The 144179-nt window shown below is 39.1% G+C and overlaps 2 protein-coding genes across 2 annotated transcripts in view; one reads left to right on the top strand and one right to left on the bottom strand.

Moving 5' to 3' along the window:
• crtac1b (cartilage acidic protein 1b) overlaps positions 1-44399 on the top strand; it is a 48079-nt gene extending 3680 nt beyond the window's left edge. Inside the window, exons 2-15 of the mRNA XM_039657068.2 lie at positions 6732-6931; positions 7785-7981; positions 8073-8209; positions 18390-18546; positions 19973-20107; positions 20219-20364; positions 24556-24692; positions 26119-26201; positions 27739-27839; positions 28846-29014; positions 36243-36388; positions 36744-36786; positions 41185-41328; positions 43446-44399. Coding sequence (XP_039513002.2) covers positions 6732-6931; positions 7785-7981; positions 8073-8209; positions 18390-18546; positions 19973-20107; positions 20219-20364; positions 24556-24692; positions 26119-26201; positions 27739-27839; positions 28846-29014; positions 36243-36388; positions 36744-36786; positions 41185-41328; positions 43446-43558 — 1908 coding nt within the window. The 3' untranslated portion in view covers positions 43559-44399. The remainder of the gene's footprint in view (positions 1-6731; positions 6932-7784; positions 7982-8072; positions 8210-18389; positions 18547-19972; positions 20108-20218; positions 20365-24555; positions 24693-26118; positions 26202-27738; positions 27840-28845; positions 29015-36242; positions 36389-36743; positions 36787-41184; positions 41329-43445) is intronic.
• Positions 44400-67150: 22751 nt separating this feature from the next.
• On the bottom strand, positions 67151-114137 carry golga7bb (golgin A7 family, member Bb). Its single transcript, XM_039657166.2, has 5 exons — positions 113989-114137; positions 98540-98665; positions 95782-95934; positions 77857-77958; positions 67151-67579 (listed from the first exon to the last, which is right to left on the bottom strand). The coding sequence occupies exons 1-5, from the start codon at positions 113998-114000 to the stop codon at positions 67496-67498; spliced, it is 477 nt and encodes a 158-aa protein (XP_039513100.2). The 5' UTR covers positions 114001-114137; the 3' UTR covers positions 67151-67495.
• Positions 114138-144179: the final 30042 nt, after the last annotated feature.

The following is a 144179-nucleotide window of genomic DNA, read 5'->3' as shown; positions in this document are numbered from 1 at the left end:
TTTTTTTGGGTGGACTATCCCTTTAATGACACAGACAACCGCAGGAATATTAGGCTGCTGTCAATTTAAGATCAAATGTACAGACCGAATATACGGACACACACCCCGTTTCTTTCTCAACTCTTCACTTACATAAACATAAACAAGAGAATACTTGCCGAGACATAATTATGACATAAGTTTATGTGTCTGTTCAAGCGCAAGTAAACGCAAAAGAGGAATCAGTTTGGTGTTTGTGCGCACCTCTCTCTCTCTGTCTCTCGGGTGTGGCTGATAATAACATCAAAGATAACATCGCGTGAGTCCCGATTTTTGTATCTTCTTTCGCGTTTAAAATCGCTTGAATGTACAAATTGGCAAGACACATGATAAACTTTCACTCTATGATGGTTAAACTTAGCAGTTAATCACGTGTGCTGTGCCGAACCGTGGGGCTTGATAAACAATGATCCACTGCGATCCATTGCACCCCTAATAATTAATGAACACATATCATCATGATCTCTATCTTACCAGAGATGGAGAAAAATCCTACTCCAGTATGTAAACGAGTCCCTGTCCCCAAAAATGTTGGTAATCAAAAGCGTTTTCTGCTGCACATCATTTATTTTTACCAGGCATGTGCACCAGTTATGTGCACCCCTGGTTATAAGACCTTGATTTCAATGGCTTTGTTTGCATTCACGTATGTTCACACGTGGAATTTGCTATGTACTCAAACGGTGAACAAATGAGAAGTTTTAGGAACAACATATGGACAATGTTCAAGTCAGTTTTACATTGGGTCATGAACTGGCTTTTTAAATTTTATTATATTGTTGTCTGAGCTCAACTTATGACTTTCACTTGTTTTTTGCGTTCAAAAATATCTAAATGAATAAGTAATAGGCTATTTTGCACCCAAATTTTTTGCCTACCTGAAAAACGCTCGGTTTTTATGGGCGTCTTGCACAGAAGACTTGGAAGTAAAAGCCCACTGCTGTGAGTGGATAACAGTTCTTCATATTATAATGAGTTTCAACTCACCCGTCGATGCACTTGGGGGAAATTGTTTTGAAAACGTCCACTGTTGTAAAATGGCATGGAATGATTCAACCCAGAGTCCGTGTGTTGGACGATTCCTGTCAGATCCAATATAGACGGCACAGCACCGTTGTTTACTCTTAATCGCTGGAATGGAACGTCATTAAAAATAAAGTTTATCTATGCAGTCCTATTGGAATCCAGAGGAAGCTTATACAGCGACCGTCTTTTTCCACAACCAGGCACTGCACAATATTTTGTATTGCTCGGTAGCTCGAAACTTACAGGATATTCTTATAATATGATGACCTCTTAGATGTCAATTTGATTTCTCAGTTCATCACCCCTTTAAAAGATTCAAATACATAAATAAATAATAAATTCCATTTTGTATTTTTACATTAGCTATGTAATTAACTTTTCTATTATTAAAACCAAGAAAAACTTCTCATCGAGTTAGTGTTTTTAAGCACTTTTTTCCCATTGATTCCAAAAATGATAACTAAAGGCAGTACAATTTAAACAATATGTTTTAATTGTGAAGTGATGTTCAGTTGTTCTGTTGAATAATCTTATTTTCGGATCATCAAAGTTCGGTAAACACTGGTCACAAACACGGAGCTAAACCTTTAAAGCAGCGCTCAGTAAGACTGGCAACTTCTTTGCTGTTTTCTCGCAGGTTTCTCTCTCGAGCTCCCCCTACAGTTTCGGAGTATATATATATATGAGAAAACTGTCGTAAACTCGTAACTCTCCGGACGGATGGGACTACCTCTGGACGGACCATCACTGTACATATGCTATCAAGGGCGTATATTTTCTATATACTCACTATACTCGGACACTGTGCTCATTTTTATTTATGTGCATCAGGAAGCTACAGGACATCGTCTTTCAAAACATTACCTACTCGAAAGAGAAAAAAAGAATGAATGCGTTATTGTACCCAGCACTTTTGAAAATGCCCTTCCGAACGCGTCTCTGTCCCCAGCACATTTCCAACCAAACTGACGCCCGAGCCATGTCCACTGAGGTATGATTCTCAGAACAATATTATTCAAATGTTGAGATAGTGTATTTTTTTATTGTGTTACCAAACATAATCAGTAACATTGGTTAAAAATCAATACTATAAGAAATATTTCCGCTATTTATTTATTTTTAGTTTAGCCTACAGCTATAGCTACTTAGATTATGCATTATCAAAATAAATGTTACGTTACATCTATCATTTTTCTGGTGATCCGAGTTGTCTATCGTAACGATTGACCAAAGAAAGTCAACACCTTTAATTTGTTTATTACAAGTTTGTTTATTTTATTATTGAAGCTTGAGACCGGTGGTACTGGTGGTCTTGGGTGCCTCGGAGTTGATGACACTTGCCAACGCTTGTAGCTAAAAAGGAAAAAGAAAATGTATCAATCTTTTTATCAACATATCATTTATACACAAGGTCAAACTAGCACAGATGGAGTTGCATGTGTGAAGTTGCAATGCTATTTCTCGTTTACTTGTAGTTCTGTTTGTGTAAATGTGGGTAAATAAATATAAAAAGTTGCATTATTAGCTAGCAGCTCTCGTGTCGGTTTATGCATTACATATCAAGTCAGCAGCACAGTATCACGTTACTAATTCTGAGGCTGACGACAAGCTAAACTAATGCATAATTTGTAGAATTTCATATCGATTTATAGGCGATCTGAGAAACACAAATAAACCCTGCTAGAGGAACGGACAAAACACTAACTTACAGAAAACAAGCAAGTTTGTTTGCTAATGAAAATGCTAACATCTAAGTTACAGTATCTAACGTACTAGTAAGCCGGTAACAGACAGCGAGCATAATAATAATTTAAAAAAAAAAACAGACAATAGCAAACATCCCGACTCCCGAGGTCACAATTACAAGAAATACAAACATTAAACACAGTTTATTATAAAGATACTTACAAGTGCAACAGCAAGAAGGCCAGGTCAGCATCGATTTTGCAGGCTTCGCTTTCTTTCAGTTCTATCTATTCTGAAAAAGCCGGTCCGTTTTCTCTTTCTTTGTTCCTCTGATAAACACTTCCGAGCTTTCTTCTTCTTCTTTTACATCAGCCATCACGAAAACTTGAAGAATTCAATATCTAGCGTTACCTTTTTCTTATAGCTAGCCGGCTCCTGGATGGATGGGGTCGTGTACGCATGCGTGTGCGCGTATAGTGCCGTAAAGCAATTCGTTACCTTGCGAGATCTGAAATCTCACGATACTTCCTAACACTGAGGCCGGCGGGCCGCCGGCCTAAAGTTGCAAGGGTGGTTTTGCGGCTCATAGGCACCAGGGGGGTGCGAGACGATCACCATTCAACACGAAATCAGTAATATAAACATTACAATGACTCCAAAGCTGTTCAGTTAAGGTAAAAAAAGTTACTTAGTTCTGCTTTAATTTCATCAAGCTGATTTCTCTCTAAAAACAAAAAACCCTAGTCCTGATGTTTTCAGTCCATTTCACATTTTATTGTTTTGTGTGAGTGTAGTACGGTTCAAGGAGGGTGATGGAAGAAGACAAGGGGTCGGCGAATACTGGAGCTCGTGTGCTTTATTAGATATAATAGTAATACTCTTTCCACAGCGCCTCAGCGCATTTCACAATAACTCAGTCACAACAGAACAAACTCTTTCCCGCTGATTCACAGCTTCCTTCCGTCTTCGACGTTGCACTCTCTTCCCGCTGATTACAGCTTCCTTCAAACTCCGACAATGATCAACGAACAGCTCCAGTTCAGCGCACGAGCACACAAGCTCCAGTCTCTCTCAGTGTGAAGCGTCCAACTGGCCCGCTTAAATACTCTCCCAACGCCAATCACTGAAATCACAGACAGGTGTTTATCATTTGAACTTGACCCGCTTACTTCCCGCTCGACTCCTCCCCCGCTCTCCCGCTGCAGACAGCGTTGAACCACGCCCCCCATACCACAGTGAGATAAAACGGTGATATCTAAGTGGGTGAGTTGTTTAGTTACTTTTTAATTAGTCTTTCCAATTGCGTGATTTTGTTCGCCAGACCGATTCGTGAACACACACACGCACAAAAACAAGAGGCTGGAATTGACAGCATGAACCAATCATAACCAATCATATCAAATCATATGCGATGGAAGCATTGCTTCCTCTTTCTTGACTTTTCCCCATTCATTCTCAATTTGGCTTTATGCACAGCTGCACTACTTCCTGAACTTAAGCCAGCTCCTTTGTTTCCTGTCTGCCATTATTGGCCTGTCACAGTGGGTTGTTGAAAATGGATGGATTCAAGTGCAGAGTGAATTTGATAACATTTAATAAAGAAAACATAAAATAAACCAACCAACAAAAGAAATCCAAGGTATAACTTGATCCAAGACAGAATTGACAGGACAGGTACAGAACTCCACGCGACTAACACACCCGTAACAATAACAATGAACGAGCACAGGACAGCAAACACAGGAAGACTAAATAGGCAGGCAAACAAAGGAGGGTAACGAGACAGACAGGTGGAGCAAATAACCAATAATCAGATAACAAGGGGGAGGGATCAAACAATGACAAGAGCACATGGCTCAACATAACAAAACACCCATGTGCCTCACAGACAAGACAGACATGTGACATAACCCCCTCCCTACCGAGAGGCTACCAGACGCTCCATCAGGCTAGGGCGGGGCAGGAAGGAAACATCAGGGCGGATCGGAAGGGACTGATCGGAGGGACTAAAGGGATAAACCAGGGAGGGACAGGAGGGACAGACCAGGGCGGGACGGGAGGGACTGGGACATCGGGCGGCCAGGACGAAACAGAGAGTCCATAGGGCGGTGAGGGAGAAACACAGAGTCCATAGGGCGGTGAGGGAGAAACACAGAGTCCATCGGGCGGCCAGGGCGGTGAAGACCCCTCGGGCGGCCAGGGCGGTGAAGACCCCTCGGGCGGCCAGCGTGGTGAAGACCCCTCGGGCGGCCAGGGCGGTGAAGACCCCTCGGGTGGCCAGGGCGGAGCAGATCTCTCGGGTTGCCAGGGCGGAGCAGACCTTTCGGGTGGCCAGGGCGGTGAAGACCCTTCGTGTGGCCAGGGCGGTGAAGCCCTCTCAGGAACAGACACCGGCTCGAGAACAGACACCGGCTCGGGAACAGACGCCGGCTCGGGAACAGACACCGGCTCAGGAACAGACACCGGCTCAGGAACAGACACTAGAACGGAAACAGTCACAAAGACAGACACAAACACAGACACAAACACTGGGTCTGGAACCGACATGAGCTCCGGCTCCGGCTCAGGAACAGGCACTGGCTCTTCCTCCGGCTCAGGAACAGGCACTGGCTCTGCCTCCGGCTCAGGAACAGGCACTGGCTCTGCCTCTGGCTCAGGATCAGGCACTGGCTCTGCCTCCGGCTCAGGAACCGGCACTGGCTCTGCCTCTGGCTCAGGAACCGGCACTGGCTCCTGCCTCTAGAATAGGCATAGCAGAAACCGGCCTCTCCAAGATCCGAGTCAGATGCTCCAGATAGTCCGTCACAACTTTGGCGGCCACGCCAAAGGGGATCTCTGGCTCTGTCTTAGACTGGACAGACGGGCCGTGAGCAGTCTCTCGCTGGGCAGACGGGACGTGAGTAGTCTCTCGCTGGGCAGACAGGACGTGAGCAGTCTCTCGCTAGGCAGACGGGACGTGAGCAGTCTCTCGCTGGGCAGACGGGACGTGAGAAGTCTCTCGCTGGGCAGACAGGACGTGAGCAGTCTCTCGCTGGGCAAACGGGACGTGAGCAGTTTCAGAATGGACAGGCGCAGGTCTCCTCCTCCTCCTCCGCTTCTTCTGACGGATATGCGCAGACTCGAGGCTGGCTAAAACCATAGACGGAGTACCAACACTGGACGGATCCAGTGACGATGAATCTCTTCCAGAAGAGACCAGTGGAGAAGACTAATGATTGATTAATTCAGGTGTGTCTGATTATTGTTGCCGTGACTACTGAGGTTAGGCACACCTGAACCAATCAATTTTTCCAATAATGGCAGACAGGAAACAAAGGAGCTGGCTTAAGTTCAGGAAGTAATGCAGCTGTGCATAAAGCCAATTACCCTCCTCCAAAATGGGCTCAGGGGAGGCAAGAGAGCCTCGGACTCCCACTATAACTTTATCTGCTGGAGTCGCTGCTGGACACAGTGTTACTTTAGAAAAACAAGTGATTTATACACCTTTTAATGTCACATTTTGTATTGTCTGTGTTGTTTTATTTTTTGAGGAGGCACTCCCTTGCTTCCTTGAAGGAAAACGCCCCTGAACATAGACAGACAGAAAGATCATGTCCTTCTCTGTCACATATGGATTTTTCCGTCCTAAACGTCTGTCTCATGTGCAGTGAAATGGCTTCTACTCTCAAATCTTAATTTGGTCCATTCTGACCTGTCACAGTTTCTGTATTTATGTCTCTGTCCAGGGAATGTAATGCTGGGAAGGTAATTGCCTCTTAACACTGTAGAAAGCAATTCAGTCTCCCAAAACTCAATGAAAGTGGGATATCCCGACTGTGTGGCTCAGTTCAGAATGTTTTACAGTTCCTTTCTCTTGAGTGAGTCATAACCTCAATGAAAGAGTTTTTTTCACAGATCAACAGGTAAGTATGATGGTGATATTGTCATAGTTTCATTCTAGAGAGTGATTTATTCTTTATACAACTTGATGAAATTCACAGATGACAATGTCGGTGTGGATATTACTACTCACTGTGGGTGTGTCTGGACTGTCCTGGGGTCAGCGGACTGAACCCATGTTTGCCTCAGTAACCCAGAGTGTTTTCCCCCCGGACTATGAGAATAACCCCACGCAGCTCAACTACGGCGTGGCTGTAACTGACGTGGATGGAGACGGAGATCTGGAGATGTTTGTCTCAGGGTGAGTGTTCTGGTCCTCTCGTGATTGGATTCCCAATCACATGGAACGTGAAGTGTTTATGACATTACGTTTCTTTAGAGAAAATACTTAATCAGTGTCTGGAAGTTATATGGTCCTTTTGTGCCATTTGAGTGAACTTACATTTTTGGAATATTGACAGAACAGATACTGGCCAAGAATATTACCTCAGTTTGGGGCTTGAAAGTAATATTTGCTAGGTCTAAAAGAAACAGAAATGTCAAAGCAATTAATTGGGATTATTTGTAAACCATTTGTGAAATGGTTTGGATCTCAGCGGATTTGTGTTGATGAAGATAGATGTAATTGGAGAGTTCAATGTTTTGTTTGAATTGTGCTCAAGACTAAAACGAAGTGCAACTGACAGAACTGTATCTCTAGGGAAACTAGAATTTGTTTTTCCTTCTATTAATTGACAGCCGAGGTTGAATTGTGGGATTGCAGGTCAGTGAAATGCACCAACAATGATGTGCCTTGTTGGAAACAGGAAACTAAATAAATGGTATATGGTTTTATATTAATCCTTCAAGGCATGTTTTTCTTTGAGTTAAGTTTTCAGAGAATGTATTTTGAATTAAGTTTACTTTTCCTAGGCCAATGTCATTTTTCTTGTTTTAAACATAAATCTATAACAACAATCAGGCTTGAAGCAAAGAAGAAGATAAAAAGCCAATGAAATATGAAGTTTTTTCAGTAATACATTTTCATTTTAAATATTTATATAAACACTATTTATATAGAATTAAATATGTAAACACACATATATAAGACATAACTACTGATTAAGGATTGTTAGTCGGTTTTAAATATTTATGCTCTACTTTTTTCTCTTTAGCTACAATGGCCCAAATCTGGTGTTAAAGTACGACAAGTTTAAGAAGAGGCTTTTAAACATTGCAGTTGACAACCGCAGTTCTCCATATTATGCACTCAGAGATCGACACGGCAATGCCATCGGAGTGACAGCATGTGACATAGATGGTGATGGCAGGGAGGAAATTTATGTCCTCAACACTAATAATGCCTTCTCAGGTATGAAACGGTTTCATGAACGAGGCACTGGAGATAATGGTAAAGTAACTGGATGTTAGTTTCATGTAATTGTTCTTGTCATTTCTTGCAGGTAGAGCAACGTACACTGACAAGCTCTTTAAGTTTCGTAACGGACGGTTTGAGGATCTCCTCAACGATGACATAAATGAACACAGAGACGTTGCCAATCGTGTGGCTGGCCGGTCAGTCGCATGTGTGGACAGAAAGGTAATACCTCTCTTAAAGAGCTTTTGCCACTTCATCCCGAGCGAAAATGTTTTCCTCAAGTAAAACCTGCCAGGTGGAAAAAGAAATCATGGTAACACTTTATAATAACTACACTCTAATAATCCTTAGTTAAGCATGAGTAAACAGTTATTTCATCATTCATAAAGCATTAATATAGTCATTAATAAGCAGTTTATAAATATAGATTATATACTTGATTAAAGCATATCTATAATTTGTTTAATAATTGTATTTTCATCCTTTATTAATGATCAATTTATCATTTCTAAATGAAGAATTGCATTTTTTATAAACCAGTTATTTAAGAGTTTTCAGTGGTTCATAAGATTACTTAGAGTGTGTAAGTAAATGATTAATAAACTATTTAAATGTACATTCATAAATCTAATTATTCAGATAGTGATGGCTACTTAGTGTGTTAATAAATGCTTTATTAACAAGTATTTATGCATTAATTTAGGTAGTTATAAAGCAGTAGAGGCAGTTAACTACAGTATGTGTGTGAGGTCATCTAAAGTGAGGACTATTCATGCCCTGTAAAGCATTTATAAAGGAGATTTAAAGGCTGTTAAATATTTCTATGTTCTGTATCACTGTGTTGTGTTTGTTACATTCAACTGTTTAGAAAATGGATCTCCTTTAAATCTCCTTAAATGCTTTACAAGGCATGAATTAGTCCTCACTTTAGATTAGCTCACAAACATAGTTAACAGACCACTACTAAATGCTTTATAACTACCTGTGTTTACTACATTTACTTACTTTCTAAGTGATCTTATGAATGACTGACAACTCTTAAATAACTGCTTTGTAAATAATGCTATACTTCCTAATTATTAATTGATCATTAACAAAGTATGAACATACAATTATTAAACGCATTATAGATATGCTTATGAATCAAGAAAAAAACGCAGTTATAGCTGTATTTATAAACTGTAGCTTATTAATGTCTTAATGCTTTATGAATGATGATGAATTAAACTATTTACTCATGCTTAACAAATGATTAGTAGTGCAGTTATTCTATGTTTTTCTACAAAATGTCGTGGGTCATCTCAAGATTTCTATCGTTTTCAGGGATTTTTAAATTGATTTCTAATGGAAGAGTCATGGGAAATTTTGATAGTGCCATTGTTATCTGGTTTAAGTGGGACATCAAGTAGTGACACAAAACACATTGTGATCTGCACAAACCATGTGTATCTGTTACAAAACCAAAGTTTGCAGTCAAAAATATTATAATTATTATTATTTTTGAATGAGGGATGTCAAGCAACCTGCCCATCTTCCTAATTTGGCTAGTTTCAAGTGACTTGAATAATTACTACAAATGCGGATTTCTACTCCCTTTTAAAAGTTGATAAGCTGATTTATTTTTTGTTTCTGTAATCCAGTAATCATAAATGACTTAAAAATCATGGAAACTCCTTGGTTAAATTTAAATTGTATGGAAATTAAATGTGAATAGTAAGTTGCAGCCTGAGGAACACTGTATGTATTGATCATTAACAGAATTGCACAAGAGCATCATGTTAAATCTGAGGGAAAGTGAGTTCTTGAGGGTGTTGAGTGTCTGTTTACATCTCATTACTGATCGTTTCACCCTCACAGACTTAAAATCTTCTACGGCCATCATTTACTGTCCGCCATCAGTGTTGAGTCCTGCCCCCCTTAGCCAACCAATGTTCATTTCCAGCGATCTGCAATATTTGTCTCTGACATTAAATCGTGTGCTGTGATAATTAGAAACTCAAGGCCTCATTTGTTTCTTTTTGTAAGGAGACGTATTAGGTGGGAAGTGCAGCCTTAATTTGTCTCTCTGCACGCATGTTATCAGAGCTCCCACCGTCTGACCGCGCTTCACTGGTACCTAATCCCAGACGGCGTGATGAATGGCCAAACATGTCAATGATTTGTATTTAGTCCAAAACACAATAAGCTGAACAGCATATTTTCGCAATTACTTCTGGACGCCATGCTGTTGTGTGGAACAGTCAGCGGTGAAGGATGCTCAGTAATCCTGGGGAAAAGCTGCGAGGGATTGAAATGGATTTTCTTTTACCCGCAGTCATTTGACTGGGCTGATAATAGTGAGGCGATGCTGCTTAAAAGTATTTCACCAATGATTTTATGATTTAAATGATTTAGGATCAGGCTTATAATAGGTTTGGAAAGAAAAAAATAAAAGCAAAATGTGTTTGCTCTTCTTGGAACTGAATTGGCCGGGAAAAAAATCGCCCTGTCATTGGATGATAGCAGTCGATCCCCATATAGTGACTTTGCAAAGTTAAGATGAACTGCTGATGCAGATGGTTGAGTTTGCCTAATTTATTCCCAACTACATTCATTCGAGGTCACAGAGGTGTCAAATGTACTCTAAAAATGAATTCAGGAGTCCTGTTACCACAACTTAAATAAATGCATGGTTGCAAGTAAATTGTTTTAAGTTGCAAATATTTGTTTGTGTTCTGTTGACATAATGATAATAATTACATTAACTTATAATTATCTGTAATTTAAACTCAAATTTCTCCATAAACTAATTGGCTATTTAAAAAACATTTAGTTGTAGTAACTTAATTAAATTATCTTCATAACTTTGCCAGCATGCCTTGCATAGGACTGGATTAGGAGAAAAAATGTTAAAATGAATTGTTAATTTGTTTTTAGTGAAGCTTTTTACGGATCTATGAGAGAGAACTCAGGCACAGAATGTGTGTTAACGAGTTTTATTGAAAGACAGTTGATAAGATGAGAGATGGTGGTTGAGGAGGTGATAACAGTCCAAACAGTTGGCAGTTGAGACCAGCCCAACACACTGGTGTGAACACACACATGTTCTGAGGTAGATGTGAAGCACAAGGACAACGGATGCAGAAAGAGCTAGACAGGATAATACAGCACACATAGATGGACTCACAGTCACTGCACTGGTCTCGCTGCTTGGTAGAGAGAGGAAACAGACAGCTTGCAGGACTGGAACAAACAGGGAACACAACAAACAAGACAAGGAATCCATGCAGGCACTATCCACAACTGGAACCATGAGCAATAAGTAACAGGTAGCACAACACATAGCACACTCAATGACTACTGGCAAAACATGAGGGCAAGAGAACACATATAAAGGAAGCTGAGAACAAGAGGAACAGGTGAGCACGACAGTTCAGACGATCATTCAGCATCATTACTCCAGTCTTCAGTGTCACAAGATCCTTCAGAAATCACTTTAATATGCAAATTTGGTCCAACCAGCCTATATAGCCTACTTTTCCAAATGACAGTTAGGCAGTGTCTCAAAGCATACTATAGGCTACTGTATTAATATATTTCCCCCCTGTGAATACATCATTGAAGTACATTGAAGTTTGAATTTTTTATAAATGCAAATGACAGCATCTGCCACCACAGTTGTAGAATAACCCCTGTGTATAAAAAATAGTTTTTCTCGGCTTGAAACTGAAGCAGTCATTTGTCACTTCAAAGTGGACTGGAAGACACATGGGCCTGTTTCTGTAGGGAGATGGATTGGTCCTCTCATTCGCCTATCTGCATGGGTTAGTGATTACCATGCGTTATGTGATTATTGAGGTTTTATATATATATATATTTATATATATATATATATATATATATATATATATATATATATATATATATATATATATATATATTTATATAGGTGCCCCCAATAGCACATCAAAAAAAAAAAAAAAAATCTGGCATAAATCTGAAAATTTTACCAAGAGCATAAATGCAATATAATAATAATAATAATATTAATAAAAAAAAAATCATATGCAAGCTAATGATGTAGTTGAGGAATTGTGTGGTATATGGATACAAAATATCTCCAAAAACACAGCATTAATGAATAGATGAGAAGTAAACAAAAAAATTGATACATTATTTGTATGATTAAAAATGTATTACTCAATCAATTGTTGGGGGCCGTATAGACCCCGAAGCCCAGAAGTGTAAACAGGAAACGAAGACCATTTGATAGTTAAAAATGGTTTAATTGGACTCAGATATGTTAAAACAGAGGCGCCTGATATATACCTGCTTTTATGCATGTGTGTATTTATCTATGCACAAATTAGTCTATAAAATCTAGACTAAAACTCAATATTGGTCAAATAATGTGGTGTGGTAACTCTACCTGAATAATTATTTTCAGTTCATGGAGTGAAAAGTCAATAGTACAAAATGAGTTGGAGCAAAATATTAATTCAAAATATTGATATTAATTTCAAATTCTCTGCTGGCTCTTGTTACTGGCAGAGTGTCTCTATTTTTTTATTTATTTATTTTTTGATAAACAGAGCAAGAACTTTAAACCAAAGCAGAAACATGGAAATCATGACATTAAAACCTTAAACTGCTAATACATACTGGGGCAGCATGCGTTTCTCCATTATGCTTTAATCTGTATTTTTTGACCTGAAGTGACGGTTATGTAGAAACCAGAGAGCGTTTGACATTTTCATTGTTGTGCCTCATTAGGATTCTGGTCACGAGCTGCTGATATTTATACACTTATGTATATATTACTTTATTTCACCATTTCCATGCTGTTGGATTGTAGGTCTTTATTGAAACTGTGTGCGTAAGTTCATTTGCTTGGCTACTTCACTGACTTCATGTCCACAGGGAATCTTTCTGATAATGGGGTGTGAAATTAATATCCAAGGGGAGGCAGTTGAAATATGTGTGTGGTGTGTGAGTATGTGTGCGTGTGTATGCTATATGAATGAGTGCTCCAACTTGTTTCTTATATGTTCTGTGAAGATCACATCAAAAATGTATTGGAAACTCTTTTGCTTATCAACCTTGTTTTTAGACCCAGACAGATGGAATTTCATATAAAAAAAAAATAATAATAATAAATAAATAAAGTATATATATATATATATATATATATATATATATTGGCTTATATATCATGAAAATATTAATTAATACATGAACATAAATATTTCAGTATTTAAAGTAAAAAAGTTATACAGTATATCGTCATTTCAGTCAATAAATCAGATTTAATTTAATTAAAAGTCACTTTCACCATAACAATACAGAATGAATCACTATCTATCTATCTATCTATCTATCTATCTATCTATCTATCTATCTATCTATCTATCTATCTATCTATCTATCTATCTATCTATCTATCTATCTATCTATCTATCTATCTATCTATCTATCTATATATATATATATATATACGTACTGTGATGCATGTATATTCACTGTTCGACATGGTATGAATAAATTATACTGAGAGTGTGAAAAAGGTTAAGTTAATATCAAGTTTATTAAAGGGTTAGTTCACCTGAAAATGAAAAATGTAAGATAAGTAATGAAAATATACGTGTAATACATGTGTAATAAAAATATACACAGTAGCCTACGTGCCCTTTATTGCAAACAACATTTTGCCTATTTTAATCGCCAAGCCTAAACAAACTTATTTGAATCGAAACTGAAAATGCACGCATCTCTCCATCGATCCAAAGTTTCCATATTTGCAATGTAACATTTGGATGCCTACTATATTAATGTAAAGAAGGCTTAGTTATTCAGTAGAGTCAAAATCTACATGTATAGGATGAATCACCATCTTCAAAGCAATGGAATTGAGTTTGGAATAACAGTAAGTAGAGGTGGTGACTGACGGCTGAGCCATTATATTGTACTACAGACAAATTAAATTAAGCAGAATAACTTTTTATGTGTTTTATTTTAATAATGAACAGGCTGCGATGTCAAGTTAGCAATACCAGAAGTGAATGGATAATATGATGTTAAAGCGCGATTCGCTGGCACCATCGTTTGTTCCTCAGCAGGGGAAATAACTCATAGTCATTCGAAACAGTAAAATGTATGTTGACAGTTTAAATGTAGTTCCAATAAATGAGTTCAGAATCCGTACAACTCCAGCAGAGGACAGTTATTCTAGTGAGCAGAACTGAGGAAGAACTGATGACGGAACAATTTGATCTTCAGCTGACAAATCATAGGAAAGGGGCATTTCATTACCGCCCATGTGTTCAAATCTAATATTCAAGCTGTTTATATATTTTTACCTCAGAACGAAAAAAGAGAGATCAAGCTGAAATCTTTTTTTCGTTTTTTTTTTGGAAAAAAATGTTGTTGTTTTTTTTAATTGTTCTACTTTCAATATTAAATCATAAAACGACTAAACGAATGATATAAGGATTTAACACCCCCAAATTGTCAGAGTCGTTTCCTCTTTATGGGTTCAACATTTCATTCAGTAACATTATGATTTATAAGCTGTTTATTGTTGATGATCAAGTTATTTTATGCATATGATTACACATGATTTCGCTCGTTTCTGCTTCTTCGCATGTGTTTAGATAAGGCAATTCAGTATTCTTTCTGAAGTTACATAATAGCACCCCCTACCATATAACAATGAAAACATGAAATGATTCCTTCAAAGGCGTTTTCTTACACATGATGGAAATGTCCATCAATGGCGGGAAAGAGTTAAGTCCACAGTGCCAGAACTCAGCCCTGAAACATTTGTATATTGTGTTAGCATAATGTACAATTGTGAGAAATTTTCAAAAAGTTGAATGTTTTGCATTTTTCATGAAATCGTCTCGGTTACAATTTTGACCCTTGTTCCCTGAGAATGGAATGAGACACTGTGTCGACACTTTGGGGAATGCCCCCAGCGTAGCACGTCTGAAGCATGAATTTAACTATTCCAATCCTGATTGGCATTATCTCATGATGTAACATGTGACGGTATACATGGCAGACAACAGAGTTAGCTTTTGCGATGAAGCAATTCACTCCCAGGCAGGGGAAGGTGTGGCAAAGGGCCATGTTCCCTTCTAACGACCATTGTGAGACAGGTTAGTTTTACCCTACTGATGTCTGTGTCATTGCAATAGTAATCCTGCTCAGTACGAGAGGAACCGCAGGTTCAGACATTTGGTGCCTGTTCTTGGCTGAGGAGCCACTTGTGCGAAGCTACCATCCGCGGGATTATGACTAAACACCTCTAAGGAAGAATCCCGTCTGGAAGGAACAATACCGCAGCGCTGTGGGACTTTGTTTCGCCCCGGATAGCCGGCCCCTCCGGGTTCCGACGAGGAAGGCCGTCCGTGACCACATACGGGGGGCGGCCAAAAGGGGCGTCGCCCCTTTCCCTCTTATCGCACCTCAAGTTTGTGGAGAACCAGGTGCTAAATAACTCATAGACGACCTGACCTGATGACCTTCGATGGTCTACACGCAGTGTCTTGTTCCCTTCTCAGGGGACAATTGTCACAGTTAGGGTTACCCAAGACGTTTCCTTCCACGGGAACTCGAACTGCGTCGGTACGACACTTTGGGGAACGAGTACCCATTATTCCTATAGAATCTGATGAAAGTGTGAGGGGTGGCCCATTCTGCTGGATCACACACTTCTTGTATCGGGGCCCCTGAAAAGAGGGCTGTAGAGGATGCCATGCCTCTGGCTGAATGAGCCCTCATGGCCAAAGGTGAAGGCAAGCTGCACACCTGTTAGCGAGATAGCCTTACTAATGGTCTGTTTGGATGTGGGAAGCCCCTTCTTGGGCGACCAGCATCTGGTATGACTTCCCCCATAAAGAAGACCTCTGAACATAAATCTTGAGAGCTTTGACAGGGCAGAGCAAACAAAGTCTTTCTTCATCCACTGTCAAGTGAGGTGGAGGATGAAAAGCCTTCAGAACCATAGGCCGTGACACATTAGATGGCACTTTAGGCACATAGCCGAGCCTGGGATGCAAGATAACCTTAATGTCACTTGGAGCAAACTCCAGGAACCCATGAGATATAGAGGGCGCCTGAAGATCTCCTACTCTCCTCAGAGAAGTAATGGAACCACTGCCAGGTCCCGGGAGGGAACTCTGGTACGAGCCGCAGGTCTCCAAGCCCCACAGAGGAAACGTACGACCAGCTGATGTCTCCCCAGAGGCCCATCAGAGGAGCGTGGGAAGCCGTAATGGCGGCCACATACACCTCGAGTGTGGACAGGGTAAGACCAGCCGAGAAGTGATCCTGGAGGAGCTTCAGCAATGAAGCCAACCAGGCAGTTAACTGGATCACATTCCACTTTAGGCCGTACAATCTCATGGAAGGAGCTCCCAAACTGAGTATTGTCTCAACCACTCCAGCCGACAGGCCAGCCTCTAGGTACTGAACCCCCTCAGAGGCCAGACCCAAAGTTTCCACAGGTCTGGTCGAGGGTGAATATTGAGCCCCTGGCCCACGGAAGCATCCTCAGAGGCCTGCCAGCAGTGCTATAATGTCTGAAACCATACTCGGGCAGGTCAGTACGGGGTTACTAGAAATAGGCTGATTCAGTCTCAACGGACCCTCCCCTGAACTCCTAGGAGCCTCTGCCACGTCTGTACCATGGCATCCAAATTCCAGTTGGGCTGGATTGTCCCTCGAGATGCAAACAAATCCACTTCCACTGGGCCAAACCTCTCGTATATCGACTTTACCACCTCGGTGTGAAGTCTCCATTCCCTGGACCTCAGCCCCTGCCTCGACCGGATGTCTGCTCTCTGATTCTGGTCCCCTGGGACGTGCATTGCTCTGAGAGATAATAGTTTCCCCTGGGACCACAGGACGATCTGATGCACCAATCTGGATAGAGGGCGCAATCTCAAGACCCACCTGATGATTCAAGTAGGAGACCACCGACACATTTTCTGACCCTATCAGAATGTGGTGAGCCCTGAGGAAGGGAGGAAGCTCCTCAGAGCCTTAAAGACCACCAGCATTTCCAGGCAATTTATATGCCAAGAATGGTGCCGGTCCTGCCACAGACCACAGACAGAAAAGTTGTTTTTCCGGTGACGCTATAAACACTGAATAAGTGTAACATGGTCTAAATGGTTGGCTGAATTGAAATCTAACTTCTCAAAGTCAGAACATATCTCAAAGTCAGATAGTATTATTCCATAATTTAAATTCCTTAGGATTAAATGTAGCCATAATCATCAGACAATACTGTTTTAATATTCATTTATACGGTCTCATAATCTACACACTGCCTCGGCAAATGCGACTCAAGCCGTTACAATATTTAGCTTTCATCCCTCGAGAAAAAAGTCAACAGGTGTGAGGCTGAAACACCTGAAAGTGCACGACAAGATATTTTGCGTGTGTCCGTTTTATTGCAGACCCGTTGTAACAAGGTTCAGGGAAGAAGGAGGCAGGAACCGGATAATAATCAAAAATAAAACTTTATTTAAACAAAATAAACAAACAAATTACCTGCCAGCAGCCCCTCACGGACGACTGCTGGCTACCGAAAATAAAACATAAATACCGGCCAGCAGCCCCTCGCGGACGACTACTGGCTTACCAAATAAAATATAAAATACAAACAAAAACAGGCCTGTTCCTCTCTCGATCATCCACTCCGTCGCTCCCCCTTTATGCCTCCGCTCCTTCGTGAGAGATGCGAGACCGGTGTGCTTCGCAGGTGCTGCTCATTAGCAATCGCAACACCGGCCTCACGACTTTCTGTCACGTCCCTCGGCCGACCTGCTCACCACACCCGTAATCTACGCGCTGCCTCGGCAAACGTTGACAATCGTTGACAATATATTTGGCTTTCACCTCTCGAGAAGAAAGTCAACAGGAATGGGGCTGAAACACCCGAAAACGCACGGCTGTGCGCGTCAAGAAATTTCTCAATGAACACTGCCAGCCCCCTCAGGTGCTGTGGGGCAAACGCGAAATCCGAGCAACTACATTCTGTTTTGCAATGCAGACCTTAAATCTATGTGCTGCCTCGGCAAACGTGAGGTCCCAGCCAAAGAATCTTTATTTAAAGTTCTCACGGGTCAAACAACACCAAATACGACAGACAGTTTGATATAGAGCACTTGCTGAAGAGCAAAAAGCTAACTAAACTCTGTTGTATGCTGGCGTAATGTTCATGTGACGTCATGACGTAACGCCAATCAGGATTGGAAAAGTTTCATTCATGCTTCATACACGCTATGCTGGGGGCATTCCCCGAGTGTTGTAAGGAACGTAATGACCCTCGAAAGGGAACTCCTTAGTTACCCCCCCCCCCCCCCCCCAGTTATCTGTGTACACTTAATGCTTTTGTCTTCTTCTTTTTTTTAAGGGAACAGGTCGTTATTCCATCTACATTGCCAATTACGCCAGCGGGACTGTAGGTCCTCATGCTCTGATTGAAATGGATGAAAGTTCAAGTGACCTGTCCAAGGGAATCATTGCGCTATCAAACGTGGCCGAACAGGCCGGAGTCAACAAGTTCACAGGTGCATGTCCGCTTATTTATGAATGCATGAGCAGGAGTGTGTAAGTGTATGATGATGTCAGACAGTGAATATATTACCCAGGAGTCTTTAAAGGCCATGAGCTGTAGGATCCAGGTTTTTTGCCTTGTGGCTGATTTACAGCAGACCTCAGTGCTCATATCAGCTTTGAATCACTGAGTTATAGACAGTGTTTATCAGCTAAAGCAGCCAGTAATAGAGAGAACAGGGCCCTGGAAGGCAGCACTGAATAAAGAGATGGAAGTTTTGGCCCACTCAGCTGTTTACTGCACTGAAAGTCATGTGAAGGCACAAGGACAAGTGAGCCGTATTTCAGCTCTGACTTACTCAATGAAGCAACCATTCCATTAATCTGGATGGGGAGAGCAGGGCTTCGGACGACTGTTTAGAGCTGTTTCGGGGGAAGCACTCTTGTATAAGCGAGAGTAAAATGTCACTGTAGCAACAAAATGAAGATATTCTTACCTCAGCATGGAGGATTCTGTCAAAACATCGGCAAGCTTCACATATTACGTTATCATACGTCGCATATTATAATATGTTTTATTTCATTTATATTATAAATGCATTTTATTTGTTTTATTTTATTTACATATTTAACATGTTTAATATGTTAATATATTTTCTTTTTTACACATTTTATTCCAAGGCCTATTCACATATTATCACAAACAAAAATTCAATGGTTTTAACCATAGTATGTTATAAATTATTCATTAAGTTAACTAAATTACTTTTTAAATGCATTTTATTTTATTCACATATTTCATTTTTTTTTTTTTTTACATATTTACACTATTCACATATATCGTTTAATTGACACAAAACATAGTATGGTTTCAACCGCAATATATTTTCTTTCATATTTTATTTTCTAACCATCTACAACAAAGTACTTAATCAGTACCTAATATTAAAATATTTTTAGATGTTTATTTAAAATATTTTAAAATATTTTTTTATTTTTGCTAAAAAATTAAATGAACTCCCGAATTTCTTCTCCAATGTTATTCAAAAGATTTGAGAGTAAGAGCCATTAAACCTGTTAATATTATGCTCATATTTATCATAAAGAAAAGCTTGGTAGAGCTGACATTAAGGCATGATTTTCTTTAAAGCTTTTTTGAGACATTGTGCATTGTGAAAAGGGCTATACAAATAAAATTGACTTGCTGCTGTAATTCAGCTAGAGGTCAAAGCTGTAGAATAGTGATCGCCGGGTAAGATGTGTTGAAGGAAAGCTTTTTAAATGCACATGTTCACACTCCTTGTAATGTGATTATGGGCAGCCAGAGTCTGTGTCAGCAAAAGCAGCAGTGAGCAAGGGGCTGGGGAAATGAGCTGGAAAGCCACTAATGATTTCTGCTGTGCTTTTGGTGATGATGGCCGTCTCTGCTTTGTGTTATAGGGGGACGGGGGGTCGTGGTCGGTCCGATCCTCAGCCAAACCTTACCTGATATATTCTGTGACAATGAGTACAGTCCTAACTTCCTGTTTCGCAACAACGGAGACGGTACTTTTACAGAAGTTGCGGCACAATCGGGTAAGCAAAAGCTGTCACTTTTCTTTTTCTCGATGATTTTGTTTTGATGGGGAATTTGTTAACCTTTTACAGCAAATATGAAATGAAATATTAGCTTTTTTGTTGTCGCAGGGGTGGATGACCCAATGCAGCATGGCCGTGGAGTGGCGTTAGCCGATTTTAATCGAGATGGGAAGACAGACATCGTCTATGGAAACTGGAATGGGCCTCATCGTCTGTTTCTACAGCTCAGCAACAATCGCAAGCAAAGGTTTAAGGTGCAGATTTTAAAATTTCAATTTTCTTATGCCTTTAGCTATAATGGAGGACACTAAAAGTTTATTACAGTGCTTCCGAGGCCTGAGACGTTAATGTTGTTCTTTAGCTGCTCTTCAAGCACCGGTATTTCCTTCAGGAAATGCAAATCTAGTTTTGTTTTTATTAGATGTAAATATATCTGAATGGTTACATCTTTGTAATGCAGAACAAAACATGATCCCTACATTTTAAGCTGCATAATTGAATCCTTATGACGGAATACAGAGGATAAAATAATAACATCTGCTGCCTGAATAGAGTATTCAATTATTCTCCAATCATTGTTCTATTGTTTGCGCAGCAACCTGGCCTTCTCTTCAGCTGGTAAAGCACAGTGATTGTAATTAGTCGCAGTAAGATCGAAGACCCTCTTTTTTCCCTGAGACTCACACAGGAAGTTTTATAATATGCTGAGAGCTCAACTGAATCAAGTCTGAATGTTGTGATAAATGTCTGTTCATTTATTCATTTTTTGAATACTATTCTGTTCAAACGTTTGGAGTCAGTATTATTTTTGAAAGAAAGGAATACTTTCTCTCAGAAAGGATGCATTAAATTAATTCAAATGGCGCCGTACGCTTACGCCACATGTCCCAACTTACCCGCCATCTCCTCCTCTGGAGTCAGCAGAGGATCAGGTCACTCCGCAACATTTACATTCCGGACGAAGAATTTACATCCACTTGTGGCTTCTGGGCGGGACACGGAAGAGTTACAGTAAGTGGCCTACCACCAGCAGTGGTAGAAAACACTTAAGCCAGACGAGCTTACGTTTTGAAGTGGAGTCTATTTGCTGAGAGGTGCTATTCCCAATTTCTCATCAGGAAGACCCCGAAGATGCCCGATCGGTTCTGTGCTTTCCTTCTTGGAAGAAGCGTTGGCACAGAGGCTGTCCCCTCCAACTTGATGGTTTATGTTGCTGCCATTGCAGCACATCACATTGCAGTTGATGGTAAGTCGCCATAGGGAGGTACTACCTGGTTGTCAGGTTCCTGAGAGGTTAAATCATTCCAGGCTGTGCCTTATCCACTCCTGGGTTCTCTATGTGGTCCTTTCTGGTCAGCAGAGAGCTCCTCCATGCAGCAGAGAGCTCCATGACTTGAGCCACTTGAGTCATTTAAAATCGTGTCTCTAAAGACAGTGCTCCTGACTGCACTCACTTCCATTAAGAGGGTGGGGGACCAGCAGACAATTTTAGTCAGCGAATCCTGCCTTGAGCTCGGGTCAGCTTCTTCTCACATCTGAGACCCCGGCCTAGATACGTGCCCAAAGATCCTACCACTCCCTTCCGGGACCAGGTGGTGAACTTGCAAACGCTTACCCCCGAGGAGGCGGACCGAGTCCTGGAATTGCTGTGTCCCATTTACAAAGAACACATGCAGAGCTTCAGAAGCTCCTAATGACTTAGCGAGATTCTACAATCTCCATGTGGAGCCATTTTCTTCCCGTGTGTTGGGTACACACAGCTGGTGTGTGGGAATGCTAGCTTGGTGTTTCGCTTGCAGCCCCATTCCCCTCTGTGGGTGGGGATATGAGCACCTTCTTGGCTCTCCAGTTAAGTCCCTTACTTGCTGAATCCTGAATTGAGTTCCTCCGAGCATCCTTCGGCAGTCAGATGTGGCAGAGTAGTCCGACGCCAGGCCCAGTACTCGAGTACCTGTACTGGGCTAGATGCCTCATGTGTTGTGATTTCCCCCTGGGTAATCCCTATGTGTATTCTTCCACAGCAGAATTCTTCCCTGTCGGTAAATCTGTGTCTTTCCCTGTGCTGTCTCTGACTGTAGTAGGGCTGAAAAAATGGAATTGTGAATCGAAGCTATCTTCCTGTGAAATAACAATGTAAAGGAACAGCAGCTACGGCCGTCTCTATGGTAAGCCGTGTCCCTTCCATCCTGTAGGCATAGAGGACTATCATTCTGGGCACGACTCAACGGGAGCTTGGCATATCAATTCCACTCTCGCACAGTCTCATCCCAAGACGTCATATAACTGACGTCTTGTGACCATACGTCAACATCCGTCTTTTTAGGGTAACCTTAAACGTCGGTTAGATGACGTTATCGGATCCTAACTCTACCCCAGACCTAAACCTACCCCTAAACCTACCCCGTCACCTAACCGACGTTAAAGGTAAAGCGTCAGTTGTATGACGGCCCGGGATCTTCATGTAACCGACATTTAAGGGTACCCTAAAAAGGATGTTGACGTATGGTCAAAAGACGTCCCAAGACGTCAGTTATATGACTTCTTGGGATGAGACTGTGTTACCACTCTCCAATTCTTTTGGCCTTTTTTTCCCTAAGACTCAGATGTGATTGGGGATTTCCATTTGTCAGTCAACATAACGTCTCCGACCCGTTCCCTCCCTCAGGGAATGAGGGTTAGATCAGTTACCAAGACATTTTTTTAATTACTTTTTATTTGTTTTAGACCTTTTATTCATCAAATAATCCTAAATAATAATACTAATAATAATTAAGAAGCACAACACTGATAATAAAAAAATGTTGATTGATAATGATTATGATGAAAATTCAGCAATAAGTGACATTAAAATATATATAAAATAAAGATATCAAATAAAAAAGTGTTATTTTAAGTTTTAATTTCATTTTATTTTTCAAATAAATGCAGCCTTGGTGAGCAGAAAAGACTTTTGACTTTAGAATTTCAATCTGCTCAATCTTATTTTTGTCTCAGAGAAACGTTTGTCCTATGAGGCCAATCCATTTGGAAGTCTGCTAATCTTACTAATGGTTTAATTAGGCTATGTAAGCAAGCTTTTCCTTAAAAAATAACACACAAAAAGGAATGAACATAAAATTGTATCTATTTTCCAGCAATAGTAAGTCATTGAGCTCTGTTTCACCAGAGTGTGTCAGATAATTGTGTTTGACTGGACTGTTGTGTGTGTAAGCCTTCCTTAGCTTTAGTTTGATCCCAGTGTTATAGCGCCAGTGATTGGCTTCTTTAGCACAGGGATAAATGTCAGCAGGAAGCTGTTTTATGGGGGTCAATTGTTGGGTTAATGTCTCATGAGAGAGCTTATAGAAGGATTGTGCATCAGCGTAGGGTATTGTGACCTTTGCCATGTATAATTGCATTGTGATTAAGATGCTCTGTTATTCCATGTGGTAATTAAACTTTGGCTGAACAAGGCCACCAGCTAGTGTAAGTGCATCTTTTATTTACAATAAGGGTGAACAAATCTATCTATCTATCTATCTATCTATCTATCTATCTATCTATCTATCTATCTATCTATCTATCTATCTATCTATCTATCTATCTATCTATCTATCTATCTATCTGTATCTATCTGTATCTATCTGTATCTATCTATCTATCTATCTATCTATCTATCTATCTATCTATCTATCTATCTATCTATCTATCTATCTATCCATCCATCCATCCATCCATCCATCCATCCATCCATCCATCCATCCATCCATCCATCCATCCATCCATCCATCCATCCATCCATCCATCCATCCATCCATCCATCCATCCATCCATCCATCCATCTATCTATCTATCTATCTATCTATCTATCTATCTATCTATCTATCTATCTATTTATCGTGTCGTTCTGTCTGTCATTCTATCTCTCCGTCCATCCACCAGCCCATCTATCCATCCATGGGATGATCAGTATTTTCTCATGCTCACCTGTACCTCCTCTTCTGGGTCCTGTCCAGAGATGGCCATCACCTCTCCTTCAACCAGACAGCAGAAGGTCACTTCATGGGCTTTCACCTGCAGGTTTTATGAGCCCTATAATTAAAATTGGGGTTAATACTTGAGAGAGTGCCGGCATGCTCAATAACTCTTCCATGACTCGTTGCTGCACTATTGAAGCGCGACGATAGCAGTTACTTTTTTTTCTGCTCCCACTCCCTGAAGTTTTTAGACTGTGATTTACCTGCAGCTTAGATCTTTATGTCATCATCATACATATGAATCTCCAAATATTAAAGCTGACATTCTCCTGTCAGAGAAGGGGGGAAAAAAAACACACTCTTGCCCCAGTTTAATCTGCAGAGACAGATACTATACATTATAAGTGAGACATTATTTGTTTGATTGATCATAAGTGTAAAGAATATAAACAGTGTGATTTCAAACTTTTTTTTTTATCTTTGTAACAGGACATTGCAACACAGAAGTTTTCCATGCCATCTCCTGTCCGCACCGTCATCGTAGCTGACTTTGATAATGACAATGAACTGGAGGTTTTTTTCAACAACATTGCCTACAGAGGACCATCAGCCAACAGACTCTTTAGGTATGTACAAAAATACTATTCTGGCATGCATGGGCTAGATCTTAGATGACAGAACTCATAATGAGATGTTTAGCAGAATATAGATTAAGAGTGTTTCTATACAGTGTAAGTTGATTAATATTGTCAAGCTCCAAAAATGCCAATAAAATGCCTTACATTTCTTGTGCTATATTTCAAGTCTTCAGAAGCCTTTCAATAGCTTTGTCTGAGGGACAGACAGAACATTTTGGTCGTTATTCACTACAAACATCCCTCCTTTATAGTTCTGAAATCTAATAAGGAATTTAGAATAATACGTTTTTGTTGTTTTTGGAAATTTACATCTCGTCATCAGTGGTATATTAGTATTAATTATAAATTATTACAGTATTTATTAATGTTTTGAATTGACTTTTAATGTTATATTTTAATTTGAACTTTTTGAGATTTTGTTTTGTACTTTTATTTAGCTCTTTTTATTTCGGTTCTAGTTTTATTAATGTTACTACTTATTATATTTTAAATTATTTGTTTTATTTTAATTAGTTGTCAGGGCTAATTGATTATTTTCTCTTAATTTATATTCTATTTTATTTTATCCTTAATTCCAATTAATAAAAACGATTTTTAGTTAACATTAACAATACTGTTGGTCAAAAAAGATAAAACATTATAATTAGTCTTTTATTTATTTATTGTTCATAAAAGATATCATTAATATTTCATTTTGAAAATAAATAAATAAATAAATAAATAAATAAACAATAAGTTTAACCTACCAGGGATCATTTGTGTTTCTGGAATAATTTATTTATTCATGTATCTATAAAATTGCCTGCTAGATCAACATGACCTCACAAAACAGTATTTTCATTATTTAGGTTATTTCGTTAACATTTGCATTGCAAGGTAGGAAATAACTATGGAAACTCGTTCTTTATTTTGGGGATTTGCTGGTAAGCCTAGGCGGCAGGGCAAGCCAGAAAGTACTGTACAACCACCAGACCACAAATACAACTCAGTCCAACCACAACTTTACCTGATGGGAAATTCCCCCTAAATCCGACCTCTTTATGCGAATGCTTTCTAATGAGAAGACTGGATGTAGCATTAAACAGAACATTGTTTGAAATTTGTTCCTAATCCCAAACTTAAACAATCTAAACGTTAGTTCTCAGAAAGCAATGACTTAACCTTTTTGTATAAAGAACCCTCTTCGTTAGCATTATTAGTCATCAAAATACAATGTAGGAACTACCAGCCCCAGACATGTTTTAACTGAATCAATATTGCCAGGGTTTCATGAGCCTGTAAATGAATATCTCCTTTGAGACATGTTGTATAACATGCAGCTGACAAGGTACATTTGTCTTTGACTGTTCCATTGTGTGGAGCTCTCTCAAGCCAAAAGGCAAAGTGAGTAAGTAATTAATCTCTACCATGGCAGAGTTTCTCGGAGAGAACACGGAGATCCACAGATCGAGGAGCTGAACATCGGGGAGGCTGCGGAACCAGAGGGACGGGGAACCGGTATGAAGGGTTTGGCTCTTTCATTCCATCAAAATTGAAGACTGTTTATTTTGTAAATCCATTCCATGAGTTTTACAAATCGTAAATTTTGGATTTTCCCCTTAAAATAACGTAATTTACCCAAAGCCTGTTTGAAAACACTCGCTTCTTAATAAAAAATTGTGGAGCGTGGTCTGTCAAAAATATATTCACATTTGTGTTTGTTTTACTGGATATGACCACATCATATTGCTTGTGTAAACTCTAATCCATCCTGATGCATTTTGGACAGTATCAAAGGACCACCCACTCGCTTGTCAATTATCCACTGTGAATCATCCCCCTTTGTGAATCAAAATTAGCTCATAACAATTTCTTCAGCCTTTAGTTCAATACTCTGAAAGTCACCAGTGTCCAGCTTCTTATTTTTCATCATGGACCATAAAAATGCACATATCATCCATTTGGACATGAGAGATGTGAGATTTGTCACCATGTGAAGCTGAAGAAACAGTTCATGCTTAGGTTTATTACTGTTCAGTTGACGTAGATTAACCCTAATTGGTTAGCCCATCAACAAGACAAAAATTAGTTAAAGGTGTGATGAACTGAGAAATCAAATTTTCCTTGAGCTTTTGACATCTAAGAGGTCATCATATCATCCGAATATCATGTAAGTTTCAGAAATAAAAACGTCCTTGTTAGTCGAATAAAAGCTTTTTTTGACACCAGGCTCAGAAAACGACTCGTTTTTCAAAGTGGGGAACTATGAAGATCAACGCCTACTTCAACACGGCTGGTTTAGCCCCGCCCACCAATTCGTACATTACACGCAAAGCTAAATTACATTGGCCTACCTCGTGATGACAAACCGGATCGAGAGTGAAACTCATTATAATATGCAAAACTGTTATCCACTCACAGCAATTGGCATTTACTTCCAAGTCTTCAATGCAAGACGCCCATAAAAACCGAGCGTTTTTGAGCTGGGCTCAAAACTAGGGTAGAAAATAGCCTATTACTTATTCATTTTGATGTTTTTTCATGTAAAAACCAAGCGAACGTCATAAGTTGACCTCAGACAACAATATAACACAATTTAAAAAGCCAGTTCATGACCCCTTTAAGACAAAAATGCATTTTTTAGACACAAATTAGACAAAGATTATCAGTGTTTTACTGCATTTCAATCAATTAAATGCTGACCCCAAGCTTTTGAATTGTAGTATATATTAATTAGGCACACTCAGTTCAGGTAATGTCGAGATGATGAGTTTTACATGTGTTAGATGAACAAAAAAACCTACAATGTGGAGTTATGGAACGGTTCAGTGTCTCTTCAAACCTTAATCTTGAATATATCCTCTCTCTACCACTAGATGGCATAATAAATCCAGGCTTCTATGTATATGACTGTAGTCATGAGTTGCACCCTGGTCATTTACTGACATTTGCAGTCACCACTCACAGCTGAATCATCATTATTAGAAAACCACAGTGAGAAGTTGGAACAACATTTGTTACAGCTGTGTCTGAGCAGAATGATCTGTTATTTCAGGAGCAGCTGTGACTGATTTTGATGGAGATGGACAGCTGGATCTTCTGGTGACACACGGGGAAAGTGCAGCTCAACCCATTTCATTGTATCGAGTCACTCAGGTGAGAACATGGCTGAATCCGAAATTGCTCCCTATACCCTCATTCACTACACACTACGTTTGTCTAATACAGTTCACTTGAAGGAGTGAATGAAAACGAGCATACCTATTGAGCATACATCGGTTGTACACTCATTATTGCGATGCAATGTGGGATAGAACGAATGCACTCTATAACATTCACAATGGTTTCGGACACCACTACAAATGGCTGCCCCCTCAAATAGTGCCCTATTTGAGGGTGTAGGGGGGCGACTTCTAATTCGGAAAATCAGTGAAATCATTTACACTTGATTTTCTCAACTTTTCTCAGCTTTGTCTTCTAAACTATATAAAAGAGTATAGATGCAATATAACATGAATGATGATAGCATAGATCAGGTAATATAAAGAATGTGATGGAACTATTTGAGTTCATTTTGAAATCGTTGACTTTTGGCAAATTATCTTGGAATTATTTCTCAGACAAAATATCTATAACAATTGAGGTATTTAAAGTCGGCATAAAACAAAAGTTGCATTTGTCTTCCTTATTATGACATTTGAATGTCAGAGTAATATGGCTTCTTAAATAAGGAAAAATGTTGGGCTGGACTTGATTTTTTTATCCATTGGGAATTGATTGGATTGGTGATAGTTAGTTGATCTCATGCAAGTGACAGGTTGTCCCTCCCTCACGCCAGTAAACACTTCATCAGAGAAGAGAAGAGATGTTGTTACAAGAGTGAGGGGAGGTTACTTTATAAAAAAGCCCTCATCTTTATTCAGATACATCATTTATACTAAATACTGCAATACTCCATAAAATAAGAATTGTCAATTTTGACTTCATAGTGACTTAATTTGTAATTTGTACTTTTTCCCCCAGGTCTATTTGTTTCACATAGGCATGCATCATGTTACAGTAGTAGTTAGTTTTGGTTCATTTTAACATCTGAAAGATTTAACTTTGTTGTTTTGACACTGAGTTGATTGTTAAGAGTTAACTTGTTGATGTCTCATTGCAGGGCTCAACTAATAAATGGCTCCGTGTGATTCCACGCACACAGTTTGGGGCTTTTGCACGTGGTGCAAAGGTGATCGTCTACACCAAGAGAAACGGCCCTCACACACGCATTATAGACGGTGGATCAGGGTACTTGTGCGAGATGGAGCCAGTGGCTCACTTTGGACTAGGTATATATTTCTTTTCCACTCTCTTAACCTAAAAAGTCTACCTAAACAATCTCTTGCAGGCAGGGGCGAAAATTTCATCAAAATGTTGGGGGGGACAATAAACATAACAATTCTCAAGAGCAAATTTTGAAGGGGACACCAATAATACATGCAAAAAAATACAGAGGAAAGCCTTACTACTATTATTAGTGTAGCATGGAGACCATTTCATTATACTTCTTAAAATTTCTTTCTGGTTTAAGCCAGCGGCGAATCTGTTTACATACTCTCCTCACGCAGCGCAGCGATTTCATTTCATTCATTGACTAATTCTTTAACTATATTAAATGATATAAACCAACTAAATCACAGTGAAAGCGTTAGAATCTAAATGCACAGCCCACCCGGACTTTCTAATCAGTGTATGGCCAGCAATATTGTAATGTTTAATGACATGAAGATAGTGTCTGTTATTATTGTTATGTACAATTAAATACAATCGTTGCTGAGTCTGCGGTCTGAAAACTTTACCTCAGAGCATCCGTTAACTGAATGAATTGAGAATCTCACCTGAAAAATCCAATAACACCAGCAAGTCATTCAAGCAGCTGATTTCTGTAAATGAATGCAAAACTAAATGTATATTGCAGCATAGGGCGAAGTCAGGATCCGTCAGCACCGATTTGAGACAAAAATAATTTAAATTGTATATAAAACTATGTAAATGGCGCTCTGTGGCGCAGCAGGGTTTGGAACACGGTCCTGAGCCGTTGCTGGGCACCGCGGACAGACGCCGAACGGCGCCGCCGGTGTGTGTACACTCATAGAGAATAATGTGTTCGAATTTTAAAGACGCGCGCTACGCTTCTCGTCTGGTGTGCGACCTACTTTACTGGAGTTCCACAACTATTCAAACACTATGTTTTTCTCTCCCGCCACCGGAATGTATGTGTCTGAGGTAAAAGGGACGGAGGCGGTGGACCAACGCACTGTGAGGCAAGGGAGGGGGGTCTCAAAATGTTTAGAACGCTTTTTTCGTAATTGCCCCGTTTGCATTTGTGTTATTTTATTTCTTAATAATTTTTATATCATTACATTATTTACAATACACATATTTTAATGTTTTTTTTTTGGGGGGACAACCCTCAGATAGGGGGGGTCCTGACCCCCCCGCGATTTCCGCCTATGCTTGCAGGAAAATTACATTAAGAAAGAAACAGCTATGGAAATGACCAGACCTGTAATATATCTCTTTCACAAGTACATCCACCATCTCGGAAATGTTCAGGGTCGCTGAGCAGCGGGAAAACAAAAATTCGCTCTGCTGACTCATTACAGAGAAACAGTTATGATGTAACTCGAGGTCATGTTCAGTGGGGGGCTTCGGGTCTCAGTAACATTATCCTCCGCGTGGAGGCAGGCTCCTTAAATATCCTCATAGACTGGAGGCCCGGAGAGAAGCCTGCAGGTGCAGCAGCCAGTGGCAGTGGACCGGGATCTTTTCCCCCCGACTCGGCCACGTTACAGATGCTTCGAGGCACATGGCTTCATCTGGGAGCTCTCGGGTGGATTTGTGGCAGGAATAGGCTGCCAGCTGGAAGCTCGAATTGTACTGAATGTGCTGTGAAAAACAAAACGATAGCCATCAGTGGTCTCAGCATCACCCTGAGGGCTCGTAAATATGTGTGTATGTGTTCAGGCCTCTCATCAATGGTTCTATCAGTAGGAGTGTTTATAAATTGATGTAAAATGTCTACATTACAAAGTAAATCCATTATACAGTTTATGGTATCAGATTATATAAATCCATTTAGAGTATTTTACTTTATTTCTTGCAATGGAGACTTTGTCTCAAAATATGACTTTATATCTTACAATGGGCTGTATGCACGCATAAATTCCGCATTTGACGTAAGGATGCTCGTCCATTTCCGGTTGTGGAGATTAAAGCGGAGGAAAACCGAGGAAAACGGGATTATGGCAGAGTCTTCAAAATTTACTGTCCTCCCGTCTTTGAAACGAAACGTACATACGTTTAGATGTAATTTTATATATAGTTATGTTTATTGAATATAATTTTAAAAAGAAGCATAAACACAACGAGGGGTGTCTGTTTTATCTGTTTTTGTGACTAACGTTTCTTTAGTATAACCATGGAGTATAAAATTCAATATAAATTCTCGGTATTGCATTGGACTCTATGATCGGCGGAAGTTATCGAGCATCCTTAGACTTTATATCTTACAATGGGGTTTTGGTTGTTAAAGGGACAATATGCAAGATTGTTTCGCCACCAGGGGTCGCTAACCTCTTACAATAACAAAGGCGTATATTAATGACGTATATTCCACATTAAGCAGAATTATCTTGTCGTCAAGCTGATGGATCTTTTATGGATGAGTGAATGTTTTTAACATGACTTGTAAAGCAGGGCGTGATTGCTAGACGTACCAGCGCCACACACAACGCGAGTCACGCAGATTTAAAGGAATAAGGACATTTAATTCTACCGAACTACACGCTGAATTACTCACACAGGTCAGTTTATTAGAGGAATTAAACTTGAGGTAACACAACGCTGCTTCACTTGCGCTAACAGTTTTACTATCACACTAAACTGCATTTGAGTGTGTTAAATGTTAGTTAGGTTGTTTGTTGGCTGTATGAGACCAGCGAGATTAACATTAGATTAACATCATGTTGAACTATATAACATTGAATAGTTTTATATACATTAATTTGCTCACCTGTTTGCTCAAGGAACATGCAACACTCTGTCAAGTCGAAGTTAGTCGCGGACGTGGAGTTCTCGGCATCTCGAAAGATGTTGATCTTCATTTTAGTTCTCTTTTTGTCTCAAAGTCTGTTTGTCATGGTCCATAATGTTTGAATAAAACCCTGCTAGGGACGCTCACACTGTTGAGCATGCATAACGGGCATAACCGACCCAGTTGTCATCGTCTGTCGCCGTCTGTTGCAGTACGAGGTCAAACCTGGCGGAAACCGGGGGTAACGCGGATATGACGTCATTGACTGGTGACTCCTCACCCCTGCTCACACGCCCTGTTTCCTTGGTTAAAAATTGCAATTTTCTCACGATTTGCAAATAGTTGGAAACATTTGGGATATTGTAAGTAATCAACTAAACAAAATATATAACATTGGCCTAGTGGTTTTTGGATATTTTACTGCAAAATCCCGCATATTGTACCTTTAATGAAGGTCCAAGTTATGTTTTGGATTAGTCATACTTTACACTATGTCACAAATACATGTCTAAGAAATCTTTAATGTACATTCATTCATCAATCCTCAATGTATATTCATTCATCAAATATCATGGTACTTTTTGTTAGTGAACCTTTACAATAACCTTTCATTAGTTAACTACAGTTAACATGAAATACCAAGTTCCCTTTCGTAGTCACTTCGAGTTACGGCGCATGAAGACGAAATGGGGTTCACTTAGAAGTCTATCATCTTCGAAAGAAATAAAACGAGCCTATGTCAAGGAAATGCCATGGGTCTGTGGAATTTGCATGGCGTAACTCCACCCCACCGCGTGGGTATAAAAGGAAGGATGCCACAAAATGCAGATATGTTTTCACTTCTGAGCCAAAAAGTTCTCTTCACTCCTGCAGCCTATTCTCTGACTATCTTTGAGAATCATCTAGACGAGAAGGCGAGTTCCAAGTGTCATATTCCTGCCTGCTGAACTGAACAGCGTGTGTGTTTCTCCCTGGGCGCTTCAGCACTGCTGCAAGCTTTACTCTCACAAAAAAAACAGTGTACGCGGCACGTCTTTCTAAAGACGTATCTTTCTAAAGACGATCTGCCTGTGTATTTCTGTGTGGTATTCTGAAAGATTCAGCTGATGGGCATGAGCGCTGTTTTGACGTGTTTGGTTTTCGATCACGGTGTGTATCGTGATGTAACGATCGAGACTCGATGAGCTCAATACACCGAGATCTTCGACGTAGAGAATACTGTGGCTGGTGGCCCGGGTGACCTAAGACTGCAGTGACTAAAAACTGACGAAATATCCTCGGTCTACACCCCGACTTTCACATTGCCACCCAGCCGGCGACTCAGACACCTCAGTCCGCTTTCCGCCGAACGCTGTTCAAGATGGTCACGGGCAAACGCATTTTAGACCATTTGGATTGGGGGGGGGGGGGGATATGGGGATGTGATCAGCGTGTACACAAGGTTGATTGACACTGCTAAGACTTTCCTTCTGGCCAAAAGTATTTTAAGTCTATTTTGCTGCTATGTGAGAAAAAAAATTGAGCTTGTTGTGCCGGCGCGATAGCCGACCCCAGAGGGTTAAGACAGCGCTCCTGGTTTCATTGGCCTCCATTAAGAGTGTAAGGGACCTGCATGCATTTTCCGCTGACGAAGCGTGCCTGGAATTCGGGTCGGCCTATTCTCTTGTGATCCTGAGATCCCGGCCTGGATATGTGCCCAAGGTTCCCACTACTCCCTTTCGAGATCAGGTGGTGAACCTGCAAGCACTGCCCCTGGAGGAGGCAGACCCAGCCTTGGCATTGCTCTGTCCAGTACGCGCCCTCCGTGCTTACGTAGACAGAACACAGTGTTTTAGGACCTCAGACTAGCTCTTTGTCTGTTATGTGGGAAGCTGAAGGGAAATGCTTTCTCCAAGCAGAGGCTGTGTACACCATTACTTGGCATATCAGCAGCAAGGTCAACCATGCCCCCTTGGTGCGAAAGCCCACTTCATCCGGAGTGTGGCTTCCTCTTGGGATCTCTCACTAACAGACATCTGTAGAGCTGCAGGCTGGGTGACACCCATCACATTTGCAGATTCTACAAACTCCAAGTTGAGCCAGTGTCCCATGTACTCGCTTCAACTAGTCAACTACTAGGTCCTGCTCAGTTGTCTTCGCTTGCTCGCCATTCCACTCCACGGACTGGACACATGCGATATCCTCCTCAGGTGAGCTTCACAATCCCTGATTTCCTCCAGCGCTGTTGACGTCAACGGCAGTTATGTCTCCGCCAGCTTTCAGGATTGGCTTGGTGCCGCCATGCATATGGTTCCCCCTCTGGGTTAGCCCCACATGTGTATTTCCACTGTAATCCTATCTGACCATGTGTCTTTTACTTGACAAGCCACTCTGCCACCCCTGGCATATTATTCCACTTGCAGCTGGACACCCCAGATGTTTCTCCATATGCAGCCCCTCTGGGTCATATGTGTATTCTCTACTTACACGGGAGACTGGAAGACAGCTGAGGTGGAGCGATTGGACTGGGAACCCCATTTGGGAACCCCATGAACTGGAACAGCAGAGTTCAGTCTTGGCTCCTCAGCGAAGAAACCTCAGCGAAGAATACCCACGCGGTGAGGCGGAGTTATGCCATCCAAATTCTGCAGACCCATGGCATTTCCTTGCCATTGGCTCGTTTAATTTCTTTCGACGGTGATATGCTTTTAAGCGATCCCTATATCGTCGTCATTCAACGAAACGTCTCTGTTCCCTACTCAGGTCTGTCATGAAACTCTAGATGGCGCAGGCTGATTGGTCTTTAATGCAACCTGATGATATTTACATTGTTTACTACATGGCACAAGCTAGTCCCTGTCACATCTGACTCCAATGAACTTTTTGCTCAGCGTTTAAATATCTGGTTATTGTTTGCTAAAGCAGTTTGCAGCATGCTTAAGAATCCCTCTGAGACTCTTCAACTTCCCCAGCTTCACCTGTATAGATCTGCTACCAGTAATTTTATTTATGGTATTTTTGTAGCAGCAGGGGGTGTGTTCACTCATAATAGGGGAGGATAGAGAGTGAGAAAGAGCTTAAGGACCCATGTTAATATGATAAAAGTTTTCCAGTGCTGGAGAGACCTGAGTGGGATGGCCTAGGGTTTGCGTTGTTTCTGCTCCACGTGAGGGACATTTTAATTTTTGAGTGTCATGTCTAGAGCTTGTCTGGTGCGGGCAAATATCAACAAACTCTTGCTTGTATATTCCTTGTCATTCATTTGCAAATTTGCTTTATCTATATGACGCAGTATCTTTCTTTGCAAGTTTGCATCTGCTGTAATAATAATAATAAAAAAATACATTGAATGTACGTGCATTTTGGGGGAATATAATTGAAGGAAGCGGTGTGTTTGTTTGAGTTGATTTAAAAAAATCAGTATTCAACAACAGTTTTGAGAAATCTCTTACTGCACCTTTAACATTAAGAAAGGTGATACATGCTGTAAGAGTGCTGCTCAGTATTAGTTCATGTTAGTTAATGCATTAAATAATGTTAATAAATGAGATCTTATTGCAAAGTGTTACCCTTTTATTAAATTAAAACCCAAAAGATGCCCAAAGTGTCTTCCCCAACTAAACTGTGTCTTTCAGTAAGCGCTGTTGGAATGCTTTTTGTCTTGAAGAGACACCTGTGCCAGTCCGGGCCATGCCAGGAGCCCAGTGGATCTGTTTACCTAAGAAATGTCACTTTAATTAAGAACTGGGAAAGCGGTCAGCTTCTCTCCTGCTTGACTAAAGGCTATAATGGAAGTAAAGTCTAGAGCCCACCCTGTCCCTCATCATCTCTGCTCCTTTGAACTTCTGCCTTCCTCCTCCACCACATTCATTTCTAATGGATGATCTCTCCATTCATGATCACTATAACTGTCTCCTCTAACTGCCATGCTAATTGCTGTCCCGCTGTCTGTGAGAAAGTGTCTTTGACAATCAGATTGAAGTCAGTAAATGGATGCTGCTGTAAACCCTTTTAAATGAAGTGCTTTCCAACCACCGTGCCATTTATATGGCTCCTTATATCTTCCGCTGAACAACAGACAGATTTCATCGGTCTGACATATGAGAGCCTCATTGCTGTAATGCCTCAGTGTCTGCTATGCCAGAAACTCTCTGGCGTGTGAACCCCACACACCGGCAGTCATGAGAAAATGGTTTTGCCGACATCAAATGAGACGTATTCAGGCCTCGCTGCTCACGATGCTGCCCACAGCTGAGACTGAACACATTCTTGTGCATTTGTTTAAGAGTCTACATGGCATGTGCCAAACCAGAGCCTATTCCAACCTGGCTTTTGCCGAGAAACTTCTTGGGAGGGCCCTTTCTCCAGAATGGTATTTTTCCATGGAGACCTGTACATTAAGAAAATAAATCATTCATTATGTCTCCTAAGCCTGAGGGGAAGTTATAAACGCAGACTGTTCATAAAGTATCAAAAGGATTGCTTCTTTTCCGCCCTGACAGGAAAAGATGTGGCCACCAGTGTGGAAGTATTCTGGCCAGATGGACGTTCAGTGGCTAGACCTCTGGATCCCAGTGATATGAACAAAGTAATGGAGATCTATTACCCTGAGAATGAGGAGGAGGTGACCCCAGTGCTGGAGATCGAGGTACATACCTGTCATACTCAAGTCAAGTCAAGTCACCTCTATTTATAGCGCTTTATACAATACAGATTGTTTCAAAGCAGCTTAACAGTGATAAAAAGGAAAATAATTCAATGATGTAAACATAATTCAAATCACTGTAAAGCAACTCTAAAAAGACAACACTAAACAATCATTATTCAGTTGAGATCAGTTCATTCTGTGTTGATTCGGTTTGGTTCAATAACTGTGCATTGTTCATCCAAATGGAATTAGTTCAATTCAGTTATAAATCAGCTCTGGAGAAAACAATGATGTGTTCTTTCTTTCTTTGAAAAGTGTAATTGTTGTATTCAACAAATGTTCTTTATTTTCACAGTGTGGACCAGGATTTGAGGTCAATGAAAACAGCCGTTGCACTGGTAAGTATTTGAGCTCTGTGACTTCTAACCTTCCGTAAAGGCTAAATCCCTTAATGGATTGCAACAAGGTGACAAAATGAAAGATGGTGGACAAAGCAAGACTAATGTCAATTACAAAATATATAAATCAGAATGTTAGAATGGTTTAAAGAGCATCATGTAACACTGGCTGGATTAATGTACGTGAACATGAAAGGGCCAGCAAGCGGGCCGGGATTGTGTAGTACATAAGCACGAGGGAAGAACAAGCGGCACGCCGCTTGTATGAGTGTCATTCCCAATAGTGCAGCTCAAAACAGAAGAGCTGAAGCATACTAGACTACGAGTAGTTTAGCCTGCAGGGCGGGTACTTCCAGATTGTAAAATCTGACAAATGTGGAAGGGGAAGCCCATCCCACTGCCACGCATATGTCTTGAATGGAAATGCCGCTGGACCATGCCCACGATGAGGCTATGCCTCTAGTGGATTGAGCCCTGATGCCCAGAGGGCATGGCAGGTTTTTAGACGCATAAATAGAAGCAATAGTGTCCACTATCCATCTGGATAGTGTCCGTTTCGAGGCAGCCAGATCTTTAGTGCACCCACCGAAAGAAACGAAAAGCTGCTCAGAGCGTCTGACCTCAGCAGCGCATTTAGTGTACAATCTCAGAGCCCGAACCGGACAAAGGAGATTGGCGTCACATTCACTATCGGATGCGGGCAGGGAAGCTCCGGGAACCAAGTCTGACTCTCCCAACTTGGGGCTATGAGGAGCACCGAGTGGCGAGTTTCCCTGATCCTCTGTAAGACCTGTGGCAACAGGGAGACTGGAGGGAATGCATAAAGCGGACGGCTGAGCCACTCCTGGGCTAGTGCGTCCTCGCTCTTTGAGAACGATATTGGGCAGTGAGCGTTCTCCTCTGACGCGAAGAGATCCACCTCTGCTCTGCCGAATATTCGCCACAGTTTCTGGACTGTTTGAACAGGCAGGGACCATTCTCCCAGAAGGATGGGGTTCCTGGACAGTCTGTCTGGGCCGTCGTTCAGATGGCCCGTCACATGCGTCGCACTTAACGAGGGCAGGTGGCTCTGGGACCAAACTAAAATGCGTTTCGTCAGCAGGAAGAGGTTCCTGGATCTGACACCGCCCTGACGGTTGAGATAGGAGACTACAGCCGTATTGTCAGAGCGGATCAATACGTGGTGACCCCGAATGCGTGGGAGGAAAAACGTGAGCGCGTTCTCGACCGCGATCATCTGACTGACCAGTGGCCAGAGGCCGTTGAGCCCTCGCAGACCGTGCCCCAACCTGAGTTGGATGCGTCTGTCGAAATGAATTTTCGGCGAGAGACGGTCGCAATGGTAACGCTCCGTTGAAACCATTCTGCCACTGTCCATGGCTGCAGAGCTGAGATACAGGTCTGCGTAACTTTGATCAGCTGGCGGCCTGTGGTCCACGCACGGCGAGACACACGGCTCTTCAACCAAAGCTGAAGGGGGCGCATGCGCAGTAGACCCAGCTGAAGCACTGCGAAGGCTGAGGCCATGTAACCCAGCGCCTTCTGAAAAGTTTTCAGAGGCATGAGGGTGTCCATCTGAAAGGATGCGGCAAGACGCTGAACACGGCGTGCGCGCTCGCTGTGTAGATAAGCAAGCCGTCATAGCCACTGAGTCTAGATCTATTCCCAGGAAGGAAATCGTCTGACTGGACTGAAGTAAGCTCTTTGTCCAGTTGACAGAGAGGCCCAATGTGTTCAGATGGTCGAGGAGAACTGTACGATGAGACAGTAACTCCATCTGTGATTGTGCCAAAATCAGCCAGTCGTCCAAATAGTTCAAAATTCGCAGCCCCTGACTCCGCAGGGGGGCGAGCGCCGTATCCATGCACTTCATGAACGTACAGGGTGCTAAGGATAGGCTGAACGGGAGGACGGTGTATTGATAAACCTGGCCGTCGAAGGCAAAACGTAGAAAAGGCCTGTGACAGGGATTTATCTGGATCTGAAAATAGGCATCTTTCATATTTAGAGAGATGAACCAGTCCCCCTGGCGTACATGCGCGAGGAGTTTCTTGACTGTAAGCATTTTGAACGGTCTCCTCATGAGCGCTTTGTTCAAAAATCTGAGATCTACTGTAAGATCGGTCTGAGGCCGCTGTCTTTCTTGGGGACAAGAAAATAACGGCCGTAAAACCCCGACTCGCTCATAGAAGGTGGAACTCTCTCTATAGCCCTTTTGCACAAAAGCTTTGCTATCACTGAGTGAAGCGTGTTTGCTGCTTCTGAACTCACTGTAGTTTCGAGCCGCACCCGGAAGCGTGGATGGCGGCAACGGAACTGTAACAGATAGCCGCTTTTAATTGTGCTTAGCACCCATGGGGAGATTCCCGGAATAGCTTCCCATGCTTAGAAGCGTGACGTTAGCGGGTGAATTGCTATATCGCCCTGATTGTTGCACATAGCGGGCTGGACATGGTGTGTGGGCACGCCAGAATGTTTAAGGCAACGTGACTTACACTCAGAGAGGAGTTTATGGGCCGTGTAACAGAGCGGGCAGAGGGGGGACGCTTATGCAAGCTTATGTCATGCTTATGCACTCTGACACTCGAGTGGGCTGTGTCCGCTCTATGGGACAGGGCTCTGAGAGAGACATGGGACATGTGGTGCTTTTGTGTATGGGAAACACAGGATTGTGGGCACATTTTTCTACACAAGAGGCTTTTATGCAGAGGAGGGACGCGTGCACGGCTCGTAATAGAGCGGGCAGAAAGATGTGAGCACAGTCGTGGGCACATCTCTTACATATAACACTCTATTGGCATAGCCAGCTAAGAGAGTGGGCTCTGTTAGACACGGGAATGCTGCGTTTCAATATGGGTGAGCACAGGGGTGTGGGCACCTATTACACTTGAAAAGAAATAGCGTCAATCTTAATCTGTCGGCGTTATTGCAGGCGTTCATGATATGACAGGCTCGTTGCTGCAATATAGAAAGATAAAACGTTAGAGAGCTGGGTGCTTAACCGGCCTCGGCGGGCTAAAAACACACTCGTTTCTCATGTCGCCGCTGACGCATGTGCGCGGGAGAACGCGGCCGCTTTCTGTAACGTAAGAAAGCTGGCCGCGAGCTCAAAGCTGCATAAAATTACTGTATCTGCAAGAGCCGGAATCGAACACGGGTCTCTGGCGCGAAAAGCTTTGTGTTTTACCACTGAGCCACAGCAGTAAAGACAAGCTGAATAGCGTGAGCAGATAAGAGGCCGTGATAGTGGCGAACAGGTCCAGCCTCGGCGGAACTAACACACCATAAACTCATTTTTGGTGAAGCTATGCACGGGGCACGGGCTATCTCCCTTGTAAATTAAAGAAAGCTATCCGCAGTCGGCACAGCTGTAAGCGGCTCGTCCCTCGTACAGCGCGGGACTCCGGCGCTGAGAGGGGCGCGGCATGAGCCGCAGGTGTGCAAGGCATCTTTAAAAAGACGCTCGCTGCTCTTTTGTGAAGTTACACAAGCAAAATACAAATGTAAGGATATGTCACCAGATGGCGTTGGCCCACAGGATGGCTGAAGGTGGTGACGCCCGGCTTCCTCAGACTCTGTCCACGCTCGGTAAGTGATGCCTTATCGGCTTCTTCTCGGAGATCAGCAGGTGCATATAGCCTCGCTGAATTGATGAAAATCGGAAAACAGCGGGAAACTCGCCTATTTATAGACTCGGGCCACGCTCGGCTTCCTCTCGGTGATCAGCAGGTGCATATAGCCTCGCTGAATTGATGAAAATCGGAAAACAGCGGGAAACTCGCCTATTTATAGACTCGGGCCACGCCGTTGGCGGGCTTTGACGCAATGAGAGCGTGTCAGCTTCTCATTGGCTGCGAGTTCAACCAAGTTCCCTCATAGGCTGTAGCAGTTCTCCCTGAGCGAACCAATGAGCTGCTTGCTAGCCCGCTCATGGTCTGCTGCAGATGAACTGCGTTGACAATGGATACAAAATTAAAGGATAATTTTTTGGCTTCAACTTCTCAGAAAAGATGAATCTTTCCCGTTAGCGTAAGCTAGCTTACGCAATACGAGAGAACCTCTCGTAAGAGAACCCCTGTTTGCTTAATGTGGTGCAGAGTAGTCCAAATCAATAACTTATTTATGAGTTATGAATTTCCATTTCAGTTAGCTACCTATGTAGGCAACATACAGCAAGACAGCTCAGCCGGTGTTGGCGCAGAAGCTATGTCAGCCATCACTATTGTTTGATAGTAGAAGCTAAACTTGCAGAAGCGACTACTGTACTGATAACTACAGTACACTGACACATATACAGTAATGATAACTTGAAGCATCCACTTTCACAAGTAAATGTGGCTTTCACCATAGCATCATGTATCAGACCTCATATTTATTCCAATCCTCTTCACTCCCTAGACCGAGACGAGTGCACACAGTTCCCGTCTGTCTGTCCCTCTGAGCGCCCCATCTGCACGAACACGTACGGGAGCTTCAAGTGCCGTGCAAACAAGAGGTGTAACCAGGGATACGAGCCTAATGATGAAGGAACAGCATGTGTTGGTGAGTTGAGACTAAAGCCAGGTGATCAGGGTGGGTTGATGCAATAAAAAGCCCTGTAGAAAAGCTGTTTTCACCTTTAACATAGGTAGACTTTCACTCCTGCTTTGGGACTGGGGGTGTATTTAAAAAAAAAAAAAATTACTAACAGCTTGCACCAGTGGAAACCCTCTTTTGGCGTCAAAAAACTATTGTCAGGATTTACGGAAGACACACAGTGAAAAATTGGCGCTATAAAAGGCTTGGACACAGTTATTTTTGAGGCTGACCGTATTGCATATGCATTTGTCAGGAGAGTATTTAAAGCACCACTATGCAGTTTTTTTTTTTTTTACCTTAACTGAATAGCTTCGGAGTTATTGCAATGGTTATATGACTATTTTTGGGTTGAATGTTAGGCGTCTCGTGCCGGCCTCAGCATCAGGAAGTGTCGCTTGATATCAGTTCTTGCAATGTAACAAATTGCTTTACAGCAAGAAAGATCTGCTAAAATGAGCATCAACCAGAAATAACCCGGCGCTGTATTCATGTGGTGTTCGGGGCACATACAATACAGACTGCTGACAGTTCAACAGTTCTCTCATTTTTTTTGATTTGCAAAGATACCAGTGTCTGCAAGTCTGTGATTCCAATATAAATTTAATATAAAATATTTTTCACTTACTCATTTATTCTCTGTATTCTTACTTTACATCAGCTATATCTTTCTAGTCCTCCCAATAAATTTTACGTTTAAAAGTTGGTGTTTTAGTTTATTTTGAACAATTTTCACTCATTTAATCAGTTGATATTTTGCTAGTAAATTTCACAAATTTTTACAAAGAAACAGCAAGTAATAATACATTACAATGAATTGTAGACTTTCCTAAGTACTTGAAATTTGTCAAGGTTTTGGTTGTTGCTCTGGATGGTTGTGTTTATTTTGTTAGTTACTTTAGTATGTTAGTTAGTTTGCTCTTAAAGGGGCCACACCTAATTTCCACTCGTTACAGCTTCCATCCTACTGAACAGGTACCAGTATACAGGGGGAGGGATCAGGCTGTGTGTGCAGAAACATCTCTGTATTTACTCTGCTATTTACGACAGTACAAGTACTCCACAGCGACTCTAGGGGTCACAGTTTGACAAAAACGGAAATCCTGCATAGTACTGCTTTAAATGAATCACGCAAGGCGATTTACAAGGTTTGCGCAAGTCAATTTACTGGTATTTGCACTGTTATTTACCACCCCCCCCCCAAAAAAAAACATGTTTTAAACCAGATGCTAATTTGTGCTGCTCTTGGTAGATTGCGTTGTCATTCTGGACATGTGATGATTCAGCTGTGTTTGAGGTCGTTAATTTATATGTCGTCAGTAGATCACAGGCAGAACTCTACTCTCCCATCAGAGTTTTTGTTTGGAATTGCGCACTCTAATTTGCCCTGTTTAGTAAATCTGGCTCTAAAAGTAATCATTTAAAGTGTGTTTTCTACAGTGTCAGAAATAGATATTCCAATACTCTCTCATTTTTTTTTGATTTGCAAAGATACCAGTGTCTGCAAGTCTGTGATTCCAATATAAATTCAATATAAAATATTTTTCACTTACTTTCCTAAGTACTTGAAATATGTCAAGGTTTTGGTTGTTGCTCTGGATGGTTGTGTTTATTTTGTTAGTTACTTTAGTATGTTAGTTAGTTTGCTTGCCATGACCACGAGATCTCAATAATGTCTCAAAACTGTGCTCAGATTTGCAAAGATATCAAAATCTGCATTATTTCAATATGAACTCACAACATTTCAAAGACCAAATGAGGCAAATCAATTTTATAACTATAAACTTACTTTACTAATGTCTAATATTTTCCTATTTTCATTGTAATAAATTTTAAGTTGAAAATAGTAAATACACCTAAAATAGGTATAGGATGTATTTGAAACAGTTTTCACTTAGAAAGTGCTAGTACATTTTACAAACAATTACAAAGAAACAGCGAATGACACGTGACATTTTGAAGTATAGAAAGAGTTAGAGTATTTTCTTGACAAAATGTACTTCAAAACATATTTTTAAACAGTGTAGTTTGTGTAATTTTTACAATTATTTGTGTAATTTTATACTCTTCCCTCTTCTCTGCAGCTCAGGTGGCCTATTTCGGAGAAAACAGGTCATCAGTCTCCAAACTCTTCGAATCTCGTCTTTGGCCTCTACTAACTGTCTTCGCTATCTTTATTGCTTGCTTTGGGTTATAAAGGGCTTTGGCTCTCCTCTCCTGACATCTCTTCCACCCTGCTTGGTCTCAGATTCTCTGCTTTCCTTTCATTTTCGCATTGAGGTGTTTGGACGTCAGCTGTAAACTGAACTCTTCATGGATCTATCGCTCCTGCATTGTTGTCACTAACAGACCTGTATAAATAATGCTTTGCTTTCCAGTTGGGAACCACAAAAAATCTCTGTTTTTAGGACAGAACAAACATTCTGACTCCATCTAGATTGAGGGAAACTCAGTGACCTTCATGTCCGTCAACTATGATGTGGGATAAGATTGTAATTGTAGTGATCTTTATAAAAGGTCGTGTCCCAGCGTGTTACTGGCACATAAACAGGCGATGAGTTCTAGTGCGTTAAGTCTCATATGGGCAGCAGCGTGTTTGCAGGTTTTTCAGGAGAGCATATGCTCGGCCATCTGTTTCACGCAAGGTTACATTCCTTGTTCTCTGAATAATACATTCACGTGAGATTTGTACCTTACACTTTTGACCCTCACCTGAACTCACAACCCCAGAACCATCGGGATTGGTGCATGTTTTTGGATTGAATGAGTGTCGCAAAACTCTTGTTTCATTTAGAAAAACATTTTGTTATGGGACATATGGGATTTTACAGAAATCTACCTGCAAAAATATAGATCCAGATCTTGTCATGAGGTAAAACTTTTATTATTTTTGATTTAAGCATTCTTTGATAGAAGTTGTCAGGTTCAAGTTCACTCTTCAAGTTCACTTCCAAAAGGGTTTTTTGTTTGCCACAAAAGAAACATTGATGCCAAGAAAGAACGTTTATTTTTAAAATTATGTAAATGTTTCATTTGAGTCTTCGTTGAGTTGAGTTTTATTTTATTTATTTAATATATATATATATATATATATATATATAATAACTTTATTTATTTATTATTATTATTTGTTATTTATTTATTTATTTTTTGGCCATTACCATGGTTAAACATTTTTTTAATGTTTTAAAGTTATAATATTTTAAAGCTCTGTAAAGACATTTTTTGTACTAAAGTAAAACGTATCTATAGCCAATGTCCAAAATATATAAATTTTTAAAAACACTGTGCAATGTTACAAGCCAAATAGTAGATTTATGTGGGAAATAGGTGGAAATGTAAAGGATTAGTTCACTCAAGCATGAACATTGCCATTACTGATCTTCATTGTTTCAAACCTTTTTTTCTTTACATGGTAATGAATCTTCAAACCTCGTTTGCTCAAAAAAGGATCCCAAAACGCATAAAGCACCATAAAATAGTCTGCTTATAGTCCATACAGTCTTCCTAGGCCATGCGATAGTTTTATTTAAAGAACGTATCAAAGTTTAGGTCATTATTCAATAAATGTGTCTGTAACTCACACAGAGCTTGTAAGTGGCTTAAGAAGTCTGCAAATATATATGGTCCTTTATGGTGTTTTGTTTTGAGTAAATATCACAGAATGTATTCTAATGCTAAACTAATGCTCCCCCCTCCCCCCCACACACACACATACACACACACTCTAAACCCTGTAGGCTCAGAAGTAAATTCACCACTCAGTACTCTAGACGTTTATTTTTGAAATAATTTTTTTATCATTTGATTTAATTTTGCCTTTCAACCCTAGTTATTGGGAATATTACCGTTTGCTATCCAGAAAATTCACCAAAGGTTAATGAGCCGTGTGTAATTCAATGAAAAGGCATTTTAAAATGAAGAGTGAGCTCCGTTTGCAAAACTGCTTTGGATGTAAATCTTATTTCACACAGAATGTCCTTTACTGAAATGAGTCTGCTTAAATGTGGTTACAGAGTTCAGAATCAACATTTGTTGCATTTTCTAAACATTGTGTGCTGTCATAACTCATAAGCTGCATCAGAAACATTTTATATGAATCCACTGTGTTCAGGAGGTGTTAAATAACTTCTGAATTGAATCATAATGTATGCATTGACTAAAGACCCTTCAGTCTCTGGAGGAGAATAGATTCTCTATTTTATTACACTGTTCTAATGTTCCATGTTGAGTCTCAAGCGAAATGTCAGATCTCACATGAGCTGACAGATGCCACCTATAATTATTGTTGAAATGATAATGATATGTAGTTACAGAGCACATTAAATCAGACTCACCTCAGTGTCAAGGAATGGCACAGTGTAGAATCTCAAGAAATGCATGTTAACGGGATATGTAAACTGATCAGTTTTCTGCCATAGCAATTTCTGTTGAAAATACCAGCATGAATTCCTGTGCTAGTCCAGACTGGTTAGAGCTGTTTAACCAGCATGGGTTTCTTGTAAAAAAAAATGAAGACTGGTTAGGCCTGGTGGGCAGAACAGCATGCAAACACATATGTTTTCAACAGATTTGGCAAAGTACCGAATGATCGATCAGATTATATGAAGAGCTGCACCTGATGGTGATGTCATCTCTACTTTTATGTGAAAATGGTTTATTTGGAAATATCACACAAGTCTACTTTCAATTAAAATATGGTAATGTTGACTTAAAAACAGGTTTGATCCAGTAAATCCAATGCATAGTGGCTCCATTCTTTTCCAGAATTCACTATAATTTGGGATCCATGTGTAAAATAAAGTTGAGATCTTTTTCTGTCTTGGTGTTTGTCTTGGTTTTGTCACAGCAATATCCAGGAGCCTCCCAGACTGACTTTAGAAGTCTTTTTCCACCTTAAAGCTACACTGTGTTATTTTTATCCCCATCTAGTGGTGAAAAGGTATATGACCTACCAGTGAATATTAGTTTCTGTTCCTCTCAATTCCGATTTCGTTTTAACTCCTACGGTGGCCAATGTAGTCCAAGATTAACATGGCCTCCAGTTCGAGCTCATCCATGAGTGTTAACTCAAACGTAAACGCGAAAGGCGAAGCTTGAATTAACGTTTATGCCCCTCTTTGGCTAATGTACTTTCAAGATGGAGGGGCAACATGGCGACTGACATTAGAACCCCTTACCCGTATGTATTTTCAATGGCATATTATACACTCACGATACTTTATTACTTGAACGAAGTAAATATACATTAATGAGCATATATATTTTTGAAAGAACAAAGTGTTTTTAGCTAAGAATAAACTAAAAAAGTTACACAGTGTAGCTTTAAAGTAAAAAATACAAAGCTGTCTCTGAGTTGCAGAAATTACATTATTACATTAAACACGTAGCGGCTTATTAGTTAGAAAGTTCAAAATCACTTTCAGTTAAAAATGAAACGAACATTTTAATATAGGCAAATTGATTAACCGTGATTAATTGGATCTAACATATGTCTGCAGTCCGTAGTTTTTCCTCTTTTTCGCCATCTATGTTTGAAATCTGCAATTGCAGTTATTTGCGTAATTATCAACTATACGTGGGTTGTGCCTCGCCATGGCACAGTGTGGATGGATCCAATATTTTGAGGAGAATGTGCAGCTGTCAGTCACCGCGCAGATGTGGATACTGTCATTTTCGGATTTACAGATACTACTTTTTGGAAATATGACCAACATAAGAATTTTCACTGGAAAATATTTCCCGTGGAAATTCACCAGTACCACTGAAATAAAAAACATTATTACAAGCTTACCATTTTGAATCGGGGTGTGCATGAATGGTTGTGCCTAAAAATGGTTGTGCCACAAATCCCAGTAACTGAGCAGCTTGTGAAATACTCAGACTGGCCCGTCTTGACACCAACAACCATGCCATGCTCAAAATTGCTTAAATCGCATTTCTTTTCCATTCTGACATTCAGTTTGGAGTTCAGGAGATTGTCTTGACCAGGACCACACCCCTAAATGCATTGAAGCAACAACCATGTGATTGGTTGATTAAATCAGACCGATCTCATGAAGTAGCGTGTGTATGACACGCCAATTCGTATTTCCATTTTTGGCGTGCTATCAAGACGCATAATCGCCTTTCAGCGTGTTTATGAACGCCGTTGACTTAACATTATATAAATATATGACTTACCTGAACCCCGTCCCTAAACCTAACCGTCACTGGGGTTAATGGCATTTATGACTGTTCCCTTACCATCCTAGGAAAAAGAAAGATATGACTTACCTCAACCCCATCCCTAAACTTAACCGTCACTGGGGTTAATGGCATTTATGACTGGAGATTTGACTGCGTGTACAGACACGCGGAATGACGCGGACGTTAATGGCGTAGACATATACGCATACACGCGGATAGCTCAAAATGCGTAGAGATAACACGCCACCTGACTCGAAAGTGGCGTATATGTTTACGCAAAAGTCATGATGTCATGTTGGATTAAATAATTGCATTAAGGAGAAATTGAACAGGTGTTCCTAATAATCCTTTAGGTGAGTGTAAACATTATAATATTCACAATTAAAGAATACGCCTACTTTATATCATGCTGAGTTTAATTATCGAAGATAAAAACATTATTGTGTGTGTATGTATATTCATTTAGCATTAGGCTTCATGTTTTCACTCCAATCTCATTTCATAACATTTTGGCACCAGTTTAACTAGTAGCTACAATGTAAAGTTTAGACAACCATAGCCTAAGATGCTTATTATGTTTCTTACCTTAAAAATCGTTCTCATAATCAAATCGTGTTATTCTAATTCTTCTGAGGTAAATCCAAGGTGCATAGACCAAACACTTCCAAACTTGACCTAAAGCAGAGCAGGATTGAAGTCACTTATTCTTTGTTTTGAGGTTGCCATTCTCCTGGGAGCACAGCTTGTGATAGCTCATTAGCCACACAGTTGAGCACACCATGCACATATATGGCCCGATACCTCATGTGACCCCAATGTGAGTTGTGACATGCGATGGGAGCGTAGACCACCTTGTCGGTTGATGTACGCAACTGTCACAGTGTTGTATGAATGGACCAGCACGTCCCTGCCCAGTAGCAACCTCTTTAAGCGGCTCGTACTGCTAGCAACTTGAGGCAACCCCAGAAACCAAAAATTCTCGGGCCAGGAGCATGTGTCCAAATTTCAATCTGAACCATTCTATTTCATCAGAAACAATCTTAAAACGGCTTTAAGTGTAAAATACCGAACTTGTCCTTTAACCCTCCAGGTGCCACGGTCGTGTTTACTCGACAAGATGTGGCACTGAATAAAACGGCCAATTTAGTCAAATTGGGTGTCAAATTTCATTCGACCTCCCCTCCACTGGATGGCAGACAAGTCATACTTCATCCCGACTCAAAAAAATGTCATGTTTCTATGTAAAATGTTAGAGTTAGAGCACATTGAATCAGTGCGATCAAAAACGGAGCTAGTGTGCGAGTGAGCCATTTTATCAGAGCCTCTCTGCAATCGCGGCGTACACACTCTGTGCGCGCAAGATAGGTCTACTTGTCTACTTGTGTTTGTATGTCATATGAACAATATGTGCCCCATACATGGAATCAGAGGGCCTACTGTAAATGGGAAATCTCTAAAGCAAAAGGCCAACCACAACACCACTGTATTTTCTTCATATTTATTGAAAATAAATGCCTTTCCAATCTGTCATGCGATGGGAAAAGGGAGAAGAATGAGTTTGTCAAAAGGCAGATTCAAACTCTGGTCGATCACATCAAAACTATCTGCCATATGCCACTGATGCTGATAGGTTATAGGTGTTTTTTTGTACTTTTGTCTGGCCCAACCAGACATTGGTGGGTGGATTTAGTGTAAATAACCTCAGCCAACAAGTCAGGCTATTTGCACTTAGTGTAAATAGACACTCCGTACTTTTAAATGTTGGTATGAATCCTAATGATGAAGTGCCTTTAGGGATGCGTGGTTGAAGCTATATTGGTAATGTTTCTTACAAAACCGTCCATTTTAAACAAAACAAATACATTCATGAACCAAGTGGTTTGTATGTTTATTTAGTGGCTCATCATCTCCAAAGCAAACGCTGACTTTAGCAGGTGTATGGAGGGGTCACATTGAAGAAAGCAGGTCTGTGTCTCAGACAGCACTGGGCATGTTGGGTTACCCGAGGCTGTTACAGCTCTCTTTGTTGTAGGAGCTTGCTCAGGTTTTCAGGACATATTTCAGATTTTCAGACTCCCAAGTTAGCCCAAGAGATAAATACTGTAGATAAAGAACTGAAAACTGGAGCGAGATCAAATCTCAGGAGAGGAAAGCAAACAGTCGTCTGTCGAGATTGCTGTGTTTGTTGTCTCTGAATGCAACATTAGATTCCAAAGGCTGGGTCTGGGTTTAAAATGTGAAGGGTATGATGGGCACTGGCAGCACAAATGTAGTAGCCATGCCATCATGTTTATTTTTGAGGAATGACAAATGAATACATCTATGAATAGAATACATGAATGCATCTCTCTTGTACCATGAATACATCTCTCTTTTTTCACATTTGGAGACCTGGTTTTGAGATAGTAGTGGGTATATGGTCCTTTAAATGGGTATATGGTCCTGAGTGGGTATATGAATGGGTATATGGTCTTTTAAAGGGACATTTTTTGCATTGAGCTTTGTACTGTATCTTTAGAAACCCAGTCATATTTTTGAATGGACATGGTTTATTCCCTTATTCCAATTTTGCATCATAAAAAGCAAGAAATCCCATTTCTTTGTATAAGGGTTGAGACTACAAACACTAGCTCATCATTTATTCAGGGTGTGGGTGTTACGGCCTCAGCCTTATGGGTGTTGCCTATGTATTTGTGTGTGTATGTTTGTCTTGTAATCTAATTAATGTTTCTTCTTAAGTGTAGGCTCCTCCCTTGCGCACCTGTGGTTCGTTGCTCTGATGGCTCGTGCTGAGCATATAAGCGGTGTGTGCAGGGGTGTGAGACACACAGCAGTTAACTCCGTGCGCGTCATGACCATCTAAACAGCGATCAACTCAAGACTGTGTTCTTTGTATTGTGCCACTGTTCTGTTTTATTTTGTTAGTGTTTGGTATGTCTAGTGTAGAGAAAATTTGAGTTTTCTGTGGGAAGAGTGAGAACATGAGAGACGTGAGATTGTGCAGTCATTTATTAGTATAAATAAATGTCTTAAACTTCTTTTTGCCTTGCGTCTCCTTTTATGTTATTGAACCCTTACAAAACGAGCATTTTTAACAACAGGGTTCGTAACATAATTGGGGGCTCGTCCGGGATATGTGTCTGAGTAGTGGCAATTTGATTGATCTAATTTAATTCAGGTGACCAATATCCTCTGGTTAGTTAGAGTAAGCCAGCAGGGCTGTGCTTAGCGCCAGTTCTGACGACGGTTTACTGTTTATTGTTTTGCTTTATTATTTTAGTTTGTTGTTTTTGGAGGTATTCCGGGGGAGAGAGCGATCTCTTAATCGGTACCCTCTGAAGACTAGGTAGGGTATCATTTAGATTAATGGCTAGGTAGGTAGGTCCAGAGGGTGTTGGATTATCCTGATTGCTTTTGCGTGTTTTTTTTTCTTTTCGTTTTTTTTTTTTGTAAAGATGGCAACGTTTGAGCTCAGTCAATTTTTAGATCAACCTAGTGTTGAAGCTTTAGAGACATGTCGAAAAAATGATTTGTTTCTTATTGCTCAACATTATGACAACATTATGACCCACTCACAACCTATTACAGATCAGTGGGTGGGACTTCACTTGCAGATACTGAAATCAATATCAGCCATCTAGTTTGGAAGCTAAGCTAACAAGCGCTGTGGAGATAGGAAGTAAAGACAATGACAGAATAAACTGAACATGATATGGAAGAAGAGGTTTTTGAAAGTCTGCTGCTGTAATCCGATGTCCGTGGCTATCTTTATGACCTGCAATATAGTGAAGAGCAGCTAAGGCTGATGGAGGAACAGGAGGCGGCTGCCTGTCGCGGACGATGAGCTCGGACTGGCTCGAGCTAAGGCGGACTGCTGGTGCCTTTGCTCTCGCTGTGCGCTACGGACACAGATATTGTCTGGTCTGCTGCAGAGAATTTCAACGATGGCAATTTCTCCTGGACGAAATCTCTGAATCAGACGAGCACATGGATGTTTGTGTTGTGATGACCATCCTAGTTTCGCCTGACTGAACATCCCGGTATCATGCAATAATTCACCACATAGAAAGAAATACAAACGAGGAGTAATTCACTAATAAGTTTACCAATGTAACAGCGTTTGTTGTTGTGGGACGAAGAAGGCGGGAACCGGCGAACATTTAAACATTTTAATAGTAAAATAAACAAAGACAAAACAAAAGTATAAGCCAGCAGCCCCTCACGGACGACTGCTGGCCACACACAACAGAAACAATAAAAACAGAAACTCTCTCGATCTGCTCTGTTGTCGCTCCTGCTTTTTGCTTCCGCTCCTCGGTGCATTTCACAGGTGTCATTCATTATCACTCTCGCCACTGGCCTCACACCGTCCTCTCATGTCCCTCGCCCTCGTAATAACATTAAAGAAATAACATTAAAACGAATGAAAGACATCGGTATGCCGGTATATTAAAAATTAATATCATAACAAAATTATACACCGCTTTTCGGTACGGACTGGTATACCGCCCATTACTTTGAGTCATGACCCAGTTTCGTTAAATATTAATGTTGAAATGGGTGAAGTGCTCCTTTAAATCCAGTGAAAACAAGCTGTTAGGGAGTACTGACTCTATATATTCACATAGCCATGTTATGATATTAAATGTTTAAAATCACATACTGTATGTGTGCTGTTTAGGTCCCCACATACTTTTGTCCATACTATACTTGATGGGTTTAGTGAAAGCAAGAATAGAGTCATATTCAAATTCAAATCTATTATTAATCTCCTGCCCATACTCTTCAGTTCTCTCTTACTTCAATACTGTGCTGCTCTGATAAACTATTGATGGGGTTGCCAAAGAGTGGATAACTTAGATGTTGAAGGGAATGGGATGAAAATTGGTGCTGATAACTTGTATTCTATGTAGGAATTCTGTTGCACAGTTTGGGAGGTCTGAACATCACTGACTGCCATTGTTTGCTGCCATTGGCATTCCTCACATAGCAAATAGGCCAAACCAAAATGTTTCCGTCTCATAAATGAACCACTTGAGGACACTTGGCTATGATGAATTAAACAATTAAATCTTCTGGACTTTTTCTTCTATTCTTTGATCTCGGTTGATTTGTCTGGGCATTTATGAAACACATCGGCTTGAATAAGTTCTGAACACAGATAGTTTTGGTCAGCTTTCAAGTAATTATTTGATGGTTTTGGATATTATTAGTTCATGTTTTATTTATTTTAAAAAATGTTGGCCGATATTTATATTATTATACCATTTTACGCCAGTTAAGATGAACATTTTGTGCAATGTGTGTCAATCTTGGTGTGTGGCTGGAAGGTTATTTTTGAAACTGAAGAGAGCAACATCTTCCTTAGGTCATCAAACAACATGCTGTAGCTTTAAATTATACCCTTACAGAGCTCCTAAAGGGACACGGTAATGGAAAAAATGGGAGAAGTGAGGAAAATAAATAATTCAGTGCGTTTAATTTCTCAGACAAAAGTTATGCGTTCCCCAGAGAAACTTTTAAAAATTCGGTCAATGGTGGGGAAAGGATTAAAGGTTTTGCAAGCGAATGCGATTTTCCTGGGGGGAACGCAAACATTTTGCCAGCGAACGCAAAGTTTCTCAGGGGAAGGCAAAATATATGCTAGAGAATGCAAAAGCATGGACATATTTTCCCTCCCATTTCATATTTTTTTCCATTCACCATGTCACTTCAAGAGCTCTACAGACCATCGCTAAATATATCTGACAACAAAGCTTATTGCAACAGCACATATAGATTCAGCGTACACTAGACATTACATCCTACAACAGACACCACACATTTGTGCTAGTCTTTGAGGTTGAAAACCATTAGCCAGCGCCAACAAGGTTGGCTCTTGAAAAGAGAGACCCAAATGCAGTCAAACAATATTTGCAGACACTAAATCCAGCCAGAAATGAAAGAGAAATATCATGAAGACTGTTTTTTTATTCATCCTGTCTTATAAAAGCTTCGCAGCCTGAGTGTTTAAATAATACATTAAATGTGCCATGGAGATTGAAAGGATCATGTTCACAATTAAACTGCCATGTAACAATCAGAAGCGTGAAGAATTGGAGTTTTCCCTCTGTTAGGTTCTCATTCACACTGTGTACTAAGTGTAATCGGATCACAATTGGCCACACTAAAAACCATGTGAAAATTACATATTGGGGTGAGATCATTGGATTTAAAGATGACAAATGCAAATATGTGTAGAGTTGTGCAGAAAATAATCATTGTCATTTGTTTTTAAATGTAATGTATAGATATAAAATAAAAAATTCTAAAATAAATTGATATATATAAAATAAAACTCTTTTTGGTTACACACTTTATATCGATAGTCCATAAGTACATATGGTAACTCTTGTTCCCTGAGGGAGGGAACAAAGATGTATGTCATGACTGACCAATAGGAATCTCGCTAGAGAGGCAATCTACTTTGAATTAAACTAAAACAAGCCAATACACATTGGTGAGTAATCATTTGCATCAGCTGCGCGACCTCGTTAGTGCGGGGATGGCCGCCCTGGCGGGTGACAGCAGATGTGGGGACGAGATGTACGTCTCACCCTCAGGGAACGAAGGTTACCACACGTAAGGAGATGATGTGATCGGTCAGTCACTAAAACGTAGGTCATGACTGACCAATAGAAATCCCTACCAAAGCGCCACAGCCACTGAACCCCATCCAGCACCCCATGCAAGCCTTTTCTTGCCTTGAGTGACGATAAGAGGAGGCTTACACAGAGTGTATCTGACACTGTTATTCCGTGATAACCCACACAGATATTGGATAACACTGGGAAAGCGTGCTCTTTCTATTTAGTAAAGAGAACGCTGCGGAAGCCAGTTCTTCAAAGAGTTATGTAGAAGTACATATGGACTAACCCAAAGGTTGTACTGCATGAAATAATGGGTGACTTAGCCCAAGGGAAAGACAAGGGCTTCCATCTTAGGAGCAGGCATGGAAAATATACACATATGGGATCCCCGTATGGTCACAAAAATGGAACCCAACACAGATCCAGCTCTCAAGGATTCAGAGGATAAAGGCCTAGCACCGGATGATCCGCCATGTTTTTCTCGACAGGTAAAGCCATCGACACGACAGCCATCGGCACTGATCCTCAACAATTCGTCTCCATACTGGCGTGATTACTTCGACTTCCAAACAGATGGAAATGGACAAATACTCTTAGGCCCTGTTTACACGAGAATGCTCGCGGGTGAAAAGTAAAAATATTTTATCTGATGTGCCTTTCGTTTACATGGCGATGGCGGTTTTGGGGCTTAAAAACTCAAAAAAGTGAAACCACCCTCCATAGTGGAAATCTTACAAACGCTCCACGTTCCCATGTAAAAATGCAAAAGTCTGCTTGTCAGTGAAGGTTGTACGCAGGCGCGCGGACTTGGTGTTGTTGTGTGGCAGTGCTCCACATTGCTACTTAGCCGCCTGGAGTGCATACTACATTGAATTTTACACACTTTTGTGTCGCCATATGCACACGGATTTCCCACCCAAAACGCTCGTCTAAATGCAGAAAAAAAGTGATAATGCAACGCCACTTTTGTGTTTTCTCTTCAGAATCCTTTCTATGTAAACATAGCCTTAATGTTCCGATCCAATTTGACTTGTAATGCTGCCCAAATCACACACTGTTCCTTCGTTGGCCAGAGGAGAACTGGCCCTCATTCTGTCACCTGATGGAGTTTTGGTTCCTTGCCACTGTTGTCTTGGCTTTTGGCTTGCTTAGATGGGGACATTAATTTTTCAACAATAATATTGATCTATGTTGTTTTATTTTCATGTTATCACTATGAAGCTGCTTTGATACAATCTGCATTGTAAAAAGCGCTATATAAATAATAGGGGTGGGGGAAAAAAATCGATTCTAAGATGCAAAACGATGCGGACGTGGACAATTCTGAATCGATTCACAAATGTCAAAAATTGTATTGTACCGTATATATATATATATATATATATATATATATATATATATATATATATATATATATATATATATATATATATATATATATTTGTAATAACGTAATATTGACGGGACACAAAAGATGGATCTATGAAGCGCGGAAGTGCAGTGGCCGGACCGTCTGTGGCGTGCACATAACAGACACGCGATGGCGCGCCAAATCCAAACACTCTCCTTGTTAAAAGCTGACGTGTGGAAATATTTTGGCTTCTGAAGTTGAATGGGGATAGGAGCTGGAAAAGAGCCACACTAGTTGTAAGCCTTGTAGAATGAAACTAAAATATTTCGGAAACACGACAAATATGAGAAGCCATATGACACGTTTCCAGCCAGAGGAGGAAAAATTACGCTATCTCACGACCTCACTCGTACAAATTCGTACGATTTGTCCAAACCCACGTGATGGGTAGGTTTAGGAGCGGGGTCAGTGGTAGGTCATTTGTACGAATTCATACGAATTGGCCAATTCGTAAAATATATACGATTTAGCAAAAACGTACTAATTCGTACGAGTAAGGTTGTACGAATTGTTACGAATTAGCCACCTCGTAAAATTCGTACGAATTCTCGTGAGATCGGGTTGGGAAAAACACTGGTTTTATACCGGTCGCTGTTATATATATATAAGTATACTGCTAGTTTAGGCGCACTTTTATTTTCCTGTTGTTTCTTTGCAATATTAATACAATTTATTGTACATTAGTTCTTTATGGGTCATTACTTTGTACTTTTAAAGCAAAGTATTTATAGTCACACACACAAAAAAATATTCAGATTATCGATTTAGCATCAAATCGCAAGCCCTCTGAGTCATAATCGAATCGAATCGTGAGGTGCCTAGAGATTCCCACCCCTAATAAATAAAGGTAACTTGACTTGACTTGACTTAAAAACATGAAGCCTAATATTTGGTGCGTTTTGCTTTTCAAACCCACAGCGCTATTGACTAGCGGCGATCGAGCCGCTCCAATCTGTGAAATATATATATTTTTTTTTTTACCATAACATATCTACATGTGAGCAGATATCCACAACCACAGTATTTAAGTGTAAACACAGGTCTAAACATTCTTGTGTAGTACATGTACATTTAGAATTAGGCATGTTTTTACTCCAATCTCATTTAATAATGTACATTTTAGTCTGGCACCAGTTTAACTAGTAGCTACAATGTAAAGTTTATGCAACAATAACATGCTACTATTAGTGTCTTACCTTAACAATTCTTCTCAAAATTAAATCATGTTCTTCTAATTCTTTATATTGACTCAAGATACTAACTCATGGCCTCAAGATATTATCTCGTGGCCTCAAGATAGTAACTCGTGGCCTCAAGATACTATCTCGTGGCCTCAAGATAGTAACTCGTGGCCTCAAGATACTAACTCGTGGCCTCAAGATACTAACTCATGGCCTCAAGATATTATCTCGTGGCCTCAAGATAGTAACTCGTGGCCTCAAGATACTATCTCGTGACCTCAAGATAGTAACTCGTGGCCTCAAGATACTAACTCATGGCCTCAAGATACTAACTCATGGCCTCAAGATACTAACTCATGGCCTCAAGATACTAACTTGTGGCCTCAAGATAGTAACTCGTGGCCTCAAGATACTAACTTGTGGCCTCAAGATAGTAAAGTGTCTGACTCGTGGACCCTGGACGCTGTAGTGCAATAATTCACTTTTTGTGCAATATTGTCTGTTTTAACTTGACTTAAAAGTGTGCAATATAGTTTGATGCTGTTCTGGTTCTATGTATTTAGTACTGTAAATCTTGTAGGCTGCATATCCATAGTCCTTTATAATTGTTCTTCATATTTTATAGCCTATGTTTATACTTTTTACATACATACTTGTGTATTTACCAACTTCTATTATTATTTATATTACTTTAAATGTCTTGATGTGCACATCGACTGTGACACAAGAATTGTCCCCCGGGTTATCAATAGCATCAATAAAGATCAATAAAGTATTTCTGATTGTGATTTTAAGTTAGCCATTTTGGTAGTTTTGAATGTAAGACAAGCATGTGCCCATGTAGCCTACGAAATAACGCCAGCAGAGGACGTTCTAGGCAAGGTCACCTCTGTCTGGCTGTATTTCCATATGTATATTTCCCGGTATTACCCAATGGGCTATATGCACGCACAAGTCAAGGATGTTCTTCAGTTTTCGGTTGGGGAGATTTAAAAAAGCTGAGGAAAACCGAGGAAAACGGGATTATGGCAGTCTTCCAAATTTAATGTGCTCCCGTCTTTGAAACTAAACTTTAATACATTTGTGTCATTTTATATATAGTTATGTTTATTTAGTATAATTTTAAAAAGAAGCATAAACACAATGAGGGATGTCTGTTTTGTCTGTTTTTGTGACTAACGTTTCTTTAGTATAACCATATAAAATCCAATATAAATTGTCTGTATAGCATTGGACTCTACGATCGGCGGAAGTAATGCAGCATCCTTAGACCTTCACCGGAAATACCGCTGTGCATAAAGCCAATTGACGGCAAGGAGCTCAATAATATCTGTCTGCAGAGCCGCAGATTCACCCCAGCAGTTTTACACCAGCAGTTTTACCCTGCACATTCGCAGTTTCACCACAACAGTTCTACCCGCGCATTCGCAGTTTCAATAAAGCAGTTTTACCTGCGCATATTGTTCAGTATTAAAACAATCTAATGGTTATTGTTACCAATTATTTTTGCTTATTAGTCTGCAGAGCCGAAGAGCCACAGTTTCACCCCAGCAGTTTCACTCCGCACATGCGCAGTTTCACCTCAACAGTTTTACCCGCGTGCATGCACAGTTTCAAAATAAATTTTTTTTTGTTACCAATTATTTTTGCTTATTAGTTATTTTTTGCTGTTGCTCGCAGGCCTTCAGGTTCCTTTACTGAAATAAAACAGTGCTTGTATCAGGAACACACTAATCTTTTACGTTTTTCCTCCAAAAAACAAATAGGCTTGCCTATATGTACACTTAATTGCTCAATGCCTGGTATAACACACAAACTTCTGATTAGACATTCAAAGGCGAACTATTTGTCTAAATCAATATATGTCTAATTATTCTTAATCTGCCTGATGAAACAAATGACTTTAACACAAATTATTTACAATAATTTCAAATATTTTATTAATTTTGGAGACATTACCAAGAATAAAATTATATTTCAATTAAATTACCAGGGAGACATACTGATACAGACCGAGAGGCATACGATTCAGACAGACAGGCATACTGATACACATACACAGTGATACAGACAGACATATTGATACACAGCCACACATACTGATTCAGACAGACAAGCTAATATACACACAGACATACTGATAGACAGACAGACATACTGATACAGACAGACAGACACACTGATACAGACATATTGAGAGACGAGTTACCATCTTGTGGCCACGAGATAGTATCTTAAGGCCACGAGTTAGTATCTGGAGGCCACGAGTTACTATCTCGAGGCCACAAGTTACTATCTCGAGGCCACAAGTTACTATCTCGAGGCCACGAGTTAGTATCTGGAGGCCACGAGTTAGTATCTGGAGGCCACGAGTTACTATCTCGAGGCCACAAGTTACTATCTCGAGGCCACGAGTTAGTATCTTGAGGCCACGAATTACTATCTTGAGGCCACGAGTTTCTATCTTGAAGCCACGAGATAGTATCAATTAATTTTTTTGCCATAGAGGGGGACTCCGTAGCTTGTAGCTTAATTTAAACAGCATCGAAGTGTTGGCTGCGAAGCAAAAAAACTGGAGTGCATTCCCCCGCAGCTGCTCGTTTATACCCGCACTAACGAGGTCACGCAGCTGATGCAAATGATTGCATGCCAATGCGTATAGGGGATTATCACGCTTCTGGGTTTCATGGGCGGGATTTGTTAACTTTGTGCATGTCCACTTCCGACGCAGTTCAACAATGCCTGAGACGAATGCTATTTATGTCACTACTCTGTTCCACTTTGTAAATCTAACCAACAACGCCAACCCTACGTAACTTTTCATGGATTCCAGACTGAATTGAGTATAAGGAAGAAGTGGATTAAAACTTTAAAATAAAAAGGTAGCACGTTTGTTTGCAGCTGGCACTTAATGAATCATACTAATTTACCAGGGATGCTGTAAAAAAAACGTAGTGTAGTCCTTCATCAGTTTTCCAGCGAGATCGGTGATTCAACGGAAGTGACAGTGCACAAAGATCACTGAATCCGGAAGTACTACGTATCAGCGTGATAATCCCCTATTGTCTTGTTTTAGTTTCACTCGAAGTAGATTACCTCTCTAGCAAGATTCCTATTGGTCAGTGATGACCTATATTAGTGACTGACCGAAAGGGAACTCTCATTAGAGTATAAGTAGACTGTAGTAGACAGGTAGGTTATGGTTAGGTGTTAGGGTTAGAAGAATAAGTTGACTTGTCGTATACTTATAGTCAGAAGAATATCTGTTGGGGGACCAACACAAAAGAGTGTTAGCAAATATTAAGCATACAGTCTACTAATACTCTAATGAGAGTTAGTTGATATGTAGTTGCAAAGTTACTTATAGTTAGTAGAATGTCTAAAGTGGACTATCGGAATAAAGTGTTACTCCGAAATTATGAAAAAGTCAATTGGTCAGTATTGTAGCGCTGTGTATTTTTAAAGAGATATTTCACCCAAAAATGAAAATGTTGTCATCATTTATTCCTCCTCAATGTGTTTGATCTTAACAAATTCAGTCATAAAGGTTTTGTTTATTCAGGCAAAAATTTGATTTCAGATCATTTATACTGAAAAACAACTAGATACGAAAAAAGAAAAATTGCAGTGTACTTCACCTGTGTTCCTGTCAGAAACTGGAATATTTTTAAAAGAACATTTCTCAATAGTTTCAAAATGATTGTCACTTAATTTAAAGCAATCTTACAAGACTGTATAACAACATCTGATCTATTTAGCATATATGATGACATCTGCTTCTCAGACAACAATAACTCTTTCAGCCTCTGCCTGCTTTAGTCCTTCTTTTTCATTCCTCTTTTTGTTTTTAAAAGTCCAGAACACAAAGCTGATTTTAATTTTCCCCATGGTTGACAAAGAGGATGACGTTTTCTCTTTAAATGTGAAATCAACTGTATTTCAATAACTCTCTCTCATCTGCTGACCCTGACCTGTGTGTTTACTGCTGTGAGGAATGTAAAAGTAAATACATGGAAAAACTCACACTGGCCTTGAATTAATTATACTGAGCTGCTTAGTTTGTTGTCTTTTATCAGTGTCCAAAACTATATGACTCTAGGGTTTTGAGTAACCTTTCTGTAAATGACCATGATATCTGTTTTTCCTTAGATATGTTGCAGCAACACAAATAAACGTCAGTGAATGTAAAGGTGAAGTGTGTAATTTGTGCCCTACTAGCATCACAAAACAGAATTGCAAAATTATTATTTTTTAATTAGTTGCCTGAACATTTCCTCCTCACACACTCCTCATCAAAACAGAGCGTTCCCCCCACTCCATTACAAAATTTGCAGTGAACCAACTATACTTTTTTGTTTTTTTAAAGGTGCAGTAAGCGATTTCTTTGAAACACTGTTGAAAGGGGATTAGACCGAGCACCACAGCACACTTGTAGCCAATCACCAGTAGGGGGAGTATACACTCATAATCAGTGTTGAGAAAGTTCACTTTCTTCATGAACTAGTTCAAAGTTCAGTTCACACATTTGAACTAGTTCTTTAAAAAAAAAAAAAAAAAAAAAAAAAACTAGTTCTAAGTTTTAAAAAAGTTTTAAAAAGTTTTTAGTTTTAAAAAAACGAGTTATTTTTTTCCATATGTTGCAAGCTTCTTCATTATTATTATTATTATTATTACATTATTATTACGTATTATTATTGCCACAGCCCATATACAACCATAGACAACAATTATTTTATCGACAGGCAAAGTTGGCATTGAAATGTAAGATTTTTCCCATCCTCATCAACCCCGTCATAACCCGTTTAAATGATCATACGACGCCTCCTTGCTCGCTGCTTTTTCGACGGCAGCCGTGGTGCAACACTGGTGGCTGGTGTTGCCAGATTGGGTGTTTTTTTTTTCCGTCTGTTCACAGCTATGATAAATAGACATCCACATCCATTGCGTGTTCGTGCATTTTGGGGGCGGAGCAACAAAGGGAAGGGTGTGTGTTTGGATTGCTTCAAAATGAAGTGATTTCTGTTTCTCAGAAATCGCTTACTGCACCTTTAAAGGTGCAATGTGTAACAAAGTTGAGTATCTATTAACAGAAATGCAATATGACATCCATAACTATGTTTTCAGTGGTGTATAAAGAACTTACTTAATTAACCGTAATGTTTTTATTACCTTAGAATGAGACATTAATAGCTCCATAACCGCGGGAATCCCCTTCTATGAAGGTCGCCATGTTGTGACGTCATATTCCTACCGTAGCCGAACGCGAACACACAGTGCTACAGAACGCGTTTCATCACTACCTTGAAAGAGAAGTAGCGGAAAGCTAGCCTTACACTCCGTGAGTAGTGACTTTTCCCTTGTGAGTGGTGTAAAATATGTAGTTGGGATTGTTTCATGTAACTTAGTTCTCCCTCGCTGTGTTATGGGTTTGTTATGTTGGGGATAGTGCTGTTACGTTCGTGAGACAGCTGATGATTATTATTCATGTCATTGACCGTAAAACAGTACGTTACAGGAATCACTAACCTGTCGATAGAGACTTTTACTAAAGTCTTTTATCACTAAAGTCGATCGCAAAGATTTTTCAAAATCAGAGAAAAAAAAGCCTATTGTGTGTAGTAAATAGTATCTATGGGATGCGGAGATGACGTGATTGTAACAGCGGGCGCAGTTCCGACCTTTGGACTCATGCGGACGAGTCCCAGCTCAGCCACAGTAACAGCTCATATTAGCCAGCTAAACTATTTTACTACCCTGTTAGAAAAAATATATAGCTGCTCCCTCGCTGTATTATGGGTTTGCTACAGTATGTGGGGAGAAATGTGCTGCTGGTTACGTTTTTGAGACAATCAGCTGATTAATATTATTTTATTAAATTATTAAAACCCTTGATCCTCACCTGACTATGGCTTTGTAAACAGTATTCATGATGTGGTTTATAATGGACTGTGGTACAGAAACAGTGACAATGTTACACACTCTTGGCTTACTCTGGCTATTCTCTGCTGTCTCAGCCGACGAGATGTTTGTCCCGTTTTAGCAACCGTAGCTTCTTCGAAAGGGAGGGGTGAGCAGTGGGCTGAGCCCTTAGTGCAAACCTGGTGCAAACTCGCAACCGAACCACTAGATGTCGCTAAAAATCACACATTGCTCCTTTAAATGCAACATGTTTAAATTTTGTAGTGGATGTGTAACACTGTTTCATCATTAAAGCTGTTAGAATTAATCTTAAAATTATTCTAAGAGAAACGAACCCAGACAGCAACAGTGTCGGCCCAGATCTGGCTCACATCTGGTACGTATGGATTGTGTACTGGGCCAACATATGTTGTGGTCTGGGAAACATTTACTGTGTGATTTAAATTTTTGGATTTTTCCAAACAATGCATGGAGAAAATCAGTTTTACTCATTGTTGCCCAATTTTGACATACAGATACTGAATACCACTTTTGAATCACCTACAATGATTTGTAGGTGATAAACAATTAAACAATTAAAAATGTATAAGTAATTTATAACGGAATTAACAAAACATTTATAAAATGTTAGCATTCCACATATGAATCAGTTATGATTAGTTCATCATTAACTAATCATTTACACACTAAATGACTTAAAACTGAATCAACAAAACATTCATAAAATGTTAACATCACTTATTAATAAATCATGGTTTGTAAAGGATTAGCTCATTAACTAATAACAGGTGAAAAAGACGTCCAATTAAGTGTATTAAAAACTCATTACATTATATTTGTATTGTACTAAAAACAAATTTAAGTACATTTTTAATACACTTAATTGGACGTCTTTTTCATGACTGAACTTTATTATAAAGTTTTACCCCATTTGAAAATACCCCACTTTCATACCAGCAGGTGAATCTGTTCTTCTGCACTAATATCCTGGAGGAAGAACAGACCTAATGCAAATGCTCTATAAAACCGAAGAACCAAAAGCAGCCTTTGGTTGCCAAAATCATAACTCTAATCCTCCATCTCTGGCGTAGAACACTCGTCTGTCACATCAAGGGCAATGCCATTTCCTCTCAAATAAGAATATATGACTTCTTCTCAAGCAAGTAATGCTGCTTTAATGTCTTATGGGAGAGAATGACTTCTGGAGAGTGTGTGAGCTGGACCTCGAATTTTCCTGTTGAGATTTACCAAAATTATGAACCCATGTTTGTTAACCTAGCCCACATGCCCTGAAAACAGCCTGTTTTTTTTATTTTAGCACTGTCTGTGTATGTTTTTTTTTCTTTCTTTTTTTCTTTTTCCTGCACAAACTAATCTGATCTCCATTTCTCTCCAGAGAAACAACAAAACATTTTATTTCTGTTGGCATTCTGTGTAGAAGAAGAAAACTATACATCTTTGCAGTAACCTGCTCACATCCAGACATTTTGGGGATAAATATATATTTGCTATATAAATGGTATAAAACTCTCTCTTGATATATTGAGTTCAACATAACAGTACTAAACAAACAGCAGAAGAAATACCTGCTACATTGTTATATATATATATATATATATTCTCCATTTCAAGGTAAATTAGTACAGATAATAAAACACATGTGTCTCTGTTGCAGCAATGAGCCAGATATTTTATAATATTCCCAACAGAAGTATTAAAGGTAATGGAAAGTTATGCTTCAACATTAGGAAGACATGAACATGTTAGCTTTTTTTGTTAAATAATTCTCCAGTGTTTTTTTTTTCTATACAATTGGTTCAAAACAATATAATATACAATACAAAACTAGTATTTACATTTTACCATATCAAAGTACTTTTTAATACATAATATGTGAATCTTTTTTTTTCTTTAACAGATGTGTATTAATTAGATTTTACGTCTTACCTTTTCTGACACACCCAATATTTGTTGATATAAATGAAAACCCATGGCATGACGTTAGACACAGTGCCTGACACTTTATATGAATTATATATGACCTGTCCAAAATAGCAGGCTTGTCCATATAAACACAAGGTGATATATGTCTTTTTAATGTAACTTAAATTTTTATGTCATGTTTTACTGATTTGTATGGATCAGCCCAGGGCCCTTTCAGACTAAATATTGTAAATATTGAAGGGCCCCTCCGACTCCATCATTAGAGTCAAAACCATGCCAAGAAATATTTCAGATTTTCAGTCAGCTTTGTCAAAGCGTAAAGGCTGTGGTTGGGAGAGTTTTGGCAGATTTACTTGTAAAATCTTTCCTGAGCAACTTGTCAAAAACATGCCTTTCCAGTCCAACAAACAGTCAACATAAAATCACAATGAAAATACACTTTCTTAACTCATGTACCATGATGTTATTGTGCACGATTCATTGCTTCTTGCAATTTCAAATAAAATTGTAAAACAAACCGGATCTATTGTGGAAATGCCAATTTATCACAATCCAATCAATTCTCAAAGGTCCCACTGTAAACTGGTCTGAAAAATATATTATATGACAGAAAAACAAAAGGACTGTGAACAGATTCGGGGTGACTTCATAAACATCAAGAACAGCTTCATCAAAAGAAAACTACAGACATTCACTCACTGATGACTTGAAGTCCACATGTAGACAAAGACTCTCATGCATAAATAGTGCAAGTCATGTACAATTTACAAAAGTGCTCGGTCCTGGTGGATCAGCGCCAGGGTTGGTATATCCACAGCAGTGAAACATGAAGGCACCAAGCACAGGAGATCTATGAACGCTACGATACATATCAGATGAGTGGCTGACAGAAATTAACTGAGGAGAAACCCTAGAGAAGCTCAAAGTTGGGCAGTAACTGTGGCCAGGTGGGCAACTGTTCATTTAAAAGGGGAAACAAATAAAAAAAATAATGAACTATTAAAGGGAATTCAAATGTGGAATCAAATTTACCTTGACATTTTGAGAATAAATAATTTAAAGCTTCCTGAAGTCCAATAAGAGCATTTACTGAATGCTACAAGATAAGGGAGATCAAATTCAACAGCTCAAACTTGTTTTAATACATTAAACAGTTATGCCACTTTGCTTTGCCACTTACACTTACAGACAAAACTCTATTTTCCTGGCACAATTAATACTGGACAATTACTGCCCACTTTTTTACTTCAACAAACTCATAAACTGAAGGGAAGTCAATCATAGCACATTATGTTATATAAGAGAATAATGAACATGCATTCTTGCATGAATTATGTCTGAGAGTCTAGCAAATATGCTTAACATGAAACCAACAAGAGCAATGAAAAATCTCACAGCTCATTCTGAACAGCTGGTGAGTCAATCTCCTCTGAACCAGATCAGTCCAAATAAACGTTATCTAAGGAGCATTTACATGTTGGACCTCATCCTGTCTAAACTGGCTCCCTCGGCTCCCTGCACAAGCACAAACCAGAGGTAGATTTTATCGTACAAATTAAGAAAAAAATTATAAAGAAACATGCAGCCAGAAGGGCTGCCATTTGTTATTATCCTCCATGAGCAGAAGGGAGCATTGCCCGGTTTGGGCATATTGTCCACGACACCAAACACTGAACCTCTGAGGTGCAGGTATGTGGTGGAACTAACAGAAGGAACATGAGCCTGGAGCGCTGCAAAGGGTCGACCCTGCCAGTGAACTGAGGCACTGCTGAACATCAGGGGGATGAATAGAGAGAGCTCAGTCACTGTCCAAACTAAATAAGCACCGAAGCCCTGCTGGAAAATCCAGCTTAAGCTAGTTGCTATGTTTTGGAACCATCTAGGCTATGTCTACATTAAAACATTTTCATTGCAAAACGCTCATGGTCCGCACAAGCATTTTCAAAAAGTTTCTCGTCCACACTGAAACGTTGGAAAAAGCTAATTAATTACTAGTGTGTTCAGGGGTGCTTTAAACGCCATTCCACATACTGACTAAAACACAACTGCCCATCATTTTTTGCTGTAGGACAGCAATTGCGAGTGATTTTGTGTCATTTTTGCAGGAATGTAATATGAAGATTGTACAAAGTAGCATTTCTCTTTAGCAACACTGTGAAAGTGAATAGCACAAAGCAGGCACACTGGTATAAACATAGATATCAATAGGTTAAGTATAATATGTGTCACATGACTAAACATGCGCTATCATTTTCAAGATTTTACAGTTTACACTATAAAGTGAAAACTGCATTTTTACATTTATCCACTTGGCAGAGCGTCTTCAGAAAGCTCTATTTAAGCGGGAAAAAAACGCTGTCTCAGTGTGGACGTAAGGACCACACATTGAAAAAAAATATGCATTTTTAAATGTACCCAGATTAGTGTAGACCTAGCCTATAGCTATCAGTTGGTCATGCCAGTATAACCCAGCTAATTGCCATTTTAGACTACCTGTTGTTTCAAAACCATCTTAACCTGATTTTCCAGAGCTAAGGCACAGTGAGAAATCTGTAGAAAGCACTCCAATCATTGCTAGCCCTCTTTATTTCATTATTGAGGCTGTCTTATCAACTTATATATGTCACTTAATGGATATGCAAAGGAGGTTGAATTAAATGGGATGGGGAAGTTGTATTTGTGAGTTAAAGCTCCTGGCTTTGCGCTTGTTGTTTGGAAGAAGCGAGTGAGTGAGTAGTACCTGTACTTCCTCTCTCTCTCTCACTCAGCATTTAAAATCTGGTGCTCTCATGTTTCAACATGCGGATCTTGGGGAGCGTACAGACCCCCCTGTACCCGTACCCCTGGTGCTGCTCCTCCAGTCATTGAGCCGTGCTACTGGTCGGAGAACTTCCACTAGAGCTGGAGCTGGTGGAGCCACTGTCCTCGAAGATGGAGATTTCGATCTGGATGGCCATAGTCAAGGGTTCAAATTTGCAATGTTGAAACATAACATAAACATAACATAACATAATGTTAAGAATTAAAGGAGGAGTCATTTGTCATTTACAGTCATCTTTTGCCAGCAGACAGAGAACCACAGGCGGCAGATAGAAAAGCAACACATTTCTCATCAACATCATTAGCAGGAGCTGGAGCAACAGCACCATCCCCAGGAAAAGCAGGAAAGGGCAACCATGATAAATAATCACCGGGGGCATTTTGAATTGCCTGTACATGTGATTCATCAAAAAGAAGACCCTCTGCTGATACAGTATGACCAAAGAACAGCAGGAAGCGAAACGCAGCTTCTAGTCATGGTAAGACCACGTAAAGTGCTTTGTCATGCATGTCATGTCTGTGGATGGTAATGTTGTCCAGGGTAACAGTCAGGATGATGGTCATCATCTTCTGAAATTCCACAAGCGCTGAAGCCAATCCATAAGGGGCACAGCAAAAAAAGAACAGTCCGTTGTGAGTAATAAAGCCTGTAAGGTCACGACTGTCCTCGTGGTAGTAATCATCAGCCGATAGGAGACGCCATGCAGAGGTGTGAATACCTTCAATCACCCAAGCTGTTTGCAAGCGATTTAATTCCACGGACACAACATAACAAACAGAAAGTGGAGACGGCAATGGGGCACAGGCGTGACGGTTTCATCCAGCTTTACGCATTGTATAGTTTTTAGTACATCCAAACTCAGTAGACTCAGGAACAGTGCACTGAAAGACTGGCACAGGAGAAGCAAGCACAGGAAGGGCATTAGGAGGCAAGACTTGATTGTTTTCAATCCTCTCATGCAATGCAGACATTAGATCCTTCTCCATGAGTGGTGTCCCTTTGTCCATAATGAAAAACATAGCAATAACTGAGTGGTCATATAGGGAAACCTTTGCTGATAAACTTCCAACCACCGGAATTTGGGCTTTTGAATACGTCACAATCAATTAATTGATCAACAACATGAATTATTTAGTCAGTACTGGCAACTTGACTTTTGCGTAAACATACACGCCACTTTCGAGTCAAGTGGCGTGTTATCTCTAAGTATTTTGAGCTATCCGCGTGTATCCGCCTGTATGCGTGTATGTCTAAGCCATTAACGTCCGAGTGATTCCGTGTGTCCGTACATGCCGTCAAAATGTACAGTAGATCTATATCTGGGGAGCGATCTTTTTTTTTCCTAGGATGGTAAGGGAACAGTCATAAACGCCATTAACCCCAGTGACGGTTAGGTTTAGGGACGGGGTTGAGGTAAGTCATATATTTATATATACAGTAATAACGTTAAGTCAATGGCGTTCATAAACACGCTGAAAAGCGATTATGTGTCTTGATAGCATGCCAAAAATGGAAATTGGCGTGTCATACACACTCCACTTTATGAGATCAGTCTGGTACTGGTGCCGAACACACATGAAACAACTGTAAAATGTGAGTCGTGAGGCACCTGACAGCGTTTACGGAATGTGTGGCGTTCAGCTACTATGTTGGCTTTTGGCGCAAAGTAGGCTTTCAATCCATGTCCATCAGTGATGCGCGGGTTGATCCGAAATGAGCGGGTGCCTGCGGTCACCCGCGGTTACGGGTCATCCAAAAATGTTTTTAATGATATTCGGGTCGCGGTCGGTCGGGTCATTTGAAAAAAGATGCCAATTAAACATTTGTATTAATATAGTACTAGACACAATTTTTGAAGAAATATACAGCTCTACACATTATTGGCTGAATAACTGGCACGAAGATAACACACAAGCTCAGTCTAAACAGTTCTCGGTTCTATAGCCTACTGGTGATTCGAGAACCGCTGTCCCTGTGCGTTCGGTATACGCAGTATCAGCTGCTCGTGCTCATCACTTCTCTGAACAGTGGCACCAACATGTCTCGGTTCAGTGAACTGTTTTAATGGAGTAAAATATAATTCAGGATATTGATTTATTTCGATTCGGAGGCGACTGTCAGGCTTGTCTGAAAGTGAGTAACTTTAGTAACTTGTGGATCCGCACTGACGCAAGACGCGAACTGTTTCGAACGATTCAGTTCGATTTAGTGTACTGGTTCGACCGGTTCACTAAAAAGAACCGGTTCAAAAGAACGATTCGTTCACGAACCGGCCATGTCTATGATCACTACAGTCTGCAGAGAGATGGAGGCGGCAAGAGAAAAGGTAAAGACTGGGGAGTGGAAGCTCCGCAAATACACAAATAGAAAGAGTAAAAGTGTGGGAGACATTTGCTGAAATAATGAAAGATGATGACCAAAGTGCTGGCTTTGCCTTTGTTATGTGTAGGCCAGGCCTACGTCTTCTTGCGATGCTGTGTTGTTACACGTCTATGGCCCAATAATGCTCCGATGAGCATTTACTACTTTAAAAAAATGCGGTCCGGAAGCGGGTCGGGTACAATATTTTTTTAACTTTTTTTTGCGGTCCGAGTTGCGGGCGGGTAGTTGAAAACGTCGGTCGGTTGCGGGTTGTTTATACATTGACCCGCGCATCACTGATGTCCATACTGTAGGCTACGTCGTACCTGTATCAGTCAATGAGTATAAAATCCGTTGTCCCTCTGTAGTGAGGCAGTGAAGCTGCACTGCTCTCCGTCTTCTGTATGGCCAGACAACCCCTGTTGGAACAGTAACCCACAGATCATTTTCAAAAACGCCATAGCAGGCTCACAGGGGCAATGCTAGTGTCAGCCTCAGACGTCACACCAACTGGCTGAAGGCCTGATGCATATGGCACACAAAATGAAACACTCTTCAGAAGTTTTGAAGTCGTTATTTAATTGGTTGAATCCTACAGGATTTCCAGGAGATGTGTGCTCCATGTATCTTTAACGGTCTGCCTGAAAACAAAGCCATTGTGACGCCGAACCCCCTTATTGATTTACAACTGTGACAACGAGCGCTTAACACTAGAACGGCCACAACGGTCATTTTGACCGTTTTGAATTTTATATCTATAATAACTTTGTTGAAAAAAATAATAAAATCCTGGTGGTACCTGACTTTTCCTAAAATTGTCTGTATTTTCATTTAAGCAGATAAGGAACTCCCGCACACTATCATTACTTGCACTTTTTAATCAAGTTTATTCACACACAACGTTTCGGTCACACGACCTTCGTCAGGAGTACTACTATTAAAAAGTGCAAGTAATGATAGTGTGCGGGAGTTCCTTATCTGCTTGAATGACTAGCTGGTCTTATTATCTGACGCACCTATCACCTGCAGGTGTGCGATGGAGTTTGGTTACTGTATTTTCATTTAAAATGCTTTTCATATAAATTAAGTTACGTAAACGTAAGGCAAAACAAAAAAAATGAACATATTTACCTATTTCGGCCATAGACGGTCATATTGACCGCACTGAATTTTGCGGTATTTTTTTGTTAAATATCCCGCGGTTGATCGTGTTCTCTCTCAACTGTCAACAGAATGGTCCATCCGGTCACCTCTGTAGCGGTGTTTGCTATATAATAATTTCTACATTAGTTGTTGATCAGAAATAAGCAAATAAAACCGGACTACAGTTATCTATAATTCGGATGCAGGGGAACAATCGGAGGTGGAAAGTGACAGCGACGTTTCCTGGGTGCAAGTTAACATTTCCTCCTCATCAGAGAGTGATTCAGAGTCAGAGTCCACATCAAGGAAAAAGAGACGGCTGCTATCATCAGACACGGCGGATCCAGATGTTCTGCCCTGTCCTGCGCTGTTTGTTTTGCTGCATGGGCTGTTCACTAGTTCTGCGAGTCCTATTATTATAGCCTTGACCGCGTCGCAAATCGTCACTATCTAACATTTTCGTCATAGTTTTTGTCATTCAAACCTAGTTTTTATTTAGTTATCGTCTCGTTTTCGTCTTTGAAAAAATGTGGTTGACAAAAATAATTACGAAAATTATTCATCAACACTGTTTTGAATCTAACGGTCAAAATGACCGTTTGTGGCCGTTCTAGTAGTTTTGGAATTCTGGCACTTCTAGTGTTAACTAAACACTGGATTTTCAAAAGTATGTGAAGTTTGCGGCTCCATTGCAGTAAACATGCACAACATTCTTCAATTAATCATTTATTAGATGCACTCAATCAGTCATAGGGACATTGACTTTACATTCTCATGCCCCTAACCATGACGTAGAACAAAACAAACTGAGACTGACTGTTTTATGTCAGACGTCCTCTTGATTGGTCCTTGGCCAATAAAAGCTGCAATGGAATGACCTTCTGAAGGTCTGAAGGACTGGCTGCACAAGACTAGGGCAAGGCAAGGAAAAAGTTGTGAAAGGCATGTTAGCAACAGCCATCTTCATGACCAACGATAACAAAGAACAAAAAAAAAAAAAGAGCCTAACCCTTGTCACCAATTTGGGGTGTCTGGCAGGGGTTGGCAAGCAGCAATAAAGCACATGAGACAGAAGTAGCAAACTTCATCCATCTTGTTTATTCTTCACTTTCGTTCTCACACACACTAAGTCATTACACAACACTTTTCAAAATATAGTAGTCAACACAAATTCATAACAATCTTATAATTTTATTGAAAAAAAAAAAACAAAAACAAAAAAAAAACAATACGCCCATGAGTTCAAGATCAATATATTCATCAATATTGTTGGTCTAATTTCCCAGAAGATAATTAAAATAAATGCACAGCTGTTCAAAAGTGTAAGGTCAATTTGGTTTTTAAAGAAATTAATGATTGAAAATAAAGAAAACAGATTTGGGATTTCCACAAAAATATTAAGCAGCACACCTGTTACCAACATTGATAATAAAATATGTGTTCCTTGAGAAGCAAATCAGCACATTAGAATGATTTCTGAAGGATCATGTGACACTGAAGACTGGATTAATGATGCTGAAAATTCAGCTTTGCCATCACAAGAATGAGTTACATTTTAAAATAATATAGAAAACACTTATTTTTACAGTGCAATGATATTTCAGAATATTACTTTTGTTTTACTGTTTTTAGATAAAATAAGAGCATCCTTGGTGAGCACTTCTTCTATAATTATCGAAACAATCTTACCGACTCTTTACAAACTTTTTAATGAAATCAACTGTTTCATTTAATTTAACTTGAAAATGTCTTTCCTGTGAGCTAAACAAAAGCCCTGTGATGAGTTACTGGTGGTCACTGTGGTAGGAACTGAATGGCAGCTATTGTTTTGCCATTGCTCCTAAGGTGACAGCTGGTTGGAATCCGCAGGGCTGTGAGCTGACGAAGGCCTGCCAAAGCCAGACGGGCCTGCAGTCAGCAGGAAAGAGAAGAACCAGGATTGCCAAGCTAACTTGATGGTCCACTGGATAGATTTCCCAAAAGGAATCACCCAAAATTATGGGATCCAAGAATAATATGTTCCTGGATGATCTTTTAAGGGTGCATTTACTGTCATACCTCAACAATACTGACATATACTGTATTAGACCTAGAGAGAGAGGAAACACACCCAGATCTCTTTTTACAGCATTGTTTCCTAAAGTGCGGGCGGTGGTTGCTTGAAAGACACTGACATTTCATTACATATGATCTTTTTTTACATATTCTGGAAAAAAGAAAAAAGTCTAAGCCAAAATAATAATCAAAAAGGGAATGGGTTGCCAAGGCAACTACTAGGCTATTGGGGAACATGCTGTGTGTTGGGCCTGATATCTGCAACCTGACAAACTGACAAGTATTCAGCCATGCATCAAAATACTTGACAGGGCCAATGCAGCAACATCTAATTAGGTTAGTTGCTTAGAAACAATTATTCTAGTTCCCACTGACCCAACAAACATCACCATTTTAAACACTCCCATGATTTCGGTTGGATTTATAATGTTGAGAATCCATCATTTTCAAACTGCTTTAAAACAAAAACACAGGTTTTACAAACCTATCTGTTTTAATTTGGTGTTTGTCGAAGAACTAGTTCCAAGGTTACATTCATTTGATCAAAATACAGTAAAACAGTTATATTGTGAAATACTATTACAAATTAAAATAACGTTTTTCTATTTTGAAATAATGGAGTTTTAAAACATGTTATGGCAAAGCTGAATTTTCAGCATCCTTACTCTAGTCTTCGCTAGCTATGTTTTCATCCAAAGTTGTGAAGTTGTCTGTAATAAAAATGGACTGAAAAGCCACTGTGGCTCTTTTTGTCCTACATCATAAATGTAGACGAAACGCAATAAACGCTGTCATGTTATCTTGTGTTCGGATGCTTGGTGTTTGGGAACGCAATCATGTGAGACACTTTTAGGATTATTTTGGGACATTTTTATGGCTCCAGCATTTCAGAATGATCCAACCAACATTTGAGATGCTGTGCTGGTCCGCTGATTAGTCCAGTAATCAAAACACATCCACTGTTGAGGAAAAGTCACATGAGTTTTTTTTTTTGTTTTTTTTTATTGCGCATTGAGGGATTTATTTGGTAAATGTGTTTCCATTGTAGTTTACGTCCATGTCTTCTTATCAGATTCAAAAAAATATTCCCCCTCAATGGAGTGCATTCGTTTTTTATGCGCTTTTTTAAAATGTTTGTGTCTTCGCATTTACATCGTCCATACAGTATTTTTTATGTGATAAACCAAAATGCATATTTTATAATAATATACTGTACTATACTGTATATTATATAACATACTGCAGCTAGTGTCACACAATCCTTCAGAATTCATTATAATATGCTCATTTGCTGCTCAAGAAACATTTCATATTATTATAAATGTTGAAAATGTCTTTGTTACATATGTAACCTTCGTTCCCTGAGTAGGGAACAGAGACGTTATGTCAGATGACGACGAGTGGGTTTTTGCCTAGAAAGCCTATCAACTTTGATTATTACAAAACGAGATAATGGAAAAGAAATGCAATGGGTGTGCGGAACTCCGCCCCAACTTGTGTGTATTAAAGGAGGATGCCAGCAATGTGCAGATATGTTTCTTCGTTGAGGAGCCAAGACTGAGCTCAGGCGATTCTCGCAGTACAGCGGAAGTGGCAGGCAGATGTAACGTCTCCGTTCCCTACTCAGGGAGCGAGGGTTACATATGAAGAGCTCTTTTCCAAAAAGCGATAAACGCCATTTTTTAAAAAAAATGAGTTTTTCGTGTCATTCTGCTGTGGACAGAACCCTTTCACTGCTCCATCAACGTTTCATGCCAAATCGCTATATTTCCTTGTTTAAAATGTACTGCAAGATACAGTTTCTTTCCAAGCCGTGATAAGCGCCAGCCCTGTTTTTAGCCTAAACACGATAAATCCTCAAATTCAATGAGCGCTCTACACAATCCAGCACGGCGGCACTCTGAACAGAGGTTTATTATGTTCATTTATTCCTCAAAATAAGTCCTAGTTTTCTAGTCGACTAGTAGTAGATCATTTAAGCCATTTGTATTATCAGTAATCACATATATTGATTTAATTAAATGGGAGAGAAACCATATGAGCGTTTTTAATTGCCTATTCCGCATTTCAACGTATGCATAAAGCTTGCCACAAAGAACCGGCAAAAAGAAATGATTATGCATGAAACATTTGAATTGTTTATTAATAAACTAGTGTTTTCTGTCAGTGTCAGCAACAAAGATAAAGTTGATGATGCTTACTCGCCATCTTCGCAGTGAACGCGCATAGGCCTATAGAAACGCATACTTCGAATTAGCCTACATACGCAGAGAGTTGCCAATTTATTTTAGTTTTTAATTGTTTTGTTTAAAAGTAGATATTTAAAGCTTTCTGTAGCTTAGTTCTCAGGCCTGTGTGAGGCAAGCGTCGCGGTGTTTCGGTTCATATTATGAGACGCGCTCCGGTTCACCTGCGCGCCTCTGTGTCCTGATTATATTGTCTGATATTTACTTCTAATGTATTAATCCAGTCAATTTGTCGATGAAACATTTATTAAAATGAAGATACAATTTATATGAAACGAAATTTACAAGCTTTCTACAAAACAAAACTTAATAAGTGGTCAAAATCATGTCTGACGCACTCCAAATATTTTCCGATATTGGGCAGCTTTTGAATTTTGATCCTATCTTACTCATCTCATGCGGTTCCCTTTTCATAGCCTACTCAACATAGATGAAATAATAAAAATAAGTAATGTAATATTATTAAAAACAAATGTGAAACGTATATTTTATGATTATTTTGTTTTTTGTTTTTTTTAACTTATATTTAAGCATCATGCTGCTCCGCTTTGCTCACATGTTATGTAGCCTGTGTGTGTGTGCATGTGATGGAGGGGTGCCCATCCCTTTTTTGAATATCGTTATGATAAATTGATCATTTTTAATAATTCGTTTTTTTTCATGCATATGTTGAAATTGGTACTATTTGTTTGAGGTTTGACTCTTTACTAAAAATGACTTTACTAAAAATGATAAAAAAAATGGATGGATTTATAGCGTTTTGGAAAAAAATTAAATTAACTTTTAAATTATCATTAACAATATTGTTGTTTGATTTAATAATTATTGTTCAAAATGTTCAGACTGAACCAATAAAACATTTAAACAGGATAATTTGAATATTCACAAAATGTGTGGGTCTAGGTAAAAAATGTAGTTTTCCTGAAAACTATTGAAATGGATTTATAGCGTTTTGGAAAAGAGCTCTTCATATGTAACTGAGACGTTCACTTTCATTGTCACTCCCAAGTTGCGTCGGAATGAAGAATATATGCTCTGAGCCCAAACACAGAAAGCAACAAAGATCACTGCACAGTTCGCAGGGAATGTGCGCTCGTCTTGAAGAGGAAGAGAACATCTCAGGATGACTTTGGGAGTGAAGCATACTCTTGGCTCCGAAGTAAAAACATACATTTATTTGCCATTGGCTCATTTTGTAATACTCGAAGTTCATAGGCTTTCTAATCAAAACCCCATTCGTTGTCATCCGACGTAACTCAGAGTAACACCGAAAGGGAATATTTTTTTTTTGCATTAAGATACTTTGATAAAGTTGACTTTCAATCAATTAAATGCATCATTTCTGAATTAATGTATTCATTTGTTTGACTATTAAAAAAAAGAAGAAATTAACTTACTTGCCCAAACTTTAGAAATGGTAGTGTAACTAGTGTCACCCTTATTTTAGAAGAAGGGCTTATATGAATTCCAGCCTCAATTTTGTACTTAATTATTATGAGTTATTAAATTAGTTAAAAAAAAAAGTTAAAATAATGTAGATATTTGAGTTATTACAAATACAACTCAAGAAATATTTAATTAGGACACATTTCATAAAAAAAAAAAAGTTAAAATAATGTAAATATTTGAGTTATTACAAATACATCTCAAGTAATATTTAATTAGGACACATTTCATTAATGACACCATTAGGGTTAAATGTGCACTGGAAGCAATCAGTTTGCTGTGATGCAACAAAACTAGATTGTTCCCTTTTTGATAATATTATTTTCCTTTTTGTTTATATCGGTTTGAAATGTTATCCCAAAAAAATCCCACTGACGGATGTTCAGTTTGGCTTAAAATATGAATCTTCAAACTCCAGCTGTCAAACACTTTAAGTTGTTTGTCTTGACAAACTTTCCTTATTCTTTAATCACACAGACACAGTGTTTCCAATCAGGTCTGGCCTCAGGCAGCTTTTTTGGTCTCACACAGTTTCCTAGCTACAACCATGGTCCTGGAAAATGGAAAGAAATGTCTACAAAATAAAGGAGATTTTCCTCTCTGCTTTATATCAACATATCAAAGTGTCACCTCTGCTGAACAACTGAAGGTGAAGTTATATCATTTCTATAGTATGTAACTCTTATGAAAGTGTGACTTCCCACTTTGCACACAATCACAACAGTGATGACTGACATCATTGTTGTTTTTGAAAATTAGAAATGAAAGGAAAACATGGTCATGAGAAAGTATCAGGGGTGGTGATGACGCAGTGGAAAAGACACATACCTTTGGTGTGAGAGACCTGGGTTCGAATCCACTGTGAGACACCAATGTGTCCCTGAGCAAGATACTTAACCCCTATTGCTCCATAGGCGTGCAACCTCTGACATATATAGCAATTGTAAGTCGCTTTGGATAAAAGCGTCAGCTAAAATGAACAAATGTAAAATGTAAAATCTTAGCTTGAAGTGACAGCTAAAAGAACAAAGTCTTTCCAGCAAACAAACTGAATCAAAGATCACAACTAGATCATGCTCAGCTGTTTGTGGCAGTGCCAGAAAGCATAACACAAGACTGAAAACCATCCCGGACTGTTTACAAAGGATACCACTCTCATACCTCTCTCGATGGGGTCTGTGAGGAGCAAACCTCTGGGTGCATAGACCTTCTCGTTTTGCTCCTGAATATACAAGCTGGTCTTTTTTAGTATCTGTGGGAGTCAGAGAAAGGACAGGAGTTAGGAGGACAAACAGAGCAAAAGAAGGGTTATCATAATTCCCTTTCTAATTTAATTCCCTTACTACCAGTTCACACCAAGGCCAATAACTAATGATAACAATACAGTTTTATAAATCATTCTGAATAAAACAAATATTGTCCATATTTACTTAATACACATTTCTTTTCTTTTTGTGCATGATTGAAAGAACTTTCCTTGCTGGTTGAGATCATTAATCCCTCTTCACTTTTCATCCACTCCCCTCCAATCAGCTGGCTCCATTTTGGTAAGCAACACCCAAATTTCACAATCCATTCAATTACGACAGATACAAAGTTAATCCCTTAATTTATTTTCTAATGGAATAACCATTTTAAATACATTAAATACATATTTGCATAACAAAAATTTGTGTGTTTTTTTCTCTTTATAATAATAATAAGTATTGTTATTACTTTATAATGCCATATAGGCCATATAATCCCCTTGTACAAAGCCTTGACTTAGTTTTTGAGGTCTCCAATAATGTTTTCATGTTTGAATGTTCAAAACATTATTTTTCACATATTTTACATTATTGTAGAACCTCACTTCCAAGGTCTGTTTGTACCGCTCAGGGGTGCGTTTCCCAAAAGCATTGTTAGCCAACTATGGTTGCAAGTACTGTCATGAGCATTCAATGAGTTACTGTTTCCCGAAACAATAGTTCAAATGAAGATTCAAACTGAAATGCAAAGTTGTGTGGTTTGAACGACAGCTCTTAGTTTCTTGTTTGTATGACGTGGACTCATTAAATATTTATCTTGAGCCATATAAGCAAGCTGACAATCAGTACGAACTATGACTTTCATTTATAATACATACATATATCATTTTTTCAGTAATTAAGCAAAATAACTGAGAAAAAACATAATTAGTTCTCAGATGATTACGGGAAACAGTCGTGACTAGCTGATTTCTTCAATGATGCTCAGTTGTTAAGCAGCGAGTTATGTCGTTGTTGCAGTGGGAATTTCTTTATGACTGAAATGGTCAAAAAATGTATGGTCAAATATGTACTATTGTGCTAATATAATTGACTAAAAATGTGTTTGAACACATTCATCTCGAAGACGAGTTTGTTCAGAGTCAGCTACTTATAGCAGATTGGCTGACTCGATTTCCTTCTCATACATTCCTGTAGCATCACAGTGCCCTGCCCTGTCGAAGCCTATTGACGTTTTGTTTCCATTGAATTCAATGGGGCTACTTTGAACAGTTTTTTTTCAGTACTTCAAAACTAGACGTTCATGGGATAAATCTTGCGATTATGTCCCACCCACGGACGCTCAGTGTCTCTGGGGGTGAATGGGGGAGTGGTTGTGACTGGAGGGTCTGTTGAAAGACTGCATCTCCTTTTGATTGACAGCGATTTTGTACTATTAAAAGTCGCTGACACTGAAATTATTCGAGTCCCATCGCTGATTTTGCAAGTATGGCAAACTGCTGCAACCTATTTCTTAGTATTTGCTCGGCGAAATTGCTAGCCAATTTTCTTCATACATTTCACACAATTATACACCACATTCCTTGTTTCAGTTTAACCTAATTCCCACATTTCCCCCTGCTGGCCATTGAGAGTCACTGGAAAAGACACTTAGTTGGTACGACAGGGTCACAGAGCATTTTCTTTAAGGAACTTAGAGCAGAATTTACGTATAAATAAATGGAACATGTTTATGATGCCGGCCGAAAATGAGCCTCCCCTCTTTGAAAGACCAGCAGCCGCAACTGTTGTATAACAATAACCAAAATTTTCAACATAGGCCTACCACTAATGCAACTCAACCAGGTCCAACCAACCCTCTTTTTTGTGTATGTCTTGGGTGGGATTTTTTCAATGAGGAATATTGTGATGTGATCATTCCCAGAAAAATAAAAAAATAAATAAAAATACAAGACAACAAACAAGGCATTTCAGGGAATTCTTACTGATATAGAGAATAACTCCCTTTTGAGCTCGAACAGCAACATTATACAATAAAGAATGTTGAAAATGTAAAAAAAAAAAAAAAAAATCAACCAGAGGTTCCCAGCTCAAATATCTCATTTGGGTTCATATATTTTCTGTAGAAAGACAAACATAAATAGTGATTAAAGACAAACTATTAAATGTCATGGATTTATATTTACCAACTAATCAAGTGTTTTGTAGAGGGGCGTCAAAATGACAATGTTTTCCCAGAATTGGAGCCAAATTGAAGGGGGGTAAAAATAATACTTTAGATGGAAAGTTGTTCTGCATCAACATTTTATTTTTGGTATATTAATAAAATCTGTTGACTTTAGCCATCTTTGTTGCATTATATCAGTTATAACAGTTCAAAAATGTGAGAAAGCACTTCTTCCGTTTTCTTTTTCTTTTCTTTTCTTTTTTTTTTTTTTTGTCTCAAGTTTGCATGCCTGGCCTGCTCAAAAAGTAGCCTATATTAAAGGTATCTCAATATCCTTTTAGATTCTGGTTCTTAACAAACATTCCTTTTAATATTTTCATATTATGCCCCTTTTCACAAGATGTAAAATAAGTCTCTGATGTCCCCAGAATGTATATGTGAAGTTTCAACTCAAAATACCCCACAGATAATTTTTACAGCATGTTTAAATTGTCATTTTTGGGGCTCAGAAATACGCGCTGTTTTAGTGTGTGCCCTTTAAATGCAAATAAGCTGCTGCTGCTGGCACAGGGGGCTGAGCTTCAGTCTCTCAGGAAAATTTCATCTCATGAAATAATCATAATATATAATATACTCTCAGTAATATACTCTAATATAAAATATCATAATATACTCTCAGTAACGGTGTTCATTTTGAGTCGGAAAATAATGCCTACAGAGTCAGAGTGCTGGATGGAACTGGTTTAGTAGTTTAATTACGGTTATTATAACGTAGGTGTCATCTGCTTGTATGTATCCATTATTTGTTAATAGCCCACAAGTCTGTTGTTTGGGACCAGGTCCGAATAATGATCAAACATATACTGATGAATTTAATAAAGTTCATTGTACATCACACAAAAGATGAAGCGTCAGTTTTACTTCAGAAAATCACCGTAAGATCTGAGTAAACACAGTAAGTTACAAGAAGTGCGCAAGTTGAGGGAGTTGAGGGAGTATTCCTGTGGGCGGACCGCGGACGTTAGTCACAAAACTGTTCTGCCGGATGTAGTCCAAACGGGCCGTTCGATGTAGGCTACTTCTGTTAAATAAAATATCTCGCTTGGCATTGAACTATGAGCTTTATAATTTTACAGATATTATTTATACTCTAACAACAACATTACACACTAACTAAAGTTTGAAACATGGGATCACGAAGAACGGGACCTTTAAAGATGGTTTAAAATGGTTCAATCCCAGAGATATATCGAGTTCTTAATGTGGCTTCATCAGTAAATTGGAAATTGTACACATTTTCAGTGTTCGAAAACTAAATTTAGATCACTTTGCACACACAGCTGATACTTTTTTTCATAAGGAATGTCTGAAGAACAAATAATATAACTGTATCTAGTTTTTTTTTTTTTTTGATATGATGTCATTTGCATATAAAGCATACCTGTCTGAGTGCCATAAATAGTCTTTTTCCAAAGTTTGAATGCCTGCGTGTCTTCTTATCGTTATCTTTATTACAAAAACAACAAACATTAAAAATACATTTATGAAAGCATCAAAGGCATCTAACAGTAGCTTATTTAGATTATTTGTTTGACTTTTCAAGTGAGCATTGCAAAGGCTGCCTGTGTTTCTATACCCCAGTGGGGTGAAACTGTGCATCACTTTTGCACTTTTCACTCTTCAGAAGCGGCCGTGAAAAAAAAAAAATGGTTGTACTAAGGGAACAAAATGGATCTGTTCAGTTCAGTGGCCATGAACAAACTTCCAAGATGTGCAATGACTCACAGGAGTAAATCCAACACATGCTGCAAATATGCTACTTGGCGCAACACAAGGTGAAATATGTTTTTCCAGAACAAAGTGTACAAGCACACGTTTATCCAAAAAATTACATTCATTTATCATGATAAAAATTCCATGTAAATATGGAGGGAGGTCAAAAAGCATGAGACCACCAGTGGAAATGATTTTTCATTAAAACTTATATCAGCATAATAAATTGAGTGGAAAGTTAAAGTGAAAAATTAACATGAACGTCTCAGTGTCTGGTACTGTTGCCCTTTAGCTTTATTGGCAGCAGCACTAAAGCTGCAGGAGCTACCAAAGGTTTTTTTTTGTTGCTTATTTCATAAGTGACTTAGAAATATTACAGAATGCTTTTACATTATGACTTGAAAAAAAAAACATAAAACATAAACCATTTTAAAAAAACCTTGAAACCTTCAAACATGTTTATTTAGAGATTTAAAAGGGTGGTATAATACCATTTTCACAAGATGTGTGTATGTGAAATTGTAGCTCAAAATACCCCAGATATTTTTAGCATGTTTAAGTTGTCACTTTTTTTAGGGTGAGCAAAAACGCACCAATTTTACATCTGTCCTTTTAAATGCAAATAAGCTTCCGGCATAGAGGGCGGAGCTTCAACAGCTTGTGTCCTTAGAGCCTTCGATTACCTCACACACATGCACTAAACATTTCAAAAACTTTCAGCCTTTTACGTTAAAACCAAGAGTCAGACAAAGATGGAGACACTTAAACAAAAGTGACAACATGTAGACAATGCTTCTGAATGGTTAGTTGGTGAATTTATGTAGCTTATGGGTAGTTATCTTCTAGTCATCAGCATATTCTGTCTTGATAATCTATAAATCGTGTTCCGGGGTCGGGTTTATGTACATTTTAGGGTTTGTGATGTCACTAACCCGGGAGAAATGTTGTGTAGTCCCTACCAGCCGTTTATTTATCGTCGTTAAAAACAAATTTCTTTACAAGAAAATATCTCCCTTTGTTTTGAACTTTGAGCATCGTAACTGTGTTTTTTTATGCTCAAACAGCAACATTACACACTAACTAAAGTTAGTAAAGTAAAATCATAATCAACCACCCCTTTTAAATTAATTTTCAAATTGTCAGTATACTCTTACATACACACACACAAACACACACACACACACACACATATATATATATATATATATATATATATATATATTAGGGCTGTGAAATGATTATTTGCGATTAATCGCATCCAAAATTGAAGTTTGTGTTTACATAATGCATGTGTGTACCACATTTTTCTTATACCAACCCGATCTCACGGGAATTCGTACGAATTTTACGAGGTGGCTAATTCGTAACAATTTGTACGACCTCACTCGTACGAATTAGTACGATTTAGCTAAATCGTACATATTTTACGAATTAGCCAATTCTTATGAATTCGTACGAATGACCTACCCCTGACCCCACCCCTAAACATAACCGTCACGTGGGTTTAGACAAATCGTACAAATTTGTACGAGTGAGGTCGTATGAATTAGTACGAATTAGCCACTTTTGAATCACTCGTACGAATTCGTACGAATTGGTCGTGAGATAGGGTAGCTTATACATGTACACTCTAAAAAATGCTGGGTCGTTTTAACCCAATTTTGGGTCAAATATGGACAAACCCGAAATGTTGGGTTAAAAATGTAATGTAAAAATTTAACCCAACGGCTGGGTTAGTCCATATTTGACCCAAAGTTGGGTTAAAACAACCCAGCATTTTTTAGAGTGTATGTGTGTGTATTTATGTATACAAAATAATAAACACAAACTTTTATATATTTTATATAAACTTTTATATATATATATATATATATATATATATATATATGCATGTTATTGCAAATATAATGACTTATTTTTTGCTATAAAATTTTAGTTGAAACTATATACATTTATATATATATATATATATCAGTGGAGATTTATTTAAGACTGCAAGGGAAGCTCAGCTTCCCCTATAATGTCAAACAAATAATGATCAAATGTGTACTATTATGTTAACATTTTAATGAGTAAAAATACGTTAGAACACGGTAATCTCGAAGACGAGTTCGTTCAGAATAAGCAACAAATAGCAGGTCGGCTGACTTGATCTCCTTCTCATGCAGCGCCTCATGCAGCGCGTCACAGTGCATGCGTTTTCCTATGGCATTTCCCCGTTGAAGCTCGGCGTCCATTGACTTCAATGGGGCTGCTTTGAACAGTTTTTTTCAGTGCTGTTAAACTAGACGGTCATTGGATAAATGCTGCGATTATGTCCCGCCCACGGACGCCGGGCGTCTCTGGGGTTAATAGGGAAGTGGGCTGGCCTGGCGTCCGGGCGTCCGCGTGATGATTGGAGGATTGCATCTCCTTTTGATTGACAGCGATTTCACCCAATAAAAAAATCGCTGACGCGGAAGCTAGTTTAAAGACTTCGTGCTCAGTCTCGTCGCGAATTTTGTATGTATTTTACTCGAAAGACGAACTACTGTAACATATTTCTTAGTATTTGCAATTTTCATCAGATATTTCACAGTTCAACCTAATTCCCACATTTCTTCCGTCGATGTCAGGTGTCTTGTTACATGTGCGGGCGTGGTGTTTGAATCACGGCACATCTGTCTAGTTTGGTTTCACTCTTGTGTTGGGATTCGGACATGCATTCTCCGCGTGTTTGTTTTCGGTTGTGAGTGCACAGGATGACCTTTTGGTCGTACTCATGCGTAAGGTTAGCATTCTGTCTTGTCGTGTTCGCTCTGTTCAGTGTGTTGTGTATTGTGTAGCACATGGATTTTGTTTACGTCGGCCGCGTGCTTTCATGTCATGTTTTGTCTTGTGCTGTGTAGCTTGTGTTTTAAACTAGCTGTGTGCTTTCATGTTGTCATGTTCTGTGTGAACACGTGTCTTATGAGTGTTCTCATCGTTCTTCAGGTCTCATTTTGTGTGAGCACAATTGCTTTTTAATTTGTTTTATTGGTCATGTGTTTTTGTCATGTTTGGTATGAGCACATGGCTTGTGCTTGTCATGTGTTTGTTGTGCCATATGTGCTTTCCTGTCATTGTGACTCCCATCTTGTTTCCTGATTATTAGTTATTTTGCCCCACCTGTCCTCCCTCGTTACCTGCCTTTTTTGCTCCCAATTTATTCCCCTTGTTTGTTTTTTGTTTGTTTTCATCAATAAAATAAAGCCCATCAACTTTGCATCGAGTCCTCGCTCTTTTCACCATCCCCACACCTGATAGTCGAGTTTTAAAAAAAAAAGAAGAAAAAAAAGCTTCCCCTCTTTGAAAGACCAGCAGCCGCCACTGATATATATATATATATATATATATATATATATATATGATATATATATATATATATATATATATATATATATATATATATCATATATATATATACACTGATGAGGAGGAAATGATAACTTGCACCCAGGAAACGTCGCTGTCACTTTCCACCTCCGATTGTTCCCCTGCATCCGAATCATCACTCGTCAAGTTCTGAAGCATCTCCAGGGCCATAGTTCGAGTCATGTTCCTCTTCATTCGCTCATTCATTTTAGACATTTTAGCCTTGCAATATATATATAGGCTAGGCTATATAGCCTATAGATTACGTATTATAGATAACTGTAGTCCGGTTTTATTTGCTTATTTCTGATCAACAACTAATGTAGAAATTTTATTTTATTCTTTTTTTTTTTTGCTTTTTAAATAATAGACCATTTCTCAGTGATCGTCAATAAAAGAAAATTCAATTTTTCTCGGTTTAATGAAAACCAATAGGTCGTGATGGTAAGTTTTAAGTGTAAGTTTCACGTTTGAGGGGGTTTAAACCGTGACATCTACACGTTTTCAAAAGTGGACCAACGTGATTATTTCACATCTTGTCACGATACCGGGTTGAAGAAATATTGTTTAGGCCACTTCTGTTTGATATAATCACAACAAATTAATGCAAGTATGGGAATTAGGGGTGGCACGGTACATGAAAAAACACCCGAACCGTTCGGTTCGCTTGTCTCGGTTCGGAGCGTGTGTGCGTCTCACGGTTCGACGCATGCGCAATGTAACCTCGTGCCCGTATGTGACGTGTGTTTTCTTTTCGCGCGACATAAACGTGTTCGACTTGGACCGGCGCTGCACAGAGCGATCGGTGAATATCAAACTAGCGCGAGTCGGCTTCGTATGCATTCATCACTTTCGCGGTATTTGATGTCATTACCGATCGCTCTGTGCAGCGCCGGTTCAAGTTAGTAAACAAGCCAGTAAAAGTGGAGTATGGAGCGCTGCAGGTCACGGCACGCGGAGAAATGGCAAGTGGGAGAGATGAGGGAGTTGGAGGACGCGCCAGCGTCGTATGAGTCTATGGTATAAGTCCGGTGTGTGGGAACATTTTGGATTTCATGTTATGATATTTTAATATAACGCTACAGTGGCACTTTATGTATAGATAAGAGCTTCAGTCATACGTTTCCAAATCCTGCACTTTAATTTTAAGTGGAAAAAAGGTACCCTCACATTTTGGGAATAGAAGCATTGTTGATACTGTTTTTGTGTTGAGGCTGAACTTAAATTTCACTTTATGTTTATGGCCTTTCCTATTGCTATAGCTTAATTATCTATAGGCAATGAGGTTTCATGTATATTGACATTTAAAAGACAGTGTTTTAAGAGTTCCTCTCTTTTTTTCAAAAAAGATAGAATTTTGGTAAGAGCTACAAAAGTTAGCAGTTGATACATGAAAGTTAATTTCTTTGTGTAAATAAGATTTATGTGATAAAAATGCACAAGTTCTTGTAGAGATAGTGATACACATTCTCCTTTTTTTGCCAAATAAACAAAAAGCATGTCAATTTCTTCTCTCTTGCTGTATCTAAATATCACCTAACTTTCCTCTGAGATAGTCCCAAAATGTGCTTAAAGTCAAAGAGTCAAATTCAGTTTGTGCATGATTGCATATAATATATATTTTTTTAATACTGTATCCTAAAGTGTGGATAATTAAGCGATATATCACATGTTGAAGTACATTTCTTGAGTGTTAAGATTAAAAGAAAAAATAACAAGAACCGTACAGAACCGAAAACCGTGACCCTAAAACCGTGATAGAAACCGAACCGTGGGTTTTGTGAACCGTGCCACCCCTAATGGGAATTGAACTCAAGTCTTCTTGATTAAAGCCCAACGCTAACGACGCGCCTGTCTATTTCTCTAGGGGGGTTCGGGGGCATGCTCCCCCATAAGAAAATTTTGTGTTCTGTAATGTTAAATTCAGCAGTCTGGTGCACTTTGAGAGTTCAAAATTAAAAACTCCAACCCATATTCAGGGTGCAAATTAAACAGAAAAAATTTTGTACCTCTTTTAGTTAGTGTCTGTCTTTGCATTTACAAAACTAGGTATAGGATTAACGCATATTTGTCTTTGACATCTTTGTATGGCTATTTTCGCTGTCCATTTAGACTCTTTGATAGTGCCATTTTCTCTCACCAGCTTAAATGTTAACATCACTCTACACACGACATAATTGCGTAGCCTACCTCCAGCAGGCAAACAATAAAAAAAAAATGTAGTTTAGTATGCAAGGATGCCAAGGAATAATTATATGTTTAAAAGTAGTCTAAGTCAAATAATTATTACAATAAGTTGGACTCCATTGTGTAACAAGCAAATTAACCCTTTGATGCGCAAGCTATGGATACCCCTTCTAATGCGCAGCATGTGTCTAAAAAAGACCTGTATTCATTTCCTATGTTATTTCATTGATGGCTGAGTGTTTTATTTGCTGAATCTTTAAAATATATGTATTTTATCATTTGTTATTCCAGGTAGGCTATTCATTAAATATATTGTTTAATAATTTAATTTAATAATTTTAATAATTCAATAATTTTTTTGATAGCCTACTGTCTGGCTATCATGAAAAAAATATGCATTATGAAGCAAAAAATACACCAGAGACTGAGTTCTTAAGGTTATTTATCAATTAAAAAAAACTTTCTTCAACAATTAGTGTCAGTTTCAAAACACATTCTATAAGAACGGACACTTCCAGTTATTGTCTATTATTGGCTGAGCTGTGTTCGTTGCCATTTAATGCTTTGTAACCACAGTTGAAAGTCATAATAAACTGAGACGATGCGCAGCCAGCAAAGTTGCAGGGCTCGTCAGTCTGACACGTGTAAACACAACACTCACTGACGTCTTCACTTCCAGGTCAAGAAGCTGTCAATCAAAAACTCCAGCCAATGAGCCAATGAGAATACACTGCTACTACCCCCGCCCCCCACGAGAGATTTGTGTCAGAACAGCGAACGCAAACTCAGGCCCTGCGTCCCAATTCGCATAATATCCGTCCTAAATAGTATTCGAAAATAGAATTAGTACGTCCCAAATCGTAGTATGTTGAAATGAGCGTTTCAAAGATACCCGGATGGTCTACTTTTTCCGGTCAGAATCCGAAGTGTAGATCGATGCACACTCTAACGGCTGATATTGCCCACAAACCATTGCGCGTTGGACGAGGATTCGGTTAGAACTACAAACACGAGGAGGACGAAGAACATGAAGAACGGAGGACGCTCGAGTCTCCGCGGTTTAGATAAAGAGCTTAATTATCAGTATCTAACCTGACGAAAATGAATTTATTAAATGTTGTCCACATTATATTGCATTTGCAGCAGCATTGTGAACTTTTGTAAAGACACGTTTAGCCATTACGTATTAAATGCATCATTATATTCGAATTGCAAACAGGAGGAGAGCATGAAAGACCCACAACTGGCAGATGGATGTGCTCTCCGAAACGGTAGTAAATAAAATTAGATATACAAAGTAGAATGGAGGATTTTAACTGTGACAAGATGATTGACAGGGCAGTTTACGGTGACAGGATGCACGCCACGCAGCACGCGACAGAGCCGTCAGTTAAAGATGACGTGATAGTATGTCCCAAAGCTTGCCTACTCTTTTGCTACACACTCAAAAAGTATGTACTTTTTCCTCACAAAAAGAGTACATACTTTTAGGGCGTAGTATAAGTGAGCAAATTGGGACGCAGCAAGGGAGTTGTAAACAAAAACATCAGAAGCGTAAACGAAAACTTCAGAAGCGTAAATGAAAACTGGAAGCGCATTTGTAAGTGTAGATCAGTAAACGAAGGAATAGTTGAGGAATAGTTAGCAAAACATGTAGTGTATTAAAAACAAAGTCAAAAAAATTGCTTGCCGTTCATTCTTTTTCAGTTTCAAAGATATTTTATTCAGTTTCAATTTATATTTTCATTAGTTTCTTGAAAAGTCACGTTCATTTTTATTGGCTCAAAATTAATTCCATAATTGCTCAAGTGGAATGGATTTGACTGACGGCGCTCTGAAAAGTGAACAGACAAATGCGCTGAATTAGAGACGGTAGAAGTGAGTGGGTCCAATATCATTGGTGTTAAAAAGTGGGTGGGTCTTGTCCCACCCATATACAATGGTTCCGACGCCCATGATATACAGTATATAGTATATATATATATATATATGAAGAGTTCAGATGCAAAAGCCTCTAAATGCCATTTGAAATTTTCTTCTAAAATTACCATTTTTATCAAGCTTGTATATTTAAGTTCAGTAATTTCACTTAAATGACAATTAATAGGTCATCTTCATTGCCATTTAAGTTAAATTACTGAACTTAAATATAAAAGATTGATAAAAACGATCATTTTAGAAGAAAATTTCAAATGGCACTTAGAGGCTTTTGCATCTGAACTCTTCACATACATATATATATATATATATATATATATATATATATATATATATATATTCATGATTCTTTGATAAATAGAAAGTGAAAAAAGCATATTTTAATTACAAATATTTTGTATATTTACTGTCACTTGATTAATTTAATGCATCCTTTTTAAATAAAATTATTCATTTATCTTTTTGTTTTTTAAATCTTAAAATCACATGAATAAATTACATTTTAAAACATATTATTTTAATTTTCACAACACTAGTGTTCCCTTTCGAAGGGAACTCAACAATACGTCGAATGACGCTATGGGGAACGCCTCAGGCGTGACAGGTGTCTGAAATCAAATATCAACTTACAGTAATCAGGTTGACCGGCGACAGCCCGTGCATCATCAGCTTGAATGATGAGCGCGTCAATCTGGATGTATAAGAAGGGCGCCTTGAAACCGTGACAACATCTTTTCGTCTTCAGGGACTGTTTGTCTGTGTGATAGTATCAACGATTAAGCGCGCAGAGACGTGGAGAAACACTTTGCGCGAGTGTGCCGACTTGTGTCCAGATATTTGACACCGGAGGATTCACACGATCTGTGCGTGTTCTGCCTGAAAGAAGAGCATGTGCGGGAAGCTCTCGAGGGAGTTTTTTGCGCGAACGGAGAGTTTTCCTTTCAGAACTCTCTGCTCTCGTCTGACCCACTTCTCGAGGGAAGTGGGCGCGGCATCTGAACCCCGCGGTTCCGGTTCCCGCTCGGGCTGAGGCTCAGTGGCGGTTGAGCTCGTGGAGCTTTCAGATGGAGCTGGCAGATTATCGGGAGAGGGGCGTTAACCTCGCGGATGATCTACCAGCTGACGAGGGTGAGTTACAGATTAATGTTGAACATCTAAGAAGAGAGAAAATGAGCGCTCTCTCTCTTTGGCGAATCTGTAACTGTTCTCTTTGGGCAGGGCAGGAGTTGGCTGTAATATATATATATATATATATATATATATAGAAAAGGATGTCAGTTTGGTTGAGACCGAATCATTTCAGCCCTCCTGCCCAGTGTACGCTGAGCTGGTTGACATTATGGGGCCCGCCTCAGACAGATTGCTGTTGCAGTGGAGGCGCGTCTGGGAGGAACCCGCTCATGGTATTTTGGATGGCTGGTTCCTCCCCACCCATAAGCCACCAGCCCGGATGAGCCTTCCATTCGTTTCCGATCTCCACGCTGGGATCGAGAGGGTATGGAAGAATCCGTTCTCCTCACGTCTCTATCTGCATCAGCGGGCTAGTTTCGCTGCTGTGGAGGGAGCCGTGGAGAACGGATAAGTGTCGAGGCCGCCAGTGGACGAGACGTTGGCTAACTATCTCGTCTCTGGTTGGTCCTCTTCACTAAGAGCTCTGACCCTGTCATCCAAGCTACTCAAGACATCTTCATGCTTGAATGACAGAGCGTACACGGCAGCAGGTCAGGCAGGTGCGGTTCTGCACGCCCTTGTGGTCCTCAGGCCTACCAGACCGATCTGTTGCGGGACTCCGGGCCACCAAGCAAGCTGCTGTTCTGTCGGTGCTATGGTGGCCACGGAGAGACATCTGTGGGAGCTCCCACATACTGTGGTTGCCAGGTTACAGGCCTCACCAGGCCTTCCTGGTTATGAGCTCCCACTGATTGTGGTCACCGGGTTACAGGCCTCACCAGGCCTTCCTGGTTATGAGCTCCCACATGCTGTGGTCGCTGGGTTACAGGCTTCACCAGGCCTTCCTGGTTATGAGCTCCCACACATTGTGGTCGCCAGGTTACAGGCCTCACCAGGCCTTCCTGGTTATGAGCTCCCACATACTGTGGTCGCCAGGTTACAGGCCTCACCAGGCCTTCCTGGTTATGAGCTCCCACATACTGTGGTCGCCAGGTTACAGGCCTCACCAGGCCTTCCTGGTTATGAGCTCCCACATACTGTGGTCACCAGGATACGAGCTCTCACGTACTGTGGTCGCCAGGTTAAAGGCCTCACCAGGCCTTCCTGGTTATGAGCTCCCACACATTGTGGTCGCCAGGTTACAGGCCTCACCAGGCCTTCCTGGTTATGAGCTCCCACACATTGTGGTTGCTAGGTTACAGGCCTCAAAGGGGCCTTCCTGGTTATGAGTTCCCACTTTCTGTGGTGGTCAGGTTATAGGCCTCACCAGGTCTTCCTGGTGATGAGCTCCCACACATTGTGGTTGCTAGGTTACAGGCCTCAAAGGGGCCTTCCTGGTTATGAGTTCCCACATACTGTGGTAGTCAGTTTACAGGCCTCACCCAGCCTTTCTGAATGTGGGCTCCCACATGATGCGGTAGCCAGACTACAGCCTCACCACCTTCCCTGAGCACTTTGCTCCCACTCTGTGGTCACCAGGCTTCAGGCTTCATTGGCCTTCCTGGTTGTGAGTTGTCACATGTCAGGTTGCAGGCTTCACCAGGCCTTCCTGAATGTGAAACCCCCACTTTTTGTGGTCGCTAAGTTGTAGTGGTGAGTCTTCACATGTCAGGCTGCAGGCCTCAGCGGCCTTCCTGAATGTGAGCTCCCCATGCATTGGGACTATCGGGTGTTAGGCCTTGTCAGGCCTTCCTGATTATGGGTTCCCACTTGTTGTGGCTGCCAGGTTACAGGCCTCAAGTTCGGCCTTTCTGAATTCAGAGTGAAGTACACTAACCCCTACTTCACCTATTATTGTGGTAAATCACATGACGGGATGTCTTGTGTACTTTCTAAAATCCATTTTGTATGGTAAGGGTCACGCGTGGTATGCTTCGGTCCCTTCTTATGTGGCTCAGACCCCGGTCTTCCCTTGGGTCCCACTTTAAGTGGCGTCCTGTCACTGGCTACAGGGACGCCCTTCTCTGGCTAACTTCTGGAAGAAGTAGCTTCCACTTGGTGGAGTAAGCTCCCACAGGTTGTGGTCACCAGGCTGGGTCTCACTGACCTTCCTGAGTACGAGCTCCCACCCAATGTGGTCGCCAGGTTACAGGCCTTACCAGGCCTTCCTGGTCATGAGCTCCCACACACTGTGGTCGCCAGGTTACAGGCCTCAACAGGCCTTCCTGGTTATGAGCTCCCACATATTGTGGTTGCTGGGTTACAGGCCTCACCAGGCCTTCCTGAATTCAGAGTGAAGTACACAAACCCATACTTCACCTATTATTGTGGTAAGTCACCCGACGAGATGTCTTGTGCACTTTTTAAAATCCATTTCTTATGGTGAGGGTCACGCGCAGTATGCTTCGGTCCCTTCTTATGTGGCTCAGACCCCGGTCTTTCCTCGGGTCCCACTTTAAGAGTTCTTAAGAGCTAACTTCTGGAAGTAGCTCCCACTTGGTGTGGTTTTTCAGGTACACCAGGCTGGGTCTCACTGACCTTCCTGAGTACGAGCTCCCACCGGATGTGGTCGCCAGGTTACAGGCCTCACTAGGCCTTCCTGGTTATGAGCTCCCACAAACTGTGGTCGCCAGGTTACGAGCTCCCGCATACTGTGGTCGCCAGGTTACAGGCCTTACCAGGCCTTCCTAGCCATGAGCTCCCACACACTGTGGACGCCAGGTTACAGGCCTCAACAGGCCTTCCTGAATTCAGAGTGAAGTACACAAACCCATACTTCACCTATTATTGTGGTAAGTCACCTGACGAGATGTCTTGTGCAGTTTTTAAAATCCATTTCATATGGTGAGGGTCACGCGCGGTATGCTTCGGTCCCTTCTTATGTGGTTCAGACTCCGGTTCTTCACTTTGGGTCCCACTGTAGATGTGTCTTTGTCGCAATACATTACGACAGGCACTTCCCTTGTTCAAGCTATCTCCCACAACTGTGGTTTTAGGTCTGATTAGACCTTTTTCGAGGTAGCCCAACATTGTGGGTCTGTCAGGTTTCTAGCCTCTGGCTTTCCTGAAGGATGAGCTTCCACATGCTGTGGTCGTTGGGTTTCAGGCCGCACAACGTACGGCCTTCCTGACATGAGCCCTCATGTATCGGAGCTCCCCACACATGGGGTCATCAGGTCTTAGGTCTCTTTGACCTTCCTGATTTTTGATCCCTCTCTTACTTCCTCAGTGCTCAAAAGCGAGCACTGGGTGGAAACTCGTGGATTGAGTGTACGATTCCCATTGGTTCGAGGTTGAGTCACACTCTCCGGAGGATCCCGTCTCTGTGATCCGAAACTCGATGGTTTCCGCCAGCTTCGTGGGCCTTCAGTTTTTGGATGCCTTTTCTAGGCAATTTCCAGAGGCTCTGTCTTGGACGGACAGGCTATGGCCAGACTGTGTGTCTTAGTACAGATCACCAGGCCAGCCTGGGGGCATTTCAGGAGGAGTGTTCTCCTGAATAGTGACTGGCTGGGGGTCACTTTGGCCCCCTAGCCACACTCCCTAGAAGGGACCCCTTCTATTTTGAAGTTGTGGTTCTAAAGCCTTTGAGCTGGCCCTGATTTACTCACGTTATTACGTTCTGGTTTTTCTTGGTTCATTAGCTTGGGCTATGACCGGTAGGGAGTGCTGTCACTGACAGCCCGATGTAACATAGGGTGAGTGGTTTCAGTGTTCCTTGGAATTACTGGTTCTGACAGTTGTCACTGCCTTTCGGCATGCACTCCCCTCAGCATGGCGGAGTGGGTATTTCGTTCCCCATAGCGTCATTCGACGTATTGTTGAGTTCCCTTCGAAAGGGAACGTCTCAGGTTACGACTGTAACCTATGTTCCCTGAGAACAGGGAACGAGACAATACGTCTCGTTGCCATGCCTCGGGGCCTGCCTGCAACAGTCCCTTCAGACGATAGGATGTTGTCACGGTTTCAAGGCGCCCTTCTTATACATCCAGATTGACGCGCTCATCATTCAAGCTGATGATGCACGGGCTGTCGCCGGTCAACCTGATTACTGTAAGTTGATATTTGATTTCAGACACCTGTCACGCCTGAGGCGTTCCCCATAGCGTCATTCGACGTATTGTCTCGTTCCCTGTTCTCAGGGAACATAGGTTACAGTCGTAACCTGAGACGTTTTGTTGAGCATATGATACTATATTTTCAAAAGCATAATAAAAAAGTAATTATCACAAACATTTGACCGGTAGTGTCTAAATACACATTATTAAACTTTATTAATGTTTTAAGTTGACTTTACAGTAAAACTGAATGTCAAATCAAATGTCAAATCTCCAACTAGTGTACCACAGGTTGAAAACTACTGCTTCTGTACAGAATAAAAGGTCATTCAGTTATTTAGTGTCTCGAACCTAGATGTGTGACAGTGCAGCACGCTCTAAATCTTTCTCTCCGCTGCCCTGACTTGTGTGTGCAATCACTCGTCTTTGATGAGGAAGATGCTATCATGCTAGCCCGGGGCATGAGGGAACTCATCCGTGTCCACTCATGTGTGGCCTCCTGTCAGCTGGAGCAACAAACAAAACTGCTCATCATGGGTGGGTGCAGTTTATCAGAGTTCACCATTAAGGTGGGCATTTTTATAGGCTGCAGTTATAACTCTTTGAAAAAGCCTGATGTGACCTCAGAGTTGCATAATGCGGGTTAGGCATGAACTATGTCAGTTTTCAAACATTTTAAAGCATGAAGATGAATATAGTATGAAACTCTCATAATGAGAGAAAGAGAGAGATAGCAGGGACTTCACATCCGCTCGATCTCAGTGCAGGTGATGCACACCTGTGAGGAGAAATTAGCTGCCCTTTGGAAGTACGCAGCACTGAATGTCATGTTATGATTCGGTCAGGTTTTCCCAGTGGTGGACAGGTGCTCGACACAATGGAACTATTGTCTAATTAGGGCATAAGCACGCATATCAAACCTTATCTCGACTTCGTTTGACTGCTATTCAAAGAAAGTGATTTCCATCTGCGACATGCGAACGTGTGTGGTCAGATTTAAATGGGCCGGCACATCAAAAATGTTCAAACTTTCTAATGTTTTGTTTCTTTGTGAATCGTTGGGTGACCAGGCCTGAATGCTCTTCTTTGATCTTCAAAGGCGTCCATGGGTTTCAGTTGTTCTCAATCTTACATCTCAGAATTGGCATCTTGATAAATGTTGAGTGTATTGTAAATGAAACAAGAGAAGATTATCTCGATACCTTTTCATAGCGTGTCTCCATGCACAGGAAGATGATGTAGGCCGTAGCACAAGCCAGGCAACCTTCCAGGTATGACTGACCGCCAATCTTTTCAGCCTCTGCATAGTAGCAGTTGAGCGTCTTCAACGTTACTTCAAACAGGCTCCTCTCGATCTGTGCACAACAGTCAGTTCAAACCAATGATGTTTGCAACGTGCTGTGTGAAAGGGGCTTATGATGGAAAAGCTGAATTTTCAGCATCATTATATATGATCCTTTAGAAGTCATTAGAATATTCTGATTTGGTCCTCAAAAAAAAAAAAAAAAAAAAAAAAAAAACATTTCTCATTATATGTCAATGTTAAAAACAATTGGTCTGCTTACGGTAATATTTATTTGTGGAAAATATGTTTTTTTTTTAAGAAAAACAATTCAGAATTATTTGAATAGAACATTTCGTATGTAGTATACAAAGTATTTACTTTCACTTTTAATCAATGTAATGCATCCTTGCTGAATAAAAATTTAGTAAAAAAAAATCTTATTGACCCCAAACTTTTGAATAGTAGTATAAAATTGGGCAAGTTGCTGAAGTGCTTTTGATGTGTAAACATGGATCGACTTGCATCAATACAGTATATCCATCTCTATGACGTCAGAAATTTCCCAAAGTTCAGAGGGAGCCATTTTTACAGCTTATATGCTGCGTACACACAACATATTTTTTTACATCTTACATATTTTCTAACAGATTTTCAGCCAGAGTCTCAACTGTGAACACAGGAAATCTCTCGAAATCTCGCGAGACTTCAGAATAAGCATGGCAAAGGATATGCAGGAAAAAATTGCGATGATAGTTTTTGGAATGATTTCAAAATTTCAACAAAGTCTCATGAAAATGCATATACAACGAATGTCATTTCTCGTGGCATTTATACGCCAAAATTTTTTTTTGCATGCATATGCTACGCACTAAAAAACCCTGGGGTAGGTTTAGGGGAGAGAGGGGTGGGGAGTTTAAGTAATATACGCCATAAAGTGCGTATCATATGCATGCGAAAAACGCATACCATATACACGCAAAAACTGTTTTTGGCGTATAAATGGCCAACGCATTCTCATCCTTTACATAATATAGAACGCTATATGACAAAACAGCACTATACTACGCAAATGGCACCCGTTATCGTTAAAGGTTCTCTAAGCGATGCTGGGCCAAAACATTTTTTGTCACATACATCAAACGTCTCCTCACTATCGGCTAGCCGCCTGTCCCCTAAACACACTGTAAAAAAACGCGGTCTCTGTAGACACCACAGGCTCCATAAACGGCAAAAAAAACAATCATGTCTTACCCGGTCCACGAAACCTAACAAACAGTGTTCCAGCCAATCACTGGCAAGAAGTATTTGAGGGTGGGTCTGGGGGGTTAGTGCGCGTGCACATGAAGGGTGTGTGTGTGAAGGAGAGCAGCGAAGCATCAGAGGGAAGTTTGAAAAATTACCGACGCACGACCAAAGAGACGTCGTTCTGAGGAACAAATTAAAAAGAAGAAGGAGTCGGATAAAGAATGTGCGAAGTTCCGAATTTACATCGGTAGCAAAGCTTTTGAACGATGGCGAGAACTCCGGCGGCAGAAGGGCTTACAGTCCGACATTCAGGTTGCTCTGTTTTTGCTTGACAGGTGGGTAACGTTAAATTGTTTTTTTTCTTCTAAATTGACGCTTATGTTCGCCAAACCCACACAAGGATATAATTAGCTAGAACTATGCACGTTCACAATTATTTCAGGAAGCACGGAAGGGAGGGGGAGGAGATGAGATGCGGAGGAGGGAGGGTCTAGCTCCGATTTGTTTGAAAATATTCGAACGTCAACACCCAGGATCGCTTTGAGAACCTTTAATATAACACACGCTGTGATGTTTAGGTGTGGGTAGGGTACGGTAGTCTCATATTACGCTAAAGGATTTATGATGCCTTGGGTTTGCGTGTTTTATTAACGATAAAGGGTGCCGCGTAGTATAGCGCCATTTTGTCATATAGTGTTCCATGTGGATAAGAATGGGCTGAAATGGCACGAGAAATGACATTCGTGCTATAGATACAAACTTTCATGAGATCGGGCTCGAAAATTTACAATGGTTTACTATAAATAAAAAATAAAACATGGAAATTGTACTGTAGTTAAACCATGATAACCACAAATGTACCATAGTTTTGCTAAAAAATTATATCTACATAACTACTAGTATAGTATTTATTTAGTTGTAGAAATGTTCAATACGCCTATAATAAAACAATCTCTCTCTCTTTCAGGATTTAGACCGTAGCCTACCATAGTACTGAAACAGCTCTGAGTCGCAAATGATTTGCTCTTATCATCCGATCGTGGTTGTATCTCTATGTAGTGCGTGTAGTGCGTTACCTCCTGTTATTGATCAATCACGTTGTGTTGTGTGGTGTGAACAGCTAAACAACTTGAAGACTCCTGATTTCACTGAGAGCAAGTCATGTAGTGTGAACCGCACAGTTTATCCCGACATTTTAAAATCATGTTGTGTGAACAAGGCTGAAGACATTTTGAGTATGATAAATTACAATATGTTTACATTGACTTTTTTTATTTCAAAAGATCAAGGACTGTTTGATTTGTCGTTGTATGATCCCTTTAAGATCGATGCAATCAAAAAAAAAAAAAAGCAATGCCTCATGGGATGTGCGCCTACATAAAGGGCAGTAACACATCAGATGTCGCCCCAAACCCTCATTTAAAACTTACCCTGCTGTCCAGCTCTGCGGGAAACTTGGTCTGGAATTTGCAAATGGTGCTTTCACTGTAGTCTCTCTGAATGAAGACCTTGGTGGCCAGAGACGCACTGTGACGCAGCTCCTGGAGGTTGTGGAACTACAAACAGACACAAAATAGACAGTTGTCTCAAAGGCGACACTCTTAAGCATGCGTCTGAAACTGAGAAATGGTGCAGTCACTATGCCATTGATATAACTAGAGGCTAGAGCCTTGTGTGTATCGTTTTATACGTTTTCCAGTGTTGTAGTACTCGAGACTCGGACTCGTCTCGGACTCGGTCTCGAGACCATATTTTAATGGTCTTGGTCTTGTCATGGACTCGTGTGCATTTGGACTCGGAATTGACTCGTACTCGAACATTTTTTTTTTTAGGACTCGGACTTATTCCCGAGTCCACTCGTGTTCAATTCAAAATATTTTTCATGATTATTAATGTATGTTAATAAAATATTTCTTTAAATTGATTGACACGCCCAGTGATTGGTGATTTTCTATTTTCTACAAATTGTAATAAAATTGCTTTTAACACCACCTACTATGTGGCCTTTTTACCCTAAACTGATCATATTTTTTAAACTCTAAGTAAATTCAGTAAAAAAAAAAAAAAGGGATTTCTCTAAGTAAATAAAAGTAAATTAGGTAATCAACCCTCACTGGTCTCGGTCTCGACTTGGACTCGACCGTCTCTGGTCTCGGACTCGACTCGGACTCGACTCTCTATGGACTCGGTCTTGACTCGGACTCGACTCTCTCTGGTCTCGGTCTAGACTCGGACTCGAGTGAGGTGGTCTCGACTACAACACTGACGTTTTCCATGTACATTTTTCCTTGCACATTTAAATCATTTTACATGTGGATAAGAATGGCAGATTTGACACTTAAAATTGAGAGGGTCCGGACAGTATGGCACTGTGTCAATTAATTTAATGATTTATGAGTCATATCTCTTCCAAGACACACAGAAAACCTACAGTATAAAATGACAGAGCCTGGACCTTCATCAAGAGTCTCAGTCTATCAAAATGAAAAACAGACAAGGGTCTCTAAGGCAATGATATTTTTTAAAAAAAATGAAGGTACATGTAAGCATGTTTATAAAATTGGGGCCAGATAGAAGACAGAGCATCAATCAAAAGAAGACAAAAAAACACTCAATGAGTTGGACTTTGTGTAAAAACCATCTTCACCAGCTCTGGAAACATCATCCATTTAGAGAGCCAAGAGAGAGAACGAAACCTGATTGAAACCAAGACGCAAATTCAGCTCTAATGATTTTGCTGTGTCCTCTTCCTACTAATTCTCTAATTGACAATATAGTATATATATATATATATATATATATATATATATATATATATATACGTATATATATATATATATATATATATATATATTCTTTCTTTCTTTCTTTCCTTCTTTCTTTCTTTCTTTCTTTCTTTCTTTCTTTCTTTCTTTCTTTCTTTCTTTCTTTCTTTCTTTCTTTCTTTCTTTCTTTCTTTCTTTCTTTCGAGACCTTGTTTCCCCCTTATAAACAAATCCATATTTTAACAGATCAAGATGTGAGACAAGGCTCACAGCTTTATTTTCAGCAAAACTTAATTGGCCTCACAGTCGCGGTCTCATTAGTATAATTGCTGCAAGCTTTGATGCCAAAAATAAGTCTATTGTTAATGCTCTACTGCTACCATAGTAAAGTTAGCCAACTCTGTAGGGCCAGTGCTGAAACAGAAAGGTCCTTTGCAGGTGTAAATTATGACTTCATGGACAAAATACATACAGTACAGTCTTGTGTGTATTCACAGAAAATAGTGTACAAATTAGATGATGGAAAAATCACTTGATATTAAAAAAAAAAATCTTATTACACTCTTTTTAATTTTTTACATTGTTTCACCCAGAAAGCAATTGACTGTTGTTTAATAATCTGACATTTCATCATCTCAATCTTAACCTGATCTGTCGGACATTAGTGTAAATAAACAACAAAACAGCTCTAACAAAGTTTAATCTATAATACTATAGAGATATTTTACATTTAGGCCTAATTATACATTTTGGTTGAATACTAGAGCTATACTTTATTTGCAACGTTGTTATAATGTATTATCTATGCTTGAAATTAATGTATTTGTTCTTTTTTTTTACTTGCCTTTAATAAAGTTTGAACTTTATCATTCAGACTAGTAGTTTTTGTTAATGAGTTAATAGGCATAAATGTAAAGTTATGCCTACATGTAGTTATCACAAATATTGTATCAGGTATAAAATTGCTATTTGCGAGCAAAACCTTATCCTGTTATCAGTAAATACCGCAAAAGCCATGTAAATCCACGTGTGAAACCTGAAGAACATTCAGCTCTGCAATTACGGTATTTAATTATTTTAATTTGAAATATATAATTAGTGTATTTGATTATTTTAATGCAGCACTATACTTAAAGGGACAGTTAAAGGGACCCAAAAAATTAAATTAAGTCATCATGCACTTACTCTCAAGTTGTTCTAAATGTGTACGAATTTCTTCCTTCTAACACAAAATAAGATGAAGAATGTGGGTAATCAACTAGTTTGGTCCCCACAAATATAATTGTGACATAGATTCTCCTTTTGCTTTGCGTTCTCCTTTCACAAACTTGTCCATGCTTAGTCCAAAACCATGCATCCATTTTATTTTTTTTAATTTTTTAATTTATTTATTTATTTTACATGGCTCCCAACAAAATTAGATTCTGATATTTCAATCGTGCCATCTACCACTCAAGTTGGTATCTTGAGGTAATAAAATATTTTAAATTAAAGCACCATTATGTTACTTTTGAAACTTTGCTCTCGGGGTCCCCCTGCAGTTGGGAAACAGTATTGTCTTCAACTCCTGTCATAAAATCTGTCACGGTTACACAAGGGAATACACACGTTCATTTGTTGAGAAGCGATTCCCCCGAACTCTACAGAAGGAAGGAGTTCTCACATCTTGGGCAGACTCCAGTGTTGCATGTGAAATGTCTTCATCCCAGGTACATTGGCATATATTTCAGCATGTCTTATGAATATAGTTTCATGGGCTTTATTTTTTTCAAACGCCAAAAGATGACGCAGCTAACGTTTACAAGCCAGCATCTTTATAGTAACGTTAGCCTATTGGCTACTGTTTTGCATAATGGCCCCAGGAAGGCGGGTCATATTATAATAAAGTAAACATAATTATTTACTTGCAAGAATGTAGCCCCTACCAAACTCATCAGTATACTTTCACGTCTCCAGCTGGCGCGAGCTGCCCGCCCCGGCTCTACAGGGATGCTTGAGTGTCTTAAGTGCCCTCAAAAGAAAGCAATGCAGTCTACACTGGATGCGGTGAGGTGCGAAGCTACACAACACATTACCAACAGTAAACTGTTTGCCCATGCGCTCTGTTTCTGACGCACTTCACATTTGGTTTTACTTGCTGCTTCAGCCATGACAACATACAGAGGTAAAAAAAAAAAAAAAACGCTCATTGGGCTCTCGCGTCGGAATTTGAGGAAGTGGGGGAAGTGTTGTATGCCGTAAGCAGTTTGTAGTTTTTCACTTTGTAGTTATTTTTGTGCTCGGGTTCCTACCCACTCCCCGAAGTTACAGAGTGCCAGTAAAAGTGATACAAGTCGATGTACCATCTCAAGGGTTTTGGAAAAACTACAGAGTGCTGCTTTAATATGTCATGACCAGTTATTCACTTATTTTGCTTATTATTTAAATGAGGTGCAATTTAATGCAACCTCTGGTTATGATTCCATGCAAATAGCACTAAATTTAACTACATGTTGTCATTGTGACTTTACAATGCCTACCACTGGAAAATATAAAAAGAAAGTCAGAATTAGCAACCAAAGCTTCACACGCATGGATGTTAATGATAGTTAGTCTTTATTGTTGCCACGAGACACAACTCCTTTTAGTTCATGCCAAATGAGATGAGCCTAATTATCCCTGCACTCCTCCACGGAGGCATCGCTCAGGGAGAATCAGGTTGAAGACACTCGTAATAGCTGTTCTGCTGTCTGAAATCCCACAGCAGCTGTTAGCATTACCACAAGCAAGTGGCTTATCTGGCCACATGAGTGTCCACAGTTGGATTTCTCCCAGAAGACATGATCAATTATTCACACTTGGAAGGTCATCTAAACTGTCATCTAAAAGTTATAAGCAGAGAAGTTTCATAGTAAGACTGTTGACTGATAAGTATTGTACAGTTTGCAGCTTATTCTGGTCAAGATCGGAAGTTCTGTCTGACCAACATGAAACATGACCAATCACAGTTGGGTTGTTATATGTGCCATTTGAGTTATCTTAAAAGGGCAGAAATGTACATCCAAAAATGTCAATTCTGTCATCATTTACTCACTCTCATGCCCTTCCAAAACGAGAAGAAGAAAGTCAAAAGAATGTTGAAGAAACTAAAAAGAAGATACTTTGAAGAACGTTGGTAAGCATACAGTTGATGGCACACATTGATTTCCATAGAAGAAAACAAGATTATATGGAATTCAATGGAGACAGTCAACTAACTGGTTACCAGTACTCTTTGAAATATATTCTTTTGTGTTCAACAGAAGAAATTAATTTATACAGGTTTAGAACAACATAAGGGCGAGTGAGCAAATGATGACAAAATTTTCACCCCGGAATTAAAATCATTTACTCACCCTTCCAAACCCGTAAGACTTTCATTCATCTTCAGTACACAAATTTATTGTTAATAAAATCTGAGCCAGTTCTGTCTTTCCATTGACAGCAAAGAAACTACCACTTTAAAGCTTCAAAAAGTTTATAAAGTGATCGTAAAAGTAATCCTTATGAATTAAAGAGTTTAAACAAAATTTTCTGAAGAGACAGACTGAACTTTTATTCACATATAAACAAGCTCAACCGTACTTGCATGAAGCGCAAGAACAAACCTCACTGCGGTACACACGAGAATGAACCTCATTGGTTCTTACTGAATCTCAAATGTGCTGCATAACACGAGAATGAAGCTCACATCTGATGTTGAGTTGAACTGAATTGATAAATGTTTATGTGTGAATAAAATCCTAAATTTAATCTATTCATCATATAAAGCGATACTGTCTCTTTTTGAAACGTCAAAGTGGTACTGTAGTTGCGTGGACTGCTGTGGAGGGACAGAAATTGCTCAGCTTTTATAATAAAATATCTTCATTTATGTTCCGAAAATGAACAAAAGTCTTACGGTTTTGGAGCGGAGGCTGAGTAAATTATGACAGAATTTTCAATTTTGGGGGAACTAACACTTTAACCAATGTTAACAAATGAGAACTCATTATTACACGTTTGTAGGGTGAATAAATGAAAAATTATTTATTTATGTATGGGTGAAAAAAACAATACATTGTGTTGTCCATAACTGATTATGATAATACAGAGGACATTAAAATAAATCTGTTATTTCACTATTATTCAAATTAAATTAAAACAGTGGAATACAGTATTTATTAAAGGCAGAATATATTCTGCTAGTGGATACCTTGTTTACTTGCAACTAACTCTGCCTCAAACAAAACACCTTGAATAGATTTCAAAAACTTGACTCACTTAGAAATTTCTGCCAATTTGTTACCAAAAGCAACTGGTGTAGTCCTCAAAGTTGTATTGCTTAGAGCTGCATCATTCTGGATAAATTGAGAATCACTATTTTGTTGTTGTTGTTGTTGTTTAAGATAGATATCACGATTCTCCCACAATTCTAAATAGACAACTAAGCAAAATATCTTTTATCGGTTTGAATGAATGATTCGCAAGCCCCTTTCACACAAGCAGTCTTTACTGATCAATTACCGTTAAGATATCATGTGTGGGCAGCATATTTGTGTATTTAACGGTAAAGTCATTCTGGTAGCCTAATTTTACGGTTATTTACCATAGGATTACTGTGCGAAAGAGGGCTAATGACTCACTCATAAAGACTTCACTTGTTTTATTTATTATGAATCAGAATTTTTTAACAAATCTATTGAAAGTGTGATTCAATGACAAATACATTTAACAGTCATTTGTCACCACCCACCACCACAGGTGTAACAATGTAATTTATACAATTTCTTAGGTGATTTACTCTATTTTGATCACTACTGCAGACATCAGGGTTTATATCTGAACTATAAACTTTTATTCCAGTACTTCTGTAATAATTTGGAATATTGTAACAGAAATAATGATACTGTGTGGTTGAAAAGAGCTGTTTCATACCTATACATGAAAGTCTTAATAGACATAGGCGAATTGTTGTCATTTAAGATTGCGTGGGTGTTCTCTATTGGGCCGATAACAACACACAATTTTTTAGCCAATCCGACTGGAAGTGTCAATTTCTGCCAGATATTGCTATTGTTTGTGTCAAATTGGCATCAGACAGTCAGTAAACGAACTGTAGGTGGTTAGCGGGCTTAAGCTGAGGCGAGGAAGAAAAACCGTCCGATTTCCGCAAGTCCTGAACTGTCAAAGTTAGCACTGCAGTAATTGGTGAATAAGTCTGAAAGGTGAGCAAGGGTACAGTGACTTTCCTGAAGTGAGACCATTAGCTTCATCGGTCATCACAACCCTCCGCAGAGAGATGGTCACGGCCAATTAAAATTCATCAGTTCAGGAAAAGGATGAATGTTAATGAAACGGCCTGTCCAGCAGAAACATCTGAGGGGTCAGAGGTTGATTCTAGATGCTGCCAACACGGAGACGTATTTCATATGTAGCTGAGCAGATCTGCAGAGGCATATTAGGAAGAAAGATGTGTACCTTCAAGACTTCATAGGCTCTCGGGGCATTTCCTCTTCCTTCCTTTGTGAATGGGGAAGATGATTTTAAACAGATGTGACAGAGGCAGAACATTTCCAGCGCTCGGGTTTCTTCCCACAGAAAAAGAGAAATGCTGATGTGCTCTCAAACCCTTGAGAGACACCGTAGAGGAAGCAACAATATAGGCTTGCTTCAGTTTAATAGTGGTTTATAGGCCTATGTGTCATGAGTGAAGGACTCCAATCGACTGAGAGATGAAAAAAAAAAAAAAAAACTCTTTTCTGCCCTACAGGGCTGGGTGTTTAGCAATATTTTGTCTAATTTCCGAGAGAAAGAGCAAGTCAGATTATATGGGCTCAGTTTATTACAGGCACTGAAACCATTCAAATGCAATGTAATACATATCAATCATGTCATATAGTACTCATTGATGTACAGGCCAGCTACCCAACATCCCTGAACTCTTCACCGCTACTGTACTGTAATGCTGTATGTAGCCATTTAGCTTCATTATGTAGATCCACATAGACAAGAAACCTCAAGAAAAATTATGATCATGTACACACACCAGATATAAAGGAAAACAAAAATGGTCTAAGGTGTTACAGGGTTGAATCTCAGGATATTTCAAAACAAATGAAAAAGAAAATAACTTATGCTTTTATTTATTTTTTTATTTGGTAAAACAAATTATTATTGCTTGGTGAAAATGGACTATGGTGTGTAGTTTTATGTATATATTATATACTGTTTTATAATGTGTTTATTTACTGTTCAATAGTTTGTGGTCAGTACGAGTCAGCCTATTAGAGTGATTTCTATAGGATCATGTGACTAAAGACTGGAGTAATGATACTGAAAATTCAGCTTTGCCATCACAGGAATACATAACAATTTATAATATATTAAAATACAAAACAGGTAAAATCTTAATCATATAGTTATATTTCACAGTATTACCATTTTTATTTTATTTTATTTATTATTATTAAATGCAGCCTTGGTCTCGACTCATCTTTATCTCATCTCGACTCGACTACTGTAACTCGCTTTATCTAGGACTACCTGCATCATCTATCCATCGACTACAACTGGTACAAAACGCAGCCGCCCGCTTGCTCACAGGCACTCGTAAACGGGACCACATTTCGCCCACATTACGTTTACTGCACTGGCTACCAGTTCAGTATCGTATTGATTTTAAAGTTTTGTTGTTTGTTTATAAAGCACTAAATAATCTGGCTCCTCAATACCTCACAGAGCTGGTGACTGAACACAGACCAATTAGACTGCTCAGATCACAGTCTAATCAAATGTTATGAGTACCCAGGTCGAAGCTGCAATGTAGGGGTGACAGAGCCTTTGCGGTAGCTGGCCCCAGACTATGGAACAAATTGCCCTTACATATTAAAACAGCGCCCACAGTGTCGGTGTTCAGAAGTCTTTTAAAAACCTATTTGTACTCCTGTGCGTTCAATGTTTTGTGAAAGTTGTTTTTATGTGTTTGATTTATGTTTTTGTTTTTGTTTTCTTATTTTATATGGATTTTAATAGATATATTTTGTACAGCAGTTTGGTCGACCTAGGTTGTTTTAAATGTGCTTTATAAATACAATAAACTTGAAATAAACTTGAAACTTGGTGAGCATAAGGGACCTTCTTCAAAAACATTAAAAAAATACAATTAAAAAACTAAACTTGAATAATATATGTATACATATTTTTTTATTATTATTTAAATTCTAAATACAAAAAACGAAAATAAAAAACGAAAATAAAATAACTTAAATAGATAGTTCACCCAAAAATGAAAATCACTCAAGCTGTTCCAAATCTGTATAAATTATTTCTTCTGCTGAACCAAACAGTAACGGTAACCAAACGGTAACCAAACAGTTAGGCCCCATTGACTTCCACAGTATGGATAAAAAGTAATAATATATAAGTCAGTGGGGACCAGAAACTGTTTGGTTACCGGCATTCTTCAAAATATCACAACAAGAAATCACACAGGGTTGTAACAACAACATTCCAAACAACTTTGGAACAACTTTTTTTGTACTTTATGCTCAAACAGATCAATAAACATTTGCTGTCTTTCGCACAGATGCCTTTATAATCAAAGACGCTGATCTTAAGCACATTCTGTTATCCATGTTAATTAAATACCAGGAGATTATAAACTGACTATAAACTGACTTTCCCGTCCCCCAAGAGATTTGCTTTTTAATCGAATGCGGCTGCCTTTTGAAGCCTGTTTATATGAGAATGATTGTCATACGAAACAGATTTTCATATAAAATCAGCTGAACAGCTAAGGCACAAAATAAAATGCTTTGAATATTATTTGGACCCTTAAAACATATCTTAATCTCACTGCAATAGAAAGCAAAATAGCAAACTAAATGGCATACATTTTAAAGAAAGACAGCACAAGTCTTTACAAGCACACACACACACACATTATATATATATATATATATATATATATATATATATATATATGAAGAGTTCAGATGCAAAAGCCTCTAAATGCCATTTGAAATTTTCTTCTAAAATGATCATTTTTATCAAGCTTATATATTCAAGTTAAGTAATTTCACTTAAATGACAATTAATAGGTAATCCTCATTGCCATTTAGGTGAAATTACTGAACTTAAATATACAAGCTTGATAAAAACGGTCATTTTAGAAGAAAATTTCAAATGGCATTTAGAGGCTTTTGCATCTGAACTCTTCATATATATATATATATATATATATATATATATATATATATATAACAATAGTATAAAGCTAACTATATACTATTCAAAATTAATTATCTGACTGCTAAAAGTCTATATAATCTGGAACTGAGTCAACTGTTGTCAAGTATTCTTATTCTAAGCACCATTATTCAATGTTATTAATGCATACTTGTGCAGGTTACATTCAGATTGTCAACTTTTAACTGACCTCACATTTGCTTAACATCTGCACCTACCAAAGACTGAACACAGAGGGAGAACATCAGAACGATTCATATGATTCATTGAGAGTAAACAGTGCATGGATTTCATGCCTTACAAAATAAAGCAGCTCTTGGAGGGGGCAGTATGTTGTTCTCTAAACGCTAGCAGAGATGCTGAGTGCACATGGCCTCAGGGTCACATGAAACAAATTACAGGTTGCTTTAGCTGTGACACTTTAAAAGGGCTGTTACACAGTAGAACTGCTCTCTGTCCTGCTTCATTTATTCGCTTGTCCACCCTCTCTTGCTCCTTTTTTCTAGATGCAAATATCTTTTCACCAAGCATTCACTTAGTCTTATAACTGTAAAGCTGTTTCAGATCTGCATCATTTTCTTAACAAGAAACACAAGTAAAAACAGTTAATTGAATTGTGTATAAATAAATTGGGATTGGCACAGGGTGCAAGTGTGTAACCAGAGATGGCTGTGTTTCTATCTGTGTGGATTTACTTGGCTATACTTAGGGTATAAAACTAGCCTACCCTAAGATGTTTGCTAAATCAGACAAAAGCTTAATTTTATTGCTTTAAATAATATAAATGAATTACCTTTGTGAAAACAGCAGTTCGTTAATCAGAGTTTCTTGTTAGTTAATAATATTTACTAGATTGTTAATATTGTGTTACTTATTGGTTCTTGTGTAGTTATTAATTAACGAAGGAACCGTATTCTAAAGTGTTACCAATCGATTATTTCTCTTGTTAAAACAAGCACACTAACAAGATAAATGCATCAGACAACACAGCAGCTAAATGACCATTGATGAAACTTAAGAACAATAATACTGCAGACGTGTAACGTTACTTCAAAACAAAAACAAAGAAAGACAAAGGTACTGCTAAACCATGACCCACCATGTGTTTTAAGGAAGTAAAGTACTTTATTTTTATTAACAATTTACAGCTTATAGAAATGCTCTGTTCGTCATCTCCAAAGATAGAAGGAATTTACCCTCATTCAGAAAAAGTCGATCTGCAAACCCTTCTTTAGACTGGAGGAGGTTGTTGAAGTTGGAATCCTTGAAGTGCTTTGGGTCACTACATCCAACAACCGAACATTTTGACTTGCGCTCTCGTAACTTCTGCATCCTTGAGCTTGGACTACAAAATCGGAGCAAGAAATAATAATGGAGGATTGCTCGAAGTGTTGGGCCGGTAGTCAGAGTCCTTATGTGACGTAATTGTTCAAAATACGTCATAGAGAACAGAAAAAAATCTGAACAGGTTGCAAAATATGACCAAAACATAATATAAAGATATAAACGAAGCACCTGAAGAAAATAATTTCAACGTTTCTGTAGTTATAAATAAACACTCCAAATATACAACAAAATGCATCTAAGGGCTAAAAAAGTGGAATTAGCATGACATGTCCCCTTTAAGTCAGTCAAAGGTGATCCACTCTCCAGTCCAGAAGGGGGCACACGCTGTATAATTAATAAACTTTTCAGTAGTTGGGAAGCATTCAAAAATAGTAGTTATTGATTAGTTAATAGTGAACTACCACTTTCATCTGTGCGCTATTACTTATTAGTTCGTTAATCAGAGTTTCTTGTTAGTTAATAATATTTACTAGATTGTTAATATTGTGTTACTTATTGGTTCTTGTGTAGTTATTCATTAATGAAGGAACCGTATTCTAAAGTGTTACCAATCGATTTTCACTTACAACACAATACAGTTACATAGCTACCACTGCAATACATCCATATGAAGACATTGTTCTGTAGGTTCGTCGTCTTCTTTTTCAACTCGCTCGCTCTGACTCGAACATGTAAGGCTTGATGGACAAGTCTTGCGTTGTTGACTTTTTTTTAACGTGTGAATAAAAATGTTATTTAACGCTATATAATAGTGTATCTCTAAACAAAAATGTCCGAACAGGGTGGAGTTGAACCGCCCACCGATTCGCGCATTACACGCATAGCTAAATAACATAGATGCCTACCGCGTGATGACTATCTGGATCGAGCTACCGAGCAATACAAAATATTGTGCAGTGCCTGGTTGTGGAAGAAGACAGTGCTGTATATGCTTCCTCTGGATTCCATTAGGACTGCATGGATAAACTTTATTTTAATTACGATCCGCTCCGGCTGATGAGGGTAAAACATCATCCGTCTGTTCGCTTCATTTCACTGAGGATTGTTTTGTAAACAAGACTGGATTTGCAGACCGATTAAGAGTAAAGAACGGTGCCGTGCCGTCTATATTGAATCTGACAGGAATTGTGCAATACACGGATTCTGGGTCGAATCAATTCGATTGCCATTTTACAACATTGGACGTATTCAAAACAATTTCCCCCAAGGCCATCGACGGGTGAGTTGAAACTCATTATAATATGCAAAACTGTTATCCACTCACAGCAGTGGGCGTTTACTTCCAAGTCTTCAATGCGAGACGCCCATAAAAACCAAGCTATTTTCAGCTAGGCTAAAAACTTGGGTACAAAATAGACTATTACTTATTCATTTTGATGATTTCAATGCAAAAACCAAGCAAACATCATAAGTTGACCTCAGACAACAATATAATAAAATTTAAAAAGCCAGTTCATGACCCCTTTAAAGAGACCACTCCAAAACGAGTTGCTCACAGGTGCACATAAGAATAGGGGTAGAATAGGGGCCTGTGGAACTATAATAATGAAGAATGAAGAATTCAGACCCAAGCATTGCAGTTTCTCTTTCTAAAGACCACAAATGTATGATTTATATGTAAAAAGAAATTATTTAAAAGCATATGTACCCTTTAATAGGGTTAAGATTAACCTATAGTAAATAAGCAAATCAATATGATACATAGTTCAAATTAGCTCCCTTTAAAACCCAAGTGAACTCTCTCTCTCTCTCTCTCTCTCTCTCTCTCTCTCTCTCTCTCTCTCTCTCTCTCTCTCTCTCTCTCTCTCTCTCTCTCTCTCTCTCTCTCTCTCTCTCTCTCTCTCTCTCTCTCTCTCTCTCTCTGCTTGTGTGTGTTGCTGTCAGGCTCGAACGCAACAAATCAATGTTGCGAGTATTTTGTTGTGGCCCCTGCACAAGGGTAAAAACATTTCGGATTCTCATCTAGACAGATAATTAGCAAGAAATCCTCTAAAGACTGTCTATTGCAGCAGCTCTGCATTAAAAAAAACAGAAACACATCACACGTCAGTTGTCACAGTAGCCCCAGAACATAAAATTAACTGAACTTGATTTGAGGTGCTTGTCAGAGAAGAAACTACAGATCCATCTAAAGACGCCTCAGAGTTCACTGAATGCTAAACTGACCAGTGAAGCGGAGGAAAGGCACTCGGAGCATTCCTGGAACATTGCAATGACTCATTACAATATGCTTAAATGAAAAAGAGCCTGATGTAGACCACAAGATGCCCAGAGCAAGTGCATGACAACTCTCCTTGTGACAGCATTTTTTTTTTCCTTGTGAATGTTGGCTAGGTGAGAGTCAACAATCAGTGTTAATAACCTAGTAAAGGTAAATCTAGGTTGCTGTGGGAAAGAATTGTTTCTCTGAAAACATTACAAACTATGGAATCTCATTGTGTATTCTCACTGGAAGGAGTTGCCTACCTTTTGAATAAATCTTTAAACAAGATGGCTGAGTAAACAGGAAGTGCATGCAATCTAAACAGATGCCTATAAATATAAACCATTTATAATGCAGTTTGGATAGGATTTGATTATGCATTAAGGATAGGGCAACTACACAGACATTATTCTTAGAGAGAAAATTGATCTGGATGATATGCCAATAAAACAGGAGAAAAGAGATGTGGATGCTTCTGCATATTAAAAAGAATATATTTTTAATTTATGAAAAAGTTATGCTTAGCCATGCATAACACCATGATGCTAAACAGATCAAGTATTGCAGGTGGTTGTCAGGGCAATGTTGTGCGGATGCTAACAGTGGTGGTCAATGAGGGAATTTCTAGGGAGGCTGATATGTGAAACAGTATTGATTTAAATCAATAAAATGTTGCAGCATTTAAAATAAATTACTAATAATTAAAATGATGATGATATCTTAAACTTATATTGATAATCCTCCAATCAGCAACAGTGGTCAATACAGTAGACTAAATCAACAAAACAAATTGAGCCCCATCAAGAACTATGTACACACAAAAGAAGTTCTACTCCAACTAACATCTACTCACCAATGCATAGATGAAGATACTTCATTTGGATTTCATCGATATTTTGCCTAAAAGTTTTTCTTCCACAGTTGTCCACAAGCAAGCTTGATGACACATTAATTTGAACCTGGAAGCTGATTGGCTTGAATTATTACCAACGATAGTAGCCTTCTCTTTTCTGATTGGTCAGATGCTGTCAGTCTCATCATTTTTATTTTTTGTTTTACAGGTTGGCCTATCCTCACAGCAGAACACGAAATCCACCTTACATTTACCTAAACCTACCCATATCCGCCCCCTGTTCCCTAAGCCCACCCCCAATGATACCCATCTCCACCCCTGATCCCTAGCCCTGCCCCTAATCCTACCCATCTCCACCCCCTGATACCTAGCCCCACCCCCAATCCTACCCATCTCCACCCCTTAGATCTGGATCCAACTCCGCCCCCTGGATCTCGTGTACTGCAATGAGGTGCTACTGGATTAACGTGATTAGCGCTTGTGAACAATATAACCCTTTGTATTACATTTGTATGCTGAGTCACGGAAATGTTGGTAAACTGATTAAAGAAAATTAACTTAGATGTGTCCCAATTAGCGAAATGTTAAATTCAAATAGATGATGCATTTTAAATATATAAAGTCGCAAAGACAAAGAAAGCGGTTCAACCAATCGTCAGAAGGCTTTCACCTGTAGGCTACACAGTAAAACACGTTGGGTTACTTTTAACCCCACGTTATTAAGTGAAGAGTTGCGACGTGTGCGCATTTTAATAACTAGCAAAGAAAGACATATGGTCGTTGCATTGTGGTTTAAATGTAAGCGATAATGTTGCATAATAAACTCGTGAACACAACACGGTATTACTTGACTATTTATTTTTCTATCCATTTTTACATTTACCAAATAAATAGCCACGAAACACTTATTTGAGTTAAAATTATTTTGCCAGCTTACTTGGAGAGACAGGAGGTAGAAACTTATAGGATTCCATGATCAATATTCAGTTACAAAGCGTTTTAAATAACCCTATAGGCTATATGAATGTCGCAATTGACCAATCAGAAGCAAGTATTCCAGAGAGCCGCACAATACTTTACTTTTTCATCTGTTGGATCATCAATGTATATTTGTGTCTCTGTCCAGGGTGCTGAATAATACATCAATAATACACCGTCTGTGTCATTCACTCTTTCTTCTGAAGATCCTCTGCTTTTGACCACAAAATAATGATGCTTCACTTTTGGCTGATTACAATGGAAATCTGTCATGTCGACGAAATTAGTCTTTAAATAAACAACGTCTCCATTTCTTAATTGGTTTCTTTGAACGTGTCTCATCTAAAGCGTTTACAGGAAACGTCGTGATTCACCCCCACAGCAGGTGTCAAAATAACTTCACACAAACGATACGAATGAAACGGACCCACTCTCCTGTCTTTTCCTCTCGCGTGCAGCTCAAATGAACATGCTATTGATTCTTACCTCTGTCGCCATGATGCTTAAGACGGTGACGGATGTGTGGTGGATCTGTCCCGGTGCTGAAATCCTCTCCACTCGTGGGACAGTAACGGACGGAGAGATGAACGCACTGGATAGGGTGGAGTAGCGTCCTACTGATGGAGGGGGAGTGACTACAGAAGTGCTTCACTTCATGCCTGTAGACACAAATTCGAGGACACAAACACTGGGAAAACATAAAAAATAAATAAAAATGTCATCAATAGCCTACAAATGTTTTTTTTTTTTTTCCCGAGATGTTTTCAGTGCCTACATTACAAAAATGTGTGTTCGGCAGAACATTTAACAATATAAGATTTATATTAGGTTTCTTTAACTATACTTACAAATAATAACAATACAGTTTACTTATTGTGTTGATTTTCTATTGCAAAACAATCCTGCAGCTATTGAGATATGATGGGTAAGTATGGGTGTAAAAGAGTATGTTATGCTAAAAACAATGTTGTTTAATCAAATAAAAATTTGTTCAATAATTGTAGGTCAGCCTCGAAGTTGTTTAGTTTATTACAACAATTTGTTTGGGTTAGTTCACCCAAAATTGAAAATTATCCCATAATTTACTCACCAGCACATGACTTTCTTCTTTCAGCCGAACAAAATCCAAGTTATATTTAAAAAAAAAAAATATCCAGTCTCTTCCCAGATTTATAATGGGAGTGAATGGTAACTGAGATTTTGAAGGGCATCCATCATAAAAGTAATCAATACGCCTCCCGGGGGTTAATAAATACCTTCTGAAGCAGAGCGGAAAAAAAAAAATATTTAAACATATTTAAAACTTTATAAACTAGAATCAGTGGCTTCCATATGAAAGTCTAGTTCCGGCGGAACTCTGACCGGATGCATGACACATTGACGAACGCAGAATCGCAAAGGATAGAGCAAAAGAAAACACTGGTAAGTCTAAAGTGAGAATTAAAAAAAAAATAAAAAATTGTCAGAGGAGTTCGAGTTTGTTATGCAGTCCTATTTGTTTTTAACTGTACTTTTAAGATGTCTACTCTCACCTAAGCATGTGCTGGAACTCGACTCTCTCATGAACATGCGGATGGACATTAGCGGAAGGTAGTGATGACAGTTTCTAATTATGTATATTTTCCTTCAGAAGTCCTTTATTAACCCCTTGGATTGCTTTTATGATGGATGGATGCGCTTTTTTGGGGGGCTTCAAAATCTTTGTTACTATTCATCTCATTATAATAATGAGATTAATAAAGGTCTTCTGAAGCAAAGCGATGAATTTACATGAGAAAAATATTAATATTTAAAACTTTATAATGTAAAATATCTAGCTTCTGGCCAAATGACCTTACAGATCCGACTTCAGTCTAAAGCTTAACTTATGCAAGTAATGCGACGTACTACTGATAATTACACTACACCATGACAAACTATGCTACTTTCGACACCACAAATTGCGCAAGTTGCGCTTTAGGCATAAGTAGACCGTGTAATGGCGTTTGGCTAAAATTTTACTTTGTAACATGTTAAATATTCATATTTTTCGTAAACAAACTCATCACTTTGCTTTGCTCCATCCAACCCCTTAACATTAATACATTGACATTACGACACTGAAGATTAAATATATATATTTTTTTACATTGTGAGTTTCAACAAGATTCAAGTTTACACATTGCAGATTGAACAGGTTCAAGTATTCTTTCTTTTCTTTAAGATCTCAATAAAATAAGAAAAATAATAAATAAGGGTCCAAGTAGTTCTCTCAGGAACAGGCAGGAGATTCAGTTTGACGGAACAAACTTAAACTTTTAATATACAATACATACGCAGGAACAGGCAGACAGCTAATCAGGATTACACATCATGTAGATCGGACAAACACTGACTGAACTGGAGGAACTTAAATGCGAAATCCACCATCCAAGTGAACCTAGGTGACACAGATGAACCAATAATGACGGTGAAGAAGACACATGAAAGGCAGACAAGTCCAATGAAAACAAATAGAACACAACTGTGACAGAATGTTCTCAGCAAGGCACGTCCTCGCGCCGTGGAGGCAAAGGTGGGGGTTTGGGAGGAATGAGAGGGGCAGGGGAAGGGCAGGAGGCAGTAGTGGGGGGCTGGAGAATTCAGGAGGAGTAGAGGGGCTTGGCTGAGAGGTTATAGGTCCAAAATGAAGGATCACAACCCATGGTGGAGCAGATGGATAGAGGAGCCTTGGAGGCTGAAGGCCAGGAGTTTTTAGGGGGATGATGGACAGAGGCAGAACCGATGGGGGAGGATGACATGGAGACAGAAGTTCACCGGGCCATGGTGGAGCAGAATGTTCAGAGGGACACGGGGAAGCTGCTGGCTCGGGCGACTGAGGTGTAGATGGGGACACAGAAGGGCACAGTAGAGACAGAGGGACTGAGGACCAAGGAGGAGCATAAGGGAGTGAGGAGTCCAATGGAGCCAGGGGATGAAGAGACCGGGTGTAGCCAGAGGAATACAGTCCAGAGAAGAGGGTAGGTCAACGAGCAACCAAAGTGGGTCTGGGGGGATAAGGGAGCTTGGCAGAACTGGAAGCCCCTCAGGAAGCCAACCATTCCACTGGTGACTTGAGGGTGAGGGACGAGGCTGACAGGAGGCAGAGGAGATGAGGATGATGGCTGGATGATGAGAGGAGGTGGGAGACGGGACGAGACTCTGAACGGGTAGTCTCGGCTGGACGAGACTCTGAAAGGGTGGTCTCCATCTTGGCCGATCACGCTGATAGGCATGTAGAGTTTCTGAAGAGTTTCAGTTGGTGCGATGATTTCGATGGCTGCTGGTGATGGTTGTTTCTGGATCGAGATGCAACACTCACCACAAACAACAGGCTTCCATCAAGTTTAGTCCATCTGTTTTTGGGAGGTCCCAATCCAGAAAAGCAGCTTGAGAGTTTCGTCGTTGAGGGGGCTAGTGTCGCCTCGACGAATAAAGAATAAATCAATTAAACGGGGTTTATGACGAGCCTCGGTGAGGATCTTTGCCCGTCGACAAAATAATTGTTGTCTGTGTTTGTATATGGGCTGTGGCAATAATAATAATAAAACAAAAGCTCGGAAAACATATGGAAAAAAAGGACTATTCCGCAAAAAACAAGTGACGTCGTTGACCGTTGATTAATCTTCTGCGCATGCGGGTCACTTTTGGGTCATTTCACGTTCACACAGGAGATCACAAAAGGTCGCATTTAATTGGAAATGTGAACGGCCTTGCAAAAAAATCGATTTTTTTCAAAAAATCGGAATTGAGCATTAAGCCCTGCAGTGTGAACGTAGCCTATCATGACAGCGATGAAGACACATGGCAACTGAAGACATGCAGACAAGTCCAATGAAAAAAAAAAACTAAACAGAACACAACTGTGACACCAGTGGGTTATGTAATACAGGTGACAAATTAAAGTATTCACAATCTATGGTATGCATGTAGATAGAGGGCTGTACTGTATAAATTAGGACGGATTGATGTTGCTGTGTCTGATGTAAAACCAAGTTTAAAAAAGAGGTATATTAAATTAAACATATTTCATTTTAATTTAATGAACATTTAACATTCCATTTGAAATAAAATTATGACAGATTTATGGTGTGCTGGCATTTCCCTGGCTCGGTTTGTTGCAAAAATATCCTTCTCTGGCAATCATTGCGGTGGCTCAGCCTGAGTCATACATGCATGAAACAGACTGCATAATTCACAGGGAAAGCAAATACATTTAAAAATAAATTGAATGCACTGCTGATGTTTGGACACTCCTAGGTTTTGACCAGTAGCCTATGTGGACTGGAGAGCAGTCATGTTTTAACCATGAGCATGTTTAATAATACACATTGCAAGGTGCAGGCAGTGTATGTATGTTAAAGGGATAGTTGACCAAAAATGTACTCACCTCATGTTGTTTGAAACCTGTGTTAGTTTATTTCTTCTGTTGAACAAAAAAACAAGATATTTTATAATGTTGGTAACCAGAGAGTTGACTTCCATATTACTATTTTGTTTTCCTATGGAAGGAATTTTCATTTATGAGTGAACCTTCCCTTTAAAGGAGAACTCCGGCGCAAAATGAACCTTTGGTCTAATTACACATTGGTACCTAGTCGACCGTTCTCTGAGATTTGTTTTCATGATAATCGAATGTAAAGAGTTTTATCTCTAAAAACTGTTTAGCGTATACGCTAGTATATGGGGGCATTTAATAAGTAAAAAGAAATCGCTTCTTAATACCGCTAACAAGGTTTAAAATTGCCCCACACTAACACAGTAACATGATGAGGGTCCCTGCATGCAAAACGAAGCATTGAAAACTTTGTAAGTGTACAGACCATTTTATGAGAAGATATTTTATAAAGACAGTGCACTTTATGTATACAGGCAGCAGCCATCTTTGGAAAACAGTCTCGACAAGTCGAACCACAAACGTAATTTGACCAAAGGTTCATTTTGCGCCGGAGTTCTCCTTTAAAGTTAGTGCTGAGTGAACAATTCTAAAGAGAAATCTGTGCTGTGTAAGACTGCTGGTGTTGGAAAGCACACCTAACCTGAAGATATTCTTGAACAAAACACACTCATACTCACTCCATCTGGTCCTGTCTCTGACTGAAGACTGTAACTGCACGCTAAATAATCAGAGCAAAAGAACTTTGCCTTGCATCCAAACAGCAAAACAATTTGCATTGCAGGGCCTTGTGGGCTGACATAATCAAAAAAGCTTATCGCCTAAAGCGTGCACGTATTTGCACACACGTTCACCCATTCAGGCATGATATATCTGGGAAAAGACAGAGGAAGTGTATAATCACAGCTTATTTAATAAGACAGCAAAACGCCTTGGGGAATGTGAGATAATAAGGTCAAATTTGAACAAACATGCACAACATAGGAAGCAATGCTTCTTTATTTAATTTACAATTTGGTTTCTTCAATATCAAAGGAGATTATAAATGCAGTTATTTAAAGCATTTTTAATGTATAATAGCCTTTTTGAATTACATTTCTTTTTTCCTGAATGGAAATAGAATTGTAAAGCATAACGAACTAAGAGCATTCACATTCTTGACACTCTAAATTGTGTGAATAAAAATCCAGAGGAATGCCTACGAAGGGGAATATTCCTCTTGTTTTTCATCTAGGCTAAACATGTCTTGTGCAGATGCCACCATCCCTTGGCACAGAAGCGTCGTGTCTCACAGGAGGGAAACGGGGAAGAAAAAAGAGGGTTTGATCCATGAGATAAATAAAACTTGAAACGTCTTTGTTTATTGTGTCTTTTTATAGAGGTGCTAAAAATAAAGTGTGTAATCTCATTGTGCCTCCTTACTAACATTGCAGAAAGGGAGCTATAAATAGAACTCCCTAAATAGATGCACACAGGCACCTTTTACAGTATACGAGATTTCTATAGCAGCCAAGCAATACTCTGCAGTACATCTTCATGCCTCTAACCTAAATTGTATAAAACATTAAAGGTACAATATGTAATGTCATTACATGATCAATCCTTCTTTCAAAATATGTTTTTATCTCACCCTGACTCACTTGGTAGGCCTATTATTATATTTTTGGACTGTCGGGGTGGTTTTTGTGGGAAATTGCGCACATGGTAAATGGTAAATGGACTGCATTTATATGGCACTTTCATAGACCTAATCAACGTGATCTCATGAGAATACGTATGTATTTGTACGTAATTGTCGTTCTATCACACGCCTACATAATTACGTTTTATGCGCAGAAACGTATAATACTGACGTATTTACAGTACTAAAACGTAAAATATTTATGTATTGACAGCACAAAAACGTAATTTATTTACGTATGAACAAATCCACCGACGTACACATTGTACGTATCACAATTTATGCATATTAATATCGTAGAATTATGTTTTGACTCTATTACATCCCACTGTCTTATTAATGAAGTTTTCAGTCGCATTAATTGATATAATGCTCATAAATATTAACATTTTGCTTGTTTCACCAGCATGGTGTTAAACAATACACTATAAAACCTTAAAAATACATTCTTTTTAACGTTACTCGTTCAACCATTTTGTAATAGTTTATTTACCTTGAGACACATAAAGCGTTTTCTCCTATAAAACACAACAAAAATTCACAAAAGACATCAATTTTATTAGTTTGATGTAATCCAAATCTTTAGAATCCATAGTTGTTTGCAAGAAACAACTCCTAATTCAGCCTCTTATCCAGTCGTGATCTCTCCATTCTCAGCAGCGACCGTACATGTCAAACCCCACGCTGGTGATGAATTCAAATTCAAAAAATCCGCCCTTGAGAAGCGATACGTCATGTTTTACGGCAGTGATATCAAACGTTTATTGGCTCTTCCCTGCTTCGCCACAGTTTGCGACATGAAGGACTGTGACGGTTGGTTAGTTTAGTTCATTTTTGAATTGAAATGGAGAAGCGCGAACCGAAGCCGGATTAACATTTTCATAAGTAATTTAATTTCTGCTCTGTACTTCATACAAAACTGTTACAATACTGCCAGAGAGAAGACTGCGACTGCAACCCAGATAGCACAAGGCTGTTTGATCTCCTATTTACATCTGGAAGACGTATTTTAAAGAGTGTTCGCTCATCTGCAAGACGTCTATAGGATGTTTCCTGTCAGATGTCAAATAGACGTTTAGAAGATGTCTCTAAGATGTAATGATTTAGAATGCATGTTAAACTGACATCTTATAAACGTCTATTTGACATCTGACAGGAAACGTCCTATAGACGTCTTGCAGATGAGCAAACGCTCTTTAAAATACTTCTTCCAGATGTAAATAGGACATCAAATATCCTTGTGCTATATGTGAACGGCTTTTGGTATCGGTTTTGACATTTTCGCAATAAATAAATTATTGTGATTATACTTGTCTGTTAGTTATGTTTTTCTTCATAAATTGTAGTTTGTTACGTAGTTTTAAAGAATTGTTATGGGCAGATTAGGGGTATGAGTAAGATTGGTGTCTCAAAATATATTTTAATGCTATATTGTTAATAAAACTGCCCTTTCCCAACACCTGTCCGTAACGTTTTATCCTTTTTTATATTAAGTATAAAATGGGTATGTTTAGGTTTGGGATTAGAGTTATGGGATCTTACATTTATCTATAAAATGGTAAAAAGGGAAGTTATACAGATATCTTTACGATATAGAATATACGTAAATAGGTTACGTTTTGTAGCTGTAAAAACGTAATAATGTTACGTTTAAATGTTGCAGATACATCTATATTATACGTTTCAGCATCTATCCAAGCGTACTAAAAAGTACGTTTTCTATCTTTGCAAAAACGTAAAATACCTATGTATTAACAATGAGACCAGGCTGACCTAATGGCCACCAAAGCACTTTACGTTTTTGCCTCACATTCACCAACTCATACACTCATTCATACATCAACGGCGGTGTCAGCCATACAAGGCGCCATCCAGCTCGTCGGGAGCAGCTGGGGTTAGGTGTCTTGCTCACGGACACCTCGACATGTTTCACTGTCCTGTGCATGTCTCATCATATCTGTAAATAGAGAAATTTGTGGTTATTTGTGGTGTGGGAGTGGCAGAGATTAGTTGTCACAGCGAGTGAGAAAGGTTGACGGAGCACACTATATCACACATGGAACCCACCGAATCTCAAACCTTAGAGCACACTAAATGTCAAACCTCTTAAAAAAAAAAAATAATAAAAAATAACAGAAGAGAGTCTGCTGGAAAAAACAGAACGTAACATGACAGAGCTCATATTAAAACGAGAATCAACTTTGCGTTTTCTGAGTTATTTTTTTCCAGCACCAACTGGGCTAGCAGCAGTAACCAATCAAGATTCATTCCATGATTTGTCGCGTCTGTTATGTTCTGTATGTTGGTCTGGCCCTGTCATTTATTGTTTGTTAGCATAACGCATAAACATTGATAAAGCACTGCAGTACTACAAGATGCTCTATTCTTTATGACAACTCCAATAACAGCAACAAACATTTCACATATTTAAAAAAAGTAAAAAAAAAAATCACATTGCAGACCTAGAAGCTGCGCTGAGCATAACTTAAACACACGCACACACACATACTTATTGTGCCTTCCCTCGTCACGCCCCGACGCTACAAAACCGTTCAAAACCCATAAAAGCAACAATTATTATTAATAATACTTACAGGTTGTGATTCATAGGAGGAAGCTGATCCATATATACTGGGTAAGTAAGTTACTGAGCCCTCCTTCAGAAACAACTGCTTGCAAATCCACATTTGAATTAATTTATGTTTTTGAATGATTCGTAATTAAAATGATAACACAATCGGGCTATACTGTTGTGGTATCGTTGCAAATATGAACTCTAACCACCGATTATTCACATGCTCGTCCCTGGTAAATGAAAACAAAGTGGCTGAACTATCTTTGCATTGTAGATCTTTGCACAGCGTCTTCTCGACATGATGCTATGATGAAGTATTTGAATGTATAGACTTCAAGTTTACACTTCCGCCTGCGTGCGCAGTAACTGGGCGCGGCCAGTATGTCTCTACGTCACTTCGAACCAGCTAATGACTCGTTTCAAAAACAATTCATTTCATAGACTCAGAGTTGACTCTCACTTTTGAAAGACAATAACTTTATATACGGTGCACTTTCAAATATAAATCTTTGCAGGATGTTTTCATTCCCTTAGAGCTATATTCCACACCATATGAACAGTCATTTTCAAAAATCCATGATAGGCTCTTTAATGGATTTTTTGTTTTGTTTTTTTCAAAATGCTAAATCCCTTTGTTTTTTTCCAGGTTGAAATTTAAATATGAACCCCAAAAAACTGATCTCAGACTTTTGGACCTCACTGTACATACTTTCTTGGAAGTGTCTAAGGACAACGAGAACGTCACTGTTACTAAGGAAACAGAACGAAATCAGATTCGTTTTTTATCATCTAACCACCTGGAATGATCTTTGGATCACACTAAAATCTCTGTAGGATCCTCAGGCATATTCGGATGGAGAAACGTGTGAGAAAAACGTATTGCAACACTTCACAGGCTGAGGACTATTGACTTTGGTGCGTGAAGTGCATTCTTATGTTGTTTCCATTCTCTTGGCATATTGTTTATGAAATCTGGCATTTCTTTCGGTAATATTAGACTGGTGTTGACATGTATGGCCAGTGTTAGTGTCTTGTAGTCAGGCGCATTATCATGACAAAACACAACTATTGATTTGAAAGATACTGTAGTTCACCAAATGTCTTTGACTTCTTCCTGCAAACTCATACTTCTATACTCCATTTACTGTTACATGCTCTCATATATGTGCTTGGCCTACATGCAGAATTTTTGACGAATAAAATACACATTTATATATTAGTATATTGTATATATATATATATATATATATATATATATATACACTAATCGATCAAATCGATTATTATCCATAATGAATAGAGGGAATGCATTGACGTTATTTTCCCGCCGGTACAACCCCCCTCAGCCTGACTGAGTGGCAAAGATCTGCTGTGTGACTGGATTTAATAGGGGAAACTGCGAAAATGCGACTAAAACTAACAATTTTATAAATTTAAACTAAATTTTGGACTCAATATTGTGTTCCTTACAACTTACTAAAGATCCAGTGATCCATGTTGACATGCAGCCAGGAATCTTGTTGCCTGACATTTATGTTTGCCTGATTTCGACACACAGCAAATTTGTCTGTGAACGCTTTATAGAAATACAATATAGGTAGGTCTAAATCCGGGTGATCGCTTATATCAGTGTTACATAGCCTATATATATATATATATATATATATATATATATATATATATATATATACAGTATATATATGCAGCAGCAAGTCTGCGTCGTTCCATTCTTATCAATGAAAGCGAGTCTCGTATCTCCCTGCTCCCAAGTCATAAACCTCGGATCTCCGATTAAACATGATTTTGGGGAAATGTTGTGTTAATGTTGGTACACAACTGTATTTAACAGCAATATAAGGTATAATACCAACTTTAACGATACAATGTTTAATAACTCAAAAAATATGCAGTTTTGTTTATGTCCTGAAAAATGATGGTTTTGGAGATACGAGGAGTCTGCCCGACAGCGACGATATATATATATATATGTATATATATATATATATAATTTCCTTTCTCGCGGCTTACACTTACAAAATGAAATGCTTTTGTTTCGTCTGATGAACAATAAAGATTTTGAATCGTAACACAATTGTGCACGTTACAGACATCCCAAGTCTCTCAGAAGTTCCAGGAGTCTCCCACATATTTATAGCGTCTCCCTGATGCCCGCAAATTAGTTAAAATCTCCCGGAATCTAGAGCGAGATAGAAGATACATACTGCACGCATAACATACATAGCACGCAGCGCGTGCATGGCAGAGAGGGAGAGAACGAGAGACATTGCGAGTGTGCTGCGCGGAAGCTAGTCCCGCGCTCTCTCTCCCCCGTGTGCGTTTACACCAGCGCGTCAAATTCAAGTCTACCACGTCTATGGAACACCGCTGCACAAATCAGTCCAACACAGCGCTGTCAATGTCTGAGAACCAGCTTTAAAAAAAGTTTTTAGCCAGCATGCAAGGAGCCTATCTAATAAGGAGAGCTAAGTTATTATTAGAATACAGCTGGATTTTGGAGGTTACCACACTGTATATAGCTGGTAGTTGATATCGATGCATGCACGTTTTTTCCGCTGTTTTATTGTTAATAAGAAAGCGATCTAAATGTTTATTGTATTAATGTTAGATGTCCTTCTAGTGGACAGAACGTGTAACAACAACCACAGGCTATAGTGGCATTGGCGAGCCATAAGAATGTGTAATGTAGTAAATATTAATAATAGGATAAATTTGAGCATTTAATATGCAAATATTATTCGAATATTACATAAAATAAGGAATGGAATTCAAATAGTATTATAGAGGAAGATTGACAGCCCTAACGTGCACTACACAGTTTAGCCAATCACAACTCACCGGCCCAAGCTAACCAATCTGAGCCAATTGCCTGTTTCTGGGGGAGTGGTTTCATAGAATCAGAATGTAAAGGTAAAATAATAAAGGTGAAATTGATGAAAAATAAACTTTTTAAAAAAAGAAAAAAACACAAATACATGTTACATTGCAAACCAGCCCGTTCTCATCCTTTAACGTCATATAGAACGCTATATGACAAAACGGCGCTATACTACGTACATGGCATATTATATGTTATATCATTTGTTTGAAGGATGACTTTTTGTCAGGATCTGGAATAACATTGTTTTAACATACAATTTTAGTTAAAAATATTTTTTTAATGTATAATAATGTTTAGTTTTTCCATCCGATTAATCTGATAAATAATCAACAGAATAATCGATTTTAAAAATAATCGTTAGTAATTTTGCCTACATAATAGCTGTCCAGACTAGAAAAACACAACATTGTAGAGACAGCATGAAAGTGTGTGGTCAGTCAAATGATACTGTCCAGCACATTTACGGTTTGCTCAAGTTCAGGAAATCCTGAAAATTGCCCCTTTTCCACATAATGCCTGGTCAGATTTCTTAGGACTCTTATGCTCCAATGCAAGGGGACATTTTTAGATTTTTGCAAGTCTGTGCAATTACTATGTATGTGTTTGTGTGTGTGTGTGCACATGATCTGTATGTCTGAGCTACAGGACTGGTCAGGCTCTTTGCCACATTAAATATCCTTCGACTGTTGACTTAACAACAGGAGGAGACGACTGGAATGTGATCAGTGTTCCCTTCCAAGAACACAGGAAATGAGAATTCTGAAAACGCAGATATAAAATATTATTAACTTTGAATTGTTAGACAAGCAAATAAAAAATTATCAAAGTCAACACAGAAGTCAAGTGAACTTTGTCACTTTCACCCTGATGTACTGGATGTGAAAGAACTTGACAACGCATGTGGTATTGCTTCATCAATGTATTTGACAATACAATATACACATGATATCAAATTACCATGGCTGTCAAAAGGTTTTAGATACATATGATGATTAAGTGTTTCTTCTAAATTCCAATGACAACACTTTGGAGTTTGTGAGCAAATATGTGATTAACGTCCTTGTTTGATAAATGGGAATTGATTACTCAAAGTCAAATCTGGCAGTGTTGCAAGTGTTAGATGAAGAGAGACAAATGGAGTAGTAGAAAGATGAGATATTAGAATTGTAATGCCCTTCTTGTCATTAGCTGTGTCCCAAATGACGCTCTATAAACTATATACTCATTGTATGAACTTTATAAGTTTGTTTTGTCTTTCAAAATCGGAGTCTGATAGCCCCTCCCCCTCCACTATGTTATTAAGGCTGCAACAGTTGAGTGCATTTAGTGTCCAACGTTCCACACTTTAAAAAAGGTGCATCATCCGCGTACTTAAAGTGCACTTTTTCTTTTTAGAATTATCAGTGTGAACGTACTATTCAGTCTCGCACTTTTTATACTACAAAATGGCGTAGAAATGTGCACAATACTTGATTTGGGACGCATGTGTCAACAATCACAAACATGTCGTATTACCATAAGGAGCAGGATTGGGCTTGTGGATTTTGCACTACAATGACATGATATAAATGACCATTCAAAGGTTTGGTGTCAGTAAGATTTCTTTTGCTGTTTTTTAAAGCAAAACTTTGATTTCACGTTTTTTTGATGGTCGACTTTAACACATTCTGTTGATTATGAGTAACATTGCACCTACATGTCTCCTAACTCTCATTAGAGTGATAGTTGAGTATACAAGTAGATTAGTAGGGTTAGATTAAGTTGATATGTACAGTAGTTGCAAAATTACTTATAGTCAGAGTGTCTGTTGGACGACCATCACAATAAAGTGTTTGTAGATATTAAGCAGACAGTGTACTAATAGCCTACTCTGATGAGAGTTAGTTGACATATAGTTGCAAAGTTACTAGTTAACAGCACGTTCAAAAGGGACCGTCAAAATAAAGTGTTACCAAAACATTTATTCAGGCACATTGAATTGATCAGAAATGATTGAATAATGAAATATATTTTTAATTTCAAATAAATACTGCTCTTTTAAACTTCAAGGTTTCCACAAAAATTGTAACAATTGGCTGCATAATAATTATACATGTTTCTTGAGCAGAGTATCAGCATGTTATAATTATTTCTGATGGATCATGTCAAAGATTGGAGTTATTTTAAAATATATTCAAATAGATATTATTTTAGATTGTAATACGATTTAATGATATTACTGTTCTTATATTTTTTGATTAAATAAATGCAGCATTGGTACGTGAACTCTTTCAAAAACATTAAAGAAGCTTACCTACCTTGAACTTTTGTGTACTGTATATATACACATAGTTACTTAGCAACAACGTTACATTCACATGTGTTTTGTATTGCAACCTTTACAAAATTTAAAACTTCAATTGATTATAACTTCTAAAATGAAATAAATGTACACAGAGAAAGTGTTTAAATATGATCTCATGGTGTGGTTTGTCCAGTCAATAGAGAAATTGGACATTTCTGTCATGACAACTCTTAAGAGTGCTTGGCATGGTAATTGGTATGAGAACGATGATATTTGGTCTCGGCGGAATAGATCTGCTGCGGAACAAATACAGGACTTGCTGCTGCCAATACATGCATGACACACTGCTGTGAGCAAGTAGGACATGCTGTTGCTGTAAAATATAACATATTAATATATTACATCATAGCAGATCTTTACAGGTGGAGCTGGGGAAGGGGGAGGGTTTCTGAAAGTGCTCTGCAAACTGCTACAGCAAATGCTGAGCCAGTATTTGAAGGTTGAGCATGCTCACTGCTAGGGTTGGGTATCGAGAATCGAGTATCGATTGGAACCGAGACTAACTTTTCGTTTTTCCCGGAATCGTTCAAAAGTTAAAATTTCGATTCCTAGTTTCGATATTCACAGTCCGCCGAGCGGAAGAAGAAACCGCTGAACAACACCAACGAAGAAGCGTCTACCGGAAGTGTTGGCATAACCATGCGAGTAGAACATGTGTACCTTACGTCGGCGATCCAAAGTGTGGCTTCACTTTTCTAGAAATAACGAAATCTCGGCAAAATGCAAAATTTGTGACAAAAGGAGTATTTTTACAGAAGGAGTATTTCCTTCAGAAAGGCCGTTGGTTAGCAAGGTTAGCTAAACCTTTTTGACCCTGCCTCTTAAAAGAATCGGAATCGAGAATCGTTAGGAACCGGAATCGAAACAAGGAATCGGAATCGGAATCAGAATCGTTCAAATTTAAACGATACCCAACCCTACTCACTGCAGTGAACTCATTGGTTACTGATACCCTAGGAATCAATCAGCTGTGAGAGAATGATGTGATTGTAAGCAGATTGAGTCAAGGACCTATCAGACTGCACCACCTAGACTCTAGGTCCTAGAGTTTCATAACTATGTTTCATCATTTGGTTTAGACAGTATCGCCCACACAATCATGTGGCTGAGCTGCCTATTTTTTTTATTTCATTTTATGAAGGTCTAATTGGGATTTTGGCCAACTTGCCGCAATCAAATTGTATGGTGGCTGTAAACCTAACAAAGTGTGCATTTAAAGGGGTCATGACATGGATTTTTTTTTTTTGTTTAATTATTTTAATGTTCCTTGAGGTTCACTTATAATGTTAAAAGGGTGATGAACTGAGAAATCAAATTTTCCTTGAGCTTTTGACATCTAAGAGGTCATCATATTATAAGAATATCCTATAAGTTTCAGAACTGAAAACATCCTTGTTAGTCCAATAAAAGCTTTTATTGACACCAGCTTCTGAAAACGACTCGTTTTTAAAAGTGGGAAACTATGACGTCGAAGGGGTTAAAACACCACCCGCAGAAGAAGATCAACACCTACTTCAACACGGCCGGTTTAGCCCCGCCCACAGATTCGCGCATTACACGCATAGCTAAGTTCGCTTCATTTCACTAAGGATTGTCCTTGATTTGCAGACCGATTAAGAGTAAAGAAAGGTAATGTGCCGTCTATATTGGATCTGACAGGAATTCTGCAACACACTTGGTTGAACATGTATGGGCGAATCCGGTTGCCATTTGACAACATTGGACGTTTTCCCCCATGTACACCGACGGGTGAGTTAAACTCATTATAATATGCAAAACTGTTATCCACTCACAGCAGTGGGTGTTTATTTCCAAGTCTTCAGTGCGACACGCCCAAACCGACCGTTTTTTAAGAAGGCTCACAACTTGGGTACAAAATAGCCTATTACTTATTCATTTTGATGTTTTTGAATGCAAAAACCAAGCGAACGTCATAAGTTGACCTCAGACAACAATATAATAAAATGTTAAAAGCCAGTTCATGACCCCTTTAATTCTTTCCCTGTCATTGATGGAATTTTTCACCATTTCTGATGCAATGCTTCCCTGCTATTGATGGAATTTTCCGGCTTTCCATGTTTTCACTGTTATATAGTAGGGGGTGCTAGTATGTATCTTTTGAGAGTATGAATCTCCTGATCAAAACACAGGTGATAAAGAAGCAGAAACAATAAGCCATGGCATATGTAATCAGATTCATTATGTAAAAAATAAATAAATAAATAAAAACATCATCATCATCATTAAACAGCATGTAACAGCAGGAACATATAACAGATCAGGAGTCAAATGGGAGTCAAATCATAGAGAGTCAAATGCATGGTCAAATGACGCAGCTTTTGATGTCACAATATGCGACACGCTGGGGTCATAGTGCACAGAACGTGATGCGTCAATGAACCATCGGAAGACGTAACTATCAATCGCAGATCTACAGAACGTGCGCAAAGACGCGCAATGCATTTTTTTTTGTAAACGCATATTACGCAATTTGTACAGACTCATTAGAGGGTGAAAACAATACAACATGAGCATGTTGAAGGCTTGATCTGAACATGTTACATCTCTGGTTTTGAAAGCAAAAAGAATGATTGAGCTAGCCATTTGGTTTCAGTTTCTAAAGGCTCTTAAACAGCTGTTTTTTGGGGGTTAACCTGTTAACTGTCACCCCCCCTTTTTTGAATAGACATGAAAATGCACATTTCGAACTTAAATGGTTGTAATTCAAGAATGCTTTGGAATATAGACATATGATTGGTCTTGTTTTAAAGAAGACATTTGGCAGATTTTTGTAGAAGTGAAATAAATTAAGAAAGTGAAACAGAAAAAAAGTTATAGAAGTTTGAGTTTATGGAAATGTACAATGTAAAAATATTAATTATTCATATTTTACTTAAAATATATATTTTCAAAACCTGGGCTACTCTAAAATGGCAGAAAGATCAAAGCCAAAAATCTGAACAAGTTGTGTTTCAAATTTTAGGTTGATATCTCAAAAAATGAGCTTTCAGTAAGATTTTGTTTGAGCGCAGTACCAAACTTTTTCACTAGGGCACAATCAGACTCCATTACTGCCCATATAAGGGCGCCTGCATTTCCATTCGTGTTTTGAGTGATATGAACCATTATTTCCACAATTTTCATACAATTTCTGAAGTAGAGATCCTATTCAGGAGTAGCATGGGAAGTTTGGCAGATTTTGATATGAATTGAACCTCTAAGAAACATACAAAGAACACGCATGTAAGTCATAGCTAGCTGCCACGTCACAAATGGTGAATTTATTATTTTTTTCTTGATATTTTAAACTTTTCAGACCTTTTTTTTCCAAAATAATTGAATGGATTCTATCTTTTGAACTTTTGGCATGAAAACAAACTGAGGTATCTACCATTTTTTCATGATTTTTCATGTTTACTGCTTAAAATAAAGGTCTGAACACGCCTTATGAGTATGAAAATATTCTTGTTTTATATTGATAAATTATGGCTCCTCTGTAATATATTTTGAAAATCAGTCACCAAATATGGAAACTAGAGATTGTAAGCTTTCAAATGATATATAGTTTGTCAAAATTATTTAAGGTATTTACTAAGATATTATTGTTTTAAAAATATAGTGGCAAACGTCCCACCTGTGGGACGGTGACAGTTAAGTGGTGGCGACTGAATGCTAGTGGGCAGGACCTATGGTGCAATGATGTATAGTCATTTTAGTTTTTCATTTGCCCGTGTGATGTAATAAATCTTGCAATATCCAAATGAGCCATTTTTGGAGCTCGATTAAATAAATGCTTTGTCTAAGAAGGACGCTTTAAACTTAAAAGATGTTTTATTGGTACAATGACCATGTGTCAAAAGAAGGCAAAATATGATTTTTCACATCATGACCCCTTTAACAGACACTAAAAATGATATTGGCCAGAACAAAAAAATAAAAAAATATTCATCATTACATCTGCTGTGACTGAAAAAAAAACTAAAAACTAAATGGACTGTGAATTCTTTCTGCATAGAAGAGTTGTAGATGGTGAGACAAAGTTGAGGCATCATAAAAAGGCCTTTCACGGGCCCCTGCGGCCCTTTTAAAAGAGAACTCAAAGGCTAACTGTACTCACATGGTAGTTTAGGCCTGAGGAAAGGGTTTAGATCAGAACATCTTCATACATGTGTGGAGACAGACATCACAGCTCAAATATCTTTTGGTCAAGACACAGTGGAACTCATATTGCTGTTGCTATGTTCTCAGTGATATTGATAATAATTGCTATTGGTTTAAGGCTCAAAATAAAAATGCTTCCATAAGTAGAATAGTGAGCAAATCATTTGTGTAAAATGACATTACAAAAGCCAACACGTGCACACACACAAAGTTTAGTGATTAAAATCATGCTAATAGCTGGAAAGACAACACAGTTGGTGGTTAAAGAAATGACTAATGCTGGTTTGATGAGTTTAGCCGTGGTTTAGCTGTGTTGGGACGCTATTGTGTTTGCTGTGGGTTTTGGCGTGCCGAACGGCTTCTTGTCTGTTTCTGATTAATCGAAACCGATGACTTCAGTACTCTATGTCCATTTTAGTTCTCAGACCACAATCTTCTCTTGGATGGAAGTTTATGAAATGGCTAATTTTTTTGTTGAGATGGATTTTTTTTTTATGCTTCATTATATAACACATCTTTTATCAATTACATAAGCATGAACACAAATTTCTAGGATAAAAGCAAATTCAGGTTGCTGCCTTTTTTATCAGATTCAAGTTTTCTTCAGAATTCAGTTTAATTAGCAGGAAGGTTTTTATTATTATTATTATTTTCTGAAATACCAAGGCTCAATTTTACTGCTGAATGGACCCATTTGTGTCAGTCTAAGTAGTTATACAGCTAAGTGGCACATGGTAGTTCAAAAGTCTCACTCGACACTGAGATGCATTTATTAAAACAGCCCTTGCTTACAATATCCTTTCATTGTAAGTAAAATAGCAGCATGAACATAAGTCATTCAGGTTTGGGACAACATAGGGATAAGAAAATTAATTGAATGAATGCATTTTCAGGTAATATAATCCTTCAAAACAGAAGCAAATCTATATTCAATGCTCAATTTTTCTTTCACGTGTCTTAGAGTCAGGAGCAATTGGTATTTCTGTTAGAATGATTTCGTAGCATGTGTCTCAATCACTAGTGGTATCACCTCTGCAGGACAGACACCGTTTCTGTTACATGAATCTGGCCATTCTTTCTGTATTATGATCTGTAAATTGGCTCCTCTAAAAGCCAGGGCACCGCAGGCTCCTTTTAGATTTAAGAAATCATTATTTCATCAGGAGGCCATTGTGCCAAATGCTGTTCACATGCAACACCACGGAACAATACCCTCGGCAGAACATAATATAAATCATTCAAAAGCTGGAGTATTTGCACTAAGGCATCAATGCCAACCTGGTAAAGATCACACGAGTGTTCACAAAAGTGTGTGTGTTTGTTTTGGCCAGTTTAAGAGTCTTTATTTAATGCCACAACAAGTTACTGTACATCTCCCCTAAATTATATTTTACTTTATAAGACACTACAGGAAAAAAAAATACTTTTAGCAAAAAGATTATATATAAAATCTTAAAGGGTTCTGTCATAGAACATTTCCAACAGGATGGAAAATGTTTTAGATAATATTTTGGTATAAATGGTACTTTAGAGATGCACTCTTAGACAAAGTATCATTGGGTTTAGGGTCAGTAAGTTTTTTATTTTTTAAATTTTAAATTTAAATTTGTTTAAGAAAGTCAGCAATGATGCATTAAATTGATTAAAAGTAACAGTAAATACATTTATAATGTTACAAAAGATTTCTATGTCAAATAAATTTATATTTTTACCCTTCGGTTGTAGTGTCTCCAAACAGGTGAGCAATTACACGTACTTACAGGTCTAATGATAATATGGATGTCACAATTGCAGGTGCACAATTCTGAGATATTCTGCCCAAAATCTGAACATGAACACAGTGTATCAACAATAGCATCATTAATTTCCTGTCATCATATGGCAGGGCAGATGGACATGCCCTCCAGGCCAATACTAAGGACTGTGCTTATCCTGACATAACAGTGGCGGTTTTCCATCATCCCACATGGGCACTTTGGCACGTGTGATATTTTCTGTTTAACAAGTCAGTGCGTCAGAGCCACGGTTTGTCCAGTTATATCTATGCCAGCAGTGACATAAGGACAAGATGACAGAACCCGGGCAGTCACTAAATATAGGTCAGATAAAATGATGGGCACAGGGAGGCCTGGCGATTGGTCTATGAGAACAGCACCCTCAAGTGGACTAAAATAATGTTAACAAGCTTAACAGCCAACAGAAAATCACATGCATGTTTAAAATCCCCCTAGGTAGTCATTAATTGTATCACATAAAACTACTCTTTGATCACCAAAATAACATATTTAAACAGGTTTTCCTTTTAAAAAAATCTTAAAATAGCTTGAATATAACTCTACACCCTCGCCTCATTAAGTCTGTGTGGTTCTATGAATATTGCAAATTAGCCCCGCCTCCACTCCCCCACACAAGTTCGGAGATGCACTCATCATAGATGATCCCACGTTGACGTGATTGGTTACAAGGTAGCTTGTGACGTCAGAAACACCAGTTATTTCAAACTGCATTTTTTGAAACTGTCTTCACTGCAATTTTAAGGAGAAAATACTCAGCAATGATGTTGACTTATGAATTTGCACATGGTTTGGCTTAAAGCATATTAAAAACACCACATAGACATATAAACAACATTAAAAGCTTGATTTTCACGACAGGAAACTTTAAAGGTTCCTTAGGGCATGTTTTGCTAACTTCCGAACGACTTAGATCAAACCCTGCCCTGTAAAGACATTTCAGCTAATCTGAATGTGTAAAATTATTATTATTATTTGTTTTTTTCCGGTTCCCAGAGGGCTGTCACAGAGTTAGCTATAAGCTGGCATGACAACCATTTTACATGTGGTCAAAAAAATAAAATAAACAATATAAAATACTGAAAAAAGCTTGGAATTTCTCGACTACATTAAAATCCAGCTCTAATCCGGATTAAATTGAAATATTGTACTTTGTATAAATACAATGAAACATTGAAAATTCTGTCAGTATTTACTCACCCTCATGTTGTTCCAACCCCGTAAGACCTTCGTTCATCTTCGGAACACAAATTAAGATATTTAAGATATTAAGATCCCTCCTGCATACTAGTCTATAGGCTTCTTGAGGGACTGTCTCTTGCTGTCCCCGAAAAGTCATTAAAGACATCGTTAAAATAGTCCAAGTGACTACAGGGGCTCAATCTTAAGTTTATCAAACGACGATAATACTTTTGTGCGCAAAAAAACAACAAAAATAATGACTTTATTTCAACTATTCACTTCCTTCTCCATGAGCCTGTAAGTCAGTTAACGTAGTGTGATTGTGTAGAGCTACGTCACACGTAGGCTCACTATTGGCCGACGCTGGTCATGTGTGTGTGATGCGTGTGACGTACAATAACAGAAGCTTACGCTGTTAATCTAGTAACCTGACTCGCGCAGAGGGAGAAATAAACGAATAGTTGAAATAAAGTCGTTATTTTTGTTGTTTTTTTGCGCACAAAAGTGTTCTCGTCGTTTGATAAACTTAAGATTGAGCCCCTGTAGTCACTTGGACTATTTTAACGATGTCTTTAATGACTTTTCGGGGACAGCAAGAGCCAGTCCCTCAAGAAGCCTACGGACTGTATGCAGGAGCGATCTTAATATCTTAAATATCTTAATTTGTGTTCCGAAGATGAACGGAGGTCTTACGGGGTTGGAACAACATGAGGGTGAGTAAATACTGACAGAATTTTCATTTTTGGGTGAACTAACCCTTTAATAGGATTATTGTATTGGTTTTAAATCACTGTGAATGATGCATACAATGCTTTCAATACAAGAAACACATAATATGATACATGGTTGATAACATGATAATGATACATTTTAAAATCCAATTGGGCTTCTAAAAAAAATAAAAATAACTTGGGGCAAGGAGGTTTGAGATAAGTTGCAAATGTGAGAATGCAACATGTGTTTATTAAACTCTTTATCACTGTAAATCTCCAGAGCAGCCAGACTATGAATAGAGGACTTCATGCATGCAACATGGAGGTTGTAACCCTTGCATTCTGTCCTGGAACACATCCAAACTGAATGTTTTACCTGCGGTGACTAACATACAGGGCCTTATTAATCTCATTCAGGCTCGAAGAGATTGCCAAAAAAGTAAAAAAAAAAAAAAAAAACACTCATTATATAATGTATAAGTTCGAGCTAATATTCCCAAAGCAGTGGAGTTAAATTGCACCTACATATAAATATATAAATTATGTCCTAAATTAAAAACTTTCACAGGAACTTGAAATAGCTCCTTCAAGCAGCAAAAGCTTTATAAAATACGTGCCTAATGACACCTGAGGACATCCATAATTGTTGCGTGGAGCACGTACATTCAGCCCTCAAGAGGGGATGGATGTGTTCACCGTGACAAGTTCACAGTGAAAAAGCTCTGCTCATGCTTTGACCTTTTCTTGAGAAAGGAGGGGCAAGACGGTGGATCATATCGTGGGGGTCACAGGTCAAGCTGGCTGAGGAGGGAAAGCCAAAGGAATGGAAAAAGTGGCTTTGCTTTATCAATCCTCCTTTTACCGCCTTGGATGATCTGTTGAATCTGGAAGCCCATTTTTTTGGTATCTTCCAATCCAGCGGAGAGCATGTTGCTGGCAGCATTTGAGGAGTTTGACGTGGTAGAAGAGGTTGTAAGTGTTAGTTGAGCACTCTCCTTTCCTCAGCCCCTAATATGGGGAATTGTTGGATGTAATGGCCTGGGGCACGGACTGTTTAAACTTGACCTAGTCGTGCAAAGTCACTCACAATAGACTCGACAAGTAATTTTTGGCGGGCTATGATTGTCCTTTAATCCCCTGGGGTCGGCTATCGCGTCGGCGTGATTGTCTCTCTTTTTTTCTTATCAGTGCAAAAGAGACTCAAATAACCTGATTTTTGTCATACAGGCAAGTGTTATACATCATTCAAAACTGTTAATTGTCTATTTTTATTTGTGTACACTAATAATAAAAACAGAATGTTGTATTTTTTTTTTTTTTTGTAAAATAAAGAAAATATATGATTTGCGTTCTCCCTTCTCTCAGGCTATGTTTACACGGAAATGATTCTGAAGAGAAAACGCAAAAGTGGCGTTGCGTCATCACTTTTTATTCTGCGAGCGTTTTGTGTGGAAAATCCACGCGCAAATGGTGACGCAAAAGTGTGTGAAATTCAATGTAGTATGCATTTCAGACGGCTAGGAGTGCATACTAGCTACAACAAGTCCACGCGCCTCCGATAAAATATTTTTACGTTTTCACCCGCGAGCGTTCTCGTGTAAACAGGGCCTCAATGTGAAGTTCATTCTGAAACGCGACAGAAAATGATCTTTATTAACTCAGCAAATACTTTGCCACACACACGTGAGAGTTATGTCTTTACAAGGCTTTAAGTTAAGCGCTAAGGCGACCACGCCCACACGCACACAAGCTGTTCAAATTCAATTGATCCACGTGAAGGAACGCACGCCCTCATCACCTCAAAACAAATGAGCCACTCTGCTTTTTGTCGAGTTTGGAAGTTTTCAAGGTAAGACACATAATATGCATCTTATGGTTGTATATAGCCTACTTTACATTGTAGCTATACTAGTTAAACCTGTGCCAGACTAAAATGTTATGAAATGAGATTGGAGTGAATATGTACAGACAATAATGTTTTTAATCTTTGATATTAAACACAGCATGATATTAAGAAGCTTTATTCTTAAAATGGTGTATATTATAATGTTTAGACATTGGGGACATCTGCTGAAACGTAGCATAATGTAACAATGTTTCAGTTTGGAGCGGATCGATCGGTTCAGTAAATGTCCTCTGCACGCGCTGAGTTTCACTCGCGCTGTGGGTTTGAAAAGCAAAGCACACCAAACATTAGGCATAGGTTTTCATCAATCTCATTTTATAACGAATGGAAAAGTTTGAAGTAACACACTGTATGACAGTCGTTCTCAACTCCAGTCCTCGGGACCCACTGCTCTGCAAAATGTGTATGTCTCCCTTATTTAACACACCTGATTCAGATCCTCAGCTCGTTAGGACAGACTCTACGAACTGAATTCAGGCCCTGTTTACACGAGAACGCTCGCGGGTGAAGACGTAAAAATATTTTATCGGAGTACCTTTCGTTTACACGGCGACGGTGTTTTGGGGTCTTAAAATGCAAAAAAGTGAAATCACCCTGCAGAGTGGAAATCTTAAAAACGCTCCACCGGTAAAACGGTAAAAACGCAAAAGTCTGCTTGACAGCCCAGACAGCAAACTGACATTGAATCAACGTGGAAACGACGTCTCTCATGACATTGAAACAATGTTGATTTTGCTCATCGAATTAACGTTGAACCAACGTCAGACGCGGCATTCTTCAAAGCTAAATGAAAATCGAAAATTAGTTTGCTTTCATAACGTTGAAACAACGCGTTGATTTCAAGTTGATTTTCCGTTAGTTTTGAAAGAATGACGCGTCTGACGTTGGTTCAACGTTAATTCGACAAGCAAAACAATGTCAGATCAACGTTGTTTCGATGTCATATTTCCACGTTGATTCAATGTCAGTTTGCTATCTGGGAGTGAAGGTTGTACGCAGGCGCGCGGACTTGGTGTTGTTGTAGTATGTACTCCTAGCCACCTGAAGTGCATACTACATTGAATTTTACACACTTTTGCGTCATCATATGCACGCGGATTTCCCACCCAAAACACTCGTCTAAACGCAGAATAAAAAGTGACAACGCCACTTTTGCGTTTTCTCTTCAGAATCGTTTCCGTGTAAACATAGCCTCAGTGTGTCAGATAAGAGAGAGATACAAAATGTGCAGAGCAGTGGGTCTTGAGGATTGGTTTTATGAACCACTGCTGTACAATAATCCATATGTTTTTGTCTAGTGTAGTGTTACTGAATTGTTCCTTTTAACAATATAGGCTGCCTGCTATTTATCTGTTATTATTTTATGCAGCCCTATACATAGGCTATAACAATACACAACAAACTTGGTGTTCATATAAATTTAATAATTGTAACCAGAAAAATCTAAAATGTATTCCCAAAATCGTGTAGTTGATCTTGATATCAGCATGTTCAAATGTGTTTATTTTTTACAGGAACCAATGATGAGTCCTGCTGACTTCAACATTTGAGACTCTGTACATAAACATGGTAAAGTGAAAAATCAAACAATGACAGGTATGTTAAGTTTCAGGAATGGCACAAAGTGTGACTGTTCAAGCCTCTGTCTTTAGATTTGTCCTTTGTTGTGTATCTTTGGATTATGTTGTGTTGGAAATAAATCCATCAATCTAAAAGCCATTCTTTTTAAAATCTCATTCTTTGTGCAAGGCTCCATATAATGATGTAGGGCCTGATATGACCTGAGAGGGCCATTAGGGGAGGGTCTTTGTCTTTCTCAGGTGTGAAAAGCAGTAATATTAATGGTTGGTTAATGCCTCCCTGCATAAAGCTATCTTCCCCAAAACACGTTATGCAAATTTTAAAAGACTTTATTGTATTATCTAAATGTGTAGTTAGGAAGATTTTCACATAGTTTTGGAGCAAATACTCTAGGCTATGTGATACAATTTTCAAAAGTCTTACAAAGAAATAATCAGTATGGGTTTTATGACCTTATTTCAGTGACATTTTTTTTTTTCACAAACCACACATAAACGTCATTATCTCAAAACTGCTGACATATTATTGTTGCAGAGTTTGTGCTGAATACAGTCAGTGTAATAATACTTTAGCCATGAAACTGTCACAAGTAACAGAAAAAAGCACAAATGTCAGAGCATTTCAGAACACCTCCAGGACTCAGAAAACACCTCCGACCCCAGAGGGTTAACCATGAGTCCATTATTTCCATTTATACCGAAGTGGAGAAGTCCTGAAATACATATTTAGCACACATCTTTCAAGTGAACATATGTGCAGATGTCCCCTGTTGAAGAAATGCTGGTCTATCTCTTGCAAATTGAGGCATCATCATTGAAGGCTCCGGTCTTGCCATCAAAGCAGTTACAGACCACCTAGCGGATGGTGGCAAAGGTGTATGAGGCAGTGCGTCTGACAGGTGGTGCCCTACACACAATGACTGTTTTGCAGGGATATCAAGCTGACCTACTGAGAGATATGGATCAGGGGTGGGTATTGTCTTCTCAAGCGGACGCTCAATTATGCCATACCACAGACTTGGGCATCTGTGCCACCTAACAGACGATGGTGGCCATGGTAATTACGGAGAGGCATCTTTGGATGAACCTTCCTTCCTTGTTGCTCTGATTTCGCCCTCTGGACTCTTTGGCACTTCCGTCAAGACAATAGTGGAGAAGAGTTGAAGGCGCAGTCAGCGGCGTTCATGAGATACATGCAATGTCTCTAGTGTTTCCTGTGCCTCCAGTGCCCCTTGTACCTTCTTGGTGCCCTGTATCACCAGCGCTGCCCTGGTGGTTCCCTGAACAACCGGCACCTCCTTGGCTCCCTGTATCATCAGCACCTTCTGGGTGCCCGCGGACAGACCCCGAATGGCGCCGCCTGTGTGTGTACACTCATAGAGAAGATTGTGTTCGAGATGTGGCGCTGCGCAACGCAGCTCTGCGCTTCTTGTCTGGTGTGTGAGAGTAACCTCTGCTTTTCGCCAGTCCCTCACAAGTTTCTAACTCACTCCAAACTGTCTTTCTGCTGTTCGGTTACCGTTTTTGCCTGCGTATTTTACTACCTGCAGTTTGTAATCTTCAGAATAGGATTTTATTTTTGGGGGCATTTTGTTCATGTTCAGTCTTTCTCAGTTGTCTTTAAGTTAATGTTTCAGTTAGTAAGTGTTCAGCTTTCAGTTGTTGAAAAGAAGTGTGATTTATAGTCCGGAAAATATCATACATTTCCCATTGTCCTTCATTCTGCTGACCGGCACGGAATCACCAGGCTCAGCCCTCACTTAGTCAGACTGATCGTCTTCACCTGAATATTAATCACCACCAGATGTCCCCCATCACCTAAGCACCAAGGACTTGCCACACACACAAACATTGTCTAATCTCACTTTAGACTCGGACTGTTTCCATTTGGATTATCTCTTACCTGAAGTATACCTACCTTTTTATCCATCTCCTCGTTCCTGGACCCAGTCTCCAGTTCCTCTCCTGCATTTTCCATGTGGTTGTTCTGGAAAGGTAAATAGTAACCTATATCCATCAGTGACTGTTTAAAGTGTGTCCGTGGGGCTACTCACCATCAAGTCTCTCATCCTCATCTTCTCCACAGATGCAGAAAAACAGCAGGACGTAACAGTGACAGGCTTATGAAATAAATATTGACATAAAACAAAAATATAATGACTTCTAAAGCCTTTTTTGTATTACCATATCTGTTACCATAAATACATAGTGCAAATCATTTATTTGGGTCCTTTTCTTACAAAATATGAATATACACTCACCTAAAGGATTATTTGGAACACCATGCTAATACTGTGTTTGACCCTCTTTGTCTTCAGATCTGCCTTAATTCTATGTGGCACAGATGGAAAAGATGCTCTATTGGGTTGAGATCTGGTGACTGTGGGGCCATTTTAGTACAGTGAACTCATTGTCATGTTCAAGAAACCAATTTGAAATGATTCAAGCTTTGTGACATGGTGCATTATCCTGCTGGAAGTAGCCATCCGAGGATGGGTACATGGTGGCCATAAATGGATGGACATGGTCAGAAACAATGCTCAGGTAGGTCGTGACATTTAAACAATGCCCAATTGGCACTAAGGGGCCTAAAGTGTGCCAAGAAAACATCCCCCACACTACCAGCGTGCACAGTGGTAACAAGGCATGATGGATCTTTGTTCTTATTCTGTTTACGCCAAATTCTGACTCTACCATCTGAATGTCTCAACAGAAATCGAGACTCATCAGACAAGGCAACATATTTCCAGTCTTCAACTGTCCAATTGACATGAGCTCTTGTAAATTGTAGCCTCTTTTTCCTATTTGTAGTGGAGATGAGTGGTACCCGGTGGGGTGTTCTGCTGTTGTAGCCCATCCGCCTCAAGGTTGTGCGTGTTGTGGCTTCACAAATGCTTTGCTGCATACCTCGGTTGTAACGAGTGGCTCTTCAAAGTTACTCTTATATCAGAGTGAATCAGTCTGCCCATTCTCCTCTGACCTCTAGCATCAACAAGGCATTTTCGCCCACAGAACTGCCAAATACTGGATGTTTTTTTTTTCCTTTTCACACCATTCTTTGTAAACTCTAGAAATGGTTGTGCGTGAAAGTCCCAGTAACTGAGCAGATTGTGAAATACATTTCATATTACTAATTCAGTGTAATTACAATAAGTATTCTATTTACAAAGATTGTATAAGGATTGCCAACAAGGTGATATGGAATCTTGTTTCTGCCACCTAATAAAGGATAAAATTGCAACTTTTTGTCTTTGAATTCTAACTTTTTATCGCATAATATAAAGTCCCAATTGCCAGTTATAAAGTCAGAATTGTGTGATATAAAATGACAAATGTGTGTTATAAAGTCAGAATTGTGAGATATAAACTCGCAATGGCGAGAAATAAACTCCTAATTCTTACTTTTTTTTCTCAGAATTGCATGTTTATATCTCGGATTCTGACTTTATAACATACACTTGGGAGATATAAAGTCAGAATTGCATGATATAAATTTGTAATTGTGTGTTATTAAGTCAGAACTGTGAGTTGAAAGGTAATTTTGTTTCCTTAGAATTGGACTTTATAACTTGCAATTGCAAGTATATATCTCACAATTCAGAAAAAAAGATGTCAGAATTGCGAGAAATAAACCCGCAAAGTAAGAATTTTGAGTCTATATCTCGCAATTCTGAAAAAATAAAGTCAGAATTGTGAGATGTAAACCAGCAATTGTGAGATAAAAAGTTGAAATGATCTTTTACAATGTTTTATCCTGTGGCAGAAACAAGCTTCCATACAGCAATATATGAATCACTATGGTATGAACTGTTTGGTAATTTAGCAAATCAAACTGTCCCTGAGAATTGGAGTATGAATCTCTCAAAGAATCTGTAAGCACAACTTTAGGGTCATGTGCATCACAACAGTGGAATGCTTATATATATATATAAATACATTTGTTGCACAGACTAATGCATCTAAATAAAAAGATACAACAAGGTCTTTTGAAAATGGAAAATACTGCGGTAGAGCATTTACATCAAACACAACTGTTTCAACTCCAACTCTGATGAGACAATAGTGAGTTGAAAGTTTCAGTAATGAGGTACCAAGAGATCTTTGTTCTTTGCTCTCGATTCAGATGTCATATCCATTCCATACAAAAAGGTGTAAGTCATAGTTCATTAACCCAGAGCTGGACTTCACATCATGGATTCTAAACACAGATTCCTTGTGAGAGTTACGTGAGGGCCAAATCTCCTCCCTGTTCTTGGAAGCACCTTTAAAAAAAAATTATACCTAATCAAGAGCTGGATATGTTTTGCACACTCCTCTTTAGCTGATCTTTTTTTTTTTTTTTTGCACAAGAAGCTGCATTCTTTCTGCTCTCTACTGTTATGCATTAAACAATTTGAAAAAGGAGCTCCAACACCATTTGAATGATGGGAGTGAGGAAGGAATGAAGCAGGAACAGCCAAAATAATAACTCCCCCCTGTTCTGGATTAACTTGTCAGACATTCCCTTTCCTTCTCCCTCTCTCCATCTCTCCATCTTATGAAAGATCTGCCAACTTCTTGATTCTTTGAAGTCATGTCTGTTTTCCAAACTGTTATAGCACATCCCACCCCGCTTTGGCCCTTGTCTGCACACAAAGGGCCAAAATCTGTGGGGTCTCATTATAGCGAAATGGATGATAATCATTGCAGTGTGAGTACAGGAAAATAACACCAAGAAACCCTGATCTTGCTCTATGGGCTGACATGACTATGTCATATGTTCTTGAATGGCCATAAAGATAGATGACTGTATGTTGTTATCTTAAACACATTGACTAAACATTTCTCTTTGCCACCGTCTGTCCATTTGGAGGCCACACAGTTATCAATTTCAGGAGATCAATCATTCACCGATGTCAATGGTGAAATGTAATCTCAATATTGTAATATGAGGGGAAGATCCAAAGTTTTGCCAATTTTTATATCTGCTTTAAACATCTGCTTCAGTACAGCAAATTAGCCTTCTGCAGGAAATAGCCAAGATCTGGATGAGAACACATAATAAAACATGAAAAAGTGTTATCGGGCTGTTTCGTTTTCAAACACCACTGCCAAGATTCCATAGCTGCAGGACTACCTGAGCACCTTTGCAAAGGTTTCCTCCTACTCGCTGGAGATTTAATGTTCTCAGCAGCAGTGACTGATTTTGAGATTTTACTGAAGGCACACTTACACACAGGATCGGAGAGAAAGGCTTCTGTGTGGAGTGAGTGTGAGAATCACTGGAAATACTGGAAACTGGAAATGTACAACACTGGAAACTGAAACATTGAAACAGTGCAACATGGAAAAAGCGACCACTGAAAAACTGGGAACTCTGGACCTTTTTTACGGATGGAAACAGGAAAATCCATTAGAAAAAACACTGGATACCTAAAACAGTTACTGAA

This window comes from Pimephales promelas, chromosome 11 (genome assembly GCF_988280905.1).
Source record: "Pimephales promelas chromosome 11, fPimPro1.hap1.1, whole genome shotgun sequence".
Taxonomy (NCBI): Eukaryota; Metazoa; Chordata; class Actinopteri; order Cypriniformes; family Leuciscidae; genus Pimephales; species Pimephales promelas.
The sequence above is the reverse complement of the archived record's forward strand: the minus strand, read 5'-3'. Positions and strand labels throughout refer to the sequence as shown.

Bases quoted from the DNA above. Each gene is read 5' to 3' on its own strand.
- golga7bb (XM_039657166.2), bottom strand. The intron at 95,935-98,539 runs GTAAGTTTTAAA...TGTTGTGCACAG, and splicing joins CCGCAGAGCTGGACAGCAGG to ATCGAGAGGAGCCTGTTTGA. The intron at 77,959-95,781 runs GTATCGAGATAA...TGACTCCCACAG, and splicing joins TGGAGACACGCTATGAAAAG to ATACTAAAAAAGACCAGCTT.